The sequence below is a fragment of the Barbus barbus genome, assembly GCF_936440315.1.
Source record: "Barbus barbus genome assembly, chromosome: 1".
Taxonomy (NCBI): domain Eukaryota; kingdom Metazoa; phylum Chordata; class Actinopteri; order Cypriniformes; family Cyprinidae; genus Barbus; species Barbus barbus.
The window spans coordinates 17,013,075-17,157,253 of record NC_136729.1 but is presented as its reverse complement, the minus strand read 5'-3'; the positions used below and the strand labels follow the sequence as shown (position 1 = coordinate 17,157,253).

At 37.8% G+C, this 144,179-nt stretch overlaps 9 protein-coding genes across 14 annotated transcripts; 4 read left to right on the top strand and 5 right to left on the bottom strand.

The window, feature by feature from the left end:
• Window positions 1–14,301: 14,301 nt before the first annotated feature.
• On the bottom strand, window positions 14,302–15,192 carry LOC306868699 (forkhead box protein B1-like; the record flags this gene model as incomplete). Its single annotated transcript, XM_079414990.1, has 1 exon — window positions 14,302–15,192. One exon carries the CDS (start codon window positions 15,190–15,192, stop codon window positions 14,302–14,304), a length of 891 nt encoding a protein of 296 aa, XP_079271116.1.
• A 23,535-nt stretch (window positions 15,193–38,727) lies between these two features.
• LOC306876628 (transcription initiation factor IIA subunit 2) lies at window positions 38,728–40,524 on the top strand. The gene is made up of 4 exons (XM_079427950.1): window positions 38,728–38,912; window positions 39,482–39,586; window positions 39,728–39,854; window positions 39,949–40,524. Exons 1-4 carry the CDS (start codon window positions 38,841–38,843, stop codon window positions 39,972–39,974), a joined length of 330 nt encoding a protein of 109 aa, XP_079284076.1. The 5' UTR covers window positions 38,728–38,840; the 3' UTR covers window positions 39,975–40,524.
• Window positions 40,525–41,008: 484 nt separating this feature from the next.
• LOC306856077 (transient receptor potential cation channel subfamily M member 1-like) lies at window positions 41,009–60,369 on the top strand. Of its 2 annotated transcripts, XM_079395083.1 has the most exons (27): window positions 41,009–41,199; window positions 44,170–44,246; window positions 44,994–45,192; window positions 45,342–45,555; window positions 45,769–45,893; window positions 46,028–46,199; window positions 46,547–46,721; window positions 46,963–47,086; window positions 48,746–48,818; window positions 48,995–49,095; window positions 49,250–49,423; window positions 49,907–50,041; window positions 50,355–50,405; window positions 50,667–50,807; window positions 51,208–51,237; window positions 51,420–51,712; window positions 52,353–52,581; window positions 52,673–52,804; window positions 54,163–54,300; window positions 54,382–54,510; window positions 54,595–54,846; window positions 54,933–55,107; window positions 57,373–57,393; window positions 57,493–57,637; window positions 57,762–57,964; window positions 58,053–58,185; window positions 58,911–60,369. In XM_079395083.1, exons 1-27 carry the CDS (start codon window positions 41,116–41,118, stop codon window positions 60,124–60,126), a joined length of 4,941 nt encoding a protein of 1,646 aa, XP_079251209.1. In that variant the 5' UTR covers window positions 41,009–41,115; the 3' UTR covers window positions 60,127–60,369. The 2 variants fall into 2 exon arrangements, with proteins under 2 accessions (XP_079251209.1, XP_079251210.1); XM_079395084.1 differs by lacking the exons at window positions 41,009–41,199; window positions 46,963–47,086; window positions 48,746–48,818; ... (16 more) ...; window positions 58,053–58,185; window positions 58,911–60,369 and adding an exon at window positions 43,332–43,401 and having other exon boundaries at window positions 46,547–46,809.
• A 128-nt stretch (window positions 60,370–60,497) lies between these two features.
• Window positions 60,498–66,135, bottom strand: LOC306873270 (ras-related protein Rab-8B). Its single transcript, XM_079422441.1, has 8 exons — window positions 65,876–66,135; window positions 64,186–64,246; window positions 63,767–63,827; window positions 63,593–63,670; window positions 63,428–63,517; window positions 63,228–63,293; window positions 63,046–63,096; window positions 60,498–62,830 (listed from the first exon to the last, which is right to left on the bottom strand). Exons 1-8 carry the CDS (start codon window positions 65,997–65,999, stop codon window positions 62,738–62,740), a joined length of 624 nt encoding a protein of 207 aa, XP_079278567.1. The 5' UTR covers window positions 66,000–66,135; the 3' UTR covers window positions 60,498–62,737.
• Window positions 66,136–68,427: 2,292 nt separating this feature from the next.
• Window positions 68,428–71,390, bottom strand: LOC306872992 (uncharacterized protein). Its single transcript, XM_079421977.1, has 6 exons — window positions 71,084–71,390; window positions 70,848–70,937; window positions 70,315–70,498; window positions 69,695–69,886; window positions 68,943–69,596; window positions 68,428–68,859 (listed from the first exon to the last, which is right to left on the bottom strand). Exons 1-6 carry the CDS (start codon window positions 71,308–71,310, stop codon window positions 68,818–68,820), a joined length of 1,389 nt encoding a protein of 462 aa, XP_079278103.1. The 5' UTR covers window positions 71,311–71,390; the 3' UTR covers window positions 68,428–68,817.
• A 1,912-nt stretch (window positions 71,391–73,302) lies between these two features.
• LOC306865543 (death-associated protein kinase 3-like) lies at window positions 73,303–76,816 on the top strand (the record flags this gene model as incomplete). Its single annotated transcript, XM_079410225.1, has 9 exons — window positions 73,303–73,364; window positions 73,605–73,826; window positions 73,967–74,105; window positions 74,276–74,405; window positions 75,469–75,517; window positions 75,620–75,646; window positions 75,741–75,893; window positions 76,029–76,074; window positions 76,190–76,816. The coding sequence occupies 9 exons, from the start codon at window positions 73,303–73,305 to the stop codon at window positions 76,814–76,816; spliced, it is 1,455 nt and encodes a 484-aa protein (XP_079266351.1).
• Window positions 76,817–83,624: 6,808 nt separating this feature from the next.
• Window positions 83,625–132,363, top strand: LOC306873794 (putative E3 ubiquitin-protein ligase HERC1). Of its 5 annotated transcripts, none has more exons than XM_079423280.1 (78): window positions 83,625–83,768; window positions 86,154–87,097; window positions 87,178–87,273; window positions 89,254–89,448; window positions 89,549–89,860; window positions 89,973–90,069; window positions 90,755–90,898; window positions 91,094–91,221; window positions 91,369–91,513; window positions 92,396–92,567; window positions 92,791–92,925; window positions 93,179–93,344; window positions 93,437–93,562; window positions 93,658–93,870; window positions 94,619–94,771; window positions 96,999–97,131; window positions 97,220–97,411; window positions 97,904–98,119; window positions 98,232–98,405; window positions 99,791–99,905; window positions 99,995–100,115; window positions 100,333–100,507; window positions 101,076–101,358; window positions 101,763–101,883; window positions 101,982–102,033; window positions 103,320–103,588; window positions 103,688–103,912; window positions 105,150–105,270; window positions 105,360–105,597; window positions 106,236–106,405; window positions 106,490–106,645; window positions 106,724–106,830; window positions 106,916–107,026; window positions 107,120–107,290; window positions 107,874–108,113; window positions 108,248–108,331; window positions 108,887–109,416; window positions 109,713–110,464; window positions 111,399–111,615; window positions 111,704–111,864; window positions 112,177–112,293; window positions 112,398–112,605; window positions 112,716–112,837; window positions 113,559–113,788; window positions 114,133–114,401; window positions 115,179–115,231; window positions 115,397–115,597; window positions 115,743–115,917; window positions 116,346–116,613; window positions 116,725–116,938; window positions 117,308–117,513; window positions 117,598–117,725; window positions 117,806–117,942; window positions 120,489–120,689; window positions 120,779–120,909; window positions 121,272–121,483; window positions 122,308–122,428; window positions 122,521–122,667; window positions 122,784–122,885; window positions 123,323–123,496; window positions 123,614–123,931; window positions 124,025–124,090; window positions 124,211–124,336; window positions 124,795–124,933; window positions 125,032–125,213; window positions 125,338–125,493; window positions 126,516–126,638; window positions 126,754–126,856; window positions 126,976–127,145; window positions 127,265–127,403; window positions 129,009–129,178; window positions 129,273–129,442; window positions 129,569–129,734; window positions 129,852–129,928; window positions 130,016–130,268; window positions 131,052–131,204; window positions 131,333–131,638; window positions 131,739–132,363. In XM_079423280.1, the coding sequence occupies exons 2-78, from the start codon at window positions 86,183–86,185 to the stop codon at window positions 131,922–131,924; spliced, it is 14,550 nt and encodes a 4,849-aa protein (XP_079279406.1). In that variant the 5' UTR covers window positions 83,625–83,768; window positions 86,154–86,182; the 3' UTR covers window positions 131,925–132,363. The 5 variants fall into 5 exon arrangements, with proteins under 5 accessions (XP_079279406.1, XP_079279405.1, XP_079279403.1 ...); XM_079423279.1 differs by having other exon boundaries at window positions 109,689–110,464; window positions 113,559–113,767; XM_079423277.1 differs by having other exon boundaries at window positions 109,689–110,464; window positions 113,559–113,767; window positions 117,257–117,513.
• Window positions 132,316–137,387, bottom strand: LOC306873824 (gamma-secretase subunit Aph-1b). Its single transcript, XM_079423318.1, has 6 exons — window positions 137,038–137,387; window positions 136,104–136,274; window positions 134,806–134,879; window positions 134,609–134,731; window positions 134,394–134,521; window positions 132,316–133,602 (listed from the first exon to the last, which is right to left on the bottom strand). Exons 1-6 carry the CDS (start codon window positions 137,148–137,150, stop codon window positions 133,435–133,437), a joined length of 777 nt encoding a protein of 258 aa, XP_079279444.1. The 5' UTR covers window positions 137,151–137,387; the 3' UTR covers window positions 132,316–133,434.
• A 374-nt stretch (window positions 137,388–137,761) lies between these two features.
• LOC306864526 (putative sodium-coupled neutral amino acid transporter 8) lies at window positions 137,762–142,034 on the bottom strand (the record flags this gene model as incomplete). Its single annotated transcript, XM_079408607.1, has 10 exons — window positions 137,762–138,243; window positions 138,427–138,478; window positions 139,052–139,251; window positions 139,342–139,489; window positions 139,609–139,723; window positions 139,900–139,957; window positions 140,063–140,167; window positions 140,353–140,509; window positions 140,658–140,856; window positions 141,837–142,034. 10 exons carry the CDS (start codon window positions 142,032–142,034, stop codon window positions 138,141–138,143), a joined length of 1,335 nt encoding a protein of 444 aa, XP_079264733.1. The 3' UTR covers window positions 137,762–138,140.
• Between the last annotated feature and the right edge of the window lie 2,145 nt (window positions 142,035–144,179).

Genomic DNA, 144,179 nt, shown 5'->3' with positions numbered 1-144,179 from the left:
GCCCTGCAGCTTTATGAAAGCTTGCATATGAAAGAACAAAAAGAATACAGAAACAACTTGTCATATCTTGATTTCTTATTTTGAATGAGGTGCACACACGATGACAGAATGAAAATAAGAGAACATCAAATGGCGGAAATACCTCGGGCCTCTGTCACTCACACGGCTGCCATTAATATGAGGTGGTTATGTATCAAAAATGATAAAACTGATCAAATTATTAACAGTTTGCTACTTGAGTCTGAGATCATGTGACAGTGTTTTCTAAAGCATTGTGTGCAATAGAAATACAACATGTCTAGAAAAAATCTATATTTACGCTCTCATTTCAGTTGGGTTGTTTGATGCCTCTCTTTCACGAGGAGACGTTGTGTTGAGTGCTCATTGGGGACTTGCGCTTGCCCCGTGGCCACAAAGAGAGTGCAGTGTTCTCTCTCTCTCTCTCTCTCTCTCAACCTGCAAACAGAGACGCTTTCATTTCTGCGCCAAGTGCTTCCGCCCTGGGTGAGTTTCCCTTCTTTTTCTCTCTCTCATTTGCTCTCTCTATCCAAACACACTGTTACACACACACTATCAGTAAACAACAGATTTAGGCCTAAAACAATGTGAATCCCTGTGGACTTCAATTATTTATAAAATCAAACAAGTACGGCTGTTTGTTATGTGGGCGGCCTTTGATGAATATAAGATAAATGCCCTGCCACAATGAACAACCCTGCTTCCTTCCAAAACCAAAACAAAGTAAACTTCTGCGGAGGCCATGCACAGCGTCCCTCTCAGCCTGTTAAACGCTGATTCCTGTCAGTCAGTGATTTGCTTATTTTAATGCCGTTGTTTCAGATGAAGCCATTATAAAAGCAACATGAAACAATGGGGAATAGTTATGCTGTTCAAATGTTTGAATGTTTTGATATTTTAGTGATATTTAAGATATTTAATATTTTAAAATTTTCAGCAGCCATTCCTTCAGTCTTCACTGTCACATGATCCTTCAGAAATCATTGTAATATGTGGCCCTGGACCACAAAACCAGTCTTAAGTCGCTGAGGTATATTTGTAGCAATAGCCAAAAACACATTGTATGGGTCAAAATTATCAATTTTTCTTTTATGCCAAAAATCAGTAGGATATTATGTAAAGATCATGTTCCATGAAGATACCTTGTCATTTTCTGACCGTAAATATATCAAAACTTCATTTTTGATTAGTAATATGCATTGCTAAAAACTTCACTTGGACAATTTTAAAGGTGATTTTCTCAATATTTAGATTGTTTTGCATCCTCAGATTTCAGATTTTCAAATAGTTGTATCTTTGCCAAATATTGTTCGATCCTAACAAACCATACATCAATGGAAAGCTTATTTATTCAGCTTTCAGAAGATGTATGAATCTCATTTTCGAAAAATTGACATTTAAAGAAGTTCTGAAATTTCTAAAAGTTACTGACACCAGTGGCCGTTGGAGGAACTGCAGCTAGCGATTGCCGTAGACGAGAACGCGCATGACGTCACATTTTGTGAATTTTCGCGCCAATTCGGACCCGACTCCTCCAGACACAACTGAGCCTACAGGCTGATAGAGGCAACCGTGGTGGACAGTCAAGGTGTCATTCTTCCTATTACATTATGGTTGGCTCATAAATGGACAAATGAAAACTCTATCTTAAAGATTTTTTTAAGTAAAAACCTACACATAGCCCCTTTATGTTTTGTGGCCCAGGGTCACATATGTTGATTTGCTGCTGAAGAAACATTTGATTTAACTATTTTCAATGCCGAAAAGAGTTGTGCTGCTTACATTTTTGTGGAGACCATGATAGATGTTTTTTAGGATTCTTTGAATAGAAAAAGGGAAACATCTATTCTTCCTTCAGAAATTGGGCAGATGGAGTTGTGGGCAGCCGCCAACATGCAGCGCCGTTGCGCTATGGGTGTCCCGAGTTCGAATCCCAGCTAGAGGACCTTTCCCTATCCTCTGTCTCTCCCACTTCAATTCCTGTCTGCTCTAAACTTAAAAATCGCCAAAAAAAAAAAGAAATTGGACAAATGGAGCCATCTCCACAGATAGAACATTACGCAGATTTTGGATCCAGACATGTTTGGATGCTTTCATCATTTTTTAGGTTTCAGGCTCTCCATGTGCATGTTAAAAACTAGGGTGGTAATGCTTATTGAATTTTAATGAATGTTATTGTGTATTAAAACAGAGTGCTGAATCTGCGAGTGAGATGAACTGTCATATCCACACAAAAGCGTGTGCTGATCTGAGATGGATAAAGAGTGTATGTGTGTGAGAGCACAGTAATTGATGGAGATGGATGGGCATTTAATGTTGCGTGTTATGATGCTTGAGATTTTATTACTGAACTTAATTACTTTTTCGTCCTTTGTTTTCTTTACGAAACAGTCTTGCCACTACAAACAGAATAACATCTCAGGAAATGCTTAGGTGAACATTGTACCATCCATGAAAGGAATTAAATAATTAATTTAAGATGCTCATGCAGAGTCAGAGCAAAAATTAGTATTTTCTGCAAGTCAGCATTATCCTCTGAACAGAATGAGGTTGAAGCCCATTCTCATGTAAAACATTAGAATTGCATCATGTGATGAAGCATGTTTATTAAAATTGTATGGGTTAATGAGTGACCAAAATTAAGCCAAAACGGACGAAAAAGAAAGTGTGGAAGAGGTTCATTTATAATGGTTCAATTGAATGAAATGTTAATTGTATTTAAATCATATATAATAAGTTATGCAATCTTTACATTTATATTGCTATTTGGATTTTTGAAGGTTAAACAGTAATATAACCATAACACTTTTATATCATATAAGCTTATTTGATTAAGCTAAAGCGATCACCCACTAATTGTCATCATTTACTCACAACGCACAAGATACGTAAAATGTAATCAGTGATTTATTTGTCTATACATTGAAAGTCAGTAGAGTCCAATGTTGATTGTTCTTCAAAATATATTTTTGTGTGTGTGTGTGTGTTCTGCAGAAAACAAGTCATACAGGTTTAAAAAAAGACGAGGGTGATTTAATTTCGATATCATAACGCAGTTCTTTATCGCAAGCGTTCACAGATCAACAGCACAACTGTTTCTTTCAGGCAGTCACACACAGCGTGTCCTGAGAAGTTTTTCTACACGATTTCATAATGATTTAATGTAGGTTGAGATTCCAGCCTTACATCTTTTATTTACTACAACTCGAGGAAGAATTCCAGAAAGACTCTGCGACCCCCAAAAGTGTGTTAATGGCTGATGTGTGTTTTCTGTTCTGCACCGCTCGTGGTGTTTCTGATGAAGAACAATGAAGATATATCAATGAGCTCTGTGGCCTCTGTCACTTCTCCTATCCTCTCTTCTTCTGCATGCTAATCAGCGAGCTTGCTGCGCCGCCCTGCTAGATTATTATAAATGCTGTTTATGGTCCTGCTACGACAACTGTGAAGGGCACGGCAAAGAATTTATCATGGGACGGTTTCCCTTGCGTCAAAATGCGTTATGGTATTGTAAATGACCCTTGATAATGAAAGAAGATCCTCTTGTTTCCTGCAATAAGAGTGAATAAAACATCAGGCACTTCACAGTCAGGTTTATCGTTATGCAATTTGGCTTCTCATTACAAAAGATTTGTTTATTTATTTCACTTTTGTTGAAGTCATATCGACAAGTAAAACATCCATCACCTCCAGTGGTAGCTCAGTAAAAAGCAATCTCGTTTTTGTTTTTAAAGCAACATTTTAAGATTTAAACATAATCCACAAAGCAGTTAAATGAGGCCAGCGCGAGCTTAATATTTTGTCCTGCCAAATGGGTAATGATACATGCTAACAGAGCCAAACAGGGTGAAAAGCTCATATGTTTGTGTAAGTATGCAAACATATGGCAGTGATGGAGAGAGAGGCATGGCCTCAGGGAGTCCTCGGCAGGCATGGCACCCTCTGCATCATGGCTCCTGTACAAAGACATCACAGACCTATGGGCTTCGTCCGTCTGTCAGTTATTTGTTAACCAAGCAAGTGCTAAAATAGAAATGCTGGATACATATCTAAATGCTAATGATATATACAATTGTGTTGAGATGATCTTACAAAAAAAAAAAAAAAAAATGGAATTTAAGTTTTTTTTTTCTAACTTAAAAAATTAGCGATCTATTAATTATTGAAATTAAACATGAAATGTGATATCAGTACACCGTATGTATGCACAGTTTTTTTTTTTTTTTTTTTTTAATAATGCAATTTAGCATAACCAGCAATCATTAGTTTTAAGTCGAAGTCAAGTGGATTTAATAATATTAAATAATATTTTTTACTTAAATACACCCACAAAATTATTCATTTGGCTAATTAAAATCAATTTTGGGTTACTTGACAAATATTTTTTACTGGGTAAATGATAAGAAATTAATTAATTACAGACTCATTGTTAGTCTGTAATTAATTAATTTTTAATTAATATATAAACGTATAACATGTTATACGTTTATAACTAAACGTATAACATAGGTATATAAATTTTGTATTCATTGTAGAATGTTGAGGGTCTAACACTGTCCAATGAATGCAGTCCCAGAGCAGTTCAGTCTGAGCTTTACAGCCGACAGTAAAACATTTCAGTGCTGAAGAAATTTGGCTCTTGTTGAAATACTGGCCCCGTGTTGTCATGGATGACATACGGTTATTTTTCGTGAGGCTGAGACATATTTTATCATAATCAGTATATGACGAGAGAGTGGGGCCTTGCACACATCATTGGCTTTTCTTGCTTAGTTAGATGGTGAAGGTCAGAGTTCTTAGCCTTTATGGTTGTTTAACTTTAAAGAATTATGGCATGTAAAGAACACACCCCATTTATTTTCTCCTCAATTGGAGGCTAGTTTCTCGGAAGTACAAAGGGGTTTAGTTTACAACAAAAATAGAGGAATTGAATACTTTCAGATTTTAAAGGGATGCTCATTTAAGAAAATACATCTCATTTAATTAATTATTAAGCATACATACATTTAGCATACATTTAGTTATAATGATACCCAGAATATCTGGTATCAAAAATCATCAGTCTGCCGGCTTTGGCTTTGTTATCAATGAGCAATTTACTTTTTATGTTATGTTACCCTACTTCAGTGTAACATGACATTTGTAATGTCAATTTTGCGTAGATTACCATGAAAAAGTAGTGATTGATTATGACCACTAGGGGGAGAGAAAAGCCATAGTTTATTAGTGAACGACTACCAGCTCAAAAAGATGAGATGATTTTGTAAAGTCACACACAAAGCAGTGATACACAAAGTCTATCATAAATTTATGCATATGAATTTTTATCATGAATTTCTCTAAAAACTGGAAAATAATTTATTCCTCTTAAACTCCAACATACAGCTGGTAAAAGATAGTTCTAAGGATTTCTCCTTGGTGGCAAGTCCAAGGAAAGCAGGGAGGTTTCTGTTCTCTATTTCTTCTCCTTAGTGGTCAGGCGTTTAGTGAGGGATTGGCCTTGTCAGAACCTCTTGTATACTTCAAAGCTACCTGTGAATAAAAGATACCCATTGTTCCTTTCAAACGCAAACTTGGGAAATTAAAAGTGCTTCACAAGCGCATTAGACCACCAAGCTCACAATTACCACTCCAATACACAATGTTATGTTGACACCGCCCCCTCTTCAGTCCTGTGGAGCTCTAGGGTGGGAGTCTTTCTCTTTCTCAGTAAGAGGCTTTACTCCAGCCTTATCTTACCCTTGTAACTGTCTCTTGTTGGGTTTTAATGAGTCAGGAGTGGGTACTGTGACCCTGAATAATGACCACAGTACAGTGTATACGGAAACATTCAGCATGCTTGCCTAAATATACAAAGGAGTGAAATTGCGGTTCTTTTGCACTGATTTTCAACTGTCCGTTATTTAGATTTTTAATTGACAAAAAGGATTTTTAGGGAGGCAATATTTTATGATTTTAAATATAACCACAGAACATATCTACTTTTAAAATATTTGAATGTTATGCATTAGATAACAAAATATCAAGTGGTTTATTTTAGTGAAGATATAAATAGCACAAGTGCACTTTTAATTCTGTTACTGTTCTCTGTCAGCTCAATGTGAACTGACTTTCAACAGCCATTATAAATTACCTTTAGGATCAGTTGGTTACATATAAATAAATAAATAAATAAAAAAATAGCTATGAGAAAATCTTGCTTTTTTTGTAATGTAATGCAACAGCATTCAGGATGAAATGCAGAAAATTGCTTCACATTCAGTGGAACTGGATTCAGTGAAATGCGAGATATACTATAGTAGGGCATTTGTTAAAAAATGAAAACTGAGAATTGATCAATGACCAAGCTTCCCAGTGATGATCCGAAATGTAAACTTTAATAATGAGCATATAATTAAACCATCAGAACTTTATTCAAACACTGCGCCATGAATCAGATGGTTTATGAGTTCCTGAGAGTTTTGTTTGTTGTTATGGAACTTTACCAGGAGGCAATCTGTTGTCACAGCAATCAGCTGCCATGGCTTGAATAAATCATTCTATTCAGCAACAGCTCATTCTGTTTGATTTGCTTTGACCTAAATAGTACAGCTCACATTGAGGTACAGTTGCCCTTTATGTGTGTCCGTCTGAGTTTCTAGGAAAAATCAAGCCTAGTGTTTGTATGAGTTAAATAATCAGTTATAGACTCCAAATGTATATCCTGCTGTCAGGAATTGCTAACAATAGTTATTTTTAAAAACTTATGTAAAAGTTAAACCACACTTAATGTATTAGTGAATATGTGACCCTGGACCACAAATAAGTTGCATGGGTATATTTGTAACAATAAACAAAAATACATTGTATGTGTCAGAGAGTCACCACAGTCATCGCAGTCTCCACCAATGACACTCACCCAATCCCCTGATTTCTGATCACCGCCACCTATCAGCACTAATCAGCAGCACTATATCCCTGCACTCCTCCCGTTCACTCACGGTCTAGTCTCAAACAACCTGACCCACTTACCTTTTGTCTACCTACCAGTCTACCTACCTGTGTTCCTATCCCCGTTCTCCATCGCTCCTGTGCTCCACCGTCTCCACGCTCCGCTGTTCCCCCTGGATAAAGAAACAAGGACATTAACACTCAGATAAGCCCCAAGAGACTTTCCCATTCCCCGCCTGCTTACACGGACTTACTGCTCATCTCATTCCCCTCTGCTGCTTTTCAATAAACCTGTTGTTTGTATTGCACTTACCTCTGTGTCCCGTGTCTGTCTGCTGACAGTATGGGTCCAAATTATCAACTTTTCTTTTATGCCAAAAATCATTAGGATATTAAGTAAACTTATCAAAACTTAATTTTTGCTTTGGAATTTGCATTACTAAGAACTTCATTTGGACAAATTTAAAGGCGATTTTCTCAGTATTTTGATTTGTTTGCATCCTCAGATTCCAGATATTCAAATAGTTGTATCTTGGCCAAATATTGTCCTATCATAACAAACCATACATAAATGGAAAACTTATTCAGCTTTCAGATGATGTATGGATCTCATTTTCAGAAAATTGACCCTTATTTCTTGTTTTGTGGTCCAGGGTCACATATAATAATATATAGAAAGTGTTTATTTATTTATTTTTTGCATATTCTGCTGACATGTTTTTACATGTCTGCTAAATTAAATAAACACTTTCTGTTTTTTAACTGTGCTATCAATATTGTGATATTGACTAGCTCTCAGTTACAGTCTATATCGTGTTCTGCTCTGGTTGAGAGAAGTGGACTTGTTGGAATGAAAACCAAGTCCGTTTCCTCCATCCATTGTGTGATAATTGGCTGAAGGGAAAAGGGAGCAATCAAATTGACCCTTATTTAGAAAGAGTGCTTTTATGGAGGCTTGAGTAATTTACTTTCAGAGTCTGACTGTTTCCGCCATAATCAGCCCGCCCTCTTTCTTGAGGCCACGCACCTGTGGAAGACAGAGACATCAGTCCCTGCCCATCCAGGTCAGTCACACTATCATCACACTTGAGGGTTCTGTGTGTTCATACACCACCTCTTTTATGATGCAAAATCAGATCGCCATGTCTAAAGATACATGAAGATATAGTGTTTTGAAGATTTTGTATAAACAAGTCTCAATATCATTTTAAGACAACAATTAGCACAGGTTAGTTAAAAATAGTTGTGCTTGCAATGGATTTGAAACGCAAGGAATTTCATGTTAGTTCAAAGTACACTACTCATTACTAATTATCTTCTCATTGACTTTGTAAATAGACTGACAATAGAACAAAGTTAGCATGACCAAAGCACAGAGGAGTTAATCCCAGTTACAGAAGGTCAGTTATTAGTTCCTGACATTGGGAAGGACTTAACACAGATCAAAGAAATTCAGGCCATTGTTATGAGCCAGAAGAAAATGGTCTCTTTCTTCCTGTTAATGCAATACTGGAAGTGATAGGAGTAACGGCCTTAAAGCCAAAAGTAATTTGCTGCCTTGTTTAGTTCATTTAATTTCAAAGTTGTTTTGATCATTTAGATTTAGAAGCAGATATATAGGTTTAGATTCTAGCTTCTCATAAAATCATAATTTTTAATAGTTATGTTCCTTCTGGGATTCCTTAAAAATGTGACTCAAAGCTGGAAGCAGCACCTGACCCCCAGCAATACATAAACCCCAACTATCTCCTCTATGCTGCCCTTTGTCACCTCAGGTGCGAATGACCCTTTGAAGTGTCGTAGAGGTGTTAGTTTATGAGAAACAAGGAAGATTCCTGCTCGGTCTAAATCAACCTGTCAGTCAGCGGCTGCAGGGGAAACAGCAGGGCTCAGTCTGTCATTACACTAACACATTTAAAACATCACAACACCTGAGAGCTGAAGATACCCTAGAGCTTCAGAGAAGAACTGCAGTTAAGGTGGGGTGTTAATCATTGCATTGTTTTCGTGAAAATGACTGTTTGTGTGAACTGGTTGTTAGGAAAAGTGATGTCCTGAAGCATAGTTATCATGTCAAATCTTTAGCCATCTGTTTATCTACTTGCCTGTAGTTGATTATTATACTGGTGATTTACCTTCCTCCAGTGTTGCCAAGTCTGTGGTTATCCCGTGGAATTGGGATACTTCAATACTGTTGTGGCGGGTTGTTTTTCATGGCCACAGGTTTAAGTGACCCCCAGAAAAGCTATTTTTACCTGGGGACACCCCTCGAAATGCGATTTTGGGATAGTTTTGTGTAGCGATTGGCGGGTTTTGTTGTGAAAACCTGGCAACCCTGCCTTCCTTTACTCTCCTAATGTGTAAGGGGAAAAGCAGGTTGATACTGCATATTAGTTTGAAATGTTTCATACCTAGAATTTTACTTTCCAGCTGGGACTTGTGACAGTTTCCTTGACTGAACTTGATTAAACTAAAAAAAAATGTCTTCAACAGTTAATACTGACACTTCTGGAGACCTGCAAGTGATATTGTTGCATGTTTCTTTCAGCATATATGTTGTCAGCGTTGCACAAGAGCAGCAGCTGGAGGCCCCGTCATCTTCAGGCTGTCAATCATCTGCTGTTATGAAGGTGGAGGGTCATTGGCGCCACCTTATCAGATCAGAATCTTACTTTGTATTAGTGAGTGTTCTGAAACCAATCTCCTTGAGGGCTTCTTCTTATTACAAGCCTTTTTTCTTGCATGACCCAATAATGTGCACACTACCGTTCAGAAGTTTGGGGTAAGTAAAGTTTTTAACGTTTTAGGAACGTTTACGTTATAATATTTATAACTTAAAATAACTTTTTTTAAATAATTTTAATATATTTTAAAATGCCGTTTATTTCTGTGATTGCAGAGCTGAATTTTCAGCATCATTACTCCAGTCTTCAGTGTCGTATGATCCTTCAGAAATCATTCTAATATGCTGATTTAATGCTCAAGAAACATATATCAATGTTGAAAACTGTTTTTTAGAAACCATGATATATTTAGTTTGTTTGACGGTGTTTTAGTGCCACATTTTTTAAAACAAATCTAAGATTACAAGGTTAAAGTCATAATGTTTTGAGAAAAAAGTCAATTACGAGAATTAAGTGGAAATATTTCGAGAATAAACACTAAATATTTTGAAAATAAATATTTAATAATTTGAAAATAAATGTTTTGAGAATAAACTCAAAATATTTTGAGGGGAAAAAAAATCAGAATTACAAAAATTAAGTCGTAGCAATTACGAGATTAAAGTTATAATATTTTGAGAGTAGCCTATAGAAAGTTTAAATGAACAGCATTTATTTGAAAAATAATCTTTTAAAAGTCAATAAGAGTCTTTCCCTTTCGATCAATTTCATTTATAATCCTTGCTGAATAAAAGTATTCATTTCTGTTAAAGAAGAATCTTACTGACCCAAAACCTTTTTAATGCAGAATGCAAAAAAAATAAATAAATAATAATAATAATACAACAGATTAAATGTTAAAAGTGAAAAATCAGTTTTTGGTTATTATTTATTTACCTAGTGCATTTAATGATTGTTCCTTTGAAGAAGACAGAAACTCTCAATTATTGTACTTTTTAGTGTTTTTTGGCACTGGGCACACATCAGCCACTTTTACATTGTGTGTTGTAAACTAAAAAACTCACACAAAAGGGTGCTGTTCCTCTCACTGGAGGTCTCTTAGTGAGACAAAGCAAAAGCATTTGCCCACTCACAACACCAAACACACAGACATGCAGGGGATTGATCACTCAGACCAGCATCGCTGTGTCAACGCATCCAGTCGCCTGGCAACATGTTGAAAGGAGTGAAGTGCATTGACGGGACACAATAGTCCTGGCCAGTGTTTGCTGGCTGATGTTTTATGGCTGACCAAACAGTCCTTGCTGCTCTTATTCCACTCCAAAAACTTGAGCGTGTTTACTCACAATACTTTTTTTTAAATAATTTTGTGATCCGTCATCTTTTCATATGGAGACAGATTTAGGTCTGCAAACATTGATAATAAAATTCAGTGTTTTACAACCTGTAGAAGATTATACAATGTTTTAGATCGCTTTGACAATGTTTACTTTTAGTATTTTGCTTTTTAGCATAAGTCCAGGAAAATCCTAAATCCAGTGGTCAATGGATGACCATTTAACTGCTGTGAGCTGTTGTTTCTTGAGCTAATATTGGCAGTCCCACCCAGTGGTGTAATTTGTCGCACAGTCTCTGCATAGGAGCATGAATTAAATGTTGACACAGTGATTTCATGCACACACAGGCGTTTAGCTGGGTCGAGCAGAGAGTCTCCCCTGCACCTGCTGCTACTTTCAGCTACAGCCATGCTGATTATTACGGCTTAGCTCAAATATTCTTGCACTGTGAATCCTGTACAAGAGTCATTGTCAGGGGAGAAATCGCGCACACAACAGTGCTGTATTTTTTATGCTCATTAATTTTTATTCATTTAAAGATTCATGTTTTAAAAGATTCTTTCATTCTAAATATATTGGATGAATAAGGTGGTTATTGAAGGGTGGTAACCGCTATTTTGGTTAAACAGGTCTTTAAAGACTTATGAACACACACAGTCTGTTTGTGTGTGTTTGATTTTCACTCTTCAGGCTCCACATCTTGTTGATTTATGGCCATATAAATATCCCTGCCATCCCCTGCCTGCGCATGTTCAGGTATTTTGGACGCCCCAAATTAATAACGTCACAGAGAGAAATAAATAAGGCTATTTAGCTTACTGCGGGCAACATTTCCCTCCAAATAAGTTCGATGAATTGATTTCAAGCTTGATGACATTAGTTTTTCTAGTGATTATAAATAACAGGTTCCTGTCCATTCCATCTCTTGTGTCCCGGGGTAAGGCTGCCTCATTATTCAGGCCACTGCCCACGTGCATTAAGAAATGGAAAAATTACACATGCTAATTACCTTGGATGTTTCTCAATTTTAATGCATTCGTTTAATTAAAGTTGTGTATGAAATGTTATATGTAGTGAACAAACAACCTAGACTAACCTTTAGTATGACTACAATATATACCTGTTGTCTGATGTTTTTGATCACCTAGCAAAACAAATATCTCATGATGTCATGTGTCAGTACTGAATTCATGCTATCAAAGCTAGAATACTTTTTTTCACTTCCATTTAAATGTAAAGAATTGAAAAATGCTTATTTCTTCATCAGATCATAGTATATAACATGGCCTAAATTCATTGTTCACATTTACTGTTGTAAATGTCTTGTTTTAAAAACCTGCTGCAAATACAACTGAAGAAAGCCTTGAATTGCCTCTTGTGTTTTTCTGTTATTTTATATGTCTAGACAGTAGAAGTTGTGGCTTATTGAACTGTAGCAGAAAGACTGTCAGTTGAAGAATTATGTTCTTCAGTTCCCCATATCAGTAGGATAAAGTTAACTGAGTAATTTATATTATTAAAATAAATGTATAGAAAAATAGGAGCTTTTTATTTTGATGGACAAAATGTGTTTAAGTTAAAAAAGGCACAAGTGAGTGAACATCTCTTGACATTTCTTGGTTCATATAGCCTGAGATCATAGATTAATTTAATTTATGTGGGCTCAAAATATTTGGAAACTTGAGCCACAAAAAAATCTCAGAACTAACTTAAATAAGCTGTTTTTGTTTTACTATGGTTATTTTGTTGTAAGCCAACTGGTCATGTATTTTTCATTGATGTATGAAGTCAGTTCTTCTTAAGATGTGAGTAATGGGTACTTCATCACATCAAATATGGGCATGTTCCAGTTTAGCAAACCAGAAAGTGTACAAATACTTTATCTTAACTTTGAAGTATCTATTTTGTTAAATGTTTTTTTCTTTTTCCCCAAAAGTGTTCTTATGATATTTTTCTTAAGGCACTTCTTAAATGCCACTGATATTTTCTTAAATGCCAATGACATTAATATATTTTTACAAATTTAATTTTTTTATTACATTATTATTTGTTTTCGTTGGAACAAAAGCTGTTAAAATACTTTTGGGGGGCATTAGCTCTACACTATGTATTGTAAATGTATTCTGTTTAGACACATGTCAGAGGAAGAAGACACCATTCATTTCTGAAAAGAATTCAAAAGGTCTCTGCAACTGGTCACGACTGAGGAAATAAGCAAAATATGCAACAGCAGCTTTGTTCATATTGCATGTCACTAACTAAAAATATGAATCAATCTCGATTCGGATTCATTGATTTTAATTAAGTTATGCAGGCATGCTTTCTTTAATTTCATCAATTCCCTGCCGATTTTACTAAATTTCTGCAATACGAAACATAAAAACAAAGTTCTTGCTTTCACCCTTAACCATTGGCCCAACAAGTGTGTTTTGAGCTCAGGATTGTTTGTCTGTTCCTTTAAATTTAAAAAAGCAATTTACAACATGTAATTAGGTTATTAATACATGTTGTTCATTAGGTCTATTATTGTTTTTTTTTTTGTTTTTGTTTTTTTTTACCGTGCATTGAAACAAATCTCTTCAACTGTAATATTAATAATACTGAGCAACTCTTTTATGTAAATTAAAATGACATAAGTCTCAGGATATTTTAATGAGGTTTGATGACTAAGTTTATAATTTATTTAAGTACACGTGAAAAGCAGCATGCTAGTAGGCTACATCAGAGCATGTCAACATTATACAGAAAACTTATATACAACAGCTTTGACTATATTTTCAACGAAGCGGATAAATTAGGCTGAGCATTGTTCACAGAACAACATCCCTTTCGATATTTGTAACGTCACACCAAAAGTGCATTGTAGGAGTTTTTCCATTTTTATATTTCTACACTGCCACACGGAAACACTGCAGCATCTGTGCTTATACATGCGATTCTCAGTCTTTTGTCTGTTTTTTTCGATGAAACTTAATGGTTTAAAAATAGCCCAAAACTTTAAGTTACACGTAAAATGATCTACATGGAGAATGTTCGTCTTTGTAATTCTGCTTCATGAACTTTATTTGTCAAAAACTCTTTACGGTTGTTCTCGCATTTTCATTTTCATAATCCGTTGTGCATTTTTCAATAGGATTCTTGACCTCTGATAACATGAGGTAGGCTAAATTCATGACATATGGCTATGTCATATACAAATTGAGCAATAAGTAAACAGAATATTTAATTCCACTGTATTTCTTTTAAATAGTCACTTTCTATCATTTCACAGGTTTCGGATAAGATGGTTTGTACCTATAGCCTATACTGTCAGTTTTTTTGTCTTGCCTTATGGTCGGTGCCAGTGAATCAGGGTGGATGTGTAAGGAAAGTTTGAAGTCCCTCTTAAAGTTTTAAGTGACCTCTTGACAGTGCACGGCGACCGAATGGAGCAGCGAGGTCGGGCTCGGTGTAGCGGGGCTGCTCTGGCTGGGAGACGTCGGGCTGAGGGATTTTGAAGAGCCGGAGAGGAGCGCTGGAAGGTGCGCATGCAGCGCCGGGATGGACGCAACCGAAGCTGGAGCGGGTTTGATTGGCACAGGGATCGCCGGTAAACTTTGCGCGCCATGACTCAGGGGTTTGAGTGGTACTCCATAGGCAGTATACTCAGCATCTATCACGTTACTGCTATACATGTGGGGCCATGCCGTGGTCAACTGATTGTGTATCTGATAACCCGTAGACATGGGCTGCATGGTGGAGAAAGCAAGGCTTCCTGGCATTTTGTAATCTCTGGCAATGATGTTTTCAATGGCAAAGGGGTGTTTGAAAGTGGAGGGTTGAGACACACTTAAGTTGTAGCTGGTCATGTGAGGTAGATGTGTCCCTAAAGCGGTCATTCTGAGTTTCGCTTGTTGCTGGAGGTAATGCGCTGCGTCTGAGGGTTTTTGCAGGTGCTCGGAGGTGATCATCACTTTGAATCTCTTGCGGCGCCTCAAGAAGCTCCCGTTTTCAAACATTTCACCGCAGCTGGGATGGAGAGCCCAGAAGCTGCCTTTACCCGGCTGGTCCGGTCTCCGAGGGATCTTGATGAAGCAGTCGTTGAAGGAAAGGTTGTGGCGAAGAGAGTTCTGCCAGCGCTGTGTGTTTTCCCGATAATAAGGAAACCTGGCCATGATGAACTTGTAAATTTCGCTGAGCGGGAGCATCTTCTCCGGGCAGCTCTGAATGGCCATAGCGGTGAGAGAAATATACGAATACGGCGGCTTCTGATCGCTGTACGTGTTTCTTCCAGGACGAGGCATTTTCCCGAGTGAACTAGGCTACCTTGAGTTCAGTGATGAATATCTTCAAAACACCGAGTTTGTTGAAAATCGCACACTCATCCGAAGTGAAAAGTCAGACATCTTAATAAATAGGCTACAGGTGCTTCCGCTGACACTCACTTAATATCCATCCTTGCAAAAAGTTTTAAGCAAGTTAGGCCTCTGCAGAGCGATTCATTCGTTTGTTTTAGGAGTTTATGAATTGCTCTCCATTATAGGCTAGTCTATAACTTCAGCACAGAATCAAAATCTCAAAGTCTTCTCTCGTGGTCTCACCCGGACTTCTCTCTGTGTGTGCTAAAGTCTGTGAGCGTCTGTCCCCCTTTTTCTGTGTCTCCTCAAGCGCCCTCTGTGTTGTCACATGACAATCTTCCTCAAAAGGAGGTGCGCGCGCACTCTTTTCTAAACAGTTTTCATTTACACCTCTTTCACGCGACCCCCTGAACCAATAATATTCATCTCTGCCTGAGAATAGTAGCTACGCTGCAAGAGGCGATTGGATGTGAGATTATGGCCAAGGCCGTAACCAGGGTTTGAAAATTAGTGAGGTCCGAAGTAAGGTGTTAAGAATTGTGCTATAATAACACCCACAAATGTACTACATATAGCCTAAACTTCAAAATAGACAGACATGTAGATGATTGTGAAATATTTTTTATTCAATATAATGTTTTACATGTTACAAACTATTTACAGGCTATTTGCTATAGTGTTTCTCTGTGTGTGTGTGCGCGTGTTTGTGTGTGTGTGTGTGTGTGTGTGTGTCTTTCAATTTAGGCTTTTTTTTAAGAAATACATCTAATGTATTTTGCCGGAACCTTTTTGCCATTCTACACTCTCTCTGTTCTGTCTGTTTTGGAGGATAAACATTGTTAAATTAGACCTTCTTTATTGCATCACAATGGGTTATGTAACAATACTGAATAGATTTCCATAATAAACATTGCTATATGGATAAGTAATAATAACTTTGTCTGTGCTCTAATGCAGTGGTTGTCAACTGGTTAGGCCATTGAACCCACATTTTACCATGGACATTAAGCTGCGACCCTTTTTTTTTGGAAATTGACATATATATATATATATATATGCCGTCTGAAAATTTCTTCTAGAATGATCATTTTTATCAAGCTCGTATATTTAAGTTCAGTAATTTCACTTAAATTACAATTAAAATGACCTATTAATTGACATTTAAGTGAAATTACTGAACTTAAATATACGAGCTTGATAAAAATGTCCATTCTAGAAGAAATTTTCAGATGGCACTTAGAGGCTTTTGCATATATATATATATATATATATATATATATATGTATATAAATGTACACACATACACACTGTATATAAGAAAATGCACATACTGATGAGAATGAGGTATAAGGTAACAGGTAAAGGTAAGGTAGCAGTTCCAAAACAGTTTTTGTTAATAAGTTGGTATGTGATGAGACCACAGTCATTTAGAAATACATTACAAAAAAACACAGTGAAAAAAAAGTGGCATTTTGAGGGTTAAGGTCTGTTACCATGGTAAATTTGCGCGTGTAATGGAAGAGTGCGCGCAACCAGCACAGTATGACTGACAGGACTGGAAAGTTCTTTTTTTTTTTTTTTTTTTAGGTGAGGGAATTTTTATTTTATAACAAGTTATAAAAATAACGTTAGAATAATGACACCGACATAAAACTTGACAACATCTCATTTGACCGTAGATACTGAATGAGGAAAAAGCGTTTTTCTCAGGTAGGCCTACTTTTAGAAGAGTCAACCGCTTTCAAGCACGTCTTTCAAAATAATAGTCTAGCGTCAGAAAAAACAGAATTACGTTTGTTGTTTCTTTGACTGCACACTCCGCGACCCACTCAAAACGTTTTTGCGACCCACCAGTTGAGAAACACTGCTTTAATTAATGTTTTTTGATGACTTAAGGTTAACTAAAGAGCATGAGACGTCTGCTGGCCAGTAACGTTAACGTTATTTGGCATAGTAGCCTATTTCATTCTGTTACAAACAGATTTGTATTATGCTATTGTTTTTGATAGTGTTATACATTTCTTTCAGATATTAACGATGATCACTGCGTTTGTCTTACCGATTGTGGTGTCTTCCTGTCAGCAATTAAATTACAGATTGTCTATAAGCTTTTTTTATGAATGTACAATGTTGCCAGATATTGCTACGAAAAACAAGCAATTACAAAAAGAAAGAAAAAGATATCCGAAATAAGTTCAAAGCTTGTGTTTTGTAAATAAGAATATATCACTAACACTAACGTTCAACTTTCCACTTTATAGACGTCCCAAAGTGTCACAATAAATTGGAAAAACGAGTCACAAAACACGTATAATAGGTGGATCTGGCAACAAACGGAGACTGCACCCGCGCTCTCACTCAACGCGCTCTCAAGCCCCGTTCACTGCGCTAGCTTCTCGCAGCAACATGAATTGCAAACACTCATGTGATATGAGGTGGTTTAAACGGCTAAATAATCATTCAGAGAGCTTGACATTTTATTTTTGAATATAAAAAATGACCGAGGTCCGGACCTCGGTGACCTCATAGCTGGCTACGGCCGTGATTATGGCATCTGGCTATTGTACACTTTGTATAAACATACACAGAAGATGGACTGCCAGTTATTTAAGGACTTTTGGTCAGTGACTTTGAGGTGACTTTTTTGTCCGCACAGCAGCCGTAATTCAAATCGCATCGACATTATTCTCCCGATTTTTTTTCTGAAGCACAACTTTTTCATTATTTGTTCTTATTTCTACTTTGAATATATTTTCTTAATTAGACTCCTAATTAAGTTTTATTTACGAATTTATTTCAAATGTAGGCTACATTTAGTTTATATTACGATTAGCCCACAAAATGTTTCCATAGGCTATTAGGTAGGCTATAGCCTATTTTTGTTGCAACATCTTTAGTTTCATCCATGTAATTTCTGTCATTTCTACTAAATTTTCAACTCGTTTTTCTTAATCAGAAATTAAATTTAGTGTTCAAAAAGTGCGACTTCTTGTTTTACTTAAACTTTAAGACGCCAATTAAACTTGAGTTCACTTTTAATTAGCTAATTTATTAGAGTGTAATGTTCTGTAGATATAACCATAACAACCGCGTTTCTTTAGGAAGTCTGATAGCACTTGACTGTGATCGTTTAAGTCATTCTTATATGTAAAGTAGACAATCACTCAGACCACACGCAGACAGCTTCACTGCTGAACGGAATTCATGTGCATAGCCTAAGCGCAACTGCGATACATGCTGGACGAATATAGCTTCTATATATATATATATATATATATATATATATAGCGAGAGAGAGAGAGAGAGAGAGAGAGACTAGAGAGAGAGAGAGAGAGAGAGCATTGAACACGTTTATATTCAAAATTAGTTTGAATTAAATACATAAATGCTTTGACATTTATTGAAGTTTTGTCATAGTCGATATCTTCATATCACAATTTAGAGCGTCGGCGTGAGGAGGATTACTGCTACATATTTCAGAACTATTTCTGGTTAATAAATTTTTTAGTATTTAATAAATTCAGTTAGCCTACTTAATGACTTCTAACGGATGAAAATGCATTTTATTGTAGGCTACACTCTTAAAAATAAAGGTGCTTCAAAAGGTTCTTCAAGCGATGCCACAGAAGAAGCATTTTTGGTTCCACAAAGAACCATCTCTTTCTTACCTTTTTATAATCTGAAGAATCTTCTTTCATCACAAAGAACCTTTTTTGAAACAGAAAGTTTCTTTAGATGTTAAAGGTTCTTAATGGAACCATTTAGACAAAAAGGTTCTGGCATCGTGAGGCACCTTTATTTTTAAGTGTATTAATGTACGAATTAACAACAGTAGAGGTTATAGGGACTAACTTTATTCAGATTATCAATAAAATCGAAGAATATGTTTTTGTGACATGTAAAAAAAATAGCTTGATTGCCATGCATATCGACAGAGTTGTTTGTAATTTTTATACCATTGTATTTTTTATTGTAAATCTTCACCGATAAATATAGGCAAGTGGCCGAGATATAGAGAATGTGCAGTCGGAGAAGTGCTGGCATTAGAACGGAGTGTGTGTGTGTGTAAGCAGGCCTGCGTTCAGCCCCGACAAAACGGTGCAACACGTTTATTAAACGGAAACGGTGGTGCGTTGAACACCCTGTTCTGATGACGTTGCAACTGTGGCAGCTGAGAAGGCCATTTTTTGTGTTCTTTTTGAAGAATTTTCGGAGCCTGATGAAATCGGTGTAAATACGTGGTTAATACTGCAAAATACACTCGATGTTACAGTCACTGCCCTTGCAATAATCGTAAAATATTACGTAAGTACATAAATTACTTTGAACTTGTTAACATTAAAAAGGAGAGGTCATTAGCTCAAATTAAGTCAACTTTTAGCCTATAGCTTTAATAGACAAGTAATATTTAATCTGTGTCTTTTATTGTTGTCATCAATACATTTGGAAAGGCATATAAAGCGGGAGGAAGGAAGCATTGAATTATACAGAATGTAGCATTCTCCAACTGCTCCTGATGGAGTGCCCATGTATGTGTGTGTGTGTGTGTGTCAAAGTGTGTATAGATGCTGCAGTTAACCCTTGACCACTACAGCACAGAGTAAGACTGGGAGCAGGTTGATGCCGTATGCTGTGATGAATGATATTTAGTCTAATGGAGAACATGTGACGCATCTGTGTCTGATAGATGAGACTGGCCTGTAAATACAACCCACTAATGACATCATGTTGTCTCATCCTCAGCCAACTCAGAGCCTCGCTATTCTTTATTATAGCTTTTTGTACTTGATTTTGTGTTTGTATTCTGTTCTTTACTGCATTTACTGGTCTTTTGCTATATATATTTTTTAATTTCATGATCTGAAAGTTCTGGTAAAACTTGTTAAAATATAACAAGAATTAAAGAGTGAACTGACTTAAAATACCAATTCATGTTCACAACTTACAGTATTAATGCTTTTATATAACTTGATGTTGCAGCTATGACAGGTCACCAAGAGTTCACGAAGATACCAAGGATCTGTGGCTGTCAGCATAACAGCAACCAGGCCTCACCTACAGCATAGGGCAACAATTTGTAGTGTAAGAATGACAACAGTCCGGATAAAAGGTTGACAGGTTAGTGTTGTGAGGTGAAAGATTCCTGTAATAAGTGGCTGAGGATATGTAAAAGTAAACTACTGTTCAAAGATTTGAAGTCTGTGATTTAAAAAAAAAAAGGTTTTTGAAAGAAAGGCTCACCAAGGCTGCATCTATTAGTTAAAAAAATACAGTAAAAACAGTAGTGTGGAATATTATAACAATTATAAATAATTGTTTTCCTTTTTAAAATGTAACTTATTCCTGTGATGGCAAAGCTGAATTTGAAACATAAATTAACAACGAAAAAGTCTTTATTGAACATTTACGGACCCCAAATTTTTTAACTGTGTGTGAAAAAGCTCTTCCTTGATTTTGTACTTTAGAAACATGATAGGCTATCAATATTTTTTGTTTGTTTGTTTTTTGCCAGCCCTAACATCATCAGAGTAGCTTTCTTTAAAAAAAAGGCCCTGTGTAGACCAAAATCTGGGATTTTTGATTAAATAGTTGGATTCAAGATTTGTGTGCCTGCTGTCAGTGAGATCACAGATGCTTTGTCATTTAAAATAAAAGCACTGAGTTGTCAGTTGCCTTCAAGTACATCTCAGAGTTATTGTAATTAGATTTTAAAGTGGATTATTGACCTCTCAGCCTCTTATTTTGTTCTCAAGAGTCACAGAACATACTCTCTGTGGTATTTGTTTCTGCCCTCTTGTTTATTAATGCTCAAGTGTTTCTGCTTAGAGGTGTGTATATATGTATGAATGCGTCTATGCGCATAGGTTACGCTCTCTGAGTCTGTGCGAGTGGCTCAGAAGTGCGATGGCTGATGATGAGCATGTTTCATGCAAGGATGCAGCTCTTCCTCCTCTTAAGACGGCTGTGCATTTCTGGTCCTGTTGCAGAAACATCTTCTCTCAGATGGTAATGAGACCAGAGGAAGTATTGTGCTACTGAGTGCACCCTCTCAAATGCAGTGGTAATGTGTGACCATGCAAAGGTTTTTCATTACAAAGACCCTCGTCCTGAGTTTTGTCATTGTAAAATTTCATTCTGTCATTTTTGGCAGATGCTATCGTTGTTTTTGTTAAACTAAAACTATTAAAAATTGATTCCATTAACTGAAATTAAGCTGAAGTAAAATATAAAAACTTAAACTAAAAATGTTGTTTTGAAGGGCTAACATTTGCAAAATTATAATAAATTGAAATAGAAAAAACTAAATATAATACAATGACAAAAGCAAATAACACATTTTTTTAATTAATTCAAATGAACTGAAAATTATTCAAAATATTAATACTAAGTAATAATGAAAAAATCTGACAAATCTGAAAAATATTTTGGCACATGATTTTATTGAATTAAATGATTAAAATCTTGATATTGGTCTGTTTGAGGTCACATAAACTTTCTGTATATCAAGTACTGAAACAACTGTGAGGTTGTCCATATTCGTCCATATTACCCTATTCTGTCATTTATCTTCTTAGGTTTAAAATGTTTTAACAATTGGACATTTATTTAAAAACAAAATGTATATAACATATTTGTATTGGGAAATATAGAGATACACTGTGCTGACTAGAAGCAGTTGTGAATGCAGTATAAAGTAAAGCAGCAATACAACAGTTCTTTAATTGTCACCCTCTCTTCTACTCAGAGGGCATCATGAATATTTAATAAATAATTAGCAACATCATTTTTCCTCAGGAGTCATCACAACTCTAATTGCATTGTGAATTAAATGTTAAGCAACGTTATGGGTGGTTCCCGTATTCTGTGATGTCAGGAGAGTTAAAGCAGTATCACTCTGATCAAAGAGCTTTAATCAGGAGGCAAGGCTGTGTGAGGCTATAGTAATATACTAATGAGAGTTCTGTTAACTTTCAGAAAACATGCTGGGAGGAGCTATTCTAATTAAGGAGATTCAGAGGAGCAGCCTTTTCACTTGCATATTCATTACAGTAATGCACTATGCAAATTGAATATGGTAGTGTGGTAATGCCCTGTTAATTTATTCAAATTTCAGATTTATTAGAACACTTGTAAAATGGACCACTCTAATTATGGCAATGCCTCAGCTAGACAATGTGCATTTGTGTCATTGTCCGAGATGAAAGCTTATGCTGTTTTTGGTATTTGATCAATGGTAAATGTCATGTTCTGTATGATAATATAAATCTCATTGCAGTCCAAGTATTGTTCATTTTGCTGAATAATAATTTTGTTCTCATTTCTTTGGGAAAAAAAAGGTTTATCAAATTGTTCAAATCTCACAATTATGCTTGTTTTGTCTTTATAGAAAGCCTATCATATTGATATGCAAAATGCCTAAAAATTATCAGCATGATCAAAAGTGTGTTGTCTGATTAATAGTTTGTACTTTTTTTAGCAATTAAAACGCCTTAAAGCTACTAACACACACCTCTTCTTTTTGATGTGAAAGCTTTACTGATTTTTATAATGTATTATTTATTTTGTTAGTAATATTTCAATATAAACACTTAATGGACTGAAGCAACTGGTTTACTTGATTATCCATACAGAATTTAATTTTAGAAAAAAAAAAAATTGTAAAATGTAAGTATCAAATATGATAGCCTACATCTAGCTTTTTCAGATTTTTTTATATATATAATCATCATTATTGCATTTCATTATACGTTTTGCCTACCACAATAAAAACTACAGAGCTTATATAAGCAATATCATCTTACTAAGACATTTTATTGGAAGTGACAACTTTATGCATTTTATGCAAGTTGTCTGTTATACTGTTATGTAGATCTCATTGATTTATATTACAAGCTATCAGAATTTCATCTTCATTTTTGGCCATATAAATATCTACAGATGCAAAAAAATTTTTTTATAGTTTTTGTTCAGTTTGGGCCTCTGAATAACATTGAGGTATTTTTTTCCTCTTTGAATATGAGCTTCATATTCTCCTGTATCACACTATATGAACCATTAAAGCCTGATGTATCATGATACTTAATAAATAAAAAACACAGTTTAAAATTTTTAAGTTCAATCAACTTCCATTGCAAACCCCCCCCCCCGCCTCAATAAAACTGCCTTATAGTAAAAATATAAAAGTTTTTTTTCTATTTTTTGGCTCTAAATGAAATGATAACCATCTAATGTTATCGAGCATCCATGTTGTGTATTCTTATCCCGCCTCCACTGATGACCCAAGCTTTCTTAAGTACACACATAAATACACAGTGCTATCTCTCCATCATCGCCACACACACACACACACACACACACACACACCTCCTCCTACCACCCTCTCTCCACCTGCCATATTAGCTGAATGAATTTATGACATCGTTAGCTTAAAATATTAGCTATGCTGGGACAAACCATGACTTTTATTAATTAGATTAATCTAGAGGTCCTTACTCAGACTGTGATTAACTCTGCATGCCCCAGAGAAACATATCTGTCCCCTAGTTAAGGCTCTGACATGAGTGGCACAGCATGACCTCTATATCCTTCCTATTAATTATCCAAACCTGCCAATAGGGTCTGGCTGCAGACTTGCACTTGCACTCTTAGTACTTGCACTGTCAGTACTTGCACTGTCAGTACTTGCACTTTCAGCACTTGTACTCTCAGCACTTGTACTGTCAGTACTTGCACTCTCAGTACTTGCACTCTCAGTACTTGCACTCTCAGTACTTGCACTGTCAGTACTTGCACTTTCAGCACTTGTACTCTCAGCACTTGTACTGTCAGTACTTGCACTCTCAGTACTTGCACTCTCAGTACTTGCACTGTCAGTACTTGCACTTTCAGCACTTGTACTCTCAGCACTTGTACTGTCAGTACTTGCACTCTCAGTACTTGCACTCTCAGTACTTGCACTCTCAGTACTTGTACTGTCAGTACTTGCACTCTCAGTACTTGCACTCTCAGTACTTGCACTCTCAGTACTTGCACTGTCAGTACTTGCACTCTCAGCACTTGTACTCTCAGCACTTGTACTGTCAGTACTTGCACTCTCAGTACTTGCACTCTCAGACACTTCTGCGGGTGACGTCACTTCCAGTCTTTTTTATTTTTAATTTTGTTCTATTTATTGATTATTTTTTGTTTGAATCGTCTCAACATTTTACAGCAGTAGCCAGGTGGTGAAGACAAGAAAAAATAAACTAAATTACAATATCACTTGCACTCTAATGTATTAAGATACATTAAGTGCAATTAAAATATTAAATTCGATGTATAGTTATTATTAAATGTACTACAAGGCAAGCAGACGGCCATGAACACAATATGCAAACTGTCACTTGTCCTCCCATACAGCAAAACGCTTATTGTGGCATAATGGATTAAATTTAATAATAATATAATAATATAAAGACAGTTCATTAGCCTATAAGTCTTGTTGACACAAAGATACAGACCAGCAGATATGAACGCGCATTATGAAATGCATTAAGTGATATTAAAAGGATGCAATGCGTTAAATTGGATGTTAAACGTTTTCCTCATAGAAAATCATTTTAAATAAAACACGTAATATACAGTCAGGTCCATAAATATTAGGACATTGACACAATTCTAAAATTTTTGGCTCTATACACCACCACAATGGATTTCAAATGAAACGAACAAGATGTGGTTTAACTGCAGACTGTCAGCTTTAATTTGATTTACATCCAAATCAGGTGAACGGTGTAGGAATTACAACAGTTTGCATATGTGCCTCCCACTTGTTAAGGGACCAAAAGTAATGGGACAATTGGCTTCTCAGCTGTTCCATGTCCAGGTGTGTGTTATTCCCTCATTATCCCAATTACAATGAGCAGATAAAAGGTCCAGAGTTCATTTCAAGTGTGCTATTTGCATTTGGAATCTGTTGCTGTCAACTGTCAAGATGAGATCCAAAGAGCTGTCACTATCAGTGAAGCAAGCCATCATTAGGCTGAAAAAACAAAACAAACCCATCAGAGAGATAGCAAAAACATTAGGCGTGGCCAAAACAACTGTTTGGAACATTCTTAAAAAGAAGGAACGCACCGGTGAGCTCAGCAACACCAAAAGACCCGGAAGACCACGGAAAACAACTGTGGTGGATGACCGAAGAATTCTTTCCCTGGTGAAGAAAACACCCTTCACAACAGTTGGCCAGATCAAGAACACTCTCCAGGAGGTAGGTGTATGTGTGTCAAAGTCAACAATCAAGAGAAGACTTCACCAGAGTGAATACAGAGGGTTCACCACAAGATGTAAACCATTGGTGAGCCTCAAAAACAGGAAGGCCAGATTAGAGTTTGCCAAACGACATCTAAAAAAGCCTTCACAGTTCTGGAACAACATCCTATGGACAGATGAGACCAAGATCAACTTGTACCAGAGTGATGGGAAGAGAAGAGTATGGAGAAGGAAAGGAAATGCTCATGATCCTAAGCATACCACCTCATCAGTGAAGCATGGTGGTGGTAGTGTCATGGCGTGGGCATGTATGGCTGCCAGTTTATATTTATTGATGATGTGACTGCTGACAAAAGCAGCAGGATGAATTCTGAAGTGTTTCAGGCAATATTATCTGCTTATATTCAGCCAAATGCTTCAGAACTCACTGGACGGCGCTTCACAGTCCAGATGGACAATGACCCAAAGCATACTGACCAAAAGAGTTTTTGAAGGGAAAGAAGTGGACTGTTATGCAATGGCCAAGTCAATCACCTGACCTGAATCCGATTGAGCATGCATTTCACTTGCTGAAGACAAAACTGAAGGGAAAATGCCCCAAGAACAAGCAGGAACTGAAGACGGTTTCAGTAGAGGCCTGGCAGAGCATCACCAGGGATGAAACCCAGCGTCTGGTGATGTCTATGCGTTCCAGACTTCAGGCTGTAATTGACTGCAAAGGATTTGCAACCAAGTATTAAAAAGTGAAAGTTTGATTTATGATTATTATTCTGTCCCATTACTTTTGGTCCCTTAACAAGTGGGAGGCACACATGCAAACTGTTGTAATTCCTACACTGTTCACCTGATTTGGATGTAAATCAAATTAAAGCTGACAGTCTGCAGTTAAAGCACATCTTGTTCGTTTCATTTGAAATCCATTGTGGTGGTGTATAGAGCCAAAAATGTTAGAATTGTATCAATGTCCCAATATTTATGGACCTGACTGTAGCTTAATGGACAAAGACAATGATATAAAAGAGCTGTAGATGGTTTATTTTATCTGGAAAAATGCTTAAAGTGAAACTTTGCATGTAGCGTTTATTCTGGGTTCACCTGCCTGTACATTAGTTATGTATATTTTAATAATGATTTGGAGCATATTGAGTTTGCTCTTTATCATCTTAGTCCATTATGCCATATTATCCCATGTTTTGCGGTATGGGAGGAAAATACTATATACATATTCATTATAGTAATAAAATTTGATATTTTAATTGACTATCTTAACACATTAAGCCATATTAAGTGTTTATGGTTTTCTGCGGGAGGAAAACTCTTAACGAGAAACTATGCGTTCATATTCTGCTGTTCTGTAGCCATGGATTTGCAGGTCTTGACTTTTTCTCCTACAGATAATTTGCAGGACCCTATTCGTTATTGTACTAAATTAGTTTTAATCGTTTAACCACCACAGTGACTCTTCTCCATTGGCAACGCACACAAATGACGTCGCGGGTATATAGCGGAGAGTACAAGTGACATTGTAATTTAGTTAATTTTTTTCTTGTCTTCACCACCTGGCTACTGTTGTAAAATGTTGAGCGATTCAAATAAAAAATAATCAATAAATAGAACAAAATAAAAAAGACTGGAAGTGACGTCACTCGTGGAAGTGCAAGTCTGCAGTCAGACCCTTCTCGAAAAAAAAACAAAAAACTTCACATTCATCAGAAATAACTGTAACCGCATCACACCCGCTACAAAAGCACGTATAAGCACATAACAGACGTCGTCCATTCTTTATCATAATCATGCTGTCTGCATGAAATTGCTTGAGCGACAGAACCAGTTCAGAGAGAGGCACAGAGCCGAGGTGATGGATACACCGCCGTGAACAGGAATAAGTGCGTTTGTGTGCTTGATAAAGACCTGAGAGGGGCGAGAGGTGGAAGCTGAAGCTGATTAAAGGAGTGAGAAGCTCCACTCCATCTTGTCTTGTGTCTTATGATATCTTATCATTAGTTCCCCTGACAGTGATTTAGCAGCTGCTATTCTCTCTCATTGCCAGGGAACAGTGTTTAAAAGTAACCTTCTTTTAATAATCGTGGCCATTTATCACCTCCGCTGCTGTCAGAGTGGAGTGGAGGTAGTCGGACAGTAGTTTTGTGGAGTGTGCGTGATTTTCAGGCCTAAAGGTCTCAGAGGGCTCAGTCCAGATAGAGTCAGGAATCATCAGGCCTTCAGGAGAATATTTGAAGCTGAAGCGTTCAGATATCATCAGCTGAATCAGAGCGGCTTATCGGACACTTTCCTACCTGATCCACCTAAAGACATCCAGGCATCTGTATCTTATAGCGCAGGGGTGTTCAGTCTGACATGGGGAACACCGTTGGGTATTTTAAACAGTATTATTTAAACAGTAAGACATAACAACTTTTTTCATCAACTATAGGCTACATTCAATTGATAATGAAGTGACAGTAAAGACATTTATAGTGTTATACAGGGGCGTAGCGGGTATGCAGGTGCATATGGGCCCGGACAGATTGGGGGCCCGCTGAGCCGTGGGGGAACTTTTAACTCCTCTCTCTCTCTCTCTCTCTCTCTCGCTCTCTCTCTCTCTCTCTCTCTCTCTCGCTCTCTCGCTCTCTCTTCCCCCAGCTGCTGTTGCAGCCATTAAAAAAGTTCAGTTTAGGTTTTTAATGGCAAAGTGGATATGTTTTGCTTCGTTTCTTTATTAAGTTAATTTAGAAACATGATTGGAACATTTTATGTTTGTTAAATTCTAGTTTTTTTATATTTTTATTTTTTAAATAGGCTACCAAGCGGCCAGCGCCAGACAGTGAGTTGAGCATATGTTTGATCAGTTTAGCCTTCTCAAATAAACACGATTTGAGACATAAAAACACTTCTTGCATTTTACAATATAATTTTTTTTTAAATTAAGATAAATGTGTGATACATATCAAATTGTTTGTGCTAAAAGTGGAAGCTGAAGCGCACTTTGAAGACCGTAAGTCTAAGATGATTCGTGCGATCGTTTTTACGATCAACTTGCTTACAATGCTTTTGGGAAACGCAGCCCAGGTGTATACAGGCCCTATTGATCGATTTCATGAGACATTCGTTTGTATTACATTTTTTTTCAATATGCAAGGCAAGGCAAGTTTATTTATATAGCACATTTCATACACAATGGTAATTCAAAGTGCTTTAAAAATAAGGAATAAAAAAAATAGTAATAATAATAATAATAATTTGCCCACATTCTCTTTACCATCACAGCACTTACTTTAGCCTTCTGGTTAAACTTGTAAAATGATATAAAAATTGATATGCATTCAAATATTTATTCATGTTTATTTCGTGCTGCAAATATTAAAGAGGAAAATATCATTGATTCATATGCCGCTTGAACTGAGGCGAATGTAGTAACCTCACTACAAATAAAAGAGCGCAAAACACATTTATTGTTTGTATCTGATGCTAAAATTTACAGAAGGATGAGACTTTGTGTTATAATAAAAAAAGCACAAAGCATATAGCGATTATAGGGTGGCTTGCATGCAGCTTGTGAAATAGTCACGTAACGTTATTTACATCAGAAAAATCAACAAGTTAACTGAGTTGGAGCCCATTTCATTTGGGGGGGCCCATACAAATTTTTTGCATATGGGCCCGGGACTGACTTGTTACGCCACTGGTGTTATAAGTGACTTTATTTCAAATCAGTCATGTTCTCTTTAATTTTCTATTTGTCAATGAATCCTCAAAAAAAAGTATCACAGTTTTAAACAGCACAACTGTTTTCAACAATGAAAATAAATGTTTCTTGATTCTTATTTTTCATCGATTAAATGTAGCCTTAGTGAGAAACTTTCACAAAACACACTTAAATCTTATTTGCCAATATATTTAAAAAATATTTTAAAAAATCATATATTTATGCAAATTTGCATTTCTTACTTTTAAAATAAAGTAGACTTTGTTAAATGATTTGAAAATATTAGAACATTTGTATTGTATCTTTCTAAACAATATAAATATATAACAATTAATACAAATATGCAAACCAATTTTAACTGATAATGTTTCTCTTATAATAATCAGTAGGAAAAAAGATACAACATTAACCTAATACAAAGATATTATAAAAATTATATTTCAGCTATAAAATAATATTTAAATAATTTATTTTGGCTTTATTACAGTGGCATATAAAAAGTTGATATTTTAATTTAACAAACAACATGTCTAATATCACATGCACTGTTTCCCACAGCATAAATTTGTTTGTATACATAAAAAAGCCATAGCTTATTTTTATATATATTGTGTGTGTGTGTGTGTGTGCACCTGGTATTCATCACGTCCTGGGGACCAAATGTCCCCACAAGGATAGTAATACCAGTAAATCTTAATCTTGTGGGGACATTTTTTGGTCCCCATGAGGAAACAAGCTTATAAATCATACAGCATAAAGTTTTTTGAAAATCTAAAAATGCAGCATGTTTCCTGTGAGGGCTAAGTTTAGGTGTAGGGTTGGTGTAGGGCAATAGCACATACAGATTGTACAGTATAAAAACCATTACGCCTATGGGATGTCCCCATAAAACATGGAAACCCAACATGTGTGTGTGTGTGTGTGTGTGTGTGTGTGTGTGTGTGCGCGTGTGCGTGTTCTTGCCTGCACATTTGAGGAGAGATGAATGAGACTGTGTTGGATTCGGTGTAGTTGGTATGAATGTGTTGACATTTTGTCAATACAGTATTGGCATTCCAGTTAAGCTGAGGATTAGGCAGATAAATGTGTAGTAAATGGATTGTTTGCTGTTGTGCCCACCATAAATCAGGTAGCACCACTTAAACACACACACACACACACACACACACACAAGGTTTAGGGGGCTCTCTTTCACGTTATTACTTCACAATGGCAGAAAGGGTAGTACTGTAGGACCAAAGGCCATTAAGATGTCAAAATTGTCAGAGTTGTACAGCGTTTAAATTCATTTTATGTGCTAAAGTAGAGAAAGTGTGAGGTTTAACGCAAGTGTGAAATCTTAATTTGAAATCTCTCATGAGTAAAATAACACCACTTCTCATGATTTAACTGAACCTCCAACTTCAAACTGTAAAAATATTGGACTTCATTTGTCTAATCTCATCATCAGTGTGAATTAGCACATTAATGTAGTTTCTGCAGGGTTTATGAATGATAATCTATATGACACTAATGGAATGTGTTCTCTGTGCAGCAGAGGCTGAACAAGTCGTGAATCAAGAGATAATCAGAATGCTTTATGAAAATAAGATCTGCTCACTGCACACTGTAAATAAAAAGGATATCAGTCATTTTTCTCATTGCATTTTTGGACAGCAAATATGGAAATGAAAAAAATGAATGCAATGGTTAAAGGGATAAAACATAGTACACAAGTTTTTTTTTTTTTACTCTCATGACTTAATGAACTTTCATGTTTAATGATTGTTTATCAGCAGCCAGTGCATTTCCATGACCTTGAATGTGTGTACTTGTACTTGATGCCACTTTTGTGTTTGTTTGCATGTCATATTTATTTTTATACACAGGTCATTATTTCATTGTGTGGTGTATATACAATATGTGTAGATGGTGCATAGATGGATTATCTGCATTGATTATCTGCATGTATCATTAATTATCTAGGAAGTGCTCTCAAGGTCACAGGGCTGGAAATTTAATTATGCTGCCACTTTATTAAGTGGTCCATTTAAAAATGCTGAATCGCAGTAATTAATTTGGGGGGCAGTATTCCCACAGGAAATTATTATTTTTGCTCCTCCCTCCAGATTAAGGGTGTGTGTAAGCGTAAATGAACGTGCATAGACAGTATTTCATTTCTTGTATGAGCTGACAGCTGCTTTATTGGTGGGTGGTGGTCTTCTTCTTTGATGGCAGGGTCCTCACATCTATAGTACCAAGTATACAAACACTAACAGGTTGATCAATTGTCAATGTTAAATGCAACCAGGATTTCTTAATGATATAGTGCATTTCATAAAGTTTTTGGTCTGGTTAAAAAATAAAAATAAAAAATCTGCTATTTGCATAGAAAGAACAGTATTTATTGACAATCAAAAGCATGCAGAAATTAGGTTTAGTCTACTGCTGCAAAAGAAAATAATTTCTGTGTATCAAGATATGTGTCATTATGTAGGGTGTTAAACAAGTAGACAATAAATTCAGTAGATGTCCAGAAAGATCAAATGTATTTTTTTTAGTCATTACTTCAATAAAGAAAAAACTTTTTTCAACCAGGCATTAATTTGAACAAAATTAGAAGTAAAGACATTTCTAATGTTACAAAAGATTAGTATTTTAAATAAATGCTGTTCTTTTCTATTTTCTATCCATCAAAGAATGCTGAAAAAAATGATCACAGTTTCCACAAAAATATTATGCAGTACAACTATTTTTAGCGTTGATGATAATAATACAAATTACTTCTTGAGCACCAAATCATCAGCATATTAGAATGATTTCAAAAGGATCATGTGACACTGGTGTAATGGCTGCTGAAAAGATGATATAGAATCACAGAAATATATTACATTTTAAAATGTATTGTAACAGAAAACAATAGCACTATATATTGATATATAGCCTCGGTGAGAGGAAAGTTTTCCCCTTTTTTTTAAATCTAAAAAATATACTGAACAATAGTGTGAACATTTCAAATCAATAAACAGCTTGTGTGGATATACCATACACTATTTCTTTAACAATCAATTTGTTTATTATTTATTTGTTTGATTGTTTATTTATTTTTCAGTCATTATTTATACTAATCAGTCAATTGGGAGGTTTAAGTCCAATTAATTTTTCATTATTAAATTAATTCTACTAAATAAAATGAACCATTGTCACTAAACAGTCTCTTCTTTTTAACGTCATGGCATCACAATAGCAGAATGAGTTCCAATGAACCCACAGCACTGAATAAAGGCAGAGGAGCAGAATAAGGGGAGGCTAATCTGTGCTGCTCCAGTGGTGGGGGAGGATGCTGCAATCATCTCCACTGCTTAACCAGAGAAAACCCAGAATCACAGCGCTGCGGCTGTCGAGGATGAGCTTTGGTCTGCTGGGCTGAAAAGGCAGTCATCTGAAACGGGGAAATATAACTGAAAACGCTGTCCATCAAAGACAATGGGCTGTCACTGGAGTCATATAGATTTTTTTTCTATTTGAACTGAACTACACTGAATGTGTAAATAAAATAAAGGCCTTTCATGAAGGTTTTCCTGGTCTTCCCCAAGATGCCATTTTCAAATAATACCAGCCATTGAAAGGATGCTATAGTAGTTTTTAATTTGACATTTTGATTTGATTTCTTTGATTTTAATTAAATGTGATTGTATGAGTTAATTTTTCTCTACATCACCTGGCATCTTTTTGTTAATCAGAATTAATGGCCTCAGAATTGTTTTGCATTCATAATGCTGGAGCTGCATGAGAAAATATCCAGTTTGTGGTTAATCATGCTGTTATAAGGCAATGAGAAAATTAATTAAGCTTATCCCAGTCTCTGGGGCATTGTTGTGTTAATTGTTCTCATTGACTTGTGTAATTATTTGTTTGCTGATCACATTTGCATACTCTTGAAAATCCTGCTGATGAATGGTGTAATGATTGGTGATAAGCTGTGCTGTCTGTAACAGCCTGTGTGCTGTAAAATGAGAGAGACTCTTTATGAAAATCAGCTTAACTCATGACTAGAGATGTAGTATCACAGTACACTGCCTTGTGTCCCGTATAAATGAGTTGCACTGACCCCATCTCTGCTCCGAAAGAGGTCAGAGGGCAAAAGAGGGTGAAAGTTCTCAGTGAATAACATGGGTTACTGAGGTCATGTAGGAAAAAATTTGAACTTCAAAGACTACACTCAGTTATTCTATCTATCTATCTATCTATCTATCTATCTATCTATCTATCTATCTATCTATCTATCTATCTATCTATCTATCTATCTATCTATCTATCTATCTATCATCTGTATAGATTTTTTTTAAACCGTTTATGTTCGCATCTAAATCCTAATTAAAATATCACAAAGAATCTGTTTCTTGAAAGAAATATAAAAACATTTTAAAAGGAATTATTTAATAAATGTTGACCACTGATACAATTACAGAAACAACATTTTGAAAGGGATAAATCTGTCTTAATCTTGCTTATTTAACAATGCTGCTGCAGTCCCATTCAAGAGAGTCTTTACACAGCAAAACAGGAGTTGTTGAAACAATATCATCCAGCAAAAGTGAGATACTAAATAAATGTTGGAATACTCCACATGCCAACAAATAACTAAACAAATGCATCAAAGTGAGGGAAAAAGCAAAAGGTCCCGCATAAATGAAGTATGAATAAATCTGTGGTTTAGTGGTCATGTTTTCTGATTTCGAAGGTAATTCAGTTTGACACAGTAATTAAATGAAGGAAGCAGCTCCCATTTCTGCCAGCCTCTCTGTATCCATCATCGTTTAAACCCCACCATCCTCCACTGCACACAAACACACGCTCAAGAGGAGATGAATAAGCTAAACGAATGCCATTATTCCAACACAGACAGAACAGAACCATTGATCAATGTGTTGATGGTTTGGTTTGAGCCCACATTCTCTCATTGTATCCAAATAATTGCATACCATTTTTTCATCTATTTACCAGGTGCCTTATTTGCATTCTCTTAAAAATGAAATCATTACAAGGATGTGTCATTTCAAATATCTCTATAAACGCTTCCATTCATTATCAACATCAGTTTATTAGTGCGAAACGCAGTGCATATTTGACCAAATTTCTTCCAAACTATGATTTATCAGTGGTTTTCTCTGTGTAGATGCTTATTCCAGCATCTGCTGGCATCTTCATTTGTCTGTGTAAAGTGTTACTAATGAAGAGCTGTATTTAGGCTCAGCTTCTGCTTTTTGTTGGATCGAACCCTAAACCCCTAACTCTGTGTCTTCAATGAATTTAGTTAAAGCTGCAGTCCGTTACTTGTTTTGGTTAAAAATGATCCAAAATCAATATTTGAGCAAGTACATAACCAGCCAGTGTTCAAAACTATAGCCTTACTTTAACCCGATTCACAACGGTTTTCTAATTTGAGTGGTACGGGTCTCGGCTACTAGGCTATGGCACGTGAGGATCCTGCAGGTGAAGAATCATTTATAGCCTTTTCTCACAGCAGCTAGAATAATTAAAGGTGCTATAGAATGTAAAACTGTCTTTACCTTGGCATAGTTGAATAATAAGAGTTCTGTAAATGGAAATGACATACAGTAAGCATCAAACACCATTGTTTCCACCTTCTTATGTAAATCTCATGAATAAAAAAGACCACTGAAAAACAGGCGAATCAGAACATAACACCGACTGTCAGAACATAACACCATCAGAAGTTCTGCAGGTATTGTGAAGAAACAAGTGAGGACAACAGCGAAAATGGTAGATCATGGAAATAAATGTTATGTTCCAGGCTGTGCAGGGGATGTGAAGTGCAGGGATGGGTTGGTGTCTGTATTCAGAAAGGCACGGAAAACAAATAACGTGTTCTAATAAAATAACGGGAGCCACTAAAAGGACATGGTTAACTTCTTGCTAGCTGTAGCCTGTTACAGTACATAAGATTTCACTTATCACATAAACAGAGTCAGGAGAGATGCCTGAAGATGATGGCGAATGATTTACAGATCCTCAGCACCACTGACAAGCATCTGATCTTGTAAAATGTGTGGTAAGTACTGCCGCTCCATAGTATATACAGAGTACGTGCGATCACGAATCTCGAAACTGAAAGTAAAGCGCGATCGTGCATTTGAAAGCAGTTTCAATGCCCAGCGGCTCCCTGATGCCCGCATTTTATTTACAGTATAATTATCCAACAATATAACTGTGCAAGAAAGTATTGAAATATATATTTTCCCTGTGTTTCCTTCCTGTGAGCTACTGAAATCAGCCGGCACAGCCAATCAGAGCAGAGCTCAACTGTATTATTCATGACCCTTCCAAATAAGCCAAAAACAGATCGTTTCATTCCGGGGAGAAATATTAGGGTTGTGAATGGACATGTAAAACGGTTTCTGGAGAATTTTTGCCCTTACCTAACCCACGTACCTTCTAGATATCAGAGAACAATTTAAAATAATGTATCGATGCATTCTATGGCACCTTTAAATGTATCATTTTGACGGCGGATTGTAATCCAGAAAGCATTATGTTTAAGAAACACATGTGAATTAAATTAAATTATATTCCAGTTTTAATTGTGCTTCTGATTACAGATAGCCTGGGATTACACAAGATTTGCATTTTAAAGAAAACCAGTTCGAAGGGAGCATAGTTTGCTTTAAATGTTGGGTTAAAAGAATTTCTTAATATGAAATTCGAATGGTATGACAATTAGACATTAGACTGTACAAAAATTGAAATCTACACACTATACTACATACATAATGATGCAATGCTGATGTTGTTAACATTAATGATTTGAGAATAAAATATAACAATAATAATAATTTGCACAGTTTGATGTGATATGAGCTAACAGATCTTTAGATTAAATCACCATTGGTAACGCAATTTATTGTAATGCTTTTTTCCTTAGTTGGGCAGAACAAAGGTGGCAGACTTGTTACTTACTTGTTCAGATGACAATATATGGTGAAAATTCTTATTTGGGTCATATATTCCAAGACATAGGCTAGAATCTGTGATTGCGAAGTACAGTAAATATCCACACCGGTGCAGTGACTGACAGCTACACCTCAAAACATTAGATTCATCCATGCTGCAGTCATGCCAGAACTCAGTCCAGCAAGAAAGATATTTCCGCACACAGCTGCAATTCCAGATTTTCAAACAGAGATGGCGACAAAGAGGCAAAATTTACAGACTGCAGCTTTAATCCCTCTATGGTACGTAATATGATATCGTCGAGGAAAAAAATATTTGTGATATTTTTCCTGCTTAAAATTGGACACTATAAGAATATCTATAAACATTTTCATTATTTACATATATATATATATATATTTTTTTTTTAAATGTTTGTTGCCTCAAGGCAACATTGTCCCACAACGGATAATTTTAAACATTTGACATTTTCATGCATAAAAAATAAATATATTTATTGTTAACATCATTTTCTTTAACCAAATTCTTGTTTTCAATGTATTGCATATCTCATATTTAATAAAATGCAATTTCATATCCAGCTGTTGCTCTCAGGCAACATTGTACCTTCGTGGATCACAAGTATATCCAAACCAGTTATCATATCAAAACATTACAATCAGAGTTGTTTCAAGGTAAAAAAAAATTAAAAAAAAATCAGCATAACCTTATCCTAATATATACTTTATCCTTACAAGCATGCACATACACACACAAGCACGTGAATGTAAAATGTCCTTCCTCACTAATGACACCTCACTGCTTGTGAAAGCTGAGAAAGCAATTCCTCTCAACAGAAAAATCATAATATGTGCAGATATAGTATCTGAATTACTCTTTTTTTACGAATGAATTACAAAATTTTGCAAAAATACATAAAGATAATTCTAACTTTTCTCCTTACAAATATAATATACTTGTTTTATAACCTAGCAGGCCTGCATGGCCTTATGTGATTCCATTATGGTGCAATGTTGCCTTGAGGCAACATAAAGTTTTTTGTAATTTCCTAATATACATTTGATGATATATAATGTAAAGTTTATAAGATATATAATGTTTTGAAAATATTTCTTTACTTACCAATGAAGGTGACTCAGATTTTTTGTAGGCAATTATAAGGATGAAAATTGATGATAAATGCACTTTTCATTGGAGAAAATAGGGAGTCATGTGACATGTGCACATGTCCTGAAATTGGAAGCAAAATGGACCCCTGTGGGTCATGTGACCACTTTTTTGCATTTTCATTGATTAGTGTTTGAGTTCTACTACCCTGAGATGGCATTTATCAATTAAATGGGTGTCTCATTTTATTAAAAAACACTAAAATAAAGTATGTAGCCTGGAGGCAACACGATAACAGAGGGTTAACATGAAATTGTTTATTAAAACTTTTAAACTTGAATTACAAAGTTGAAATGTGCAGATATTACAGATATTGCAGATATGAAGTTATATATTTGAAGTACATGCATCATACTGAGTTTAATTTTATAGTATATTTGAATTAATTGACAAGTCATTACAATTCATTAAGAATTGTAGATTGCCCACAGATGATGCTCAGAATATTTGACTGATCATGAAAGCCATGAATATTTCCACTAGTGTCATTTTCACCAAATCTCAGATGTGTTTTGACACCTTAAATATTTTTTTAATGAAATGGGTGACTCCTTTGTGCTGCTTAGACAAACTTATATCAAGCTAACATTTTATGTATGCTTAAAATACATAATGTTGTCAAAATCTTTTTTTCCATAATTGACAAAATTACATTTTGATATTAATTTATAAATTACTTAATAAATTGCTCATATTTGACCTCAGTCTATCTACTTAACATGGTAAACAAGTAAAGTTTTGCTAAAATAGATTATGAAGATTAGGACATGATATTTTATTTTTTAAATCAAAGAGAGCTTTATTTGTGAGCTTTTGAAAAATAAGAAAACCTCAAATCTGTTTTAATAAAATTGGAAACAAAAGTGTCCAAAGAAAGTGTACAAAAAAATGAATTCACAAATGAACAGTTTACAGCATTTTACAAAGGAACAAATAATTGACGTTCATGAGATTAAAAGGGTAATAATAATGGCTTGGACTTGTCATTTGCTGCCATCTACTGCCAACAAATCCTTATTTTCTCCCTCACTTCACGTGGACGGGAAATAAAGAGTGGCAAGAAAAAAGGATGGATACTGTTAATGTGACTAACAAACAAAAACATACTTAAAGTTTACGGAAGGATATGTAACGAAAAACAATTATCGCAAAAAGGAAAAACAATAACAAACAAACAAAGCATTGTTATATATATATATATATATATATATATATATATATATATATATATATATATATATATATATATATATATATATATATATGCATTGTTATATATGTGTTATGTTTAGAGTATTCATTTTTCATGCTAAAGAGGAACTGTACGAACACCTCGATGATTTGTGTCCCCCTACCTTCATGTTCGGGGATTTATGTCCCTCGCGTGTTTCCGTAGCGCGATCGGTCTTAGTTTGGATTTTGAGGAAGTGCTTAGCCAGCGGGCAAATCACAAAGCACCAGCGAAGATCCAACGGTTATTTTAAACAAAACAGCGTACAGCGTTCGCACTGAAAATATGGCATATCAACTCTACAGAAACACGACCCTCGGGAACAGTCTACAGGAGAGTCTTGATGAACTTATTCAGGTAAGAGTGTTGAATCAAAGTGAAGTTATCTAGCTCGATTGCTAGCCAGAGCAGAATGATGTAACTTAACGTTAATCGATAAACACAGATAACAGAATGAAAACGATTACATCTAGTCATCTACCTTCGTTGGTTTATTATATCGTATCTTATTGTTAAATCCTACGATTTGTTCTCATCGTGGTTAGTGATATGTGGGTTTATTAAAGTTAATGAGTGTTAGCTAACGACAGCTGTGTTTGTAATTGAGCTGCTCTTTATCAGAATAAGTTGTGAATTTAAATGCTCCAGTGAGGGATAAATGAACTGTTTTAGTGTTTCTTAGAGGTTTACTTGAAATGTATATTCACATTACCGCAGATTGGGCTCATAACAGTCATGCCTGTAACTTATGTGTTTAATAATAACAATCATGCAGGCAGACTTATGCCTAATAATGTTAACTCCGATTTAAGATGGGATTCCTGAATCAGTCCACTCAAGAAACCAGAAAGCCTATTGGTGTTTAATCAAAATAAAAATACAGTGAAGCGTAATGTGTTTTAACTGTATTTTCTGTCCTTCCACAGACTCAACAGATCACACCACAATTAGCCCTCCAAGTCCTTTTACAGTTTGATAAAGCTATCAACACCGCACTGGCCAACCGGGTCCGCAACAGGGTCAATTTTAGGGTAAGTCAAGCGAATGTTAATGCTCTACAATAACCTTAAAATTGAAGTTTAAGTTTTGTCTGCTTATGCAAGTTATTTGAATAACTAGCTCTGCGTTGAGCTGGACATGCTTCAAATCACTGCTGTTTGTTTTATCCACAGGGATCTCTGAACACATACAGATTCTGCGATAACGTCTGGACGTTTGTTTTAAATGACGTTGAGTTCCGAGAGGTGACGGATCTGGTCAAGGTGGACAAAGTAAAAATTGTAGCATGTGATGGCAAAAGTAAGACATTTGATACACTTTGCTGGTGTTCAATATTTTCATACTTCTGGTGTTGTGATGCAGTCCTCCTTATTAAACCTTTTCTCTGTTATAGACACTGGGTCTAATGCAGCTGAGTGAAGCTAAGGTGGAGAGAGAGAGTGAAAGAGAAGCTGGCTGATGGGAAGGATGAAAAGAATTGAAGACGAGGCACACAGGGGGGACTGTGTATATATTATTTATTGCGAGTAACAGTTCTCCAGCCTTCATACATCAACCTACTCTGTGGAGGACTGACAAACGTATGGAGCACACAAGGCCTTGGATGTCACGTGAATTTTTCTTTTTATAAATAAATATATATAATTTTCATAGAAATGCCAATGCTTTTCGGTTTGTTACTATTTAGCTTATTCTCTAATAAACTTGTTTTAAATGGTTTTTGGCTTCTCTTGTGTTGAATAATTTTTTCCCCATGGGCTTTTTCCTTGAAATGAACAGGATAATACAACGTACGCACCGCTGAATGTGCACTAGCTGACTGGTCGTGTCTTCAAATGTTTTTGCAGAGTTTAATTCTTATTAGCTCTCACCAATAACCTTAAATGTATCAAAACCATCAACTTACGATGAACTGTGTAAAGTTCACTCGCAATTCAGTGATTCTGAACATTAAATCTGTCAGAAATGCTATCAGAAGTGTAATCTGAAGAATTAATGCCTGTCTTTATTCCTTACATTGTGTATCAGTTGCAGGAGCAGAACAAATAGGCGTTTGCTGCATTTACATTTCGAACCAAACGACTTTATATTTTTATAATCTTGAGTTTTTAACTGATAATAATGAGATACATTTTGGATAATAGATTTTGTGATCTCATCACCTGAACATTGGTACATGAGTGATTATGCTGCACTCTCCTATTCACAGCTAAGCCCTGCATTTCGATTTCTTAATACTTCCCAAGTCATGACCTAACCATGCGTTTTTTTTTATTTAGCATTAGAGCCATTTTTGTTAGACTTTTACCCAGATTTACCTTCAATCACCATAATAAATCTCCTGCATTAAAAAGCATCACTCATAGGGCAACTCCATTAAGCCTGATTACACACACACACACACATACAGTAGTCAGGGAAGGGGGTCTTTGTGTCAACGTCATATTATTTGCATCTGACTGTGGAATCCTGGAGTTGGACATCACTGTGTTCAGTGGTGTGCTAGTCACAGAGACTGTAAGGCTGGATGGTGATGGCTGGACTTTAGGAGCTCATAAAAATGGATAACAGGGGCTTTGGAGGGAAAAAGTGCAAAGAGGGGTCTTTTAAGCGTGCATCTATTAAACGCACATCCTCTCAGAAGGTAAGAGACCTCAACAAGCTTTGAATTTCCCCTCATTTCTACTGCAACTAACTGGGTTATCTTGAGTTGGTGAAGAAACAAGCCCCTAGAATCGTTCCCATCTTTCACCTGTCTGGCTATACCTCATACTCCATTCATGTTGAATTTGTTTAGGATTGGGAATGTTTGAGGTTTGACTGATTTTTGCATGTTGCAGGCTTGTTTTATAATGTCTCTGTTGGTTAACTTTTTATATCGGCAGTGATTTTGTCCATGTGTGTAAACTTATTTGCTGAATGCATTGATTCCAGTGATGGTCTTGATCTCTGAGTGTTCACTTACACACGTACAAAACCTGTTTTCAGCATTGTCCTCTAATCTCTGATAATGGCCCAGTAAAGAGCACTGTCCCGGGTAGCTTACCCCTGTTCTCTCTAAGTCTCAATCTTATGTGATCAATGCAGAGTTCTGTGGAACGAGTCCAAACACAAGTGGACAAAACACACATTGTGGACTTACAATGGACCTGAAATCATTTCAAATCAGCTTATGTTTTCAAGGGAATGGAAAGTGGTGTACTGGAGTTCATGAAAATTCAAGGTTGCATTAAAAAATTCAGCAATGTCATGATTCACTTGACCTTGCAACTCTGCAAACTGTCTGTTCCGTCCTTGTCTGGGTACAAACTGACAAACAGCATTTTTCTTTATCAAATTCATACATGCTTATAACCAGCATTCACAGCTGGACATGTTCATTAACAATGTTTGTTAATTCAATGTTCACAAAAAAGGCACTTTTAATCATCCATAATGTTAGAATATAATAACTCCTGGAATCATATGATTTGGGGCAATCCAAATGAGAGGACGGGAATGGCTTATCAATTCTGAATAAAGACCCCAAATACCTTTTACAAAATCCATTGGAACTGAATCCTGTTGCATTGTAAAATATTTACTGTATTATCTTTCTTGTAAACCATGTGGAAACATTAGTTTTCATTTCCTATTGGTAGGCAGAGTTCATTTTCTCTTTGCTTGATTTGCTTAGATGAGGATTATCTGAGTTGAGCTTCTCACAGAGCTCCTTTATGTTTCTGCTCACAGGGTAGACATGTGTTAATGTGAGAGCTTTGAGGGGCTAAATTGTAATTAGGGATCAGTGGGAGGGAGCAGATTTGTCTGGTTTACTCTTTCAGTTTAATTTAGTCAGTCTTTGTCAGGAAGCTATAGGGACAATATTGGCTATACTTATGTGTAGTTAAAAAAATAAATTAAAATAATATATATATATATATATATATATATATATATATATATATATATAAACACCATATGAAAAACTATATACTAAAAATATGCATTTTATGTTAAATATATTTAAAAATATGCTTTTGTTTTACTCATAATGCATATATTTTTTTTTGCCTAAAATCATATAAATATATATTTTAAAGACAATAACCAAAAATATTGTTTGTGCAGTTTCAGAGAGTGCTTTGTGTGACTGTGCAGCTTCACTTTCAACATGGGAAATTCCACATGTGTGTTTCTATGACTAAACCCTTTAGGATTTGGGAGAAATGAAGCTCTAAAATGCTCAAATCCAGAGATGTCAAAAGCTGTCGACAGATGTCTAAACACAAATCTCATATGTACTTGGGACAGAGCCAGATTATGTTTCAGCGATACTGCTCTTTGTGAATGAGAGCGTTTGTGCTTAATTTGATTTCTGTGGGAGGCTTTTTATATGGTGCTGCTACAGAAACAGACAGTTTTATAGAATACCTTTCTGAAAAAGGTAAAAACACCTACTGTCTCCAATATAAATCCTAAATTATTGACAAGACTTCAGTAAGAACTTGAGGCACCTGTATCTTTCATTTGATTCCTATCCTCCCCAGTTTACCTCAACAAACAGCATAAAGAAGAGGTGTGGAGGGGCTAATGGGAGAGATTAACATGTTGACCAATGAGGCAGATTAGAGAGCCCCTCGTCTCGGTGTAGGCTTTAGTTTGTGGTGTTCCGGTGGATTGGTCATGAGGTTCCAGCAGGATTATCTTCAGTGGTCATGGGACTCTGAGACTGAGGTCCAGCACACGTGGTCCAGACCTCTGCTCCATAAATGAAGGCCACAGGCAGTTGAAGGCAGGCTGGAGGAAGACTTCATGACAAGCCTGCCGTTATGCAAGCCTTTTGTCTTTCTCTTTATTTTCAAGGGTAAGTGCCTGTCTAGCAAGTCAGTTTGAGCTCGAGAGATAATGTTAATGATGGTATATACCTCAGATATTTATTGGTGGAATATTGTAAGTTAGATCCTCCACAGCAGGATTTCTTGCTTTTTTTTCTTTTCTTTTTTTTAGGAATTTTCCTTTCTAGTGATGTGTTTGGCTTGCTTTTGGAGCATTGAAGGTCAGGCGTATTTCTGTAATTACCCTTGTGTTACACAAATAACATTAAGCTGATTGTGCCAGCTGATTTATATTATATATTTGTATGCATGCATGTGATAAACAAGCCTGTTTTCATATATTATTGTCTTAAATACAAGTGCAATTAAAATTCTTAAATATATGAATAGAAAGTAAACAACTGTGAGTGGGAGAAATACTACTGTGCAATGTGACTGTGCATTGACCTTGAAGGGTTTAGTTGTTTTCATCATTTTAATACGTCTAAAGTGATTTCAATTTACCCAGAGTGCTTTACTGCTGTTGTGGAAACCCTGAACACACACATTCGTACTTGTGCATAGTAGGTAAACTATTTATAATCACAATTATTCTCACAGTTTGTGCTGTTTTCATTGTTTTCCACATTGTAAGTCAGAAACAATTTGATAAACATAAGCTGCAGAACAGCTTGTTCTTTTTTGTAGCTGAGAAATTAAAGTAATGAATTACAAAAGAGATTTAGGAAATGTGTTGACAATACACTTTAAATGACAGTGAATAAGTGAAGTATATTCTCCTGTATTGTGTCTTGCAGTTTCAGAGGGCATGGATTGAAAGGACATTTCTAAAAAGGGAGTGCATTCACATATTCCCCAGCAAAGAGCCCAACAAGTGAGTAACTGTCACATCACACTTAGGAGCGATGACTGTCTTGAATACTTAGACTTTATTTACAAAGCTACACACACGTTGCCGTATTAAGACGACGGTCAGACTGGACGCAGAGGCAGGGAAACACAGGGCTTATGAACACAGGGAAATCAACAGGGAAGAACGGAAACAGGTGTGGAGCAATTAGACACAGGGCTGGGGACAAATGAACTAATGATGACAAACAAGGACAGGGACAGGAAGTCCAAATATGGGCACGAGAGTAGGGGGGAAACAAGACAAGGGACTGACAGTAATGGTGTTGTTATAATTAACTAAAACTAAAACCAAAACTATTAACTTTTTTGTTGTTGTTAATTGAAATAAAATACAAACATTAAATGAAAAATTAAATATTTTACAAAATTATAAATATTGCATTGGCAGCTTATAGAAACAAAATAAGTCTAAAATTGCTAAATAAAAAAAATTCAAGCCAAACAGAATTATTTTGCAAAATTTGTAAAACTAATATGAAAATGGAAACTAAAATAAAAACACTGGTCAGTGATACTTTTTAACTGTAAATTGAGAAAAGACAAACTATTAATACAATAAATTAAACTTGAGCTCAGCAACATGATAGTTCTAAATCCATAAACATGCTTGTTCATTCGGCACTCAAGAGAAGTTATATAAACTTGTAGAAATTAATGTGGTATGCTTTTGCGGTTAATATTGACTTTTCCTTTTTGCCAACTATTGTAGGTGTTGGTGCGGTCAGCTAGTAAACCAACATGTGGCTATTCTTCCTGGCTCCACCAATAAGAGCACAGAGGAAGACCAGGGGGTGCAGACCGAGCCTCCACAAGAGAAATGGTCAGTTGCTAAGCACACACAAGCCACGCCCACTGACGCATACGGCATCATTGAATTCCAGGGAGGAGGTCATGTCAACAAGGCCATGGTATTTTTCAGATAACCATGTGATTCATTTGTTTTTCATTGAACAAAAATGTGCTCAAACACTTTGGGAGTCATCCTAAAAATTGTCCTGAACATTTGAACGCTTAAAGTCTTATCATTATCTCTCCGATCTTCCTTGTTTATCATCAGTATATCCGTGTGTCCTATGATACCAAGCCTGATAACCTTCTGCATCTGATGGTGAAAGACTGGCAGCTGGAGCTGCCCACCCTGCTGATCTCTGTGCATGGAGGCCTGCAGAACTTCGACTTGCAACCCAAACTCAAGCAAGTGTTTGGAAAGGGACTGATAAAAGCAGCAGTTACCACTGGGGCCTGGATCTTCACTGGGGGAGTTAGTACAGGTGGGTGTTTGACAACACAGAGAAGTGCAGCACAAAAATTAGAAGGTTAGGTCATGGTGTGACCTAAACTAAACTGACATAAATTAAATGGTCTTCTGTTGCTGTTTCCGATAATGAATCATCTGCTTTCCTGTTGTGCAAGAAAGTGCGAATGACTCCATCACATGACACACTAATAATTTCATGTTTACTCCTTCTTGTCACATTACACAGGAGTGATTCGGCATGTGGGAGATGCGCTGAAAGACCACTCCTCCAAGTCCCGTGGGAAGGTGTGCGCCATCGGAATTGCACCATGGGGCATTGTGGAAAATAAAGAGGATCTGATCGGACGAGACGTAAGCCATTCGTGTCATTGCACAGCAATGCATGTACTCGTGTTTAATCAGCATAAGTGAATGTTTCAGGTTTGGTTTCTGCTAGGTTTTTGGCCGATGTATCACCACTGTGTCTGTGTTTTTGCTTTGACCAGGTGACGCGACCTTACCAAACCATGTCCAACCCTCTCAGCAAACTTTCTGTGCTTAACAACAGCCATTCCCACTTCATTCTGGCTGACAACGGCACTCATGGAAAGTATGGCGCGGAGGTCCGACTGCGCAGGCAGCTGGAGAAACACATCTCTCTGCAGAAGATCAACACACGTAAGTCAACTTTTAGTAGTTAAGTCAGCTTTTAAAAGAAAGTTAAACAATTTTAATGAAGCCATCAAGTCAAAAGGGAATAAAACACTGTCAAAACACTGTTGGAGTCCATGAATGTTGATCTAGTGATGGAAAGCCCAGTCTGTGACCTCCTGGGTTTCCCTTTGTCATCCTATGCCTGGAGTTCCTGATGAGGCTGGGACAGCAAAGGGAGGTCCAGACGTCATCCCATACTGCAGTTAAAACAACCATCTTAATCGTGCTCAAAAGCATCTTTTCATATCTAATCGCTGCTTAATTTGTGCACATTTGTACATGAGTGTGTTTTATGTGTGTTTTATGTACAGGTCTGGGTCATGGGGTCCCTTTGGTGTGTCTGATTCTTGAAGGAGGGCCGAATGTAATCTCTATTGTGTTGGAGAGTCTGCGTGAAGAGCCTCCTGTACCCGTGGTTGTGTGCGACGGCAGCGGCCGAGCATCAGATATCATTTCATTCGCTCACAAGTACTCTGAGGAGGATGGGTGAGGAAAATATTGATGATGATTCAATGATTATTAAGGAATTTTAAAGGTGCAGTTCTGCAAGTGCTTTTTTCTGAGGTAAATTGACTGCAGGAGAAAAAGTAAGTTTTTACTGATAGGGTATTGTGCTGTTGAAAAAAACATATTTGTGATATTAAAGGTCCCTGAACACTGAACCTCTTTGGTCTCGTTGTTTCTAAAAGCTCTTTCTCTTGGTCTCCATTACCTTGTTCTGGTGCAGGTTGGTTAATGATAGTGTTAGAGACCAGCTTCTAGTAACTATACAGAAGACATTCAACTACAACCGGAATCAGGCACAGCAGATTTATCTCATGGTGATGGAGTGCATGAAGAAAAGAGAGCTGGTGAGTAAAATAAAGGATGGGATGTCAAGAAAACAGATTAAAGACAACTTTGTTGAAGATTTTTGCCATAATATAAAACATGCTGTGTATTTATGAGCAACATTCTGTTTTATATTGTGTTATATTTCACAGATATGATAATAAACATGACTGTTATTCATTTGGACTCATTTGCCTTTTTCATATCATACATTGTTCTTTTAATTTTCTTATTTAAATTTTTTGCAATTTTTTCCTATGTTGTAGTTTCAAACCACCCAGCTCACAATTTTCCATCGTATTTCCCTGTCATTCCAAATGTAGACATGAGGTTTAAAATGATTTCCATAACCCGGGGCAAGTTCCTCAAAACCATGCGAAGAACACATGATTTACAGTAGCTATGGGAAACTTAGAAATCACATATCAGTTCACATGTTTGTGCATCTTGGCTTTTCTAGGTAGCAATTTGTAATGTTGTACTTTTTTGAAGTTTAAGATATTAAATTCATCAAAAAAAAAAGCCTTACTGATGTGAATATGTTATCTTTTGGAGCCTTGTAAAAAGTTTGCATAATGTAATATATAAATGCATGTTTAAACACAATGCATTAGTACTCACTGCCCACTCTCATGGTCAAATCATTATGATCTCTCTATTGCTCACATATTATCTGACCAGCTAATCATTTATTGTCTTTCAACATATATATACAGACAAATAGATATATTACATTTCTGTCCAACCATGATAATTAAAAACAGCTGTGGAAAAGTAAATAAACAAATACTATAACTGTTTATTTCATATTTTTATTTATCGTTAAGTACTGTGACCATATAGGTCGATTTGTGCTTGTCTTTCATAGAGTTACACTACTTCTCAGTGGTTTGGGGTCAGTAAGATTTGTATTTTTTTTAAATGCAAGAATGCATTAAAATGCTTTAAAAAAAAGTGGCAATAAGGATTTTAAAAAAGATTTCTATTTAAATAAAAATGCAGTTTTTTTAAAACATCCTATTTATAAAAAAATCTGAAAAAATGCATCACAGTTTCCACAAAAATGTTAAGCAGCATAATTGTTTTCAACACTGATAATGTCAGCCTTGTGTCGTGTGTCTTGTTTCCCGCCCTCATGTTTCCATGTTTGGTTTGTTTCTTGTCCTTGTCAAGTGTGTTTATTAGTTTATTAGTTTCAGCTGTGTTTTAGTTATCTGTAATTAGCCTGTGTACTTAAGTTCCTGTCTGTTAAGTTTGTGTTGTTTGATCTACTCGTTACTCCTGGTGTTCCTGTTTGTCTCAGCCTTGCCTTGTCTTGCTCTTTTGGATTTAAAGACTATTATTTTGAGTTACATACACATCTCTGTGTTCCTCCCCGCTGTGTGCAACATGACAGATAATTAGAGATTATGATTTCTGAAAGATCATATGACTGGAGTCAAAGCCTGCATTCAGCACCATCACAGGAATAAATTACCTTTAAAAAAAATTACATTGTAGTAATACTATTACAATATCGCTGCTTTTACTGTACTTTTGATCAAATAAATGCAGCCTTGGTCAACATAAACTGCTTTCAAAAGAAAGAACTTGCTGTCCACAAACTTTTGAACAGTAGTGTATAATGTAGTATGCTATTACATGCATTCCACACAGTTTTATGTTTTGTGCTGTAACAGATCACAGTTTTCCGCACGGCCTCAGAGGGTCAGCAGGATATTGAGATGGCCATCTTAACTGCTCTGCTGAAAGGTGAACTCTTGTTCAGACCACACATCACACAGTATACAATAGGACCAGTTCTGAAAATTTAAATGTAACATCCCTGAAAATATATTGTTTGTATCAAAATATAATTATTTATTTCAAAAATATTTGTAATGCAGCTCTTTCTCTCTTATTCCATTAACAATTTTTGGGTTTGTCAGGCACAAATGCCTCTGCTCCAGACCAGCTGAGTTTAGCTTTGGCCTGGAACCGTGTGGATATTGCTCGCAGTCAAATCTTCGTCCATGGACAACACTGGCCTGTAGGTGAAGGGCTAATGGAAATACAGCACATAGATTGCCTATAGAGACTCAGTATTCATATATATATGTGTGTGTGTGTGCATACATACATACAAATATTATAGTATTTGTATTGAAGTTATTGAATACATATTTACATGTCTATATCATCAGCCTGCTGGGTCCCTGCCCACCTCATCCACGAGCCAGCAGGATAAACCAAAGAGCCCTATCACCACCCGTGCCAGCAAGGGGAAACCTGCCAGGGCCAAGAAGGGCAAAGGTGCCAAATCCAAACCTGAGCCTCCAGAGGAGACAGATCCTCGAAAACTAGAGCTGCGTAACTGGGTAAGGTTCATTGTTTACTAATATTGTGTTAGTGAGTATTTGCTTTACTCACTGCTGAATACACTGCTGGATTTGTATATATTCTAATTAAAGTAATTCTGTCTTAGATTAGATTAAATTGAACTATATTGTCATTGCACATGTAAGGTACAAGGCAACGAAATGCAGTTAGCATCTAACCAGAAGTGCAATAAGCAGTAAGTGCAGGATATACAGTGTCTACAATGTTACAAATATACAATAAATATACAGATAAGGCTGTACTATGAACATACTATACAGATGGATATGTAATATGTAAGAGCATGCACACTATATGCAGAAACTATGAACATATAAACATAATTTACAAATGAATAGTATAGTGATAAACACTAGTGCAATGGCCAATTAAAAGTGCATAGAAAAATATTCCAGTATATAAATGTGTGTATGTTCTTGTTGGTCAATAAAATTTCATGTGTGTGTTGATGTGTAAAATAGGTTAATTCTCTGGAGCAGGCCATGATGGACGCACTCGTGCTTGACAGAGTGGATTTTGTGAAGCTCCTTATTGAAAATGGCGTCAACATCCACCATTTCCTGACAATCCCACGACTGGAAGAACTCTACAACACAGTTGGCACACAATTTATGGAATATTAGAGGGTCACGTAGCCTCTCTGTTTTATCATTTAATGTTTTAACAACCAAATATGACCAACATATCCAGTTATTAGAGCTTTCACTGCTGTTCACTTCTCTCTTTCCATGCAGTATTGAAAATGTCATTTGTGTGTTTAGTATTATCCATTATTATATCAACAATCTGTTGTTGAGGAGAAAGCACTTATCCCACAAATATCTGTGTGTTTTACAGGAGATGAAGCCTAATGGGCTTTTCCCTGAATTGTGTGTATGGTTTTATGATTTTATTTTATTTTTAATTCAGAAATTAGGGCCAACCAACACATTACATTTTGTGGTCAGAGATGTCAAAAAGGTAAAGTTCATAATTAATAATTTGTGCTATGGTCTTTCTTGTCTTTGAGGTTATCAAAATAAGTTAAAACATACACTGTATTTTTCTGTAATTTTATGGCCTATTGTTCTTAAGAATAAGACTTTAATCTTCTTAGCAGTGTGTGAATGCAGTTGTGTGTTTGATTTGTGTAAGAGCATTGCATAAATACTTTTATTTCACTCTAGTTTTAGCAGTTACAGAATAAGTTACTTTATGGTGTTATGAAATGAATATTTCCAGGGAAACCTACCGCCAGATTACCAGATCACTCTGATTGACATTGGCTTGGTTCTGGAGTACTTCATGGGAGGAGCGTATCGGTGTCACTATACTAGGAAAAGTTTCCGCACACTCTATAATAACCTCTATGGACTGAAGAGAGTGAGTTACCACCATCTCTTATACACTTATTCATGCATATCTGAAAATACAAAGTCTTTTTTCCCCTGCAAACACAGGGGCTAAAAAACTCCAATATTTAGAGTAGAAATATTTTACAGAACATATAGTAAAAATATAATAAAATATATAAATATTTTACAGAAAAATATCAAACAAAAATGACTGACTTGTCAATTACTGGGCCAGTTAGTTGTTCTTACTTAGTCTATGGTCTAGCAAAAATATAGATAATTATTAATAGTAACTTGTTTCTCAGTTTCCACACTTTTGAGAAATTAAACAGACATAAAATAGATTAACCAGTTATTTACCAATGTGTTATTAAATAATAAAATATGCTCAAAAACGTCTGATTCTCTCTCTTTCTGTTCTCTTTTAGCCCAAAGCTTTGAAACTCCTGGGTATGGAGGTAAGCCACTAAAACATAAAAAAAGGCAGATTTTTTGTAAATATTCAGTATTAATATGTATTCTCTCTCTCTCACACACACACACACACACACACACACACAGACAGAGAGAAATTTGACTAGTAGCTAAAACTTGTAGTAGCCTATTTACAGACACAATCACTTCGTTTTGTTTTCGACAGGACGATGACCCAAGACCTAAAGGCAAAAAGAAGATGAAGAAGAAGAAAGAGGAAGAAATCGATATTGACATTGATGACCCAGAGGTCAGTCGATTCCAGTACCCCTTCCATGAGCTGATGGTGTGGGCTGTTCTCATGAAGCGCCAAAAGATGGCGCTGTTTCTCTGGCAGAGGGGAGAAGAGGCCATGGCCAAAGCTCTGGTTGCATGTAAACTCTATAAAGCCATGGCGCACGAATCCTCACGGAGCGAACTAGTGGACGACATCTCGCAGGATCTAGACAATAATTCCAAGTGAGCAATTATTATATAATATGTCTTTACTATCACACTTGGTCAATTAATACGTCCTTGCTAAAAAGAAAACAAAAAAAGCAGAGTATGACTTTCTTTAAAAACCTTACTGACCCCAAACTTTTGAACTGTAGTTGATTAATTTGTCTATTTTATGAACAATTTATGTATTTATGTATTAATTTACTTAGGAAGGGCAAAGCAGTATCAGGTTGCATGTGGCTGAATAGAATCTGTTTGTGGTTTTTATTAATTGGGAAGTCATGGCCTAATGGTTAGAGAGTCAGACTCGTAATCCAAAGGTTGTGGTTGTGTTCGAGTCTCGGGCCGGCAGGGATTGTAGGTGGGGGGAGTGAATGTACAGCGCTCTCTTCAGTCTCAGTACCACGACTGAGGTGCCCCTGAGCAAGGCACCGAACACTCAACTGCTCCCCGGGTGCCGCAGCATAAATGGCTGCCCACTGCTCCGGGTGTGTGTTCACGGTGTGTGTGTGTGTGTGCACTTTGGATGGGATAAATGCAGAGCACAAATTCCGAGTATGGGTTACCATACTTGGCTGTATTTCACTTCACTTTCACTTTTATTTCTTAATGAAACTGTCAACACAACAGTCTCTTCTCTTCTCCATCTCACACTCAGGGAATTTGGTCAGTTAGCGTATGAGCTGCTAGATCAGTCGTACAAGCATGATGAACAGGTGGCCATGAAGCTTTTGACGTATGAGTTGAAGAACTGGAGTAACTCCACTTGTCTGAAACTGGCTGTAGCTGCCAAACACCGAGACTTTATAGCCCACACCTGCAGCCAAATGCTGCTCACTGACATGTGGATGGGCTGCCTGCGGGTGGGCAAGAGCAATGGACTAAAGGTCTGCAATACAAAATAAACACACTACATTTATAAGTCACTCACTCTAAATATTACATATCAACATTTTTATCATTTTATATCATTCACAGGTAATCCTTGGAATCATCTTTCCTCCAACCATTCTTCTCCTAGAATTCCGAACTGGAGATGATCTGTCTTACCAAAACTCCAAAGACAAAGAAGAGCTCAAAGACAAAGAGGATGATAACAAATCTGGCAAGGTAAAAATATATACATAACATTTCTTAATATATTACAATGAAAAAAAATGTTTATTGTCCAACCCAAATTCCGGAAATGTTGGGACATTTTTCAAATTTGGATAAAATAAAAACTAAAAGACTTTCAAATCACATGAGCCAATATTTTATTCACAATAGAACATATAGTACATAACAAATGTTTAAACTGAAAAATATTATACTTTTATCCACTAAATGAGCTCATTTCAAATTTGATGCCTGCTACAGGTCTCAAAAAAGTTGTCACAAACGGCTAAAAAAGCAAGAAATTTTGAAAAGATTCAGCTGGGAGGACATCTAGCAACTAATTAAGTTAATTGACATCAGGTCTGTAACATGATTAGCTATAAAAGGGATGTCTTAGAGAGGCAGAGTCTCTCAGAAGTAAAGATGGGCAGAGGCTCTCCAGTCTGAGAAAGAGTGTGGAAAAAGATTGTGGAATACGTCAAATTGTAAAGGCTTTGCAAATCTCATCATCTCAGATGACACTGCATCACTCATCGGCATGATTCTGTCATTGACATTACTAAATGGGCCCAGGAATACTTCCAGAAACCACTGTCGGTAAACACAATCCGCCGTGCCATCTGCAGATGCCAACTAAACCTCTATCATGCAAAAATGTAATGCAACAATGCAAAACCACATACTGCAGCTATTACAACAGCATGGCTTCATAGTGAATTGGCCTGCCTGCATTCCAGATCTTTCACCTATGGAGAACAATTGGCGCATCATTAAACGAAAAATATGTCAAAGACGAACACAAACTCTTCAGCAGCTGGAAACCTATATCTGGCAAGAATGGGACCAAATTCCAACACCAAAACTCCAGAAATTCATAACCTTGATGCCCAGACATCTTCAAACTGTTTTGAAAAGAAGAGGAGATGCTACTCCATGGTAAGCATGCCCCCGTCCCAACTATTTTGAGACCTGTAGCAGGCAACAAATTTGAAATGAGCTCATTTTGTGCATAAAATTGTAAAATTTCTCAGTTTAAACAAACGTTATGTTATCTATGTTATATTGTGAATAAAATATTGGCTCATGTGATTGGAAAGTCTTTTAGTTTTCATTTTATTCAAATTTAAAAAACGTCCCAACATTTCTGGAATTCGGGTTGTAATAATATTTCACAATATTACTGTTTTTCTGTATTTTTGATTAAATAAATGCCCTCTTGGTGTGCAAAAGAGACTTCAACAACAGTAAAAAAAAGTACTGACCCTAAACTTTTGAATGGTAGAATACAAATTCTACATTGGCTTCTTAATTTTTTATGGATCTTTATGAGGCGAAAGTGAGAAACTCTCAGGGTGGGTATTTATTTTCAGGATGGCACCATGAGCATGGACGGAGTGTCTAAGAAAGGTGATGAGGAAGATGGTAAAAAGAAACAAAAGCGAGTGCCTGTTGGGAAGAAGATATACTATTTCTATAACGCTCCGTTTACCAAGTTCTGGTTCAATACGGTATGATATTATTTAAAAGCAAAAAAAAAAAAAGTAAAATTATTTAAAAAAAACAAAACAATGATTAATGTATCTACTCAGACTGCCTACCTGGTATACCTGATGCTATATAATTACATCATCCTGGTGAAAATGGAGAGATGGCCATCACTGCAGGAATGGATCGTCATTTCCTACATCATCACTCTTGGACTAGAGAAAGTTAGACAGGTGAAGTTCACAAACAGAAAATGTGTTGCTATATTGTCATTTGTATGCGTTTTTTCTTCATTGGACACATGTGTTTGTGTGCAGATCCTGATGTCAGAGCCGGGAAAACTGAAACAGAAGATAAACGTATGGCTTGAAGAGTACTGGAATATCACTGACCTGGCTGCCATCACCACGTTCCTCATGGGACTGTTACTGCGATTGCAGAATGAGCCTTACATGGGCTACGGACGCGTCATCTACTGTGTAGACATCATCTTCTGGTACATTCGTGTCCTCGACATTTTTGGAGTTAACAAGTATTTGGGACCGTATGTCATGATGATTGGTAAAATGGTGAGAACTAGCAGAAAAACTTGTATTAATTGCTAAAAAGCTTTTGTTTTCTGAAGAATAATGATATTTTGAGTGTGTGTGCGCAGATGATTGACATGCTGTACTTCGTGGTGATCATGCTGGTGGTTCTCATGAGTTTCGGTGTGGCACGTCAGGCCATCCTGCACCCAGATGAGGAGCCAACGTGGCGTCTGGCGAGGAATATCTTCTACGTGCCCTACTGGATGATCTATGGAGAAGTGTTTGCTGACTCAATAGACCGTAAGACTAGAATTCATAGTAAGATTCTGTTTCCTGATTCATGTGTGGATGATCCATCTCGTCTCCATTCCACCCTCTCTGTATCTATGAACTATACAGAAAGATTTGTGTCTCATCTCCTGACCATGTGACCATTTACACTGCAATGGCATTCACCCGCTACTGAATCATGTGTGATGGACCGAATGTGTGACCGTGCCAGTTTTTACCAACCCTGCTTGTGAGTTTTAAGTCTTCGTGTCTTGTAGCTGCTAGCTTGGTTAAATTGTGCCTGTATAATTCTCATTTGTAAGCTGCTAAATTAATAAATGTAAATTTAAAAAAAGAATAAAAATAAGGTGTTGCTGTTTTAAATAAAAAATTAAATAAAAGATTTATTCAAATACAGTTTTTAATGATAATACAGTCAAAACATGTAATATACACACTCACTGGCCACTTTATTAGGGACACCTTGCTAGTATCGGGTTGGACCCCCTTTTGCCTTCAGAACTGCCTTAATTCTTCGTGGCATAGATTCATCAAGGTGTTGGAAACATTCCTCAGAGATTTTGGTCCATATTGACATGATAGCATCACGCAGTTGCTGCAGATTTTTCGGCTGCACATCCATGATGCGAATCTCTCGTTCCACCATATCCCAAAGGTGCTCTATTGGATTGAGATCTGGTGACTGTGGAGGCCATTTGAGTAAAGTGAACTCATTGTCATGTTCAAGAAACCAGTCTGAGATGATTTGATCTTTGTGACATGGTGCATTATCCTGCTGGAAGTAGCCATCAGAAGATGGGTACACTGTAGTCATAAAGGGATGGACATGGTCAGCAACAATACTCAGGTAGGCTGTGGTGTTTAAAAAATGCTCAATTGGTACTAAGGGGCCCAAAATGTGCCAAGAAAATATCCCCCACACCACTACACCACCAGCCTGAACCGTTGAGACATGGCAGGATGGATCCATGCTTTCATGTTCTTTACGCCAAATTCTGACCCTACCATCTGAATGTCGCAGCAGAAATCAAGACTCATCAGACCAGGCAACGTTTTTCCAATCTTCTATTGTCCAATTTTGGTGAGCCTGTGCGAATTGTAGCCTCCGTTTCCTGTTCTTAGCTGACAGGAGCGGCACCCGGTGTGGTCTTCTGCTGCTGTAGCCCATCTGCTTCAGGGTTCGACGTGTTGTGCGTTCAGAGATGGTATTCTGCATATCTTGGTTGTAACGAGTGGTTATTTGAGTTACTGTTACCTTTCTATCATCTCTAACCAATCTGCCCATTCTCCTCTGACATCAACAAGGCATTTTCGTCCACACAACTGCCGCTCACTGGATATTTTCTCTTTTTCTGACCATTTTCTGTAAACCATAGAGATGGTTGAGCGTGAAAATCCCAGTAGATCAGCAGTTTTTGAAATCCTCAGACCAGCCCGCCTGGCACCAACAACCATTCCACTTTCAAAGTCACTTAAATCCCCTTTCTTCCCCATTCTGATGCTCGGTTTGAACTTCAGCAAGTCGTCTTCACCACATCTAGATGCCTAAATGCATTGAGTTGCTGCCATGTGATTGGCTGATTAGTAATTTGTGTTACCAAGCAATTGAACAGGTGTACCTAATAAAGTAGCTGGTGAGTGTATAACATTTTTGCACTTTGTAGTAATAAAAAGAAAATTGCTAGTATCTTGGCATGTAGTCCATTTTGGATACAGTGCAAATGAATTTCAAGTACTGAGTTTTTACTATTTTTGGAAGAATTTAATGATAATATAGAACATAAAAACATAAATAATGGTTGTTGTACAGAAGTATGTGAAAATGCGGTTATGAAAAAACTTATTGTGCAAACCTACACTACCATTCAAAAGTCTAGGGTTGGTTTTTCATGAGTTTTATATTAGTCTCTTATATTCACCAAGGAATGTATTTGATCAAATACAGTAAAAATTGTACTATTGTGAAATATTAGTTTAAAATTATACATTAAAATAGAAAACTTTTAAATCTTTTTGCCTTAAGTGTCAGTTTTGGTCAATTTAATGCATCCTCCTTTATGAATAAAAGTATCTTACCCAGAACTTTGAATGGTATTGTATCTTTCATTTCTTAACCTAAAATGTGAAGTTTACAAAAATCTTTAACAATGACTATTTTGAAATTGAAATATTTGCACTATTTAGATGGCTGGCTAATTGTGAAACGATTAATATTTGTTTAGTTCTCCATAGTCTTTAACTGTGCTTTTTCTCTTTCTTTTTAAATACTCATAGTCTATGCGATGGAGATTAATCGTGAGTGCAAAAATCTTCCACTATACCCACAATTAAATGTAATTATCAAACACTAGTATGATGTCATGGTTGCATCATAACCTCTGTAATGTATGGCAGCACCCTGTGGTGAAAACCTGTATGATGAAGATGGGAAGAAGCTCCCTCCATGTATACCTGGGGCCTGGCTCACACCTGCCATCATGGCCTGTTACTTATTGGTAGCCAACATCCTACTGGTCAACCTGCTCATTGCTGTATTCAAGTGAGTCAAAAAATAAACACAAAATGTAAGCACTGATGAGCCACATAGTACTGTAGCACAACATTATGTTCTCATAGATTCATTATCAGCACTACAACACTGAGAGAACTCATTCCTTTCACAGCAACACGTTCTTTGAAGTGAAATCCATCTCCAACCAAGTATGGAAGTTCCAACGCTACCAGCTCATCATGACTTTTCACGACAGACCGGTGCTTCCTCCTCCCCTCATCATCTTCAGCCACATGTACATTGTGTTGAAGCGCCTGTGCTGCCGCTGCAGGAAGAAACAGGAAGGGGAGCTGGATGAGAGAGACCGCGGACTGAGTTATTACTCCTGTTACTCATTTTTACTGCTTCAATGTATTAATCTTGTAGCAGCCTATTTTAAAACACATTTTTTTCTTTTTTTTAGAGTTGACTCTGAGTCTGGAGGAACTGAAGAGTCTGTATGAGTTTGAGGAACAGTGTGTGGAGGAGTACTTCAGAGAGAAGGAGGACGAGGCGCAGTCTTCCAACGATGAGCGAATCCGAATTACTTCCCAGAGGTACTGGATGAAAAATAATAACTGCACCTGCAAATGTCATTTCAGGGCTCAACAATAAGGAATTTCTTTTGTGGTTCTGAATAATCCGTTTTTATAGTTAGCAATGCATTTATTTCAATTTATTAATTAAATTTTTTTTTTCAGAGAAAATGGACATTTGTAATAAGCTGCAAAACAGTTATAATATTACTCCATAAATTCATAAACAGATTTTTTATGATGTGGGACGTGTTTCCTGTGTCCCACATTCACATTTGCTAGAATGTAAGTCATTTGTAGTCTGACTATCTTTTAAAAAAGTTGCATCTTGTTTTTTTTTCTCGGACAGTAGAATGAAAATTTTTTTTTTTTTTACTTGAGCAGCTTTTAACTTAAGGGTGCTGTTTTTAGAACGCCATCATGTGTGAGACGCTGCAGAAGAATGCAGAAATGTGTTCTGTGTGAACAGCCCCTTATGCTTTCGAGACTTTCAAAAAATCCTCATCTATGTTAGCCATCTAGATAACATTGTCTTGGTGGCAAATTAGCAGAATTGCTAATTGCACATGATCAGTGAACATAAAATGTTTAGTGGCAATGCAGCACTGGCCTGAAAAAGCTGGCGACAATTCTGTCATCTGGTCCAATATTCTCGCATACTTGCATCCTAATGGTTGAGCCATACATTTAGAATAAATATTGAGGTTAAAACAAACAACAACCATTTAAAACACTTGTTGTTGCAGAGTCGAGAACATGTCCATGCGCCTAGAGGAAGTGAATGAACGAGAGCACTCCATGAAAGCCTCTCTGCAGACAATAGACCTGCGTTTGGCTCAGCTAGAGGAGTTCTCCGGCCGCATGATGCACGCACTGGAGCGACTGGCTGGCATCGACCGCTGCGAACTGGTCCGTGCTCGATCCGGGAGCTCAGTGGCCATGGACCAATCCGGCCTGCTTCGCCACGGTAGCATCAACAGCGCAGACGGCTACAGTTTGTACCGCTGGCACCTGGATGCAGAGGACCGTGGTGAGGAGATGTCAGGGGACAGGAAGGGCCACGCAGAGAGACGCGGCAGTATTGGCAGCAGCGACCTCCTTCTAAACCCTCATCAAGGTTCTTGCTACAGACCCACGCTGGATGTGTTGCCCCTCTGGCAAAGGACACGCTCCAGCTCCAGTGTGGACATCCTCATCTCTCCTTGCGAGTCACAAGACCGAGTCCAGACCTCTCAATCCCCAAAACTCACCTCCGCTCAACACCCTAAAGATCCACAAGCTCTGCTAGAAGCTGGAATAGACATAGCAGTTCCACATCCTCTGGAAAGGGCGCAATCCCTGAGGCAGTACCCAACTGAAGCTCAAAGTAACTCACTTTCGTACAAGAACAGATCCCAAAGTGGTACTTTGTACGTCTCGATGACACAGTCGAGGTTGTGCAGTCCAGGGAATACGTGGGCTTCGGAGCCCCACGGCCTACAGGATCAAGCAAGCAGATCGCCAACATTAGGTCGCTGGCCTCCACGCTTCGATGACAAAGTTCATCCCTCCCCATTCGGACTTTCACCCAAGACATCTTTAGAGAAATTAAGACCAAGAGAGGCCCAAGATGAAGAAGGATCTCCTAAGGAGAGCAAGAGGACAAAAACGCAACAAGGGGAAAGTGAGGAGAAAAAAGACGAGGATCAGGCAGAGGCGAATAGCGAAAGCACCAAAACAGAGGGAGGAGAAGAGAAAAGAGAGGAGCTGACGGACTCAGATCACTTGTATGTTGCAGAGGACAGGACGTACCCCTCACTCAGATCTAAGAGTTTGAACACTAACCCACGAAAGGCGAAGGCTGTAGGAAACATCCTGGATAAACCTCGAGCCGCCAGTAGTGTTAAAGACCTGGCTGGAGCCTTTGAAGTCAACACCAATGATTACAGACCCTCCAGAGACAGGACAGGCACACAGACATAAGCGCAAGATCATCGCAGTAGTGCTAGGTTAAAAAAGCCGATTTTCATTGTTTTCCAGTATGGATCACACTTCTAACACTAGTTATACACATCTTGGCAAGCAGGCATATTTTCATACATTAATATTTATGAGATGTAATTTTAATGCTAAAACCTGGTATGCAAAAAGGGAAATCGGGGACCACCTCTGTGCTGTAGATATTGACTATCCCATTTTTTTCAAAATAAAGGGAAATTTAACTTCAGTTATGCTGTTTATTACTCAACAACGTCACATCTTTCCATATACCTAATAATATAATATTATATAAATTATATAGTATTATTTCATACGGTAAAGGATCATAAAGAATAAATAAGGCACTTGTAAATAACTTAGAAAAGATATTTTATTCTTTTTTACATAATCTGTTAACTCTGACATATTACAGTGCAGACAAGAAAATCAAGGAAGACGTTATAAAATAGGACACAAAAGCTTGCATCGAATGGTCAGTAAGACTTTATGCTCATATGGGAGGCTGAGTGCTGTCACGGTTTCATTGAAAAATATGCAAATGTGCCTGCATGCATATTCAAAACATGACTACTGGGCAATTAAAAGAATAGTTCACTCGAAAATTATGATTCTATTATCATTTGCCTACCCTCATGTTGCTTCAAACCTGTATGACTTTCTACACAACACAAATCAGCATATTTTAAAGAATGTTTTAACCAAATCATTGACTTCCATTGTATGGACAAAAAACACACATTTCTCGTTCCAAAAATACTTTCTTTTATGTTCCACAGAACAAAGAAAGCCAGGTTTGGACTGACATGAGGGTGAGCTAATGAAGTTTTATTTCTGGGTGAACTATCACTTTAATTGGAAATGGCACGCCTCACGAGCAGGGGTTCTTTCAAACAGATGCACAAAGCCAATAGAACTCGAGCAATCGTACACCCTTAAACATAAACAGTAGAATCAATTATTCATTCTGAGTAACTTCTGAAATATCTAGGTTGATTCTCAGCATTTTAGTTTGTGTTCTTAATTTGTAACAGGTCCACATGGAATCTGTACATGGAAAGATCTGCAGATTTACACAGAATTGGAATATTTCTCATACATTAAGGAAATGAGAGTTTAGTACTCTCAGCTCTGGTTAACCATGTTTAAATGTAAATTCCATGTATTTTTTCCCCACAGAATCAGTGATAAACATCTGCAAATTCCACATGGGCCTGGTAATAGCCCAGTAAGCTCAAAGGGCACTTGAACACATTCAAGCTATTACAATCTTTCATTCTTTTTTTAAGTGGCTGACTTCTAATAGGTGGGACTTTAAGTGGCTTATGAAGTGAGGAGGTTCTACAAGAGACCCACACACACACAAATAACAGTGCATGACTTCAAAAACAAAAAACAAAAAGATACTGCTGCAGTGGTGCTGTAAACACTACACGACTTCACACTCATAAGAGTCTTATAAAAGAGGGAATTACAAAAGACAACGTACAGAATACTGTGACGACATTTAAATGAGTTAAAAAAATAAGTATTAACAAATCAATCTCACATAAGCACAGGTTAACATGCTTTAGGTGCTTCATATGCAGTGAGTAAAAGATGCTTGCGTCGATAGAGTATAAAAATATAATACCATTAGTAAATGTAATACTGTATATAATAATATACAGGGCCTAGCTGGCTGCTGCTTCAACAAGCATTAGGAAATGGTTCCTAGTCCTCTCTCTTTATTCTTGTATTTCTTTTCCATGCTCAATATATATGAGAGATTACAACCAAAAAAGAAAGAAAAAGGAGGAGAAAGATTTTGACTGTTAGTATCCATCACAGTTTCAATTTCTTTTTACTTTGGTCTCTGTTACAGTTAAATTTAATGACAAAGTCAGGGAAAGGGGGAAGACTAAGACCTGTGGAACACTGCCTTCTATTCCACAGTTTATTGCGGCTTTGGAACAGTAACTAAAAACACAATTAAGGACATATCAAATGGGAGACTTAAAATATAACAAAACATAACATTCAACAACAAAAATGTATGTATATATATATATATATATATAGCATGTCCTTCAGTTTGACCAATATTTAACTGTCAAACCATCAGGTTCTTCAGTCGCTACTTTAGGTCCACAATCTTTATTGCCAAAAACTGCATAATAGCAGGAGTTTGATATACTGTAATCTCTTCATATATTTTCCTTCATTAAATGGTGCTTTAATAAAACATTTAAAATCAGCGTGACTATAAATTGACTATATGTAATTAATTATTTTAAAGAAAAAAAAAAGGCTCTCAAAATTCAAATTAAGCTACACTAAATTGGGACTGATCCAGGAGGTTAAGGGGTAGGTAGATGGATATTTTGGCTTAAAAGGAACGTTTCGGGAACAGCGCAAGAGTCCTTTATCTAGCACACTCTCTTCAGGCCTTCAATACGTATAGATGAGGCAGGCTAAAGTCCAGAGCTCTCAGCAGCAGCTAACAGCTGAAAGTCCAGTGGTACTGTAAACCCTTACATAAACACACACGCGCGCACGCCAGACACACAATGAGAAATGAAATCATTCACACACTGAGGCTGCAGAAGTTGCCGGGTTAGAGCAGAGTGCAGCGGAAGAAGCTTGGCTTCTTGGATCGACTCTCTGTGATTTTGACTGCTCCTCCTCCTCCCGAAGGGTTATTCTCATTCTAAACACAAAGATGCAAGCAAACAAGAATCCATTCAGCATTAGTGTTAGGCATAAAACCACATTTAAAAGTTTTTTTAACACAATAAAGACATTGCAAAAATACTAACATCTTATATTTCTGCATTTGAGTCAGTGAGTAGTACTAAGCTTAACCATTGTCTGAGATTCAAGATGATAAACATTTTCTACATGATTGTAATATTTCATTCTCACCATTTTTCTGTTTAATCTGGTCATGATGTCTCTAGCAAGAGTGACAAAGGCCTAGCATTGAAGAAAACATGCCATTAGATTAGATGAGAAAAAAATGCAAATCTTGTTCAAATAAATGAATCAACATTAGATAACTAATTATTTCCAAAAAAGACTGATTTTAACAAGAGAATTTCCCCCACCTCTTCAACGTTTGTGCTAGATTTTGCACTTGTTTCCAAGAACTTGATTCCATAATCAATAGCTAGCTGTAGCAGGAAAAAAAGGGAACTGTTTAAATAAACACATCAGCATTTTTACATACTTGCTTGTTCTGGACTGAGGTTTGCTTCATAAAATAGATTTTCAGTCATTTGAAAAATACTTTTTTAATGATACACACCTTTTCCCCTCTTTCTTTTGAAACTTGCCTCTTATCATTCATGTCACATTTGTTACCCAATATCATCCGTTCCACATCTGATGATGCATGCTGACAAAACAGACAGGGAAAATGAATCTCACTTTAAATTAAGTGAAAACTTCATGCATTAGATCTGTTTCTCACCTCTTCAATGTTCCTGATCCAGTTCTTGATGTTGTCAAATGATTTCTCATTTGTGATATCGTACACCAGCATAATTCCCTGTGAAAATGACAGAAAAGAAACACATAGATTAGGCAACATAACCTGTGCAGAAGCATATCTAGCATTATTTGCTCAAGAGAATAAGACCATTACCATTGCTCCTCTATAATATGCAGTGGTGATGGTTCTGAACCTCTCCTGTCCGGCTGTATCCCTTTATAGCAAATTTAAAAACACATTTAAAAATTGTTTGTACACACAATTTATACCAGGCTTGCCCAAACTTTTTACTAAGAAAGGCCAAAAAAAATCTAACTTGATTGATGGTTGTGGGGCTAATGTAAGTCCTGCATATCATCCAATTGCGTATCATTGAATTTGAAATAAAATTCAATTATATTCCAAAGCAATACAAAAAAACTCAAACAAATTAGAAATCAAAATGTGCTTTAATGGAATGTTTTTTTCTTCCCCTATTTTTCCCCCATTTGTGATATGGCATAGCGGCCAAATCTTTTCACAGGTTTGGGCATCTTTGCTTTATACAGTATAATGCAGACTTGTGCTCTCACCAGATCTGAAGCTTGATCTTCTTCCCATCCAGCTCAATTGTTCTGATTTTAAAGTCAATCCCTGCAATAATAATGTTTAGAAATAAGTGATGTGAAACACTTCATCTCAAAACCTAGTGTTCACACAACAGAAACCAGTCCTGTCATGACACAATGTGAAACTGACTCATTTCAGAACACCTCACAAATCTTTCCACTTAGGGGACAGTTGCATTAGCACCTTGGCGTAACCATGGAGATGGAATGTGTAGAAAGGTCAGAATGGTGTAACATATATCTGACCGACTCTGCAAAAGGCTTTGCACATGCATATAAACCTGTTGCATTCAGTAGCAACAGAACGTGGCCCCTGATTATGGCAATCATGAGAAAACTTGGCAGTGTGTATTGAGGTATTCAATCCTGCCACTAGTGAAAGCTCAGACAGGACATGGGACAGGAAGTGACAAAGCAGTATTGTCCATGGCAATAGGGGAAGTCTGTGGCATAACAATGACAAAAGGTCAAGGAACTCTCGCACGGGTTTCGCACAGGAAATGACGTATTGGACCACAGTAGAGACAAGCTTACCTATGGGTGTGTCAAAAATATCACAACAAGTAACTTGGTCAAAAGCTATGAGCTTGGTGAAATAGTCCATGTATGTTTGTACAAATTCTTGTGATGTGTTTATTCTGACTTTGAGGGTTTTATATTCTAGAATAACACTATAGGTCTGCTGACTTAAGAAACAGATGCTGCTTCTGTAATAGTGTTAAAATCACGACGAAAAGGAAGTAGCTACAGATCTTTTCTTTCTGTGACGTACATCCGACTGAAAGAGATTACCAAAAAAGAAAAAATGCAGGGTGAGGACTTTCAATCCATTGGTGGTTGATTAGATTTTAAGATGTGGGCGTGGCACTCAAAAGTGAAGGGAAATGAATGTGAGCTTGCAGGGGCGAGGTTTAAGTCCTGCATATGTCACCAGAGAGAAGTCTGTCCTTTTAACCAGAAGGGTCAATTGTGAGATCAAAACATGAAACATATAATTTACACAGATTAATTGTTCGAAATAGGATCGATTTACAAAACAAAAGCATGAAATACATTTAAATTTCAAGCCGACTTTAAAGTAAAAAAGTGCACGTAGGAACTGATGTACCATTACAAATGTAACCTCATGGTGTAAGCAATCAGATGTTGATGAGATAAGCCACCTGTGACAGCACACATGCCCATTTCTTAATCTTACTCAAGTAAAGTGCTCGCTCTGGCCCTCTTGAACTCTTGTTTAGTGGTAAAATGTGACTCTACACGTCTCTTTAACCACAGAAACGAAAGTGCAGTCCAGCCCACACCGCTAGCACAGCCCAGCTAATCACAATGCAATCATGCTAGCTCTACAAACGCAGCATGCTTGTAACGCCTTGTTCAAATTACAGTTTAAATTAGTATATTCCAAGTGATGCTGACATTTCATTATGTAAAATAGGGCTTTTATCATTTTAAACGCTAATAAAACACACGTCGATGAATAGCTGAAGTGAACGGGTTGTCACATCCATCCACGGCCTCTTCCTGTCACTTCAGCAGACAGTCAGATGTGTGTAAACCTCCACATAACACTACAACAGCTTATTTCTCCTCCCGCAGGACCACATAAGAGGCATTCCTGTAATGTACACACAGAAGCCACAGCTGAACTGACCTATAGTGGAGATGAAGGTGGTGTTGAACGCGTCCTCACTGAATCGAAACAGCAGACACGTCTTGCCCACTCCGCTGTCTCCGATGAGCAGCAGTTTGAACAGATAATCGTACGTTTTCGCCATGCTTTCTGTTTCTCCTGTCTGTCTGGCTACCTTGCTTCAGCTCGGTAGCAGAGTAACGTTATTCGGCTAAGGGTACATAAAAGATGCGCTTGAACTTCTGTTTCCGACTTTGCTGCTCACAGCACACAGTGGGCGTGTCCGCCGTGATGTCAAGAGCGAAAGAAGGTTTGTTATTGGTTAGGAAACTTGGGTTAGTCATAAAAAAAGAGGATAAGCGGATAAGTCATATTTATTAGATAAAAGTCGAAATATACTAAGTCATAAATTATGAGGAATTTGTCATAATGATTATGGCAGTTATGACAGTCAAAACTATGAAATAAAAAGTAATATTTATGAAATTAAAAACTTTTGACTATCTCAAAATAATGACTCATAATTTTTATTTTTATAATTATGACTTAGTATTTATTTTTTTATGTCAGAATTATTATACAAATCATTTGTTTCTTATATAGCAGAAATTCTTTCTTATACTTCTTGATTTAAAAAATAGCTAAACGTACTATATCTCTATGTGAAGCTTTATTTATGACAATATCGTGCTGTTTTTTTCCTTTTTTATTTTCATATTTATTTATTTCTCTTTTCCTAGATGTTGTAGCTATATGTTCAACAAAACATACTGCATTTTGCAGCTGATCATGTTTATTAAATATAATTTGATTGTCAATTAGAAAAATTACAGAAGGTACTACTAATGGGATTTTGCTTCATCGCAATTATTCTCTTTTGAACCCTTTCACTAGAAAGTTAATTCGCTGATTTGTTCATTGATACATTTTTAATATTTAAGCAAGATGTTTGAATATGTGAAGTGGGTGGAGAATCTATGCGTGCGTTAGGTGAAAAAAAAACTTCATAGACCTTCACTGCATAGGACACGCCCGTATTTTCTCACTTTTCCTAACTCCTTTGGAAGTTTCCTCCCTTCTCTCTGTGCAGTAGGCTATTTAGATGCATTTCCGGGTCACGCGCTTTAGAACGGAGCAGCGTCATTTTGTTCCAATATTGAGACACCCTGTTACTTTCACATATATCTGGGTAACACCGGACTATTTGATCCAAATGATTCATGATGCGGTGTTATTTCACTTTGTCATATTAATACCCATATCTATGTCAGGTTTCTGAATTATACATTATATGATTATCATTTTAGGGACAAACCTGTTGTTCACACCAAATTTCCATTTGGCCTATTTGATTTCTCCATATGTCATTTTTGTTTTTAAACAATATGAAACATTTAAACTGTGGTGGAAATAATGTCCCCGCCTGCTGGAGGACACTGAAACTTCATCACTGCTCTGGAGCCACAAAGGCACTGATAGGTAAATCTCCTATTGCATCAGTATTTTCAACGAGTTTGCATTTAATCTACCTTGAAATGTAAAATAGTACAGCAGATTAGAACATCTGGCCTGTCAGAAGACAAACAAACAGAATTTGTTTCACTGGTTAAGAAACTGAGGTTGGCGTGTTACCAGATTTAAGTCACTTGTTCATTTCTGCAATGATTATCTTTCTACAGGATTTTTTTACTATTAGAACTGATTAATGTGAACCTAATATTTTATTTAACGAATATGTTGCCGTTCTCACAGTTATATTTTAGGCTGAGATTACTGTAGATATTATTTGTCAGTCTCCCTATTCAGGTCTAGTTTAAATAAAGACAATTCGATTTCATCTGTTTTTGAATTAATAGTCCATTTCGTATGCTGGCTCCCAACTTGGTACCTCTACGGACCTCGTATTAACTCATCTGTTGATTAAGGGCTGTTTGCCTTTAACAGTCATGATGAGGGATTGTTTTGTTATCTTGTATGACCTGTCTTCATGTTCTCCTCAGTGAAATGAAGGTAAGCAGGCATGGGTGGAGATGGAAAGCACTTCTTCACTTTGAGAACATGATCTTCAAGACACTTAATTTCATCATGTGAGTATTGTACACCTTAAAGTATAAGCATGTATAATTATCCTGAATCATACGTTTTTCATCAATCTAATACAGTGAAGCCCCTGAAAGATTGTTTTCAGCTGCTAGCTTGATTTTCAAGCTTGATGGCTAAAAAATGCAAACACAGTTTATTATATAGCATAAGGCTGTTAAGAAACCTTTAAAAGTTGACCTGCATTGGCATGAGGTTGTAAGTGGATCGATATTTAGAGTCCAAACCATTTGGAAATGTTTCAGTGGCTCAGAGATGTGATTATATCACCATCCATTAAGTCAGCTATTATCCGTAATGGATCACATAGTACTCTTAGTGGTGGGCAAAATGACAGAAGGTCTATATTCTAAACTTTTTTTCTACAGTTTATTCTATATGAATATAAAATAGGGGAGCACATCACTTTAAAGGAGATAGAAAGCACAAAGCAGTCAATCTACTCAATACTAACCTCATACAGAACACTCATTGTATATTATCCCCATGCTTTATTCAGTTATGCTGTGCAGTGTTATGGGTTCAGATGTGTAGAGAAAGGCTATTGTATCATACAAACAGTGTGGATTACGCAGGTCTAAGCAGGTCTAGTCTACATTGAAAGATAAAGTCCTGGGAAAATAGTTGGAAATTCAGTCATAACAATAGATGTAATCAGAGCAGGTGTTTTATCATAACCATCTCATTGTACCATTGTATTTGCATAAAAAAAATCAGTATTTTGTAAGTGTAGAAACCATCCTGTACTGTATACTGTTGTGTGTATACTGTGCACACCAACATAAAAATGACTTTAAATGAAATATTAAATGAAAACATTAAAGGAAATATTTTTCTCAGTTTTTGCATTCACCTGATGACTATTACTTCTTATTCTCCAGTCGAAGTTTCCACCACTTATGATTCTGTAAATAATAATAGTTATTTTTATACAAAATAATCAGTAGAAGAATTATGTATATTTGTTTGTTATTATATCAGGTCTCACCTTCTTCCCCATGATGCTTGGAGTATGGGGTTGCATCTCATCCAAACTTGCATACGTGTTGCTGTCTGTCACTCGGATGTCCTCATAGGTGTTGCTCTCAGCTATGTGTTCATAGGTATTACTGTCACGTTGTTCAGGTATGTCTTGATAGGGGTTTTCTGCTAAAAGGATGTTGTCGATGGGCTTTATACGGTTGTCATATTCTTGCTTGGGCTGGTCTATCTCTCCAGCACACACCACAGATGAGGTCTGGTAGAGTGGGTTGGGCTGTAGGGCTTCTTGGTCAGTATAGGGCACTCTGAAAGCTCCACTATTGCGCTTTTTTAGATCAAGGACAGCGTAAGAACAGGAGGCTGTTTTGGGTGGAGCTAAAGGAGGTGGTTCAGGGGTGGAGGGCATAATGTTAGAAGAATTATAAGTTAAAGACTGATTGTTTTCATCGTGGAGAGGCAACTTAAATTGAGAGTTGTAGCCCTCTGTGTCAAAGGTATCGCTTTTTTTGCTGTTTTCTCTCTCATCGCCTCCTGACCTTCCAGATGTCCTTGATTCTGAAAAGCTGTGCTGTTCTTGTGATGGATTTGAACCAGGAAAACCAGCGCTTAAGGAATTCCGAAGTGGTGTATTCTTCTTTGGCAATGGTGGAACTTTAGTACCCTAATGATTTATACAACACATTGAATTTCAACATATAGATATGTAAAAAGTTTTTACATCATAGAATTAGCCATGGTTACTAGAGCTAACTTGGTTACCTGAGACAGGCTGTTCCTGTCAATAGAGGTGGAGATCGCGAGTTTCCGGCCACTTTTAGAATACAGAACAGGAGGTGTGCTGTGCGGGATATTGGTAGTTTGTTCCCATAAACTTCTTAGAGCCTTAACGCTAACAGCCGCATTGACTGTGGGCTTATTTTGAACCACATCATAAAGCTCATTTTTGCCATCCTAGAAGAATGACGATGCAAAAGGACATGCATTGTAAAACATTTCCTACCATGTTGATATTCTCTTTGTTTTCATGTTTTTAAAGGTGAACTTAGTATTTTGTTGTATTAGGATGTTGTGCTTGCAAATATGCCCTACATTCAAACAATTTCCCTTCCGATGCCATTAATGATTTATTCACAGTTAACCATGATTTGTTTTTTTCCATAAGCAAATCTGTCTAATAACAGGGGATTGCCCAGATAAAGTGTGTGAAATTTGGCTGGTCATGTGATCAAATAAAGGCTAATTATATTAAATAGATTCTTCATCTAATGTGATTGAACATGGTTTTAAAAGTAGCCTACTATACATTTATTTATTAACTTTTTTAATGAAGAATAATTACTGAGTGCACCTTTAAAAAGAATGCAAATTTTGATTGATACCTCTTCCACAGAGTCCATATCTGTGTAATATGAAGTCAGGTACTCTCCAAAAGGCTGGATCGGTGTGGTTTTAAAGTGATTGATCAGCTCTGTGAGACTGTTATGAGTGGTGGAATCACCAGAAACGACGAACAGGCCAGTCTTGGTTTGATTTATGACAAAATGGCGACAACGATCCTGTCCTCTGTCAGCATAAAGCATTAGAGAAATGAAACAACCGAAAACACTGCAGCTTCAAATACTTTTTTAAAGGTTGGAACCATTTATTTTCCCTCTACATTGTAGGGGTTTTAACATACTTCTACAGAATTGATTTATCTTAGTTACTGTTCAGTTCAGCATCTACTAATACATTTCAAAAGGCTTTAAAATTTTAAATATTGTATTTACTTTATTGAGCTGTAAACTAGTAAGTAAAAAGATGATTAATTAGTTATTATATAGCTTGTTGTTAGTTCATGTTGGCTAATGCATTAAATATTGTTAACAAATGAGATATTATGGTAGTGTAACAGAAAAGTGGTTATTCTTACTTGTATGAAAGAATATATCCAATGGCTTTTTCACTGAGTCTTATAAGGAAGCAACCAACATTCTTGTCTCTGAGCCGATCTTCTGCTTCACTGCAAACAGCAACAGTTACAACAGTTCACCAGTGCAACTGCCTCAATTCACAATCATAAACATTTGCATCTCATTCACCAATACAGTATTTAATTTGTTCTGATGCTTTTAAAGCTCATAAAGCTTATCTATCATTAGTTCTTACTGTCTGGAAATGAAGCCCTGGAACCAGGGTGGAAAACTTCCATCACACAAGATGAGCACAGCCTGAGTCTCCACAAACCACTTGAGAATGTGCTCCTTCTGTAGTCCTCTGTCCATGGTGAGGTCTTCCCCTGTACCCTCCATTCTTTCCACCTGCTTCTCATTTAATTTCTCAGATATCTTCATCTTCTGGTACAAGGCTGCCTCTATTTGCTCCATTGTGAGCATCTCCCTCCCTGCACAAATGCACTGTACGCATCCAGTAAAGCCAACTTTCCACCGTTAAACATTCATAACATCACTTACTCACTGCACCAGGAAGACGGGCACACTTCATTTGCTTAGTTTCCGCCAACGTAAATGTGTGAGCTTGCAAATGTAAAAGGTTCTATTGTTTGAGTTTATCTGCCTGTATAGTCAATAACGGCTTACGGGTTCTTCTTCCGTCTGAAATGCAGTCTTCTATAAATATTAAAGATTAAACACCTGGTTTGGATTTGGAAAACAGATTGGATCAGGAAGTATAACCACTGCCCACTTTTATAAAGTATTAATATGTAACAAATGAATGTGCATTTCAGAAGTTTATTATTATTAATAGAATTTTTGTGTGTCACACTACCAATGTCAAATTGTTCACATTATTGCCGTGTTTTGAATTTTTTTTTGATGATTTTGATTATCGGCCTCAAAGTATAAAGGACAATGTGATGCAAGCGTGGATTTTTTATTTTAATATTAGGCCTCAAAATTTGCATGTCAGCTAGATATGTACCTACGTTTTCATGTAACATTGAATTTTAACAGTGTTTTAGATTAAATGATAAAAAAAATAAAGGAATTAGTCCTAAATATATGCTGAAGCAATTTATGCTGTTCTATGAGGAATATGTTTTCAGTTTATGAATTAAATCCAATAAATATATACATTTTTGATGGGGCAAAGAGTGAAAAATGTCTATGTAGTTTAACAAAGTAAATTTCTCATTAAAAGAATCCATTTTTGTTATTTACTAAGAATCTGTTTTTGTTATTTACTTAAAAGTATTTGCAAGTGCTTTATTAGGTCATTACAAAAACGACATACAACTGTTTGTCACATGTTTAAAATGATAAGCTTTAGCACATGTCAGCAGTAAACAGAATAGAAGAGTGAGACAACGGACAACATTTAGCATTCTGACTTTGATCCACAGCGACAACAACGACCGTCTGACCTAGATATAATTCAGAAGAATCCCTTATGTGTTATTTTTTTGTCAAGAGACAAGCCTGACAATCTGTTGTCGTTTTTATGCTCCGGCATGAGTTCAACAGGTGGCGTGTCCACATTTAGAAACACGCTGCTGCTTTGGACGTTTTTCCAAAGGTCTGCGAAGAAAGTCGCGTGAGTGCATGATAGGATTCAGAAACGTAACAGATTTGTTGGTATTGACAGGTAGGTACATTTCTTGTTCTTTTACTTACTTTTAATAAATACATTAGACATGCAATTGTCACACGGACTCTTTAGATTAGTCCTTATGTTACCGCTGCGGGGAGTGCATTTTGATGATTTTAATTGCAGTTACTTTTAATTTCTTTAATTTTCTAGTTTCGAAAATTAAAAACAGATGAAGGGAGTGAAAATACGCCGTCTTTTTGGAGATCTGCTATTGATCAGGTGTTATGACGATCACACCTACCTCCAGGATGAACAGTAATTAAAATAGTCGTGTGTGTGTGTGTGTGTGTGTGTGTGTGTGTGTGTGTGTGTGTGTGTGTCAGGGAAAAAGTGCTTCTTTTTCGAAAGAAGCATCGAAAAATTTAGAAGTGTTACAACATAGGAAGCATATCTTGTCAGTTAGAAAATACCTGTCAAAATTGACATTTTCCATTGTGCATTTTGTGAGTTTTCCATTTTTTCTATATTCCAGACACCAGTTTTTCTTGGATAAATTTAAGCTAAATATAGGTGAGGCCTCATCCTTATCTTTCACACTTAAGTAAGATCTAAATTTGTCCCACCATCATGAAATATTTAGGTCACAACAAACCATATAATACTGTATGATTAGCTTTATTGTACTGTGTATATGGATTAAACTGAGATTTTACGTAGTTCATTTATACATAGAGAATGTATAAAACAATTATGCCCATACGTTTTTTTGTGTGTATACTGTTTGTTAGGAGTCCAGTAAATCTAATAATCTTTTTTGTTTCTTTAATAAGATCACAATGGCTGTGTTCAAGCAGAAGCAGGTCGAGAATTTCTATGAGATAGGAGAGGAACTTGGCAGGTAAAAAAACAGCTGTTTACTTGGTGGTTTATCATATACTTGCTGGTTGCTGCAATACATACGATACACATCACACAGCTGGATTCATATAGTTGCTATATAGGGGGCACGGGGTCATCCACCTGACTCCAAAAGTTTTATCCCAGCACAATTGTAATGAAGATCAGAGATTGCTAAAACTGCATAAACAGTATGAAAACATCAACATTTTAATAGGGTATCTGATATGAACTTTTTCAGTGGGCAGTTTGCAATTGTTAAGCAGTGTCGTGAAAAGAGTTCAGACCGGGATTTTGCAGCCAAGTTCATAAAGAAGCGTCAGAGTATTGCTAGCCGGCGAGGTGTGCTCCGAGAGGAGATTGAGCGAGAGGTCAACATCCTACAGCAGATACACCATCCCAATATTGTCATGTTACATGACGTGTTTGAGAACAAGACAGACGTGGTGTTGATTTTGGAGCTGTGAGTAGAGCTTGTATCGATGCTTATATAAATGATTTTGTTATTACATAAGTTTGGACTTGGATCATATTTTATGAGCATATTTCATTAAATTGTTCACCTACATATAGTTATTGAGTGGAGATTATGTATATCTGCAGGGTGTCTGGAGGAGAGCTTTTCGACTTTTTGGCAGAGAAAGAGTCTCTAAGTGAGGAGGAAGCCACACAGTTTATTAAACAGATTCTAGAGGGCGTGCACTATTTGCACACAAGAAATATTGCTCATTTTGACCTGAAGGTACAGTACACCCACTGGCCTCATAACACTGCCCCAGAACATTACAGTACAACACATTTGCGCTGACAGATGTGGAGTGCTGCAAAATGCTCTGTCAGAAGAACAGTGTGTCTTTGTGTGCTTATGAGTGTGGGTGTGCTCCTGTGTGTAATTCATTTTCTGATTTGCAGCCTGAAAACATCATGCTTCTGGATAAGAACGCCCCTCTGCCCCGAATTAAACTCATTGATTTTGGCTTGGCCCACAAGATTGCTGAAGAGGTTGAGTTTAAAAACATCTTTGGAACACCAGAGTTTGTTGGTATGATACATGTTCTGTTTAAACCCTAAAGCCTGCAGCCTTTAACATGCAGAGCAAGCGTATATTCACACAGAACACGTTTCTTAAAATGCGCTTGAATCCCGCATTTTGAAAATTTTGGTGTCATGCGTAAGACGCTGCGAACGATGCAAGATGTGAGCGCAACGGTCAAACGTGTTCGTCTAGCATGTTTCCGTAGAAAAATAACCCAAAAGCAGCGCAGTGGAACGCAAAAATGTGTTCTGTGTGAATAACCCTAATACACTTTTTAAATTCTTAAAGGAAGAGTTCACTCGAAAATTAAAATTTGGAGAATATTTACCCACCCTAAGACCATCCAAGATGAAGATGAGTTTGTTGCTTCTTTGGAAAAGATTTGGAGATATTTAGCATTACATCGTTTGTTCACCAGTGAATCCTCTGCGGTGAATGGGTGCCGTTAAAATGAGAGTTCAAACAAAAACATCACAATAACCCACAGATAATCAATGCGACTCCAGTCCATCAGTTATCGTCTTGTGAAGTGAGGGAAAGTGTGTGTTTGTAAGAAACAAATCCATTAAGACGTTTTAACTTAAAACCATCACTGCTAATCCATAATAACGCTTGCTTCAGTGAAAAAGATCCAACATATTAGTTTAGAATTGTTTTGGACTATATTTGGTTGTAAACCGTGCATATTTCTCTCCTGATTCAGATGGAGTAAGCAATATTATGGATATAGGCCTTGTTTGAAGTTGAAAACACATTAATGATGGATTTGTTTCTTACAAAGCACACTTTTGCTTTTTGTTGATTGATTGACTGGAGTCATGTTGGTTACTTGTGGAGTATTGTGATGTTTTTAACAGCAATTTGAACACTCCTTCTGACGGCACCCATTGATTTAAAGCTAAATTTCACAAAATCTGTTCTAACGCCGAAACAAACTAATTTTGGATGGTCTGAGGGTGAATATATATTTTCCATAAATTTAATTTTTTGGGTGAACTATTGGGTGAATTTTAATGATTTATTCCTCTTCTGAGAATGATTTTTTTTATACTTCATATATGGTTTTCAGCTCCAGAGATTGTGAATTATGAACCACTGGGACTGGAAGCAGATATGTGGTCAGGATTTTTTTTTTTTAAATGTTAATTAAATGTAAATATCTCAATAATTTGAGCTTTTTTTAACTGGTTAATAATTAAATTAATGGTTTACTTTTATAGGAGTGTTGGTGTTATAACATATATTCTGTAAGTACACAAAAATGTTTTTTTTTTCAAGCCTATAAATGCATATGAGATTGCAATAAGTCTAATATGTTGCTAATACGCTTTCTGAGTATAGGTTGAGTGGGGCATCTCCTTTCCTAGGAGAAACGAAGCAAGACACTCTGGGAAACATCTCAGCCATGAACTATGAGTTTGATGATGAATTCTTTGGCCACACCAGTGAGCTTGCCAAGAATTTTATACGACAACTGCTGGAAAAGGACACCAAGTAAGTGCAGAGGGCTGAGATCATCTAAGAAGGCCATGTGTGTTTGAGTGTGAGCTTTGTGTTTGTGACAAAACAAAATATGGTGCTTGTTGCAAGTAATATGGCATAAATTACCACCTTAATCATGTGTTTCAGAAAGAGACTCACAATTCAAGATGCCTTGAATCACCCCTGGATTAAGGTATGTTATGAGCTTGTGATTGTGTGCCTAGACATTTACAGGCATTAGTTTTTCACTGTCTCTCACTCAGTCCTTAAATATCACTCTCAGTCGTAACCCCATTGTCTGTTGGCAGTCTAATGAGCATAAAGAGGAACACAGCAAAGTACCAGAGAGGAAGAGAGAGCGTAGGCAGCTGAAGACGAAGCGTCTCAAAGAGTACACGATCAAGTCCCACTCCAGTATGCCTCCTAACAACACCTACATCAACTTTGAACGCTTCGCACAGGTAGAAGAGGACGTGTCGGCCATGGAGGGCACTTTCTGCCAGCTGGCGTCGGCCCACGACTCCCTGCAGGAAGACATTGATGCACTAGTGTCCATCTACAATGAGAAGGAGATGTGGTACAAAGAAGAAAGTGAAAGCATCCGAAATGAGTTGTCCCAGCTCCGTTATGAGTTTCGTAAAGTCGAGGCCCAGAGGAGGGGCGTTCACGAAGACATGAGGAGTGTGGATGCCAGCGTTAGCCGAGTGAGCGAGCAATATAAGGAGAGGCAGACTCGTTATGAGGCCTTGCAAAAGGAGCTGTGTGCTGAGCTGCAGTGGGTACAGGAAGTGGTGGGTTCTTTCAAGGTCACCTTCCCAAACTGTAGCTTTAGCAGCGTGTTTAATACAGATGTAAATGAAGCACTGAAAGAGTTGCTGAACAGATCCTGTGAAGGAGACCTGCTGACGGCCAGCAATCTGGACCAGCAGAGATGACACATTAATAACCCCCCTCCAACTGATCACACATCGTTATATAAATGCAGGCCAGATAAATGTGCTGAAGAGACTGTGCTGAGAATATAGACCTGAATAAAAGCAGGTGGTCAGTCAGAGATAACTACAGGTGCATCTCCAAAAATGTGAATATCGTGAAAAAGTAAATTTTTTCTTGTAACTTATTTCAAAAAGTGTAACTTTTATATATGTTAGATTCATTACATGTAAAGTAAAACATTTAAAAAAAAAATTTTTGTTTTCATTTTGATGATTAGAGCTTACAACTCATGAAAGTCAAAAATCCAGTATCTCAAAATATTAGAATATTTCCTAAGATCAAGCAAAAAAAGGATTTGCAAAACAGAAAAGTTCAAGTTATGTAAAGGTATGTTTAAAAGTATGTTCATTTATGCGCTCAGTACTTGGTCGGGGCTCCTTTAGCTCGAACTCCAGCATCAGTGAGGTGTGGCATGGAAGCGATCAGCCTGTGGCTCTTCTGAGGCACTATTGAGACTTCAACTCGTCTGTATTGTTGGATCCACTGTTTCTCATCTTTCTCTTGAAAATATCCCATAGATTCCATATGGGGTTCAGGTCAGGCATGTTGGGCATGTCATATCATTATTAGCAGGTGTTAAAGTCCTGCTGGAAAAGGAAATCAGCATCTCCATAAAGCTTGTCAGCAGATGGAAGCATAAAGTGCTCTAAAATCTCCTGGTAGACGGCTGCATTGACTTTGGACTTGATAAAACACAATGAACCAACACCAGCAGACGTCACGGCACCCCAAATCATCACTGACTTCGGAAACTTCACACTGGACTTCAAGCAGCTTAGATCCTGTGCCTCTCCAGTCTTCCTCCAGACTCCAGACCTTGATTTCCAAATGAAATGCAAAATTTACTTTTATTTGAAAAGAGGACTTCGGCCCATTGAGCAACAGTCCAGTTCTTTTCTATTTAGCCCAGGTAAGATGCTTCTGACGTTGTTTCTGTTTCAGAAGTGGCTTGCACTGTAAAAAAAAAAAAAAAAAGTTGAGCCAACTTAAAATTTTAATGGAACCAGCTTCAGCAGATTTTTGAGTTCTCTCAACTTATTTTTGTAGGTTTATAGGTTTTGTTGTATAAACAAAACAACAAGTTGAGAAAACTCCAAAATCAGCTGAAGCTGGTTGCCTTAAAATTTTAAGTTGGCTCAACTTTTTTTTTTTTAACAGTGTGGTAGCCCTTTTCCTGAAGACGTCTGAGCGTGGTGACTCTTGATGCACTGACTCCAGCTTCAGTCCACTCCTTGTGAAGCTCTCCCAAGTGTTTGAATCGGCTTTGCTTGACAGTATTCTCAAGCTTGCGTTCATCCCTGTTGCTTGTGCACCTTTTCCTACCCAATTTCTTCCTTGCAGTCAACTTTGCATTTAATATGCTTTGAAACAGCACTCTGTGAACAGCCACCCCTTTCAGTAATGACCCTCTGTGACTTACCCTCTTAGTGGAGGGTGTCAATGATCGTCTTCTGGAACATTGCCAAGTCAGCAGTCTTCCCCATTATTGTGGTTTCAAAGAACAAGAGATACCCAGAATTTATACTGTAGGGATGGTCATTAATGAAACTCAAATGTTAATAGTCTAATATTTTGAGATACTGGATTTTTGACTTTCATGAGCTGTAAGCTCTAATCATCAAAATTAAAACAAAAAACTTTTGAAATGTTTTACTTTACATGTAATGAATCTAGAAAATATGAAAGTTTCACTTTTTGAAAAAAGTTACAAGAAAAAATGAACTTGTTCACGATAATCAAATTTTTTGAGATGCACCTGTATATACATGAAAAATATGTAACACAATTGTGTATGAGTTTATTATTTATGTATTTTTATGTATGTAGGTTTTTTTTATATATTAATTGGGTCAATCTATCTCAAGTGGCCTTTCCACACTGAGCGCGAGGTGAATCGCAGACGAACGTTGTTTTCACACCGAGCGCGAAACGAATGCTCGCCTTCTGCTAATTCTAGGTCAGCGCCTCTGCACACTAGGAGGCGCTGACCAACAATGTATTTCTCCTCAGATATGTGTCTCGTATGTGGATTTAACATCATAATTGACCATATGCACGGAACTTCTGGATAAAGATAAACCTGCTCGTAATCTTCCTCATTTTATATGTGCTATATATAGGTAGAGACTCTCACAGAAACATCTCCTGCCTCATTCTTATCTGAAACTGAGAAACAAAATAATTACAACACTGTAAATAATGATAGTGGAATTAACATACAGTTTCATGTTATTAAAGAACATCATTTTATATGTAGAGTCTGGTAATCCCAGGAAAGTACCCAGACACTAGGCTAACTGTACATTTAAATGCTGACAAATAAACACTATTGTAACTGTTTAGGCAGTTATGCTAATCTCTTATATGACATTGTAATGGTATTCTCGATAATCAGTATCTTACCTTCATAGCCATGAACACATTTTTAAAAATCTTATACAATTTTAAAGGCTTTATTCTTTTTCAACTCTGTGCAGTAAAATCCACATTATTAAAGGTTCACTTTTCATTCATGAAGACGACATGAAGAAATTTAGCAAAAATGGGTCTTGGCGAAAAATAAAGACTTTTTAAGATGAAAATGAAATTACCATTATAACCAGCAGATGGGAGTAGACCATCACTTTGGCTGCCATTTCAACTTCCTAGTTTTTTCACGTCTTTTTGATTTATTATAAAATAAATATTATAACAAATTTAATATATAAGCAAGTGCAGGAAGTCATGAAGTCGCTTGTCATTTAAAGAAATAAATAAATAAGGCCAGACAACAGCCTAATGCTGAATTATACCTATAGTCAAATACAAATTAAATAAGTCGGTATAACAATTAAATAATGCATTCAATATTTTGAAATGTTTAGATTTCATTTTAATAACTACATCGTTTAAGTTTTATCCAACACAGACTTTGCTGCTGCTGTAGTTTTGTTAGTCTGAATAACTTAATGCACAGCTCTATTTTGACATCGCCCGTTGGCACTGTCAATCATAGCAATGACTCGCGGCATGAATTTACTGGATTACCTCGCGTAAATTTAACATTGGTGTTTGTCATTCCTGAAACGGTATACGTGGAAGTTTGGTCCTCTTAGACAAACAAAACTTTTCTCCAAATTGTGAATGGATTATGTAGAGAAACCACCTCACAGCACAGTCCAGTTGACCGGAAATGCCTGAGCTGGCTTATCTACAACCAGGAAGTAATCGTGCATATGGTCAATTAAGATAAACAATGTTTGGTTCTACACCAGAAACACAAACTATCTATAATGCTTACAAGAATAGGCTACATAATAAAATATAATTAGAAGTACAATTAGCATCAAGCTACACTTGAAAATGTATTTACTTATTAATGTATTTGCTTACCGACTTTAAACCATCATTGAGTGCTTGTAATAACTTCAGATTGTGATTTATACTTGATTTTGATTCTATAATAAGCATGCACTCTTTGTATGTTTAATAATGCTACACTGCTACCAACAGCGCCACCATTCTCACTCTTTTGTGCAACAGCAGCTGCTCCGGTCACGTGATCATAGCTCAAATCTTATTGGACGGTCCGTGTTTTCGCTTTTGCATTTTCGGTGCGCGAATGTTCAAGAGGCCCTCTCCGAATGTTCGCTGTTGTTTTATTCCAGCGCGTCATCGCGTCCGAAATTCGTTTCGCTTTTTCGCGCTCTGTGTGGAAAGGCCTTTAAAGCTGGTTGCTTGACCAATTTAATTTTCCTATTTAAAAAAAAACAAAAAAAAACATTTGAGCGATTACCTCAACTACTAGCGATTATTGTTTAGGTTTTGCAAAACCACCATTTGTTTTTTTTTTTTTTTTTTTTAAATGTGCAATGGATGTTTTTTTTTTTTTATTCCAAGGAACTATAGGACTATCCTGAGCCAAGGTAATTTCGAGGTTTCCATAAACGTTTGTTTCATTTGTTGTGACCCTTGACACAAAGACCTGACACTGTAATTAATCCAAGTTTTGCAATACTAATACATAGAGGTGAAAAAAAATAGGAAAATTAAAATTAGTCAAGCAACCTCCATTGGACAGACTGACCCAATATATACTTTAAGATTACTGCTGTTAGGTAAAGAAAAAAATTAAATGGTGCTACAAAGTTTATTTTTTCTTCTGTTTTGTCTTTTTCTCTTTTGTCTATCAATGTAAAACAGATCTGATCATTTTGAGTTGTAAAATCACAAAACAAGATGTTTCGATTTATTATTATTATGTATTAGGTGTATTTAAAATCATGATGCTTCCTTTATTTGTTAAGTGATCAGCTGTAATTTGTTCAGGCAGTGTTTACACAGAACATGTTGTTCACCTTTGGTCATTTGTGTACCAGATCTGATTAAGTTCAAATGGCAAGTCAACCAAGCTAATTTGATTAAACCCTGTTCATTTATTAAATATGCCACAGTTTCAGATTCCTTTTTATTTGTTTTTTCCCGTTGCTGTAGTGCTTTAGAGCAATGTGTGTTTATTTGGAATGTGTGTTTAAATTGATGTTTTTAATAAGTACAGAAGGGCTGATTGTTATGTCTGCATGACATAAATTTCTATGCTTAGTAGGATGATGCCCCTTCCGGCATGTACTCATGGACCTCTCAGTGTAGACTCTTTTAAACAATTGACTACACTATTGGAACAGCTGGAAAGCAATGTTGATTCTCAGTGAACTGTTGGAGAAGCTGTGAACTCTTAATCCATAACTATGTGCTCTGATCACTCTGCTAGATTTTGCATATTACTGGTGAGTATTACAAGTAAGCGTTAGCATGGTATTTATCATGTGATAATTGTTGTATCTCTTAAGGTATTTTATATGCATTGTCATTTTCAGTGTATTCATGTTACATTGCATTCATGCTTTGAAGACTTTCCCTTCTTCAAAGCATCCTTTTAAGGTCTAACTGCTGTACTCCTATAAATTCAAATGCATGCATGCTATAGGATACACATAGTGTTTCCTTATTATCTATGTCTCTTGACAGAAAGTGTTTTTGCTAAATTTTTTGTGGGTTTCCCCCTTGTGTATCTGTCTTTGTCACATACTGTCATAGAAAAAGAACACAAAACCAGGTTGTGCAAGTCTATCTGTAAAGCCGAACCATTGACCATCCTTAAGCAACACTGTCATGCAACACAGAGCTTTTCATTCATGTGCTGCAGCTGTTAACCCTCTTACTGATGATTTGTGTGTAGTTTCAGCAGAAAAGGCAGAACCCTATGGGGGCAAGTTTTTCAGCTCCAAGGGAATGCGTTTACAAAGTAAAAAAAAAAAAAAAAAAAAAAAAAGTACAGTGTACCCAGATGTCAACACAAGGCATTCTACTGTGACGAGGCTTATTTTCCACTTCAATACAGCATACCAGAAATCAGTCCGGAAAAAAACTTGTTTTTGCATTATTCTTATCTTCCAACAGGAGGCAGCGTTCACCTCTTATTTACACTTGGACCCACAGGCATGTAGTCCATGAGAAGTACACTGTTGTTGGGTAACTCTGAGGGCAGTGACTCACTGGTGTTTGGCTACTGTCCCTTATAAAATTTGGACAGGTCAGGGATGATCCAATGTTTTACTGCAATTTAGGAAACGATTTTCAGGTCTTGAGCAGCCTGTGCGCATGTGCTAAATCATGGACACTTCTGTCAGTTTAAGCCTCAGTAATTCATTCTTATTAAGCTTAATTATCTTATTTTAATGGCTTTCTTTGGACTCACAACCACATTATCCCATCTTTTATTAGACTCAGCGTGCGTTGCTGTGTGTGCTGAGATAGTTCTGGAGAATGTTTATCTGTATGTGTGCACTGCAGGACAGATTTAGTCAGCCTTCTTTAAACCATTACTTTTGTTTTATTCACTCTGTAGTTGACAAGTTGTCCCACTAAAAATTAAAACGTAATTGCTTATTTAATTATATTTTTAAGATTAAATCCAGTTGATGATTACAGTGACGTGTTACATAGAGGAAAATGAAATTGTTTTGTTTTTTTAATAATGTTTATTAAACATTTAACAGTGCACAAAGAATATACTGGTGTCTGATTGACGTTGCCAGTGGTATTTATTTTTAACTGTTGAAACATGTATACACTCGCTACTTAAAGGAAAACTACAACTGTTAAAACAGTTTTTGATAACTGATTAAATAAAGTTGAAATACCACTAAATATAAATGTTAGATTAAAAAAAGATACACTTAAAAAAGTTAGAAATGCTCGAAAATGTGACTTGGCAACTAACTGAAATAGGCTAAGTTGTTATAAGTAAGTTGAAGTTGAAGTACTACAATTACTAAAACTAAATTGAAATACTGAAATATATAAATAAAAAAAAAGAAAGAATAAAAATGACAAAAGCACATAACACAAAACAGAAACTAAAATTAACAGGAACTGAAAATATATTTTAAAAACCTTAAAATACTACTAAATACAATAATGGTGTATAAATAATATACTAAAATAATAAATACATTATAACTTTGCAATGAATATTGCATTGGCTGTGTGTGTGTGTGTGTGTGAGACTACTCTAGCATATTGTGTTTCATAATTCTATAAGTGTGTATGTCTGCATATGTATAGTCGCTCAGGGCTGTGCGCGCTATTGTTCTGTGCAGTGTGTAATGAATGATAGGGAGGGACTGAACACTGAGCCTGCTGCTAATTTCACAGCAGCTGAGTCGTGAAGGGTTGAGCAGCACTGCTCTCCTCACTCCCAACTCTGAATTATTCAGCCTTACCAGATCCTCAACCCAGCGATTACGAGCCTTTTCTGTCATGCACTGTCACATGCAGGTGCCGAGGGACCATTAATCACCATGAAAGCCACTTTCGTTCATGCATTGAATAGGCCTTTGGCAGTTTATGGTAAGCTCCAGCCTCACCTCTTCAGTTCTTTATTACCACAGCAGCCGACAGGTTCCAGCCATTTCAAACGTGACATTATGTGTAATCTTCTGAACTTGCATTTCAGTGATTGTAACAGCCTATGTGTCAAATGCATGCCTCGTACATTGGGCAGATGTTTGTTTGGGTGCATGATTTTAATGTGAAATATCAGCAGCTGAGCTGACTCATGTAAAGTGTGTGGCGGAGGGGAGTTGATCACAGCCTGGCAACCAGAGACAAGCAGCTCCACAGCCGAGCTAATGCGACAAGCTACCCGTGCAATATAGTCATACACTCACAAGACAGTTAAGTATTTTACTTGAGGCTCTATTAATGGGACAATTCAGTCAAGGTACACAACATAAGACGTGAAGTTCTTGAATAATTTCAGTGTAGTTGATTAGCTTAGCTTGCTGGCGTATACTGTTCAGTTAGCTATGCTAACAAGCTAACGCCTGTAAGTTCCGCTTTACTTGCAGACGTGAACACCGTAAGACATTTCTTTTAAATATCTTTAACACATATGCTGCAGGTCTCGTATAAAGATTTGAGAAGTCAGATAATTCTGGGGAACGCATTTTAAGTAAAGCTGTTTATGCGAGCAGTGTGATGCGATGGGTTAGCCAGCTGAATGAATAAGCAAACCGCTAGATTGTCATAACCAACACCGTTAATCATTGCAACGCAAACAGCTGGGTGGAAAAATCACCCTCAATTTCAGACATTTAAAGAGGTTGTTAGCAAGATATGATAATGTCTAGAGCAGAGGAATGGGTTAAATAACCTCATTTGCTGCTGTAACAATGCATTAGCTGACAACCTGTAACTTTAAAAGTTGGATTATGTAATATAACTTACTATAAGAATTTGGTAGTCTGTTGTTCATTCTGATAAACTAATGTGTAGTTCAGCTTGAAATATACAGCCAGTTTCCTTTACAGTAATCAAAATACTGTATACTGCCCACATACCGTCTCTCTCATTTAAGTAATATTTTAGCTACTGGCAACATGTAACTTACTTTTTTATTATAGGATTTGAAATTATTTGAGCAAGATTAAGGTGCTAAAAGCTGAAATGGTGTATTTTATCAGGCATAAAACCATGCATTGCATTAGATGTGTCTGTCTTATTTGTGTTGATGATAAGATTCAACAGACAATTGTGTAAGAAGATGAAAATCTTACCCACAAAGTCTAACGATGGCCTGCTTATGAAAGTTAGCTGACTAGATAAATAAGTTAATAATCAATGGGATGACTCAAGACCTACATTTATGCATGCGTGTTCGGGCTGAGTACCTAAAGGCTGTCATTTTGCTGTACGGACTCCGGGCTTTGATAAGTGGATTGGCAAGCTGTCAAGTATGTGTCATCACCGCCTCATCTGCACTTGATGATCTTTCTAGATAAGTCAGTTCTGAAGTTTATTTCTCAGAATCAAACTCGCTTTCGGAAGAATGCATATTTCATCATCACCTTGTGTTTTTCATTTCTGTTTATGGTTACATCAGAATGCTTAGTTGGTTTCTCTGCTAATGTGTGTGAGACAGTTAATGTTTAAATTGATTCACTTTGGGATGCATGAGCTGTCTGGGCCAGATTTGTTATCGACTGATAATAGAGGTTTTGTTTATTAAATTTATCTGTATCAATCCATATTTTATGTACCCTGCTAATCAAAAGTTTGTCAGTATGATTTTTACTGTGTTTTAGAGGATGTCTCTTATGCTGCATTTATTTAATCAAAAAACAATAAAAAGTCAAATTGTGAATAAAATGTTATAACAAATTTAAATAGCTTTATATTTTAAAATGTAATTTATTCCTTTAACGGCAAAGCTGAATTTTCAGCAGCCATTACTCCAGTCTTCAGTGTCACACGATCCTTCAGAAATCACAAAAATGCTTTTTATTAGAAATTCTGAAAACAGCTGCATAATATTTTCATGGAAACGGGGTAGGTTTTTCCCGGATTCTTTGATGAATAGAAAGTTCTGAAGAGAAGCATTTAATTGAAATAAAGATTTTGTAACATTATATATGTCTTTTGTTTTTTTGTTTTTTTATCAATCTAATGGATCCTTGCTGAATAAAAATATTGATTTCTTAAAAAAACATACTGACCCCAAACCTTTGAACAGTAGTGTGTGTAATAATTACCTGTCAATAATATCATACAATAATATAGATTAATATCAAAATAATAATTTATTTGTGTGTGCCCATTCACCCTATTTTTTAGCATTTAGATTACCTTTGTCTCTACAAGTAGTATAGAATGTTTATATGGACCATTTATTAGCATAATTGACCCATATTAATATTGCTGCATCCCTAGATTCACTGTACCTCTTTTTCTCAGATGTGACGGTGAGGTTGTAAGGTGGCACCATGGCTGCAATGATACCACCAGTGAAACTAAAATGGTTGGAGCACCTCAACAGCTCCTGGATCGCTGAGGACAGCGAGTCCATCTCCACCCGTGAAGGCGTCGCTCTGCTGTATGGCAAGCTGCTGGCCAATAAGGAGGTGGTTCTTCTGCCTCAGCAGGTGCTATGTCTGAAGGGCCCTCAGCTGCCGGACTTTGAGCGAGAGTGTCTATCCAGCGACGAACAGGAGCATTATCTTGATGCGCTGCTGGCCAGTCAGCTTGCTCTGGCCAAGACGGTGTGCTCTGATTCACCCTTCGCCACTGCCCTACGCAAACGTCTGCTAATGCTGCAGCGAGTGTTTTACGCACTTTCCAACAAATACCATGACAAGGGCAAGGTCAAACAGCAGCAGCACTCAACCGAAAACACTCTGGGTTCTGCGGACTTGCAAGCAGTTAGCGAGCGCCCGCGTTCTAGTACAGACACCCTCATTGAGATGGGCGTGCGAACAGGTCTTAGTTTGCTTTTTGCTTTGCTCAGACAGAGCTGGACGCTTCCTCCGGCCGGTCCAGGGATCAACCTCTGCAACGATGTCATCACGACAGCCATCGAAGTGGTGGGCTCCCTTCCGCCGCTCTCCTTGGCCAATGAGAGCAAGATTCCACCGATGGGTTTGGATTGCCTGGCCCAGGTCACCACGTTCCTGAAAGGAGTCACCATGCGCAATTCAGGGGCCGACGTAGTGGGGAGGAGGCTGGCGTGTGAGCTGCTGCTGGGATTGGCAGCGCAACGAGGGTCCCTGCGCTACCTGCTGGAGTGGGTTGAGCTGGCCCTGGCTGCATCGGCCGGTGTCAGCAACCTGGAGCAGAGCCAGGAGGGGCTGATGGGATACGACTGCTTCATGAACATTCTGATGCAGATGAGGCGTTCACTGGTACATGCTCACTAAAACACTCAGAATTTGTTTCACATAGTGTTGGATGTTGTTAAATGACTGAATGTTTGGTGTTGTAGGGTTCATCTGCTGATCGTAGCCAATGGAGAGAGCCGACCCGCACGCCTGATGGTCTCTGTTCCCTATACGAGGCTGCACTTTGTCTGTTTGAGGAGGTAAAATACAAATATATTCGTGTAATATACATATATGCATATATTCATGTAAATTTGTTGTATGGACAAGAGAGGGCCATGTCCTTTTGCACTAGATCACCTAATAAAAAACTGTTATCACAATGTGTGGTACTTTGATACTGTATATAACCCTGTAAAGCATGGCATTTGTTAAAATCTGATATAATAAATCGTCAAAAAATGTTTTTATTTATTAGAAATGGAATCATTTATTAGACCTTTAGATAAAATAGTTTTTAAAAAATCTAAAAACAATTGCATATGTTTTTTGACTATCATATCTGATAAATCAGGCTTTTGTGGCTCTTATAGTGTGTTAGATAGGAGAATATTAAGCTCACACTTTTATTCAGAGGCCCAAACTGAGCAAAAAATATGCAGTTTGGTGCTATTGGTGATATTTATCTGATATTTATAATGCGGAAAACGATGATCGAGAGTTTTACAAATAAACATTCCGCAGTAGCCTTATGTATAATATTTGATAGATTTTAAGTTGATTTTTCTGTTAAGTATAGATTCTTTAACTTAAATTTCTTCTGTTCATATTCAAATACTTCTAAAAATATAAATGTTATTCTTTATCTCATAAAAATTAGTAAATATTTAACATCAAAAAGACGTGTACCATGACCTGAAGGGGGACTTTTTTTAGAATGATTCTAAAATGATACTATACTACCTCTAACTTGCTAAAAAAAAAAAAGTATTAACTATTAGTCAGACAGAAGGCATGCAGTAGACTGACAAAAGGTTTTTCAGCAGTTTTGATCATGTTGATAGAGGCCTTAAAGTTGTTTGTATCAAATGATACATTAGGGTTTATTGGGTTAAGAAAACAATTATTTATGTTATCACCCTAGTTTTGTTTCAAATGTAGGACGTCTTTCATTCAAGGATTTTACGCATTCAGTTTGTTCAAGTTCTCAGGAGTCCAATTGACCAATTGTTTATGACCTAGAATAGAGCAAAATATTTGGTGATGTAATTTGTGAAAGCATAAAAGAGTCTTTGTTATTTTCTGTTTATTCTCTTATCCTTTAAAGGTTGGCAGGTGCTGCCAATGCTCAGTGTATTACAATTACAATACATGTAACTATGGACCAAAATCAGTTTAGACACATTTTTATATAGTTGGGGATTCGTGGGATTATGTTGACATGCTGTGCAGCTAATTTTGCCCTTTCTTAAATTGCATTGCTTTCAGATTCTTATGATACCCCCCAAGGCCAAATTCTTTTTCAGATTGGACTAAACATCACCTTAAGCAGGATAATTATTTTTACTTATTAAATCTTGGTGCATCTATGAAAAGAGCATCTAAAACAGAAAAATAAGAAAAGTTATGATGCTTTACTAGCCAACATTGGAGTAAAACAAAAGCAAGCACATACAATTGAATAATTCCAGAGTCCTTTTGTTTCCATATACAGAAGTGGTTTATTAATAAATATAAAAAACCGCTCTTTGCTGGACCACTTTAGCTGTAATAGGCAATTTGCAACCAAACATTGCCATAATTTTGATTATAGACCCTGCTTTTCAGTCAAACTCATTGAATTAGTCTTAATGTATGAATGTGTATCAGTACAGACTTGAAACAGTTAAGAAATTTGCTTAGTGTATATTTTGAGTGATTTGTCACCTGATGCTTGTCTTCCAGTAAATCCAGTTTCAACTGCCATTGTGCACAATTAGAAGAGAATTTCTGCTGCTTTAAGATGCATGCTATAACATGCTGCACAACAAATCAGTCCTGCTGTATTTAAAATAAAAAAATGTGGTATATATATATATATATATATATATATATATATATATATATATATATATACACACGGTATATCATACCAACTTTTAGCATTTTTTTTTTTTTTAAATTTCTCAAATCATGCTGTGGTCTAGAATTGCGCCATGTGTTTAACACTCCAAATTTGTTTTAAATCGATTTTCTGATAGGTGTGTCGCATGGCTTCAGACTACTCAAGAACTTGTGCGAGTCCAGACAGTATTCAGGCGGGTGAGGCAGCCATGGTATCTGAGACCTGTGAGGTCTATGTGTGGGGCAGCAACAGCAGCCACCAGCTTGTAGAGGGCACTCAAGAGAAAATCCTCCAGCCCAAACTCGCTCCCAGCTTCAGTGATGCACAAACGGTAGAAAGCAATTTCATATTAATTATTCATACACTGTCAGCATTAGTATCCTTCTTTATGCTCACAGTGAATGCTTGCTGACCACATCTCGTGTCTTCAGATTGAAGCTGGCCAGTACTGCACATTTGTCATCTCCTCTGATGGTTCAGTCCGAGCGTGTGGGAAGGGCAGCTATGGGCGCCTGGGACTGGGTGACTCAAACAACCAGTCCACTCTTAAGAAGCTGACCTTTGAACCTCACCGTACCATTAAGAAAGTTTCATCATCCAAAGGCTCAGACGGCCACACATTAGCCTTCACTAGCGAGGGAGAGGTGTTCAGCTGGGGTGATGGAGACTATGGCAAACTGGGTCATGGCAACAGCTCTACCCAGAAATACCCCAAATTAATACAGGGCCCTCTACAAGGAAAGGTACAAAATTCATGTAGTAGTTATGCATCACTTAATCTTTTTGAACTCTCAGAATGGACCAGTGTGTTTAAATGATTAATGTCTTCTGCTGCTTGTGTGTGTTTGCTTGTAGGTGGTGGTTTGTGTTTCAGCAGGGTATAGACACAGTGCTGCAGTCAGTGAGGATGGAGAGCTCTACACCTGGGGAGAGGGTGACTTTGGTAGATTAGGTATATAATTGTCTATATATATATATATATATATATATATATATATATATATATATATATATATATATATATATATATATATATATATATATATATATATATATATATATATATATATATATATATTTATTTATTGCACACATTCATTAAAAAAAAAAAAGGCTGCTGAAAATTCAGCTTTGCCATCACAGGAATAAAATACATTTTAAAATATATTAAAATACTAAATGTTATTTTAGATATTTTATTACTATTACAATATTATTTTTTTTACTTTTACTGCATATCAAATAAATGGACAAAAATGTTTTTATGTCTAAATAAATCTTTAGCAATCACATAATTTATTTTGTGGCACAAATTGATCGACCTCAAGTTGGCAGCCAATCAGTTTGCTTTAAATAGTCTGGTTCAGTGTTCACTGTTAGCTGGTTCTGCAGCGTGCTATTAGAGTTCCTCTAAAACCCTCCACCTCCCCCAGCTCCACCTGTCTAGATCAGGATAAGTCCATACTTGCTCTGCCCCAGCAGTGAGAGTAGCAGACCTAGTGTGCTAAAAAATTGCTAAAATGCAAATGAGTTGTTGTGATAAAAATACATATATTAGTTAACTAAATGCACATAACATTTTATTTTGCTTCATTTTGTGTTTGTGTATCATTGATTATGTTCATTTACACTTGTAGGTCATGGCGACAGTAACAGTAGGAACATTCCCACGCTAGTTAAAGACATCAGTAACGTGGGTGAGGTGTCCTGTGGAAGCTCCCACACTATTGCGCTGTCTAAAGATGGACGTACGGTCTGGTCCTTTGGAGGTGGAGACAATGGTGAGTTGAGTTGACCTACGTCAGTTGTTCTTCTGAAGAGATATTTGAAAGGGTCCTACTGTATCTAGATGTGCTTGAGTTATCTTCTCTACTTTGTACACATCTTGTAATTATTGTTTGTGAAGTTGCTGTGTTTATGTGATAACAAAGATTTATGGAAGACTAGTACACCTTGGTTGTTGTTTATTTATGCAGGGAAACTGGGTCATGGTGATACCAATCGTGTGTATAAACCCAAATTGGTGGATGCGCTCCAGGGAATGTTCATACGCAAAGTTTGTGCTGGCAGCCAGTCATCTCTTGCCCTCACCTCTACTGGTCAGGTATGAGACATTGCTAAGTCACTAGTTATTACGTTTTGATGATAGATTACAAAAATAGGGGCTATTATGAGTTCATGTTGATTCTAATGACTCAGTACGGTGTGTATATTCATTACAAGCACAATTATCTATGTATTCAATGTGCAGGTTTACGCTTGGGGCTGTGGTGCTTGTCTTGGCTGTGGTTCATCGGAGGCCACTGCACTAAGGCCAAAACTGATTGAGGAACTTGCCACAACCAGAGTGGTAGACATCTCCATAGGAGACAGCCACTGCCTTGCTTTATCACATGGTAAGGGATCACTGCAAACCCACTGAATTGAGGACACAAATCTATGGCTCTATCTGGTACGCTTAAGTGGTTGGTAGTGCAACAATTGAAAATGAGGCTGTAAGGGATGGAAGTACAGTGCTTTCAATAGATTGTGCGATTGTTTAACTGCATACCAATTGTGTATGTATACAATTGTTCAGCTGGCAAAATGGTTTTCATAAAAAACCTTCAGTAGACACAAATTCCATAAAACAGTTTTAAAAGTTGTGAAAATTACATGACCTAGGACCTTTGTACAGTGCGTGCCATTGTAAAGACTAAGTCTTTCCCTCACAGCTTCATTGTCATCTGTTTTATATTCAATATGACACCTAACCTGACTAAGGTCTAGGCTATACAGTGCAGTTAGTTTTGTGATCCTTAAATATTCTCACTTTAATATTTTCACTTTCAGTGTATTGCATAAAGCATTATAGAATTCTATTGTAAACTACTCAGTAAACAATGGCTGGTGATTAGGTGCTGTTGCTTTTGTGAGTCTTCTTGGGGCTGTACTGTAAGGGTTGTGTGAACTGTAGTTTGTGATAGTGGAGAGAGGGGGGTCACATTAGTAGCAGAAGGGAATGTGCTGAGTCAGACTCGGATAAGGTGAAGCAAGGGGGCCTCACACATTATGTCAAAGACAATTTGATGCTGTGTACTTAAACAGAACGTGCTGTTCACGTGCATTGTGAAATGGTAATGCTAGTCTCACACATCTGCTTTTCAAAATGCATAAAACTGAAATGTGAAATTATATGCAGGAATGATGAATAGTTGCTCTTTCATTTCATTTTTTTTTTTTTTTCATGTGGATATTTTTTTTTTTCATGTGGATGTTTTTTTTGTTTTTTTTTACAGACAATGAAGTGTATGCCTGGGGGAATAACTCCATGGGTCAGTGCGGTCAAGGGAATTCCACTGGCCCAATCACCAAACCCAAGAAGGTGATCGGTTTAGATGGAGTGGCCATTCAGCAGATCTCTGCTGGCACCTCCCACAGCCTGGCATGGACTGCCCTCCCGAGAGACAGGTTAGCAAGGCTGTTGAACCCTTTTATGATCTTTATGTTGTGAATAAATACACAATATATTTAATACGCATTTGTGCCGTTAAGTTTGATTTATTTTTTGATTATTTTTTTCTTTGTCTTGTTTGGTTTTATAATAACAGATTATAATAGATTGTTTTTGTCTTATAATACATTTTTCGACATTTCCATATCTAATCTATTAATCTTATGTGTATGTATACAGGCAGGTGGTGGCCTGGCATAGACCATACTGTGTGGACCTAGAAGAAAGCACTTTCTCTCACCTGCGCTCATTTCTGGAACGATATTGTGATGGTATCAACAACGAGATCCCACCGCTGCCTTTCCCATCTTCCAAGTATGTGTTCTGCCACCAACATTGACTTTAGTCAGGGTAGCGCCATATTTAATTTTTGACAGGAAAATGAGGCTGTTAGAAATAGAAGTATAGTGCATTGAATGGATTGCACTGTTGGCTTTCTGAAAAACAAAAAAAGTTGACACAACTCTATAAAACAGTTTTGAAAGTTCTTTATGAAGATCTTTATACAGTCTGTGCCAATGTTATTGCAATAAATATCTCCTTTACTCCTTTGTTTTTGGGCCAACAGGGAGCATCATAACTTCTTGAAACTATGTCTACGGCTCTTGTCCAATCACCTGGCTCTAGCGCTGGCGGGTGGCGTGGCCACTAGTATCTTGGGACGGCAAGCTCGGCCACTTCGCAATCTGCTTTTCAGACTGATGGATGCATCAGTACCGGATGAAATCCAGGAGGTCTGTGTTTGCTTGTGTTTTTCCAAATATTTGTTGCTGTGATGGTTTACTGTGGCCTGCATTTTTCTCTGATCAATGTGTGCATTTTGTAGGCTGTCATCGAGACTCTGTCCGTGGGAGCAACGATGCTGCTACCTCCTCTGAGAGAGAGAATGGAACTACTGCACTCGCTCCTTCCTCAAGGACCAGACCGCTGGGAGAGCCTCTCCAAAGGACAGGTACGATTTTGTGCCTGCCTGTAAAGGATAGACAGTTTAAGTTAATTTACAAAAGCATCTGTCAGTCATATGTGTGTGTGTTGTTTCTGTCACAGAGGATGCAGCTGGACATAATCCTCACCAGTCTGCAGGATCACACCCATGTGGCATCTCTGCTGGGGTACAGCTGTCCTCCAGATGCCTCCGAGCCTCCCGCTCTACCCTCCGACTCTACGCATGTGCCTGGCACTCATTCTGATACACATCCTGACACACACTTGGCAGAGATCCTCATGAAAACTCTACTCAGGAACCTGGGCTTTTACACGGTCAGTTCTGCTGACAAAGATCTTGAGGTCGTGTTTGTGCTGACAGCCAGCTTTGTTTTATCTTTATCTTGATTTACACGCTCATGTTAAAATATCGTGTTGCCATTAGTCAGTAATAATACAAATTTCACTGACTTTTAGACTGCAAAATGTGCTTGCATCATTTCGAGACTTATCACTAAAAGTAATGATAACATGCAGTTTAGTAAGTGACTTGGATGTTGATTCAGTGGCTGCTTTCATGGATTTAATGAGTTCATACAGTAAATAATTCACAGCAGTGTTTTTTTTTAATCTTTTTCAGTGATTCGTTAAACAAATCACCTCAATAGACTCATTTGTTTGTGAGTCAATACGCTAGCCTGTTTCTGCATGCAACCTACAAAGATAACTCAACCTTTTGTTATTTTGCCATACATTTATTGTATATGTATACACTTTATATTCGGGTAAAATATTATTGAATTTGCTGTGGTGAATGTCAAACCGTTAGGATATTTTTGAGGGCAAGCAAAATATGTTATATTCGGTGAGGTTACACACTATTGCTCTTATCAGCCTAGTGCGTCTTGGCCATGTAAAAATGTCTTGAATGAATATAAAAACCGATTCAAGATGAAAAATTGAATATGGGTCACCATAATATATCTGTGTATTACACTTACAGTGTAAATGCAATATCTGATATACACTTCTGATTGTCTTCTCTACTTGTTTTCCTGTGTGTATGTGTGTGTTAACCTAACAGGACCAGGCTTTTGGAGAGCTGGAGAAGAACAGTGATAAGATCTTGCAGGGAACATCTTCGTCCGATAGCAGCCAACCAGCTCACCTCCATGAACTGCTCTGCTCTTTACAGAAGCAGCTACTGGCCTATTGCCATATCAACTGTGTTACAGAGGTGCATACACAACCAAATACATATACAGTGCACAGTATAAATGAGTACTCCTCCTCTAAAACTGAACAAATTCAGCAATTACTCTTTACTTAGATGACATGATAGGGTTCTTTGGAGATATAATGTTCCGTCAAGCCTGCTTGAGCAATTACCAAAGAAGAATGTCAAAATTATTCAGTAAAATAAGATTTTCTTATCAAAGTGATAAAATGTTGTGTTCCAAAAATGAGTACACCCTCCTGAAAGTTACTTAAAAAAAAAAAAAAAAAAAAAAAAAAAATATATATATATAAAAAAGTGTATAGGTTTAAGGTTATTTTTGATCAACAGGTAAGTATATTGAACCAAAACATATAAAGACAAGTAATTTCCTGACAATTAAAAGTGTTATATAGCTCACTGAATCATACTCAGACTTAATGCTGGCAGCAGTGGAATCACTTGGGAGAGAACTGCCCAGGTGACTTATTTCTTAGCATAAAAGAGGACAATGGTGCAAGAGGAATACCAAGTTATTGTTTTAAGTGTGAAAATATAGCTGAAGTAGCACTGACATTCAAAAACAATGGACTTGTGACAAGGCTCCTGAAATAATCAGGTCTTTACTTTAAGTTATCATTTAGTGATGAGTGAATTTTTGCTTGGAAAAAGTGAAGTGAAGTGACATACTGCCAAGTATGGTGACCCATACTCGGAATTCGTGCTCTGCATTTAACCCATCCAACGTGCACACACACAGCAGTGAACACACACACACACCGTGAACACACACCCGGAGCAGTGGGCAGCCATTTATGCTGCGGCGCCCGGGGAGCAGTTGGGGGTTCGGTGCCTTGCTCAAGGGCACCTCAGTCGTGGTATTGAGGGTAGAGAGAGCGCTGGACATTCACTCCCCCCACCTACAATCCCTGCTGGCCCGAGACTCAAACCTGCAACCTTTGGATTACGAGTCCGACTCTAACCATTAGGCCACGACTTCCCCTGCCACGAAAGAGCAGGAGAAATAACATGCATGTGTCTCAGAGCAGGCAAAAGCTATGAAAAGAGTGACACTTTATCTCACGGAGTATGACGCAGCCTGCAGAAGTGACATGCATGGTTGTTGTCACCACTAGAATTACCTATAACCTCTTCCAAGGCCCATATTTACAAAATAGAGACTTCTGGGAATCCATACTCTGGTCTCAAGAGACCAAGTCAATAATTTCGGATCCAAAAGCATCCAAATGTTCTGGTATTGCTAGAGAAGGAGTACAGTGAGAAGTGCTTGGTACCCACAGTGACATTCAGTGGTAATAAAGCTCTTATATAGGGATGAATGAGTGCTGAAGGTGTGAGGTAGTTGTGCTTTATCATGAATTCAAACACTACTGAGTGATGTAATATAAAAACCTGAAACAGAAGATGCTACCCTCTCCTTATTCCCTGCGTTGTTGGGCATTTTTTCAGCATGACAATTAAGATATTCATTATCCCAAGATGAAAATTCTTCAGTGGACATGTATTTCACCCAATCTTAACGCTCTTGAGCAGCTGTGGGGGATTCTGTAGAGACGAGCTGAGCAAAACTCCCCATTAAAGACCAGAGCATTCAAGGAGGTCGTTCTCCAGGCGTTAAATGGGACAGATGTGAAAATTTGTCATGAACTTGTACGCTCAGTGCCAAGAGGGTCAGAGCAGAATGCATGGGCCTGGTTTCACAGACAGGGCTTAGACTAAGCCAGGATTAGGCCATAGTTCAATTAGGACATTTAAGTAATTTTTATTAACATGCCTTAGAAAAAACATATGTTTTAAGATCAGTCAGTGCAAGTTTATTTCAGTTGAAACTAGTCTTAAGCCTTGTCTGTGAAACCAGGGGTTAAAGTTCTGAAGGACATGCTAAGTACTAGAATATTATACATTTGCTGAATTAAATCTAGGCTGTACTCATTTCTGCAATCCTTTGTTTAAACAAAATTGGCTAATTTACTTATCTTACAGAAAATATTGGCATATTTTGTTGTTTTTATTAAGTATATGTTTAATACATTTCAATTTTGCCATCTTTCCATGAATTACATTAGTGATCATTAAGAAAATACATCTTTATATTTATTCAGAGGGGGTGTACTCATTTATGCTGTGCACTGTACATATCCACACACAAATTTCCTTGGGAAAAATCATGTGTTTGTAGGGTCTGAGTGGGCTGATTTCCTTCCCCATGTGGATCTGTGTTTTTCAGGGCTCCAGTAGTGTGGCCCTCCTCCACAAACACCTGCAGTTATTATTGCCTCATGCCACAGATATCTATAATCGCTCTGCAGCTCTTCTGAGAGAAAGCTCTGGAAATGGAAGTGTGCGTGAGAAGCTACGAGGTATATCAATGTACACTCGCATTTAAGCTAAACTCATTATCTAAATGCTAATGGACCTGCTAATTTTGCCTGTGCTTGTTTGTGGCAGATGTGATCTACATGTCTGCAGCGGGCAGTATGCTGTGTCAGATTGTGACGTCCTTGCTGTTATTGCCTGTTTGGGTGGCACGGCCATTGCTCAGTTACCTCTTAGACTTGCTTCCCCCTCTGGACCGTCTCAACAGACTTCTGCCTGCCGCCACACCTCTGGAGGAACAGGAGCTGCAGTGGCCACTACATGGTCAGATTTTCACATTCATATGATAAATAGCTAATTTAAGTTTAAATTATTCAAATTACAATACACACACTCACACGTGTATGTGTGTATATATTAGAGGTGTACAATGGTATTGAACCATTCGGTACGAGGCTTTCGGTTCGGTACGTATTACAAACCGAACGATTCGTTGGACTAATCCTATTACATTTGGAAAATAAAATGGCTAAAAGTGTGTGAAATATAATGTTCTCGGTGCCACTGCGCTCAACAAGGCAGCCCAAACAACGTGACAGGCAATGTGCTGTCTTCCAGTGGCGCAACGTTAGCGGACAGGCATGCAGGGCACGCACTGCGAAAGGCAATTTTAATCATTTTAAGCAATCTTGTGTGCCCCATGGGAATTTGCCCAGCCCTCTGTTTGAGAGCCACTCAACACTCGAGAACCACTCTTGTGTCATTCAGTTAAACTTCTTAACTTAAGACTATTTTTCCTTACCCTTCTTCCTGTAGGTACTCCAGATCTGGTTGATCCAGTATGTGTGTCAGGACCAGCACAGTGCTGGGTATGGTTGGTGGATCTGGAGCGTACCGTAGCGCTGCTGGTGGGATGTTGTCTCGGAGGAATGCTGCAGGGAGCCCCGCCCTCACCAGAGGAACAGCACACTACCCATTGGCTCAAAACACCGCTTTTTAGTAACGGTTTGGAGACCGATATACCCCAGCTTGGTATGCACATGCACTGCAATTCCTATTATTAATAAATGTCCTGTTATGAAATGTATGGAAGTAAAAAATGTTTTGTGTTGATGTTAAAGCTGAAATGGCGTATGTGTTTCAGATGTGTGTATCAGCTCTCTGCTGGAGGTGGCTCTATGTGGAAATGAGGAGCAAAGACCGTTTGACTGTCAGTTGCGTGCTGATATGAGTGTGCTGATTGATTTGTCCCTTGGATCAACTAAAGAGCCCACACACAGCTTGTGGACAAACATGCAGGACTATGCCATCAGCAAGGGTAGGACACAAAAACAGAACATATATTTAGAAATATGGAAAGAGTATTATAAATGATTCACTGATGATTAGCTTTGCTTAAGTGCTTGTATAGTCTAAGAAGTCACACATTAATCTTTGCAAACCTTATAATGGTTTTTATTTCTGTGGTGTTGGATAGTCCCACCCACATTGAAATCTTACTGGTCCAAAATCTCACTACACAAAACTTGTCTCGTTGCGCCTGATTAGGACTTTGTGTCCGTTGTCATTTATTTTAAATAAAGCTATTTGTGTTTCTGATTGTAGAATTTGTCATATTTAAGCTTAGTTCCATGTGATGGGGCACATTATTTTTCCATAATTACTGCCTTGAGGTTACAGTTCAATAAAAAAGCAACTGACATTCATATACTCTTCCTCTGTTATGTTACAACTGGCCATAAACCAGATCTTTATGGCGCAAACTGTCCTAACTTTGCAGTAATTGGACTATATAAGAAGTTATTGGTTAGATTAGATTAGATTAGATTAGATTCAACTTTATTGTCACTTATGCAGAGTACAAGTACAGAGCTAATGAAATGCAGTTAGCATCTAACCAGAAGTGCAAGAATATAGTGTTTTATATACATATAAGTGCAGAGTAAATGAAGATATGATTTACAGAATGTACAGTGGAATTGCTATATACAGTATTGAGCAGAGTATATACAGAATATAAATAGGAATGCAATGTAGGGATTGTATGTACATTATGAACAGAGCAATGTAGGATTATATATACACATTATGAACAGCAGAAACGTTAGAACAGTGGTAATAAATACAGCTGGATGAGTGTGCAAAATATTGATAGAACAATGTATTCTAGTGCAATATTTTACTTTACTTTACTTTACTTTTGTCATTTAGCAGACGCTTTTGTCCAAAGCGACTTACAAATAAGAAAAAGTAACTAAAACTAAAAAGTTACAACTCTATATACTATCTACCCACATATTTAAGAAAATAAAGAAATTAAATAAAATTGACACATGCATATAACAAAAACATTTCAATAATAAACATATCAATGAAAAAATTAAATAAAAAGCTACTACTATCCCTTGCCGGTGTCCCTGCCCGGTGGAGTCGCACGGTAGAGTCGATGGTCTTTACACTCTTTTATTTTATAGAAATAGTTTACTGTGCTTTGTATAGTAACAACTTTATACAGTTTATAGTGTAATAACTTGTGCAGTCTGTGCAAAATATGATTATTGCAAATGCATGTGTGTAAAGCGGAAACTAATTTTGGTTAAAAGCGGAAACTTATTTTTTCCATTAGCATATCCACTTTTCATTTGTGCAAGCAAATGTCTTAATGACCTGTTCATTTAGTCTTTTGTGTGTGTATTTGTGTAGATTGGGACAGTGCATTATTGCCGAATGAGGCTCTGTTAGACACAGTGTCCCGCTTTGTGCTTGCTGTCCTGCTGAAACACACAGGGTTGCTGGGACAGGCGTGTGGAGAGGGGAGGTATGACATTATATTCTACATAACCTCAGAGAATTCTACACTGTGGACACTACTAAAGACTTGCTTTCCTATTTTCTGTTTTCCTTCAGATATCAGCCATGTAAACTCTTGGCAGAGGTGTATCGCAGTGTGTATAAGGTGCGGAATCGCCTCTTGGCTTGCAAAAACATGGAGCTCATCCAGACACGTTCATCATCACGAGAACGCAGAGTATGACACTTTTTTTTTTTTTTTTCACTATTATTACATAACAGTATTACAGTTTGATTGAAAACTTTGGATCTTTGAAGAAAATTAAATGAAGAATGATACAATAAAAAAAACTAACTTTGTTTGAGTGAATTATTCCTTTAAGATCCTAGAAAAATTCTAAAATTTTAATGTTGGACCCCATGATATGTAATGCCATTTCTTTTCCTGTGTGCAGATCTCTGAAAATGTGGACTCTGTGGAGATGGACCCACAGGAACACTCTTTCACCCGAACTATAGACGAGGAGGCTGAGCTGGAGGAGAGAGAGAGAGAGAGAGAAAGAGAAGAGGGTCATCAGGAGCAGGAAGATGAGGAGGAAGAAAGAGAGCATGAGGTCATGACCGCAGGAAGTGAGTTCTGACACATTTATGAAGGGCGTGTGTGCTGCTGATGTTGGCTGATGCTTTGGGTGGCATTGAGCTAAGTTGTCACACACATTCTATAATTGTTTATTTCCCCTCGTATCATTCAAAAACCATATGAGATGTTTAGTAGAATAAAACAGAATTTTTACGCCATAAAAAAAGAAGCATATTTGGAATGACATGAGGGTGAGTAAATAATGACAATATTAATTTATTACTTTAAAGATATTTAGGATTTGGTTTGACATTTGCATTGTGCTAGAACATACCACACAATATACACTACCATTCAAATATTTGAAATGTAAATCTCTTGTTTGTTAATGTGAAAGTCTTTAGTTTAATGCATCCTTGCTAAAAAGTATTAATGTCTTTAAAAAAAAACATACTAACTTTTGAATGGTAGTGTATACTAATAAATAACTTTGTTAACCGTAGTTGTTATACAACATGGCATTGTGTAATATCCAACCATAAGCACTTTTTAACGTCATGCTTCTTGGCTGCTTCCTTAACCCTGCCCGCTCTGTGTCTTATGTCTTGGCGGACACAGAAATCTTTCAATGTTTCTTATCAGTACGGGAGGCAGCGCGAGGAAGGGACCGAGATCGAACTGGAAGTATGAGCATACAGGAAGAGCCGGCTCAGCCCGGTCCGGAGCGCAGGAGCAGCACGACTCCTCAGGAGGGACAGGATCTTTACACGACCGCATGCAATGCAGTCATCCATCGCTGTGCCATGCTCCTGCTGGCTGTCAGCACACCGCTTGCTCAGCACATCAGTCAGCAACCCCTGACTGGCGGGGTCAACCTGGATGGAGGCGGGTTTATGACGAGGTGAGTTGCGTCATCACTACATTTAACTGATTTAACGTGTAAGCATGACTTAAGTCTTTTGAATCATAACCCTTATCTTTGGAGCCTGAAGGTCTCGCTGAACTCGCTCAGCTTTACAGTCTGCTCTAGCGCTGCCAGTCCTGCCCGGGAATGCCTGACCTACTTTTCTAGATTTCTCATTATTCAGTTGCAAGAGACCTTGTGTGCTGCCCTGATTTTGAAGAACCTTTATAAGTCGACCCAATTGCTATTAAAAGCAGCGCTTACTCTGATACATAATTTCAATAAACAAAAGACATTCTTCATTAGTGGTATTAATTTATATTTAGGTCACATTTTAATGACATGATTATGTTATGTCCGCTCACAGGACGTGTAACTTCCCATTTTCATTTTGTGTGTAGGAGTGAGAGCCTGTCGGCAGAGAGTCGGTCCATCCAGAGCGGTCCCAGCTACAGACTCACAAAATCCAGGAGTGAGTCTGATCTCTCCCAGCCAGAGTCTGATGAGGAGGGATACTCATTGGTGAGATGTGTGACGCATGCACACTGCCTTTTCTGCTTTACTTGATTTATAACTATATCAATTGCAGTTATGTAACCTGTCTGTGTGACCTGTTTCAGAATGTGAGGAGGAATGTGGATCTGGATTTAGCTTTCACTCCTAAGAAAAGAGGTAATGTCCCCGCCTTTAACATACTAAGGCTGTAGCAGTGAGACATACTGTACTACTCTGTTAATATGTATATTTGTGCTAGAGTCTATCTGTGTACACATGTAATGTGAAAGTCTCTTTTTCTATGTGGCTAAATGGGTCCATGAAATAAGATGACAGTAGATTCCTGCTGGCTTATTTATAGCCTCTTCATGCGTTGCCAAATTTATTCCCCAAGCCCAAAATGTGCCACAGCAAATTTCTTCTATGAAGTACTACTCGCATAATACTTATTCATTATTCCTTATCCTTAAACATGTCCAGGCCTGCACACAAGAGCGCAGTTTGTGACAGAACTAAAATACCTCTCTGTCCCGTTCCCGTTCACATTTCACCTGTAAATCATACACTTTTGTGCTGGAAATCTGGCATCAGTTCTGTGGGCCTTTATTATAAAAAGGGGGGTTAAAATAAATAAACTCGAGGATTTGTTTGAGCAGTAGATTATTGGATGCTATTTAAGCTGCTTTTGCTTTTATTTTCTTATCTGTATGTACTGTAAACAGTCATAGCTACAGATATTAGACTTTTTTTAGTACAATAAACAGCGAGTGGGAGTTTTTTTTATCTACATTAACCTACAGTTAAAGAATGTCGATAATGTTTTCAGCTACTAATTTTTAAATCTTTTCCATAGATTTCCCCTTATAATCAGGACTGAAAATGTGAGAAAATCGATGTGATCAGTTGATGTGTTGAGAATTTGAAACTTAAAACTGCATTAAAACACATAAACCAACTAATAAAGGTCTTTGAGATCTTAAAAATCACAGGCATGTGCTAATTTCTTGAGGAACAAAGTTGTTCAGAATCAGGATTCTGCATCCATTCTATTGCTATGAGTTTGTCGCAGAATGAATTCTGGCTTTTTAGCAGAATATGGCATTCACAGCACTTCTAGCACGCTCAATGTCTAAATTTGCTCCATTGTTTTCATTCATTAGTTGGAGTAATGTAGGGAATAGTGAATGAAAATCAAAAATCAAATGTGACTGCTTCGGGTCGGAGCTGAGGTTCATCTGAGATATGAGTCCTTCATATACTCATGTCATTCAAATAGCTCTCTTCACAGAAAAAAAATAAAAATTCATAGAAGCCACACGAGATACAAGCAATACTGTATTAAGCATAAATGTACATGGCACACAAATAGTTTCTAATTATATAATTTTAATTGTTAAATTATACTTTATTATTGGCCCATTATTACAAAATGTGTTCAGCAGATTTTGTCTTGTGTTTTCAAGGCTTTCTGTACAGTTCTCCAGACTCTTCTGCTGACTGGTTTGGAGGACGCTCGGCTCGCGAGTGTTTGTACAGCTCTCCACAGTCCTACGAGGAGTCAGACCTCGATCTGAGCCATTCATTCAGGCTCCATGCACTCATCGAGAACATAGTGAACTTCATCAGTGGAGATGTTGGGAATGCTCCTGCATTTAAAGAACCAGAAGAGAGTGTGTCCACCAGCCCACAAGCCATTATTATAGCCATGGAGCAGCAGCAGAGTCGAGCAGAGGTATGTTCTGACTCTTTATTTGTCAGATGCTTGTCTTCACTTCCACCCACAGACTTTGTTTACATTGTGCTTTTGATTGTGTTTTGTGTATTTATATAGTTGCGTCTGGAGGCCCTTCACCAGATTGTGGTGTTGATTTCTGGGATGGAGGAGAAAAGCAGTCAGGCAGGCTCTGGAGGTGGAGTTGGACACACAGACCTCAGTTTTCACTCTGCCTCTCTGCTAACATCGGTCAGACTGCAGTTTCTGTCGGGATGTTTTGGCCTTGGTGCTGTCAGCAATGGGGGGCCAAAAGGGGAAAGTGTCCAACTGCACCATTACCAGGTAATTGTTACATGGATCTAATCTAAGACTTGTTTCAGAGGTACTGAAGAAGAGAAAATCTTTTTTTTTTGAATGTGTGTCATACTGTTCAACATTAATTTATGACCATTATCAGTGCATAACAAGCAACAAATTTAGTTTTTATCATCTTTGTAGGTCATGCTGGCTTAATCTGTGCTAATTTATGCTAGAATGTGGGCATAAGGCCTTTATAGCTATATAATAGCTATAAAGACTCATAAAATTGATCAGAATGTCTTTGAGCAATTCAGTCTTCTTGCTTTAACACATTTTGAACAATAAACTGGGGTTGAAGAACTTAAAGGGATACTCCACCCCAAAATGCTAATTTTGTCATTAATCACTTTACCCCCATGTCGTTCCAAACCCGTAAAAGCTTTGTTCATCCTCGGAACACAATTTATGATATTTTGGATGAAAACCGGGAGGCTTGTGTGACTGTCCCATTGACTGCCAAGTAAATTACACTAAGGCACAGAAAAGTATGAAAAGCATCGTCAGGATAGTCCATCTGCCATCAGTGGTTCAATCTGAATTTTATGAAGCGACGAGAATACTTTTTGTACGCAAAGAAAATAAAAATAACGACATTTGTTCAACAGTTCGCCCCCTCTCTGTGTCAGCGTAGCACCATTTTAGAGAGCATCCGATGGACGCAAAGTGCGTATGCTATTCTCTGTCATCAGTAATGCATGGATATGCTGTTTCCGTTCAAATCAGCGTAAATAAATGTACAATACGTATCCATGCATTACAGATGACAGAGAGCAGAACAGCGTACGCACTTTGCGTCCATCGGATGTTCTCCAAAATGGCGCTACGCTGACACAGAGAGACAGAGAGGGGACGAATTGTTGAATAAATGACGTTATTTTTATTTTCTTTGTGTACAAAGTATTCTCGTCGCTTCATAAAATTCAGATTGAACCACTGATGGCAGATGGACTATCCTGATGATGCTTTTCATGCTTTTCTGTGCCTTGACATTGTTGGCAGTCAATGGGACAGTCACAAGCCTCCCGGTTTTCATCCAAAATATCTTGAATTGTGTTTCGAGGACGAATGAAGCTTTGGAACGACATGGGGGTAAGTGATTAATGACAAAAGTTTGGTGCTTTTGGGGGTGGAGCATTCCTTTAAATGTTCAGATAAATAAATTGTAATTGTTTGTTACTATTTATGTTATGTTCTGCATGTCCTTTATCTTTCCTTGTAGGATGGAGTCAGAGCAGCAAAGAAAAGTTTACAGATGGACATTCAGACAGCTGTTCATATGATTTATCAGCAGCTGTCAGTCACATTAGAGAGAGCCCTGCAAGCTAACAAGCACCACATAGGTAATGTGTTTGAGCACACATTCAGTATGTTACTTTATGTAGCGCATATTATACTGAACATGTATTCTCAATGCTGTGTGTGTTTACAGAGGCCCAGCAGAGGCTGCTATTGGTGACGGTCTTTGCTCTAAGTGTGCGATACCAGCCTGTCGATGTATCATTAGCTATCTCCAGCGGTCTCTTGGATGTTCTTTCTCAGCTCTGTGGAACGGAAACCCTGCTTGGACAGACACTGCAACTCCTGCACAAACCTGCAGGCTCTCAGCTCAGCACTGCCCTCAAAGTGGCCAGCACCAGACTGCTACAGATACTAGCCATCAGCACCGGGTACAACACTGTTCTCACAGATTGCTAACATCTGTTTTTTCATAGCTGATCTTAACCTCAAATGCTGTATGTTTTAAATTATGATGCTACTCCATGAATATTCTTTAGACCCACTGTGAGATTTTGGCATCTACATTACCATTCAGAGTTTTGGTGTTTAAAGGAAATTAATGCATTAAAGTGACAGTAAAGACTTTTACAATGTTACAAAAGATCTATTTCTTTTTAACTTTTTACTCCTCAAAGAATCCTTACAAATATCACAAAACTGTTTTCACAAAACTGTTAAACAGCACAAGTGTTTTCAAATGGTTCTTGAGCAGAAAATCAGCATATTGTTTCTTTGAAGATTCAGCTTTGCCGTCACAGGAATAAATGATAAAATATATTAAAACACAAAGCGGTTATTTTAAATAGTAATAATGTTTTAAAATAATACTTTTTCTGTATTTTTGATCAAATAAATGCCATCATGGTGAACATAAACATAAAACATCTTACCAACCCCAAACTTTGTCGTGTCATTTATCAGAAGGTAATTAGGTTTGTTTGGTCACATCACACAGTTTATGCTTCTCTCAGCAGGAGCAATTCAAGACAGATTCAGTTACCTTTTCTCTTTTCTATCTTTCCATCAGGACATATGCGGACAGATTGAGTCCTAAGGTGGTCCAGGCTCTGCTGGATCTTCTGTGCAGTCAGCTGAAGACTCTGCTGGCTCAGGCTGCTGGAAGCACGCTCAGTGCAAGTACAGAACTGCAGGAGAAGACTGACGACTGCGCAGATGCTCAGAAAAAAGATTTTCGAGGTAGGACAATTGCAGGACAACAGCAACATGCTCAGTAAGGTACTTTATTTAGTGTTTTTATATATTGCTTTTATTTTGGTGTAGCATTGTTACGTAAGAGACACACAGCAGAGCTGCACCTCGGAGACTTCTTGGTGTTTCTGCGGCGAGTCGTCTCTTCCAAAGCCATTCAGTCCAAGATGGCCTCTCCTAAATGGACTGAAGTCCTTCTCAACATTGCTGCTCAGAAATGCTGTTCAGGTAGTACATCAATGTCCCGACCACATAGTCTTGTCTGTGTGCTAGTTGTTAGATTAGTTAAATGTATGTATTTTTCAGGCATACCGTTGATTGGTAATTTGAGGACACGGCTGTTAGCCCTGCATGTTTTGGAAGCTGTGCTTCCTGCCTGTGAGAGCAGCGTGGAGGACGATCAGATGACCCAGGTCTAATTCCACACACCTCTGTTGTGCTTTTTTTAATCATGGATTGTGTGTTGCAGAGTTAAATGAATTTGTCTTTGTGTTGTAGGTGGTGGAGAGGTTGTTCTCGCTGCTCTCGGACTGTATGTGGGAGGCACCTGTTGCTCAAGCCAAACACACCATCCAGCTGAAAGAGAGAGAGCAGGAACTCAAACTACAGGTGAGGGAGATTCAGTCATTCAAGTGTAAGAGGTTGTAATGCTTTAAAATGTACTCATACCCAATGCCTTTAAATGCCATCTTGTTGTTTAAGGGTGAATCAGAGGAGGAAGAAGAAAATTTGCCTATCCAGGAAGTAACCTTTGACCCTGAGAAGACACAGTGCTGTTTGGTGGAAAGCGGACAGGGATTGACACATGGCAGTGGAGGCAAAGGTTACGGCCTGGCCTCTACTGGCATTTCCTCTGGCTGTTACCAGTGGAAGGTTCTACACACTTTTGTTTTTACACTAAAGTTCAGAAGTTTGGGGTCAAAATCTAATTTCTGTAATGACAGCTGAATTTTCAGCGGCCAGTCTTACCCTTCAGTGTCACATGATCCTTCAGAAATCTTTCTAATATGCTGATTTGGTGCTCAAGAAACATTTCTTATTATGTATATATATTCTTATTATATATATATATATATATATATATATATATATATATATATATATATATATACATACACACACACACATTCTTTTTTAATATTAATTCATATTAAATTATTCTTATTTTAATATTATCATATTAAATTCTATGGTAAATAGACATTTCAATATATTTTATTTGAAATAGAGATCTTTTTTAAAATTATGAAAGCCTTTACTGTCACTTTTGATGAATTTAATGCATCCATGTTGAATAAAATGATTAAGTTCATAAAAAAAAAAGAAAGCGAAGTCTTCCTGACCCCAAATGTTTGAATGGTAGTGTATGTTTGCACACACAACTTCATGGAAGCCAGTAGCACAATATGTGCATTGTCAAGCTGTGTGAGTAAGAGTCTGTATGATTTGTTTTAAGTTCTATATTGTGAAGGAGAATCGTGGAAATGAGGGAACGTGTGTAGGTGTGTCACGCTGGCCAGTGCATGATTTCAACCACCGCACAACAGCCGATATGTGGCTCTACCGTGCATACAGCGGCAACCTCTACCATAATGGAGAGCAGACCCTCACGCTGTCCAGCTACACACAAGGAGACTACATCACCTGTGTGCTGGACACGGAGGCTAGGACTGTGTCCTTTGGCAAGAACGGAGAGGTGCGGTGCAGCCCACTTACAAACACAAAAATACCATTTAACCAACTTTCATATCAAAAGCTGAGCTGTAGTCCACATTAACTGTTTTACGTCATATGTGCTTATGTTCTAAACCATGTGGCTCTATGTGGCAGGAACCCAAACTGGCCTTTGAAGATGTCGATGCTACAGAGCTGTACCCTTGTGTCATGTTCTATAGCAGTAACCCCGGGGAGAAGGTAAGACAGAAGTGCTGATGTTGATTTAAACTCTGTGGTCTTCTGTTTATCTAAAATAACACTGATGAACTGTTCAAACTGCATAATCATATTGGTGAAAGGTCAGTCTAAACTTTGATTGCTTCACCTTAGAGGTGGGCAGCATAAGCACAAAATTATATCATGATATTTGTCAATCTTTTGGGTCAATAACAAAATTGATGCTTTTTTTTTTATTATTTGAACAGTCACATGGCTATGAAACAAATTTATGAATGTGCATAATTTTTCAATCCAAGTAATAAAGCTTAATATATTTGTTTTTCATCAAATATTTATATTTTAATTCATTTCAGCTGCATTTCAATTAACAATTTTTTTATTAGTTGTGGTTTTTTATTGATGATAATTTTGATGAATTATATTTTTTTTACAGATTCCTTAAATAAATAGTTTAGTAGAATGCAATGTAGCACAGCCATATCAGCAATATCAACAAAAATGTATACCGATTGACAATTTCCTACAATTTTCTATATTGTTCTAACCAGTATATCACCCATCCCTTCTCTGCAGGTAAAAATCTGTGACATGCAGATGAGGGGCACACCACGTGACCTGTTACCTGGTGACCCAATCTGCAGCCCTGTGGCCACTGTCCTGGCAGAAGCCACCACCCAGCTGGTCCGTATCTTACACCGTTCAGAGCACTGGACCCAAACTATCAACCGCAGCATCCTCCAGCGCCTCCAGCAGATCAGGGGCTGCCTGCGAGAAGGAGCTCCTCCAGCAGGGACCACCAGACTGCGCAAGAGCCGCTCGGCACAGAGCAGAGAGGAGCAGGATGAGAAGGAGGAAGAGAGAGAGGAAGAGAGAGGAAGAAGCGGACGGCACGCAGCGGCTGAGCTGTCGGAGGCACACCTGCGGACGCTGTGCCACCAGGTGTGGCCGGTGTTAGCTGTGATAGGGGGAATAGATGGTGGGTTAAGAATGGGGGGACGGTGTGTGCACAAGCAGACGGGGAGACACGCCACACTGCTGGGTGTGGTGAAGGAGGGGAGCACATCAGCTAAGGTGCAGTGGGATGAGGCGGAGATTACCATCAGGTGAGAGATGGGTATCTGTTTGAGTAATTTATATGAATGTGAAATTGAGGCTTTTACCTCGCTCCTGCTCCCCCAGAGCTCTCCTACTTTTCTGTCTTCTGCTCGCCTTGGTCTCTTTATTCTCTTTTCTTCATCCCTAATCATTTCATTGACTTTTTCCTTTGCATTAGCTCCATGACGTTGCATGTTCCTTAGCCCTCCTCCCTGCTCCCTCACTTTCTCTCTGTCTCTTTCTCTCTCTGTGTTTGGTTTGTCACTCCTTTTCATTGAAGCTTCCCCACTTTTTGGTCGCCCAGTGACACGCCGTTGTACAACTTGGAGCCAATCGAGCCTCTTCCCTTCGACGTTTCGCGTTTCCGTGGACTCACTGCGGCTCTGCTGCTGGACCTCACCGCCCTCGCAAGCCTGCAGGACGACGGCTCCAAATCTGCCTCCAGTCGACGGCACGAGCGAAGACATCGCCACGAACCCCAGGAAGAACGGGAGAATGAGTCACACACAAAACTGAAAGAGGGGACAGGAGACTTGCGCGTATCACACAGCTTAGATGAGGTTCGAGCTCGAGCTCCGCCCAACTCTCGCTCCGAGAGCGAGCTCGCTGCCTACATGCAGGATGCCGCACAGCAGACTCCAGCAGAAGGACGGCGGAGGCTGCAGGAGATGGTGGGGACGCGCTTGCAGGAGGCGGCTGCGCAGATGGAGGTGCATGCGGTGCAGTTGTCGTATCTGTATCTGGGAGCGATGAAGACACTGAGTGTACTTCTGAGCTGCAGTAAATACGCCGAGCTGCTGCTGATCCCCAAAGTCACGCCTGACAGCGGCCATAATGCAGATTGTGCCAGCCCTGGGGTGAGCGTGTGTCAGGAGGAGGCAGAGCTGCGATCGGCTCTGCAGTTTCTGATGCGACACATGGTGAAGCGGGCGGTGATGAGGTCACCCATTAAAAGGGCACTTGGGCTGGCAGACCTAGAGCGGGCGCAAGCTATGATCTACAAACTGGTGGTCAATAGCCTACTAGAAGAACAGGAAGGCCACAGTTCTAAGCCAGGTATATCAGAAAACATAAACCTGATAAACGTAAACTGACTTTATCTACACTACTGTTCAAAGGTTTGGGGTCACAATTTTTATTTTTTTTAAAGAAATCTCTTATATTCACCAAGGCTGCAATTATTTGGTTAAAAATAAGGTTAATACAGTAATTTTGTGAAACATTACCATTTAAAACAACCAGTTTGACTATTTTAATATACTTTTAAATGTAATCTGTTGGTAAATCAGATTTTTCAGCTGCCATTACTTTAGTCTTCTGTGTCTCATGATCCTTCAGAAATCATTCTAATATGATGATTTGAAAGTAAAAAAGAGAGCGAAAATAAACACAGTTTATTTGAAATTGAAATCTTTTGTATTATCTGACACTGATCTTAATGCAACCTTTCTGAATTAATTTCTTTAAAAAAGAAAAATGTACCGACCCCAAACTGGTAGTTTATATAGAACCGACTGTACAGTATCTGCTAACCTTTACAAATATTGCTTGACATTTATATATAACGCCAATGAAATTTATTTAAAAAAAATCAGACCTTGCCAGAACTTGATGGCTAACGTTTGAATTTTCCTTAAAAAAAATCTCACCCCAGTGGATCTCCGTTTTAACATTTTATTTATCAAAACATACAATTAAATAAAATAAAAACCTTTTATTTAATTTATTTAAACTATTTTTAAAAATGATTGGACTCTTTATGTAATGCAAAGATTCTAGTTAATAAAGAAGATTGAGTCAATAACAATAATAACAATAACAATAATAATAATTATATAATTTTTGCTCTAATGGGCCAAGAATTTTTGGTTTTGACCTGGAATTTTCAGTTTGGTGTATTTGTTGCAAGCTAAGATTTTTTTTTATACACAATCTCATTCACAAGACACATAGTTCTCTTCATAAAATATGTGAATGTGTGTGTTTTTAGTGGACACAGAGTGTGAGGAGTTAGAGGGAGACCAACAGTTTCAAACTCCGATCACCACCTCCCCATCAGCCTCCAGCAGCACCTCCTTCATGAGCTCCTCGCTGGAGGACACCACCACAGCAACCACACCTGTTACCACAGCCACCACACCTGTTACAGATGCCGAGACGGCACCGGCTTCTGAATCACCCGGAGTAATGCCCCTCAGCCTGCTCAGGTACACACACGCACACTTTGTCTCTTTGAGTGTATAAACATTGAATCTTTCAGTCTGTGTGTCATGATTAATGTGCATATCTGAGCAGGCAGATGTTCTCCAGCTACCCGACAACCACCCTTCTGCCAGCACGTAGAGCTCAGACCCCTCCCGTCTCATCGCTGCCCACCTCACCATCAGACGAGCACGGCCGGAGACAGAGCCTCACGTCACCTGAGTCCCAGCCTGCCAGAACCACCAGCAGGGCAGGTACAAATACATACTATGTTTGTTTTTTTATTTGTATGTATGTATGTGTGTGTGTGTGTGTGTGTGTGTGTGTGTGTGTGTGTGTGTATATATGATAAATTCATTGGGAATATACATACAAGTGTGAAATTTGTCAATAGACCACATAAAATTAAGTAAATATTCAAGCTAAACATTCAACTTTTCACTCAAATAATTTGCAATGGAAACAATATATTTAATTAGGCTGTCTTTCAGATCTTTGTATATGACTGTCTATCCATATACACATAGTCCTTTATTAAACAGCTGATTTTGTTTATTCGCTCCAAGCGTTATCAGACCCCAGCAGTCGTCTTTCCACATCTCCACCTCCTCCTGCCATCGCAGTTCCGCTGTTGGAAATGGGTTTCTCACTCAGACAGATCATGAAAGCTTTGGAAGCAACAGGTAGACACACATTCACTCTCATAGAAATGTTATGTCTAAATTCAGAATTTTGCTTTTTTCTCATGTTATCAGATATTCAGAGTGTGTTCTGTGTTGGTCTGTAGGTGCACGTGGTGAGGCAGATGCTCAGAACATCACTGTGCTTGCGATGTGGATGATCGACCACCCAGGCACGGCAGACTCTGATGAGGTTTCAGACCCCTGCTCCGGTGCGGCAGGAGGGGGTAAGAGCACAGAGAGGAGCTACCTGCGCTCACCGGGTGACACCCCCAATGCTGATGCTGCAGAAATGGAGGAGGGATTCAGTGAGAGGTATGAATAATATGTCATGACATATTGTATTGTTGGATGAGTGTAAGAAAACAATGTGTATCTTAATTTGTCACCCATTTTATCATTCTGTTACTTCTTTTTCATTTTAGTCCTGAAGGTCTTGATCAAGATTTGGGCTCGTCCTCTGCCGGCCCCACTCCCAGAGGACGCTCTGCAGCCAGTAGGAAACACCGCTTTGACCTGGCTGCACGCACATTATTAGCTCGTGCAGGTACAGGGATCTCCAAAGTTACATGTGTTCTAAGTCGACTAGTCAGTGGGCCATCTGAACAACTAGTCTGTTAATCGCTTTTAATGAAGTCCTGTATAAGGAGGCTGGTTTTAGGTTCATCTGACCCTGAGCAGACATCTGTATCTATTTATCAAAGATTCCTGAAAAAATGTCAGTTAAGCAGAACAACTGTTTTCAACATTGATAATAAGAAATGTTTCTTGAGCATCAAATATATGCATATTTGAATGATTTCTGTAGGATAACGTGACACTGAAGACTGGAGTAATGGCTGCTAGAAATTCAGCTTTGTTGTCAATAGAAATCTATTTAAATTTAAAGTATAATAAAACAAAACACTTATTTTAAATTGTAGTAATGTTTCAAAATATTACAGTTTTTACTTTTATGCTGTCTTGGTGAGTGTAAGAGATCATTAAAAAAAATGTTTTACTGACCCCAAACATTTGAAGTTTAGATCAGGGAAAGGCATCTTTGGTCCTGGAGGGCCACTGTCCAGCAGAGTTTAGTTTCATCCCTAATCAAACACACCTTATTGTCCCTTTTACACAATCCTAAAGACATAATCCTAAAAACTAGCTAAACTCGTCAACTATGCTAACTGCTTGGTCAGCAAGTTTAAACAGTTTTATGACATTCAATTTTAAGAATCATCAAAACACAATAAAATACTCCACAGTAACGTTGTTTTTTTGTTTAGCTGGACTGTACCGCTCAGTGCAGGCACATCGAACTCAAGCACGTCGAGAAGGTTCTGGATTGCAGCAGGAGCCTGGGCCGCTCGGGGCGCTGTATGACTTCAATCTGGATGAAGAGTTGGAGCTCGAATTGGATCAGGAAGCCATGGAGGCCATGTTCACCCAGGAGCTTGCATCCGATTCCGACATTCTGGGAATGTGGATCCCGGAGGTACTGGACTGGCCAACATGGGTGTGTGTGACAGCAGCCTGGGGCTGCCGCTGCTTTACTACTCACCTTTAACCCCTACATGGCTGTACACACAAACACACACACCTACACTTTCATTCAGAGACACACATATTGTACTTGCATAAAATTTGCTCACTCACATCCTCATATTGGTCACAGCAGCTTTCTCACTCTCACTAACTCCAGTGCATGTTTTGCCAGCACAGTATGGAAGCAGCAGATGCATGCTGGGATAATTCAGCCCTGATCCGTGTTACACTGGCTTTCAAATCTTCATACATGTACGACATACTCTCCAAACTGACCGCAGTTGTCTGGTTTTGTCTCATTTGCTTGTGTGTTAGCATGTGTGTGAGACGGAGGACCGTGATGAGATGGTCGTGTGTGAGCTGTGCGGGATCAGCGTGTCCAGCTTCAACCAGCACATGAAGAAGAGTCACCCGGGCTGTGGTCGCAGTGCCAATCGCCAGGGTTACCGCAGCAATGGCTCTTATGTTGACGGCTGGTTTGGAGGAGAGTGTGGAAGTGGAAATCCTTATTATTTGCTCTGTGGCAGCTGCAGAGAGAAATACCTTAACATGAAGAGCAAGATCAAAGGACCACTGCCTGAGAGGTGAGAATTAGTGTTGGGCGATATGCACCATAGTCATATCGTCCTATCGTCAGCCTGATAGATCGCAACACATGATATTATGATGCTAATTTAATTTAGTTATTTGCCGGAGAGTGAACCAACTATGGCTAAAAGCAGCCTAATATTAGTGTAATCCATTAACTACACATTATATCTTTTTAGTCAAGTAGCATATGGATGTCATGTCACAATTTTTTTAAACACGACTGAATTTGTATTTAAACATGATAAATTAATAGAAGCATTGTACGTTACTAATTATAATGCTTACATTTCCTTAGTTATTCAAACATCTACAGAAAACGAGCAAAGAACATTTACATTATCAAAGAACATCACTGTCTTCAGTCTAGCGCGAGTTTATGCATTTTAAACACTGAATAAATCTCTTATACTTACATCACACGTACATCTGCACTTTGTTTATGATGAGAGAATTTACGAGAGAGCAGAATTCAGTCAGCAAGCGTGCGCACTCAACAACAAAACTCCAGTGTTTCAGCGATGACTCATCTGAATGACTCTGATTGGCCATTGCATTCATAAACTCAATGGAATCGTGTGTGATTGGTTAATACTGTAAAACACGTAAAAAGAAATATGATGGAACAAATAAGCCCCAGTATTGATTAGATAGTATTACTAGCCTGATAATAAAAATAATAATAATAATCGTCTTGCTATTGTCAAAATCATCAGCCCTAGTGAGAATGAGAGGTTGCATGCATGTTTTTTTACTGATCTCTGTTTTTTCAGGTATAAAGGTCAAGCACCAGACCTGTTGGGAAAGCAAGACAGCGTGTATGAAGGTATTAAGTGTCTACATGCAAAACATACATATAATTTAAATGGAAAACATAAGTAATAAAAAAAAAAAAAAAAAAAAAGGCATGTAAAGTTTGTTAGGATTATGGACAACCACTGTAGACTCTGTATTTTGGTCAATGTGTCTGAACACACATTTTGCCCTGCAGAAGACTGGGACATGTTGGATGTAGATGATGCAGAGCGTCTGATGGGTGAGGAGGAGTTTGAGTTGCTGTCTGCTCCACTTGGTCTTAGTGAACGCAGACCCGTCCCCGAGGCTGTCCATTTTCAAGACACCGACCCTCTCGGAGCCTCAGTTGCCATGGTCACTGCCACCAACAGCATGGAGGAGACTCTCTTGCAGATAGGTACAATAATAACACCAATGTGATTGTGTGACCCTAACACTGTAGTGATTCAGAGAATGCATCATGGTTTAAGATGCCTGTAATTTTACAGATATTGTCTAAGATTTGTATTTGTATGTTTATCTCCATGTAACTCCGTCTATAGGTTGCCAGAGCTCAGTGGATAAGAGCTCATCAGGTCGCTTGTCTTTGGGGGAGCAAGCGGCAGGTCTGCAGACGTCTGCTGATCGCCTGGTGGCTCTGAAAAGAGTCACTGCAGCTGCACAAGTCCTGTTAGCCAGAACAATGGTCATGAGAGCACTGTCCCTCCTGTCTGTTAGGTTAGTGTGTTTAGTGATGTGGCTGTTTATATATGCGATTTAATTGCAATATTTAAGTGTGAGTTTTTTTTTTTGTTTTGTTTTTTAAGCTTCAGGTTTGCTGTGCTCATTTTCTAGGGCTGCTCAATTTAGCCAAATTTTTTGATTATCTATTAATATGAATAATATTACTACTAATAATTATTATTATTATAATATCCTATATAATATATAGTAAATTTCACTGTAAAATTAAAGTATTTAGGAAATCATTCATTATTTTAATTTCCACTTTATACTAATTTATGATGTCTTAAGTTAATGTAAAATGCTAAACCATTGCGCTTTACACTAAGCCATATTTTTAGGCTTTTTTTTTGTTTTATTTCAATTAATTTTTTATACAATTACTATATGAGTTTTTGTTAACTCATATTTCTGCTCTTCAGTGGCTCTAGTTGCAGTCTAGCAGCAGGATTGGAGTCCCTGGGCTTGACAGACATTAGGACTCTGGTGCGTCTGATGTGTTTGGCTGCGGCAGGTAGAGCTGGACTTTCCACAGGCCTTACATTAGGCCCTGGATCCTCTGAGCGCCCGCGAGGGGCTAGCAAGCCAACCAAACCCATTTCTTGTTTGGCGTACCTCAGTACCGCCGTTGGCTGTCTGGCATCGAACAGCCCCAGCGCTGCCAAACTCCTGGTCCAGCTGTGCACTCAGGTATCCAGATGAAAATCTCATGAAAAGCTTGTAAACAGAGAGACTACAAAAAGTGAAAATCTTTTTTTTTTTTTTTTGGTCTCACCCTGCCTTGCCTCGCTTTTCCTCTAGAATCTGATATCAGCTGCCACCGGGATGAATCTGACCACAGTAGATGATCCAATCCAGAGGAAGTTCTTGCCCAGTTTCCTGAGGGGAGTGGCAGAAGAAAACAAACTGGTGACGTCGCCCAATTTCGTGGTGACCCAGGCGCTGGTGGCACTGCTTGCCGATAAAGGTGCCAGGCTTCGACATGGCTACGACAAGGCTGAACTGGAAAAAAGAGGTTAGTTGACATCTAGTTGACAGTGCCGCCTGCCACATTATTTACTTGATGTTTTTTCAGTCATTTATTTTTTTGTTATCATTTTATTTTGTTCAGTTAAATCTCATAAATCTGATTTGATTTGTTTCTTTTGGCAGCAGAGGGGTTGTTAGATGAAGCTTTGTTGTGTTGCAGCCTGAAAACCACAGCTTTTGCCACCAATCACCGCCAGTTTAATTTCTCATTTGTTTTTCTCGTTGTGTGTGTGTACCCATCTGTGTGTATGTGTGTATGTTTATTTCGCTTGTGGCCTGGCTTTGTTCTGCTTGGTCGTCGCAGGGTTAATGTCGCCTCTCTATGTCCACCTCACCTGTGCCCCCCTTGCTGTAGGCCCATTGGAGCTGGCAAATGCGCTGGCGGCGTGCTGCCTCTCATCTCGGCTCTCATCGCAGCACCGCCAATGGGCCGCGCAGCAGCTGGTGCGCACACTGGCGGCTTATGACCGAGATAACCAGAGCCGCCCGCAGACCTTTGCTGACGTGGCAGGAGACCTGCGGAAGTGGTCCACTTTCAGACTCGAGGCCCACCAGAGCAGGGTATGATTCCCCCAGCGTTGTCTGTTTACTACGCTTAAACAGCACTGGATGGTTTCTGATGCTGAATCATTTGGTATCTTGTAGGTGATCACATGTGGGTGGTGTAGTAAAAAAGGCCTTCTGGCAACTAGCGGGAGTGATGGGACGGTCCGCATTTGGAACGTGACCAAAAACCTGTACAATCTGCAGCAAACATGTGTCTTTAATAAAGGGTCAGTTTCTCTCTTTCTCCTAATTAGGCTTTTTTCTTCACCAACTGAAATGTGATGTTTATGATCTTCTTTGTTTTCAGAGATGACACTTCGGATGAGTGCATGGGTAATCTGGGGTCTCCAGGCGATCTAAACTTGGCTCCAGTCACTTGGAGTGTCAGTGGAAAGTACTTGGCTGCTGCCATGGAAAAAATAGTGAACATTTGGCAAGTCAATGGTGCGTCGCTCACCATCACGATATACACTACCGTTCAAAAGTTTGGCAGGCATTACTCTACATTACATTATTCTTAAGTGTCACATTATCCTTCGGAAATCATTCTAATATGTTGAATTGGTGCTCAAGAAACATTATTATGAATGTTTTTAAGATTCTTTGAAGAATGGAAAGTTTGAAAGAACAGCGTTCATTTGACACTTTCAGGCAGATTCAGAAATATCATTGATTTGATGGCACTGAAACTGTCAAATGAGAAATGAGAAGTAAATTGAGCTGAATAATGCCACTATTAGCTTCTTCGGGGCTCTCAAGTCCCACACATTCACTGTGAGACTAACGCATTTCAAGCAGTTCACATGCTCTCACGCCACACCTTGTATTTCTCACACTGAGAAGGGATAACTTGTCCCGCTATATGTACAATTAATAGACGAGGGAATACGGAGGTAAGTTCTCTGCCGAGTTCAATGCCACCTACCAGCCAATCAGAAATTAGGATGATGTTGTTTCCATTTAAATTGCACGATTCTGCCGCTAGCGCGTTTGTTACTAAGCAACATGGATACGCGCGCACATAGAGTGTAAGTTGGAAGAGAAAGATCCGATGAATGCTGTAGGTAACCCCTTCATTTTAGTTTTTGGACGAAATCGAAAAGATAGTGAAAGCCGATGTTAGGAAATATAGCCAAATTCATGCTGAAGTATTGATGCAGTCAAAAAAAACTCTCCCAACTGCTTTGCAACCAGAAGCTTTAGCTTAGCTTTGGCTTCCTGAAAGGAAAGTACTAGAGATGTTATAACAGTTGGTAAATCTGATAAAAGACAGACAAATTCATCCAAATAAAATAAATTGTTTTACATAAAAAGTATCAAAAATACAAAGATATTTGGCCCCAAACATGCCAACTGAACAGCAGTGCTCAATGTACATACTGTACACACACAGTAGGATTACAGTACTTACCCTGAGCATGTATGTCAAGCTGTGTGTGTGTGAGAGAAAGCGAGAGAGTACACATTTCAGCTTATGAATGTTTTTTTGGGGTTTTTTCTGTTGTGTTTGTTGCACATTTTGGTGCCTTGATGACAAGAGTAGGGGGCTCCCATATAAAGCACTGTGGCTTCCCCACTCAAATTCAGATGTAGTGTGTTTTCCATGGTGGGTTTGAATAAAACCAAAACTAGGAACAGTTTGACTCTGGATGGAACACTATTCTATATCATGACAGTGCTTTATGTGGGAGTCCTCTACCCCTGTCATCAGGCATCAAAATATGCAACAACATTTACAACAGAAAAAAAGAAACATGAGGACTCTCTCTGTCTCTCTCTCTCTTACACACACACACACAGCTTGACATACATGCTCAGGGTAAGTACTGTAATCCTACTGTATATGTGTACAGTATGCACATTGAGTACTGCTGTTCAGTTGGCTCGTTTGGGGCAAAATTTCTTTTTATTTTTTATACATTTGTATTTTTAAATGCATATTTTTCTTTCATCAGAATTACCATTTGTTATCATTTCTATTTGTGCTGGTCAATTATGAACAATAGGTAAAATTTAACTGCTAGCAAAAACTTGGGTGCTACAAATATTTGAGTGACTCCTCCCCTTTGCGTAGCCCCTCCCCTAATCTCACTCCAAACTTTCGCTACAACTTGAGAGCTGTAACGATTAACCGTGAGCCGCTTGAAAATCGATTCATATATGTGACGATTCAAATCGGTTGAAATGCTAAACAAATCACGATTCAATTAGGGGTAGGAGTTTATATGAATGTATGTCTGAGGGGAACTTACTGTATTTAGTAAAGTTATGTATACAGTAATTTCACAAAACTGAAGTCAGACCATTCTGTTTTTGCTTAATTTCGAAATGATACAATCAAATTTAGATTAAAAACTGATCATGTTGCATGTATGCAGCATCTTTGTTTGGATCATGATTAAAAGGCAGCAGTTGCCTCTAATTTTGAATGGAAAGAGCACAGACAAAACCTTATTTTGTTTATATGAAGAGATTTCTTTTATTTGTTATTTATTTGATTTGGAGCTTATTTTAAAATTTAAATTTAGTTTTGTTATTTACATTTAAATTATATTTACATTTTGTTATTTAGCAGAGGCTTTTATCCAAAGAGACTTACAAAGGGAGGAGAATAGAAACAATCAAAATCAACAAAAGAGCAATAACATGCAAGTGCTATATTAATAAATTATTATAGGGTTATATTTCAATTTCACAAAGAAACATGCTGCATTTTGTCCAAGCAATAATAAAAGGGCACATTTAATTTATAATTTGTCTTAAGTCTCATTTTGTAAAAAGAAAAAAAAAAACGTGAATTGAATCTGTAATTCCTAAATTAATTTGTAGTAGTTGAAACAACTGATAGTAGTTCTCAGTATTTTTAATTTATTTAGACAATTGAATAAATTATAAACATTTTAATACCAGTCGTTTTTCGGTCATGACATGAAAATAATTTTTTGCTTATAAATGTGTTCATATTTGCATGTTGTGTTTTTGCACACAAGGTGGGAAGTCCTCACTGGACCTGCAGCCTCATTGGGTGTCATCTTTAGCTTGGCCAGAAGAGGAGGCAGGCTCACTGTGGGGCGGGGAGCCTCGAGAGCTGCTGTTGGTGGGTCGCATGGATGGGACACTGGGACTTCTCGAGGTCCTTGATGATTCTGATATGCAGAGAACTGAACTCCAGCACTGCTTCAGGAAAGATGGTACTGACAGTTTTTATGAACATGTAAACAAGACTACTTTTGGAAACTTTTTTCATGTACATATCCATGTTTGTTGCTCTTCTCTGCAGTGGCTGTGATGCAGATCGCATGGTACAGTGAGGATCGTCCCTTTGCAGTTGGATATGCTGATGGAAGGCTTCTGATTGGCTCTAAGGAGCCTTCAGAGAATGGATCTGTGGTGGTTATTGATGCCCACAAGGTTAGAGTCATCATGATTGATCATAAACTGACACACACATACATAAGCATACAGATTTCATGCATTCTTGTATTTAATATTTCATGTGTGAAGTAATTTGATTTCGCAGATACTATTTAAACTAAATTGATCTAGACAATGACATCTCTGAATTCAATAATGAAATGCCTTAACTGAAAATTGAGTGTTTAGTCTTATTTTTATACATTACTGACACTCTATCATCCAATTTGATACTGTTTGACACAATCTGTATTGTTAAAAGCGCTATATAAATAAAGGTGACTTGACTAATTTAACACGGCTTCATCGGTTCACTGACAGTCAAATCTTTGTTCTCTCTTTGTGTGTTGTGACTATAGGAAAGCATCAGTTCATTGCGCTGGGCTCCCGGTGGGCAAGTGTTGCTAAGCTGTGCTAAAGAGGAGATTGTGCGTTTATGGGCGGGGGCGGGGACAGGTTTGGGTCAAAGCTGGACATGTCTGCAAAGCATCACCCATCCTGCTGTTGTTAATGCTGTTGCCTGGTGCAGTCTGCCTGGTCAGGGACCCAAACCTCTCAACATGTTTGCCACGTACGTCCAGACTGAGAGTACTCTAATACATGAGAGAACTGAATCCAGTCGTGCTTTATTTAACTAGGGAAAATGATAAACTAGTAGAAATACAAACCCGACCCCAAAATTTGGATGGTAAAGAAGTTTCTTATGCTTACTAAGGCTGCATTTATTTGATCAGACTCAGAGATACTGTAAAACAATATTGTTGTGAAATTGTATTATAATTTAAAATAACCGTTTTCTATTTTAGTATATTTTAAAATGCATTTTATTCCTGTCTTCAGTGTCGCATCACTCTAATATGTTGATTTGGTGCTCAAGAAACATTTTCTTACTGTCAGTGTTGAAAACAGTTGTGCTGCTTAATATTTGGAAACCCTGCTACTTAGTTTCAGGACTGTTTAATGTATAATAAGTTCAAAAGAATAACATTTATTTTAAATAGATGTGTAAAGATGTTAATGTCTTTCAGTTCAATGGATCTTTGCTGAATAAATGATTTAATTTCTTTAAAAATAATAAAATCTTACCGACCCCAATCATTTGAACAATGGTTCAAATAATGTTAATAAATTTACAAGTTTCTTGTAAACTGGTTGGTATATAAACAGTAGATTTTCTCAGAATAACAGCAATTGTTTTGTTTTTTTTAAATTAATGTTACTAATTAATCTTATTGTTATTGATTTATTTTTGGTAAATTTGTTTCACTTACATTACATGACTCTTCCAGTTACAGAAATCAAATTTTAAATGTTTGTTAGGGCTTTTTAAAGTCATAAATGTGTAATTATATTTTTTAATTTAATCTTTGTGCACTAAAAATCTTTGTCTCACAGATGTTGTCAGAGCGGTCTGGTATCTGTGTGGACGGTACCGCAGCACCCTTCGTCATACTCGCAGTCCAGCACCGCTTGCCCTGATGCCTGGTGGGAATCAGAATCCAAATCCAAACTGATGGTAATGTGTCCTTACTTATGAGCGATTATAAACCTTTGAATGCTTTGCTATCTGCGCTTCCCTATCCCTGTGTTTGTTTTATCTCTGTCCAGCTGGATCCCCAGCGGTGTGAAGGAGCAGTGTGTGTGTTCCAGCTGCAGGGTCACATGACTCCTGTGCGGACAGTAGCGTTCAGTCCAGATGGGCTTGCTCTTGTGTCTGGAGGGGTTGGCGGACTTTTGAACATCTGGTCATTGCGGGTCAGTGTCTAACATGAGTGCATACAGGCTAACTTACAATCCCAACAAACAAATTTCAAAGGATTCACTATAGTGTTTTCATGATGATACGCTTGTGGGTATGTTTATACGTGTAGGATGGATCAGTGCTGCAGACGGTAGTTGCTGGATCTGGAGCGATTCACAGCACAGTTTGGATCCCTGACGTAGGTGTAGCTGTTTGCTCCAATCGATCAAAGGTAAAAGAGTCTCAAATGTTTAAATTGATTTTCATTCATTTTGATGAGTTTTTTTGTTTCTTAATATCTAGAAAAGATGTTTTTATTAAACCTGTTTTTAATAAATCAGTTATGGTTGCATAACACTTGTATATCATAAATAAATATAAATAATATAGATAAGTAAAATTTAATTTTAAAAAACATGACTGTGCCTAACATTAAGTATCTGAGCCAAACATTAAAGGAAAGACAGTAGAAGGGGAAAAAAATTAAAAACTAAATTTAATGAGCAGTTACACTACATTCTGTGTTTTTTTTTTTTTCTTTTCTTTTTGCTGGATACATTAACATTAAAGTTATTTTCTTTATGTATATATATTTCGATTGGTGCCCATTTCTGTTGAAAATTTGCAGAAAAGATGCTACTTAATAAAGAAAAATAATTTGTTCTGCAGGATGTGCTGGTTGTTAATAGCTCAGCAGAGTCCATGGCAAACAATCACGTCTTAGCCACTTGCCGCACGGCGCTAAAAAAGCAGGGTGTTGTGGGACTGAACATGGCTCCATGCATGAGAGCCTTCTTGGAGAGACTTCCCATAATGCTTCAGGAGCAGTATGCCTATGAGAAGGTACATACAGTACAACTACTAATTATGATATAATTTTAGCGAATACTGTACATGTAAAAATGCAAAAAAAGGAACATTTGAGGTCATGTCCTGTTGATTATACCTGGTTTGTTTCAGCCTCATGTGGTGTGCGGAGAGCAGCTCGTGCACAGTCCTTATATGCAGTGTCTGGCGTCTCTAGCGGTGGGTCTGCAGCTGGACGCTCTGCTGTGTCACCCTCCTGTCCCACCTCACCTGGCCCACTGCCCACCCGAGCTTGGCTCTTCCTCCACCCCCTCATCTGGGTCCTGGGCCAACAGTGAGTGGGCGTGGCTTCACTGCTTCTCCACCACCGTCAAGACGGCTGAAGCCCTCGCACGTGGACACACCTTCCCCGAGTCTTTCATCGTCCCGGACCTGGAGCCCGTGGCCAAAGACAAACTGGCATTGCTTATGGTGAGAGAAAGAACATACAAATGTTCTGCTGATTTGATGGTGAAAAACTGTGCTGCTCTTAATGGTGATGGCCTTTTTAAAAATCTCACACAGGACAACAGCAAGTGGGTGTCTGGAATGGATGAACAGATCATGTCATGGGCCACTTCCAGACCAGAGGTGAGAGCAGATACAAGCACTAGAAAACACACAAATATATTTATTGGAAAATATTATATAATATATAATTGTGTAAAATTCAAAAGAGATATTCAAAGTTTTTAACTTTGCGTTTTTAAGGACTGGCACCTTGGAGGGAAGTGTGATGTGTTTTTATGGGGTGCTGGAAGGCATGGGCAGCTCGCCGAGGCCGGGCGAAACATTCTGGTGCCAACTCTTGCTCCCTCTTTTTCTCAGGCCCAACAGGTATGAGTATTCACAAATACACACACATAAATTTCCTTAAAGGGATACTACACCCCAAAATGAAAAGTTTGTAAAAGATCACTTGGCCCCATGTCGTTCCAAACCCGTTGTCTTTGGAACACAAATTAAGATATTTTAAATGAAAACCAGGAGGCTTGTGATTGTCCCATTAACTGCCAAGTAAATTTAGTGATGGCAGATGGAGTATTCTGACAATGGTTTTCATACTTTTCTGGACCTTGACAGTGTAATTTACTTGGCAGTCAATGGGACATATTTGTGGGGTGGAGTATCCCTTTAAAGGGATAGTTCACCTTCAGTTGCTGCTCCCAACTAAAGGTGAACTATCACTTTAGGTTTAAGTTTTTTTTTTTGTTTTGTTTTAATAACATGCTGTCGTAGAAATAAAATAAATAAATAGAAATGAGTTTTATTAATTAAATTTTTTTTATTGTCAGGTTGTTTGTGGGCAGAACTGCACATTTGTGATCCAGGCTAATGGAACAGTGTCTGCATGTGGAGAGGGCAGTTACGGCCGCCTCGGACAAGGAAATTCAGATGATCTGCACGTCCTCACTGTCATATCTGCTCTGCAAGGCATGCTGCAATCACACACAAACTCTGAATGACTTTCAGTGTAGTTGTTCACAATTCCCCGAAAGTGTTAACAGCAAGAATGATGTGTGTTTGTGCAGGCTTTGTGGTGACCCAGCTAGTAACGTCCTGTGGGTCTGATGGCCATTCGATGGCTCTAACTGAGAGCGGCGAGGTGTTCAGCTGGGGAGATGGAGATTATGGAAAACTGGGCCACGGTAATAGTGACAGACAGCGCAGGCCGCGGCAGATAGAGGCGCTGCAGGGAGAAGAAGTGGTGCAGGTCAGAAACACTTCTCAAATTCACCCTCACACCTAAACGCACACAGATGCCTCTCCAGTTCTCCTCTTCTTCTAAGGTGTATATGATGAAGTTTCAGTTCATCAGAATATATGTTTGTGTTCAGATGTCTTGTGGATTTAAACACTCAGCGGTGGTGACTGCAGATGGAAAGCTCTTCTCCTTTGGTAATGGAGATTATGGCAGACTGGGGCTTGGAAACACCTCTAACAAAAAGTTACCAGAGAGAGTCAGTGCACTGGAGGGCCACCAGGTTGGCCAGGTAAGAAACTCTAATTCGAAGTCCTCTTATAATAATTTTTCCCCATTGGAAATATCTATATATAAATATTGTTTTATTTGGTAACACTTTATTTTACAGTGTCCTTGTTACACGTTACATATACTTGCTTACGAGTACGTAATTAATGTTACTTAGTACCTATATGTGATGCGATCTAGGAAAACCCACCACATGGTGAGATTTTGCCTTTTTTAGGTTTTGATACCTTAAAAAAAGGCCCTTTCCAAAACTATTTTTATTGAACAGTTAACGTAATAAAAGTAACAAAAGTTATGGCTGTCTGAAGTTGGCTGATTTTCAGGAATGGAATTTTGAGAAAAACAGTTTTAAAGCAAGGCAATGAAAATAAGCACAACAGTCAAGTATCACAAGTAAAAGTCACTTTACTGAGGTAAAAGACTTATTTTAGTCACTGTACATGATGTAAAAGATACAAAATGACCCCAAGGAACACAGAACACTTGCAAACATTGCAACATTAAGTGTATATATCGGTTCATAAAACATCACGGATTACATCTGCGCTTTCTTAACATTTGAGAAAGACAGCCTTTTCTGCTTGCTGCAATAAATCAATATTTTTCTGCGCTAAACTAGTGTATGTTGGCAATATATATTCAGAGATGATAGACAAGATGTTATAGGAAAATAATTGAATGAAAACCTAATTTTGACAAAAAATTGACATTCGACCTATCTTTCGAATTTCTTGAAAACCTCCCAGCGCAACGTCCGACGGATTTTCCCAGATCGCATCACATATGTATAATTGCACTGTAACAAGGACGCCTTAAAGTGTAACCTTATATTTTATATTATATATTTGACATTATATTACATGTATTAAAAATGAATGAATGAATATGAATACATTTGACTTTTTTTTTTATCCCCTTTTGCGCATATAAAAGTTGTATTTCCATGTTTACATTGGACTTTAAATCCCAGATTCTCAGTGTGGACTTTTATTCTGATGTTTATTGTGATATGGTTGTGTGTAGGTTGAATGTGGGCTGAATCACACTTTGGCAGTATCAGCTGATGGAACCAGCGTCTGGGCGTTTGGAGATGGAGACTATGGCAAACTGGGACTGGGAAACTCTACAGCTAAATCCTCCCCACAGGTATACCTACTGACACGTTAATGTGACAACACCATCACAAGCATGCAGTTAAACATTACATGTCATAAAAAAACTCTTACCACTAAATTAAGTCTGCGGGTTTGTTATTTTATAGAAAGTGGATGTTTTGTGTGGAATTGGAATAAAGAAGGTGGCATGTGGTACCCAGTTCTCTGTTGCTCTAACCAAAGATGGAAATGTGTACACGTTTGGGCAGGGTAAGCCATCTGCAGACATACTCGTATCAGGGAGAAGCTTCATACTTCTATAAACTGTTTGCTGAATGTTAAATCAAGTCAAGTGTTTTTATTTAATTGTTTTTGTTTTAATGTGGCAGATCGCTTAATCGGTCTGCCAGAGGGTCGAGCACGAAATCATAATCGGCCTCAACAGGTCCCTGCTTTAATGGCCATGTTTATAGAGGATGTGGCTGTAGGGGCCGAACACACGCTTGCTCTCTCGTCAACTGGAGATGTTTATGCCTGGGGGAGCAACTCAGAGGGACAGGTGTGTGATTACTTGGGGTGTTAACAAGCTAATTATGTTTCCTATTTTCTATTGGTATTATGTATTATCTAAATAATAGCATGGACATTTATCAGTTTGTTATTGTATTTTTTTATTAGCTGGGTTTGGGTCACACTAACCATGTCAGAGAGCCGACCCTCATCAGTGCTTTACAAGGCAAAAACATCCAGCAGATATCTGCAGGTCGCTGCCACAGCGCAGCATGGACTGCACCGCCTGTGCCGCCACGTGCTCCAGGTACAGACACATACACACTGGCTGTTACACACACTATACACACTACACACTATTTTTGCAACTCTGACTCACAATTATTATTATTAATATTTATTTTCATTTTTTGGAGTATAATTATTATTCAGTATTATTGTATATGTGATCCTGGACCACAAAACCAGTCTTAAGTCGCTGGGGTATATTTGTAGCAATAGACAAAAATACATTGTATGGGTCAAAATTATCGATTTTTCTTTTATGCCAAAAATCATTAGAATATTAAGTAAAGATCATGTTCCATGAAGATGTTTTGTAAATTGCTTACCATAAATATATCAAAACTTAATTTTTGATTAGTAATTAGCATTGCTAAGGACTTCATTTGGACAATTTTAAAAGCGATTTTCTCAGTATTTAGATTTTTTTTTTGCACTCTCAGATTCCAGATTTTCATATAGTTGTATCTCGGCCGAATATTGTCCTATCCTAACAAACCATACATCAACGGAAAGCTTATTTATTCAGCTTTCAGGTTATGTATAAATCTAAATTTAGCTAAATTTACACTTAAGACTGGTTTTGTGGTCCAGGGTCACATATTAGATATAGATTTTTTTTTATTTATTTTTTTTATTGTTTTCAAGTTGGCTGTGTTCTATTACTATAGTAATTTAATATTATTAAAAATATATATATAATTATTATCCAGTATTATTCTTAGTTCTATTATATAAGAGATTTCTACAAATCTGTAATAAGGACATCAAAACAAACTACACGCAAAAAGTTTAAGGTTTTCTTTTATGCAAAATCAAGGCTCAAAAAGGCTGTAATTTCATTAAATAAACATGAGCGCTGCATGTTTCAAAGTCCTGCGCTGCGCTGCTTTGTGTACTGCCAATACTGGGGAAATCGCAATATTTCTGACATTCCAAAAGCGCCACCTGCTGGCAGATAATGAATTTGCATTTTCAATCAGCCCATCTGCCGTTTTTGAAAATGTAAACAATTAAGACATTAAGATATATTTGTACTATTAAATTAATACAATAATTGATTCATTATAATTGTTTAAATGAATATAATAATTCATGCTTTTGAATCCCTTTTCTTATAAATGCTTTAGAGGCTGAAATGTGAAGTTTATTTTTTTATAAAAACCTTTTGTTTTTGTGAAAACCTATATCTGAACTATAAATGATGCTTTTCACAGTAATTTTACGGTTTAATATGTTACCAAAGACATTGCCCTACCCCGCTCATATGATATTAATTTTATTTGTGTAGGTCTTAAAAAGTCTTAAATTTGATTGAAAAAATCCTACAGAGACCCTGAATTTGCATAAATTAAAAACCTTTACATTTTAGTGTGTAGTTTTTGCCCTCATTACAAATTTGTCCAAATCTCTTCCTATGTGACGTATTGTTACTTTCACATGAATTTGACAGAACTGTTCTTTGAATATTCACTTTAAAATCCCTAAATAGGGGGCAAAATAAAATGTTTTATTTCTGAAAATCATAATTAGACTCAATGATTTCAGTACAGCGATTTAAAAAAAAAAAAAAAAAAAAAAAAAAAAAGCATGGAGCTATGATGATGAGATGGATTGTTTGTGTGTTCAGGTTCATCAGTGCCTCTGCAGCTGGGCTTGCCCGTGTGTGTGCCGCCTCAGTACAGTGGCCTAAGAGAGGTCAGTATGGAGGCTCTGAGAGCCCGACTGCGCCTGCTCTATCACTTCTCTGACCTCATGTACTCCTCATGGAGACTGCTGAACCTCAGCCCCAACAACCAGGTATACCAACATGTCATGTTTGCATCATTTTGTCTCTCTAAACTGAGTTTATGGAAAAAAACACTGATTCAGTCATAAGTTATTTGTGTTTCAGAGCTGCACGTCACGCTATAACGCAGGTACATGGGGTATAGTCCAAGGTCAGCTGAGGCCCCTTTTGGCCCCTAGAGTTTACACTCTGCCCATGGTGCGCTCTATCGGGAAAACCATGGTGCAAGGGAAGAACTACGGCCCACAGATCACAGTCAAAAGAATCTCTACACGGTCAGTCATGTTTAGATTTGCAGCCAGAACACTGGAGACATCCTTTGCCTCTTTTTCTTTCGAGTTAGAACATAAGAACTTCTTAAATCATTATGTTTTCCTCTTTTTTTTGTCCCGTTTTCTCAGAGGAAGGAAGTGCAAGCCCATATTTGTGCAGATCGCCAGGCAGGTTGTGAAACTAAATGCATCTGATCTGAGGCTGCCGTCACGAGCCTGGAAAGTCAAACTGGTGGGAGAGGGGGCAGATGATGCCGGAGGGGTGTTTGATGACACAATCACAGAGATGTGCCAGGTAGGGCGATGCTGATGGAGATGTGTATATAACCCCATTACGGCTCAGGTCTCATTGAATGGCAAGCCTTATAAAAAATTACAAGAGCGTTCAATTGGTGCATGTCGCTCTGTGTAGGAGCTGGAGACAGGAGTGGTGGATCTTCTCATCCCTTGTCCCAACGCCGCAGCTGAGGTGGGCTACAACCGTGACAGGTGAGCACCGACACACAATTGTCTGTATATTGTATTCCACTAAACTAATAAACTGATCAGGTTTTCTTGATCTTTGTGTGTCTTCAGGTTCTTGCTGAACCCCTCAGCCTGTCTGGAGGAGCACCTGCTGCAGTTCAAGTTCTTGGGTATTCTGATGGGTGTGGCCATTCGCACTAAGAAGCCTCTAGACCTGCATCTCGCTCCAATGATGTGGAAGCAGCTGTGCTGTATTCCTCTCACCCTTGAAGATCTGGAGGAGGTGGACCTGCTCTATGTACAGACACTCAACAGCATCTTACACCTTGAGGACAGCGGCATCACAGAGCAGAACTTCCATGAGGTGGAGTGGATGCCCATAAAATACTCACTTTTACTCTTAGAGGATAATATAAGGAATTGGAACTTCACCAGGGGGCCTCAACATAGTTCCAATGGGCTGCAAGATGGTTTGCAATGACATAAAATATGCTTTAAAATAACCTAAAAATAAGTTGGAAAACTAAAATCTAATTTAAGATGAACTCTTATTTCTTATTTTAATTTGTTCCCTCAACAACTTTGATTTTTAAAAACCAGAAATCTCACAACCACAATACCCAAAATTTGACCTTTAGACTCCGAAAAGTCATGAGGAATAAAGTCTCAAGTCATGGAAAATTTGATAATGTTTTTCTAGTTAAAAAAAAACTTATGTCAAGCTCTAAAATATTTTATCAGGTACAAATTGTGAGCAAAAACAACCTAGGAAAGTCATACATTAATTGGTTATTAGGTATCAAGAACATGGTTATTATAACTTGCAGAATTACAGACTTTATTTTTATAATTATTTTTATTATATAAATATTATTATTACTACTACTATTATTATACATATAATGTATAATATTTATATAAATATTTAAGTATTAAATTAATTTATCATTAATTAATTCCCTACTTTCTATAAATAAAAGAGGTTAAAAATAAGCAGAAGTAACTTGGGGGCTTTCAAGTGTTAAAGTGTCTACTTAAAACATGACTCATAGGAAGATGTTTTTTAATTGGTTTAATTTCTTTGACTTTATTACTTGGTGTATATTTCTTTGTTCATGTGTTTTTCTTTTTCTTTTTTTATATGTAGATGATTCCACTGGACTCATTTGTTGGCCAAAGTGCTGATGGGAAAATGGTTCCCATCATCCCTGGTGGAAACAGTATACCGCTGACATTCTTCAATAGGAAGGAGTATGTAGAGCGTGCCATTGAGTATCGCCTGCATGAAATGAATCGCCAGGTATGTTCAACTCAACTCTCAATTGTGTCTACACCGGTGTATCCTTTCCTTGAATATGTGGGAGTGTATCCACACCTAGATAATGACTTGTCATCTGATCCTGTTATTAATCTCTTCTGTTGTGTTAGGTGGCGGCGGTGCGTGAGGGCATGTCCTGGATTGTGCCTGTTCCCTTGCTCTCCTTACTAACAGCACGGCAGCTGGAGCAGATGGTCTGCGGGCTGCCGGAGATCAGTGTGGAGGTTCTAAAGAAGGTGGTCCGCTACAGGGAGGTGGATGAGCAGCAACAGCTGGTGCAGTGGTTCTGGCAGACGCTGGAGGAGTTCTCCAATGAGGAGAGAGTCCTCTTCATGCGCTTCGTCTCGGGACGCTCCCGTCTGCCAGCTAACACTGCTGACATATCCCAAAGGTTCCAGATCATGAAGGTGGACCGGGTAAGAATGCGTCTGTTTTTATGGATGGACCTTTATAGCCGGTGGAAAAGCAGCTAATGTGTGTTTATGTACTAACATGTATATCTACTCTGTTTTCCAGCCGTATGATAGTCTTCCCACCTCTCAGACGTGCTTCTTCCAGCTCCGCCTCCCACCTTACTCTAGCCAATCGGTCATGGCGGAGCGGCTGCGTTATGCTATTAATAACTGCCGTTCTATCGACATGGACAACTACATGCTCTCCCGCAATGTGGACAACGCAGAGGGGTCAGATACAGATTACTGACACCCTGCATGCACACGGAAACACAGTGTATGCTGTGTAGGACTCAGTTTAGTATTCGATGCAGGCTTTTATGATTTTTATGATTACCAATGTTTTCACATATACATCTTAAACACAGTGTTTTTATTTCACTTAGCAATTAAGCTGAACTTGGGTGGGCCGCACAATCTGTTTACACACATGTACTGATGTATATTCCTTCTCTTTACTTTGAAGCGCAGTCTTTCTCCACCATTCATTCTTTTTTCAGGATATTCTGCATGAAAGTGTTTTATTTAAAAAAATGTATAGAATGACAAAAAAGAAAACAATTGTACATTGTGTATAATGCTTCATTAGGAAATTGTTTTACATGAGTATCTGTATTTATTTGAATTTTTTGAACCGCCTACACCAGGTTTCTTATGTCAGATGCAATAAATGTTTGAATCTGAAACAGTATTTTTGTTGCATTATTGGTCACAAAATAACCTGGAAAAAATGCCAGTTATTTTTATTCCACACACTTTAAATTGAATGTGACAGTAAAGACATTTATAAGGGCATGAGAAATGTTTCTTGAGCAATAAATTATTTCATAACTCTTCCTGAAGGATCATGTGACACTGAAGACTTAAGTAATGACTGCTGAAAAATCAGCTTTGCCATCAAAGGAATAGTTAAATAACTTCGTAATGAAGGCAAAAAATCGTAATGGATTCGAGCTCAAGCTACTTTATTTTGAATGAAAATTTCATACACCTTACAGTCAAAAGAAACTAAAAGCACATGAGTCCAATAAAAGTGACATCTAAAACAGATACCACTGGGGTCAGTGGTCACCTATGCGTTTAAAATCATCCAGAGCTTCCTGCAGCATAGATTCAGAGAGTAGTGGTTTTATTGAAGAGTGGCCACTGCATTCATCAATCAAGCCCAAGCAGTTTAAACATGTTCCACTGGGAAAATTAAACTGTTACCCTAGGGAGAGTTGAGGAGGATCTTTTCGACAGGCTCACAGACACATGAATTAAAACAAAAACAACTTTACTCTCCAGGGTTTGATCAACAGAGAATTAAAGATCTGTTCTAAAACTGATGAAAGGATAGTGGCAGATCATTTGAGCCTAACTGGCCATCTAAACATAAAATACAGGGGGGAAAAGCCCAAAAAGGGGGCGAGTAAACAATTTAAGGCCAAACCTATACAAGACCTCATTTAAAACCAGCTACAAAGGAGAAAAATCACATGAAAGCAGCTCTAGACAATTCTTTAGTATAAAACACACGCACACTTTTTGACATGTTTTCAGCGTCTCTTTCACACAGAACATGAGGTACAGAACAGAAAACAGAAGAGGAGGTAATTACAGAAAGATCTGCAGACATAAAATTCCTGTTATTCGGCATCCATTCTTATGCAGACTACCCAGACCATAGGCCTCCCAGAGTCCAGGGCTGCTGGCCGTGTCTTCGGCCTCCTGGCTCAATGAGTCGGTCTTTGGAGAAAGTCCTGTTTGTAGCTGATGGGTTATCTTGGCCTGTGATTGGCCAGCAAGAAGTCTTTATCTTTACAGGTGAGGCAGAGTTTGAGGTTCCTCAAAGATCCTCCAGCACACAAGTACGCCCAGGCCGCCATGACAGACAGTATGATGTAGGTCGGGATCAGACTGCCTTGATAGTGTGGATTCACAAATGTCTGTTAGGGAAAAAGTACCAACACAAAGATGTAAAAACTGTCTCTCACATGATGCACTTGTGATTAGAATGAGTCAGCTGCTTGTGTCTAATGCTCTTCTCTGAGTAACGATTACTGTTCATGAGGGAACTGGGGGGGGTTTGTGAGTTGATTAAAAAATAATTAAATTGAATGCAAAATTAAAATGAATAAACATGCCATAATTAATCAAAATAAAACCAAAATCACAAAACAGCTTTGCACAGTAAATGCTGCTTCTCAAGAAACCCATCTCTGTACATGCAGCGAGTTTAATGTGAATTCTGGGATAAAATGTTTGCACAATTTCTAACATTTCTGTGTATAAAAGTTCACTAGTATTCTACCAAAATAAAAGCCTGAAGTTTTGAAGGTGAAGAATTTAATAATATTATTCTGAAATATTAAATATTATTCATATATATATATATATATATATATATATATATATATATATATATATATATATATATATATATATATATATATATAGACTAACAATATTACGTTAACTAATAATACATTTATTTACATAATTACATTACATAATTAAATATACATTGTATAAATTAAATAATCTTTTTATTATTATTTACAGGACAACTGTAATTTAAAACAGCAAAATATAAATTTTTGTAATTAAGAGATAAATATAATAATATTTATATTTATACATACATAGACACAGATACACACACAGTATCTGAGAGGTTCAGCTGACAAAAAAAAAAAGTTTGGGAACCCCTGCATTACTTCATGCTGTGTTCACCTACCAGACATGATACTACTAGATGACTGATGACCACTGCTCCAAGAGCCCACCATCTCTGTCGCTCACACGACTCGAAGAAAACAACCCCCCAGAACATATGCAGCAAGATAATGGCCAGTGTCATAAAAGCTGTGGAGAGAAAGCATATGCTGAATGCTTGAGTCACTCAAAATGATTCCCAGGTTTTAAACACTAACTGGCATCTCTGAGCATTACCTGAGGATATGAAGTAATGTTGAGAGTCGCCATGGATACCGACAGTTCCCGGACCCAAGGAATCTGAGAGTATGTTGACCACAGAGAATGCTCCGCTCATGAAGCCAAAGCCCAGACCTGACACTGCAAACCAGCGACACACACACTTAAGCACTGGCTGTTTATTGTACTAGAAGCAGCATGTGATGGATGTTTACCATAAGCTAGCTGCCGCATGGAGATGGGCATGGTGTCCTCCTGACTGAGCGCCAACAGGCCTTCATTTGCTTTCCTGTGAGATACAATAACAGACGTTAACAACAACCCTCCTACACAACACCAACACTGAACGCCAATGTAATTCACTGACGTGATATTTCAGTTATTTAAAGACTCCAGACTTGTAACCTGAAGGTCGTGGGTTCGAGTCTCAGGTCTGGCAGGGATTGTAGGTGGGGGAGTGAATAATCAACACTCTCTCCACCCTCAATACCACGACTGAGGTGAGACCCTTGAGCAAAGCACCGAACCCCCAACTGCATTGGCTGCCCACTGCTCCGGGTGTGTGTTCACTACTGTGTGTACACTTGGATGGGTTAAATGCAGAGCACAAATTCCGAGTATGGGTCACCATACTTGGCCACACACCACTTCCCTTGATCACCAAATCAGCATATCAAATTGATTTCTGAAGGATCATGTGACACTGAAGACTGGAGTAATGACTGCTGAAAATTCAGCTTTGCCATCACAGGAATAAATGACATTTTAAAATATATTCAAATAGAAAACACTTATTTTACATTGTAATAATATTTTTACAATATTACTGTATTTTGATTAAATAAATGCAGCCTTGGTGAGCAGAAGGGACTTCTTTCAAAAACAAAGAAATCGTACTACTGACCTCAAACTTTTAACGGTAATGTATGTTTTATTTTTTAATAGAAAATGTGTTTTAGTTACAGCCAATGAAACACAATTAGAAACATTCTATAGAGCAATTGATTGGAGACAAAAAAAAAAAATACTGTCTAATGCATCAATAGTTTCAGTAGCCCCTCACTGCAGAACAAAGATCCAGGGGGTGGGGTTGGATCCACATCTAGGGGGTGGAGATTGGTAGGTTTAGGGGTGGAGATGGGTGGGTTTAGGGATCAGGTGGTGGAGACGGGTAGGTTTAGGTAAATTTAAGGTGGGAGGAGTTGGATCTAGATCCAACCACACCCCCTGGATCTTGTGTTCTGCAGTGAGGACCATCTCAATAGTTTTGCTTCCTTTTTCACAGAGAAGAAAGACTGTACATTTCAAACGTGTTTATCTAAAAGTGAAGTGTAGGTTCAAATGTAAACTAGCATACAGATGACTTTAAAGCTAACACACAAAACACAGCCCTCCCCATGTTAAGTGTTATATTACAGCAGTCAACGCTCAAGAACACGATAAGCCATTATTATTTAGGTTTATTGATTATGTGGCTCCTTTCAAACACAGAAAATGAACAGTTAATTCTTACTTCAGCAATCTGTAGTAACCATATCTGAAAGTCTCCTGAAGCAGTACAGAGAGCACAACCCCGAAAATGAGCAGCCCTCTCTGCTGAGCTGCACTGTTCTTGTTGCTGATCTGAACTGTGATGAACCACACTAGAGAGGACAGCAACAAAGACACCAGCCAGAAGAAAGCCCTGAAACAAACAATCATGTTACAAATACATGTCACATATTCCAAAAATCCCTGCTCAGATTTCTCAAGCTCCAAAACGTGCTTCCCCATTCCATTGCTTGCTAGTGCTCTTAAAGGAGCAGCTCACTCAAAATAAATAAATAAATAAATTCACCCCGTTGTTCAAAATCGACACTACCGTTCAAAAATTTGAGGTCGGTAAGATTTTTGTTTTTAACGTTTTTTAAACAAGTCTCACCAAAGCTGCGTTGATTTCATCAAAATACATTGAGAAATATCATTACTTTAAAACAAATATTTTTTCTAAATACATTTTACAATGGCAAGGTGATTTTTTTCAGCAGCCATTATACTAGTTTTCAGTGTCATATGATCCTCAGAAATCGTTCTTCGTTGTGCAAATCATTGTCCTGTTTCATATTTTTGTGAATTTTTTTTATGAACATATACTTTAAAAGCACGTCAATTATAAGTCTTTCACTTTTAATCAGTGTAATGCATCCTTGCTGAACACAAGTATTCAATAAATCTTACTGACCCCAAACTATTCGTTTAAATATCCTTCAATTTCCAAACTTTTCTTAGCATGTAAGTTTGTTAGAGTTTAAAGTTGTAAGTCTTGTTGTAATGATATTTCTAAGCCTCAGATCCTAGTGATCTGTGTGAACAAGCAGCTGGTTTGAAGGGCAGTTCTGAGCTCAGATGCAGTGCTGTATCACACTCACACCGGGGGATGAGGGCAGCCCATCTGCCCTGATACCTACCCTGCTATGAGGAAGATCACACGCAGCGGGTCCCTGGCGATTGTAAACAGGAACAAAGCGACTGCTGGCCCGAAAGCGATGAACGTACAGCCGAAAAACACCGCCACTGTCATGATGGAGCTCGGCTAACCTGCTAATTCACTCAAATGACTGCCACTTCACACGGATAACTGCCCTCAGAGGCTATCAACACACTTTATCCATGAATCGCTTCGTAAAAGGACCATATACCAAGAGCTACCAAGGCGTTTATTGTGCCTGTTTTCTTCGAAATAGGTTGACTGGGTTCAGCGCTGCGCTCCAAACGGTCCAGCACAACGTCTAAGGTTACTTCCGGTTCCTTGTCACGTGACCCGATTTCTTTCGGAATCATAGTTTCAAAGCCTATCAGTTTTCTTACCTCACCCACTGAATTCCTTTTCTTTTCAGCATTATTTATCCCTGCTATTGTCCTACGAACTTGACTCACAATTTAAAACCTATTAAAAATGCATGAATTCTTGTTTACAGTAGGCTACAACAGATCTAAATATCCACATTAGACACATAAAATGTGTTTGTATCTAATCCAAAATTGTGTTGTTCTTGCAAATTATGTTCTAAAAAGCTGAATAGTGCCAAATTAGCACAAAATGTGTCTCTTTTCCTGGTTAATTTCATTTTTGGCATAACAACACCAAATCATGAAGTGTTTCATAGAGGTTATGCAATTTCACACTCACATAAGGCAAACATGAATTCATTTTAATAAGTTATTGCACATTCATTCTTTATATTTGTATTCATCTACTTCAATATTCATTCCATATAACACATTTAAATAAATCTACTCTTCTTGTCTAAACCTACACAATATAATAAATACATAGAAATCCTCCAACGCATTTTCTTAGTCACACATGTACAAACACACACAACATATCAAACTGAGCAGTAACAGCAACACAAGCATAAGGCACTGTGGTGTGACATTTTCTTCTAAAAATATGTAGTTCCTACTTTTCCCCAGTTTCAAGTATCATACTGTTTATCATTCATCAATCAACTATCAACACATTTTGTCAAGACAATGATATTCCAAATAATGAAGACCATGACAAAGATTAAAATTTGTGCGTCAGCTCCATAACAGCTATAGTTGTGCTCTGACCAAAGACAAAAGCTCCAATAACGACAGTCACCACACCCCACCCTGTCAAGAGAGCTCTGGAAGGAAAAAATACAATTAATTAAAGAAAGTGTGTAAAAGGGAGAAAGTAATTAAAAACTACATTTTAGACAAACCATAAATATATGAAAACGGCTAGAAGTTAATAAGAGACCAGAGGAAATAGCCAGGAAATTAAAATGACTTGACTGCTTTTTAAACATACATAAGATGTTACACACCTCATCCTGTGATTTATAGGCTCTGTCTGCATGGCAAAAATGAGACACAGCCCTACAAAAAAAAATTAAATAACCTTTGGTCGATATCATCTCACAGTCTGTTTGAATGTATATGTATGTACACTGTCATTCAAACGCTTATTTCCCCCCTCCCCAAAGAAATTAATACTTTTATTTAGCAAGGATGTATTAAACTGATTAAAATGGAATACTTTTACATTGTAACAAAAGATGTCTATTTTAAATAAATGCTGTTCTTTTTACCTTTCTATTTCACAACTGTTTTCAACTATGACAATAATATGAAATGTTTCTTGAGCACTAAATCAGCATATAAGAACGATTTCATATAAGATTATGGATCATATGGCACTGAAGACTAGAGAAATGGCTGCTGAAAATTTAGCTTTGCCATCACAGAAATAAAAGAGTTCAATTCCATTAATATTCCACAATATTACAGTTTTTACTGTATTTTTAAACAAATAAATGCAGCCTTGGTGAGCAACAGAGACTTCTTTCAGAAATATTAATAAATCTTACCGACCCCAAACTAATGAACGGTAGAGTATGAATGCATGCTAGTGTGTTGGTGAGATTGTAATTGTTTAGTTGAGTGTCTCACCAGGAAAAATAAATATAAAGAAAGCGCTAATTCCCCCGATGACGCTGATGACCTCACTCATGTCTGGTACGCAGATGGCGATGAGAAGAGTCACAGTGATCCAGAGAATTGTTAGAATCAGACAGCACCGACTCTCAAACACAGATGTAATTATGGCCCGTCGTTCCCAAAAGCGCAATATTTGAGTTAGAATCACTGACCTGTGAACAAGATGCAATCATTGACACATGAGTGTGTGTACACAGTGTGTGTACAATGAGCTATGCACATTTATTTGTGGTTTCCGGTACCTTCCCAGCAGCAGTATTATAGGATAGATGGTGATGATCGAAATCCCAAACAGCAGCCTAGCAATAATCATCACTACATCATTTCCAGGATATGACATCAGAATATCTGAGGCTACTTCCCGTCCAAATGTAAGAAAACCAAACACACCTGCCATATTGCAACAAAGTGTCAGTCTCTTATTTAAAACTCAAAAACTTACTGGGAAATATTTATAATTGTAAATAATAACACTACAGATAACAATGAGCTCTACAAATATGACTCACCTGTGAGAGTATAAATAATCAGGCAGAAAATCATAGAAGTGGCTGAGATGAAAACCCAGTGTGTAATCTTTTTGTTTTCCATGCTGCTGTATATAGCAATACAAGCTTCATGGCACTGTAATATAAATAAAGATTAAAATAGTCAATAAATAAAGATTGGTCAAAAGTACAACACAGAAATTAGCAAATAGTGCACCATTGATTTACAGAAGTAATAATTTTATCTCTGCACAGAATTGATATCATCATAATTATTATTATCTAATACTTTTTTACAGAATCTGACCTGACCTGGAAACCAAAACAGATAGTAGGGACCACACTGAACATGGAGGCCCACGAGTCCAATCTATTACAAATAACCCAAACAAACCACTGATATTATTAAACTCATATGAACAATATATACATGAACTCAACTTTATGGAAAACATATTCTTAACATATAACTCACCCTTGACTGTGCTCTGGTGTGAGGTCTGCTGCGTGCACATCTTTTAGATAATATTTTGCGATTACAGCTACACTTAGGTATGTAGCAGCCAGGGTTCCCAATACACTGGACACAAAGCATTAAATACAAAGCATTAAGAGTTAATGATGGATACAGCAGGTTAAAGTGAGACAGAGATGGGAGATTGAGGGAAATATGCAGTTCTTTTCACTAGACAATAAAAAGGCTAGAGGGTGGTATAAAAAAGATTTAGGGAGTAGCAGATATATGTGTGTCAGCTTTTAACACACCTAGTGTATTTCTGGATGCCGATCTCTTTGGGTATAGAGAGTGGAAGGATGATAATGAGGCACATGACAAAGAGTGCAAAACGGTGATCTGTGTACCAGTGATATGGCATCTCTCCTCCTGTATTTCCCGTCACTGTCTCATACAGAGACAGACACACTGAAACACACAGACACTTATGTTCAAAAGGGTAAAAGATCCCTTTGTGTCTTTGTCTTGTGTATATATACATGCATTCAACTGTTACAGTTACTCACACTGAAACATAACGACTCATATGGAACAACACAAAGCACACACAACTTACGCTTATCCAGCTGATCTTGCACAACCACCAAAAAGGCCACAGAGATCATGAAGAGGTTGAAAACAAAGCAGATCTCACACAGATGGCCGATCCTCTGTCCACACACCTCTCGTACCACATCGTGATACGTCTTCTGCCGACTGATTGATGAGGCGTAGCCGAGAATGACCAACCCACTTATTAGAAATACCAGAGACACCTGAAAAAGAGCGAAAAATATTAAATTGCTTTAAGCCTCACAATCTTCATATTCTTGTTCAGCTGTATCCTCATAAGCACTGTTGTATAAGGCTTTTACCTGGGCTGCTTTTTACTAAAAGTTCCTTGCACATTAAACAACATAGTTTCCTTTAAAAAAAAAAAAAAAAACTACCATGTTTCAATTAAAAACAGTTTTTGCTGCTTAATATTTTTGTAGAAATCGTGAGATATTCAAAAGTTTGGGGTAAGTAAGATTTTAAAAAATAAATAAATTAATTAATTATTTTATTCAACAAGGACATAAATTGATCAAAGTGACAATAAAATACATTTATAATGATATAATAGTTTTCTATTCCTAGAGAAAAAAGTATTACTAAAGGATTACTTAAACTGTTTTTGACATAGTGAGAAGAACTATTACAGAGCCCAATTGATTTCTGAAGGATCACGTGACATTGAAGTCTGGAGTAATGACTGCTGAAAATTCAGCTTTGCATCACAGGAATCAATTACATTTGAAAACATATTCAAATAGAAAGCAGTTATTTTAAACTGTAATAATATTTTACAGTACTACTGTTTTACTATATTTTGATCAAAAATGTAACCTTACCGAATATAAGAGATTTCTCTTCAAAATCATAAAAAAAAACTGCTGCTGAATGTAATATTAATATCTCAAAGGAAAATATAATACAGCAAGATCAGATGTAGGCTTACAAGTTTTCAGTGGTTTAAGATAGGCCTAATCTTTCCAAAACTGATATGGAAAAAATAAATACATAGGCCTACATAAAATAATAAAAATAAAAAAAAGAGATAAACCAGCCTAAGTTTGTTTGTTGGTCACTCAGCCGGTTTAGCTGGATGGCCAACTGGTCTTCCAGCCTGACAGGTTATTTTTTGTTGTAGTAGTTTACCTGTGCGCGAGCCTAGAGCAAAAATCAATTAACACCTATCAAAATGACAACGCACCATCTCCACAGTGATGGCTGTGTTCACGCCGCCAGCCTTCTCAAAAGCCCATGGAAAGTTAAGGAGTCCCGCACCGAGGGCTGATTTGAGCATGATGAAAATGGCCCCAAACGATCCGAGTCGCGGGACGTCCGAACCCCGCGCAGGCCTGGACAGTAGACTGATGCTGAGTATACTCTCCCGGGCCAGTTCCTCCATGCTCGGTGCGAAAGACCAAAATGATCACAATTCTCCAGGTCTGTTGTATTCTAATACGAAACCGATTTAATAAGCTTCCTCTGGAGCGTTATGTGTCCGAAGAATCCGCACTTGTCTGGTGTAAATTCCCTGTTCAGTTTAGCAGCCTATAGTGAGACCCCTTAAAAATGTCATCCCAAGGTGAGAAATATTGTATAGACTTGCTAGCGTTTGTAACGGTGGGTTCCGAGTCTAAATGATTGTTTTTCTAAAGATATATTTAAGGAGGAATTTGCAGCTGATTTCACACAGGAGTGACTACTTCAGCTTCTTTATCAAACGAGACCCTCGTTTTGTCAACAACAGGAGGAATTCGGTGTTATTTTCTAAAGTGCAGCGCCGTGGCAAATTAATTAGTGCTCGATTTGCGACTCTGTTCGTGCCCTTTCGACAAACATTAATTTGAAGCGCTATTACTTGAAGCATGTGCCTCTTAAAGGGCCTAAAACTCATTTAGAATTTGTTTGTTGACTTCAATTTCTTTGCTTCCTGTAATTGTTTCACTAGCCTACATAATATTCGGATTTGTAAAGCATATTCATTTAATTTAGGCTATTAATGGTGAGGAGGCTCTCTGTTACTTTTAAAAAGCCATTATCCGATTCCAATCAGACAATATTCATAAAAGAGCATCTAGATTTATTTTTCAAATTGTTAAAATTTCATGCAAAACTACAAATGTAGGCTAATGTAAATAGGCCTACTGTCACAAATCTGGTCTGTGGACTTCACCCACGAACTACAATTCCCATCATCCATTGTACTGATGACACACAGCTGTCACCAGTCTCACATTGCTCTGATCACACAGCTGATTGCACTGATTACACACACTTTATAAGCCTTGAACTTCCTCTCTGTCTTGGCCGAGTATTCTGTAACGGGGTGAACGAGACGTGAGACGTGCGGAATAAACATAGAAAAGTCTGCATGTTTCACGCCTTGTTCACCCCGTTACAGAAATTGTAGTTCGTGGGTGAAGTGCAACAGTAGTGTGGTGCAAGAGTCAATGTGATGGAGGAATGACCTGTGGTGGTGAGTAAACGGAAGTCCACTGACCAGATTTGTGACACCTACAGTGGGGGAAAAATTTATTTGATTCCCTGCTGATTTTGTACGTTTGTCCACTGACAAAGAAATTATCAGTATCATTTTAATGGTTTATTTGAACAGTGAGACAGAATAACAACAGGAAATCCAGAAAAATGTATTTCAAAAAAGTTATAAATTGATTTGCATTTTAATGAGTGAAATAAGTATTTGATCCCCTATCAATCAGCAAGATTTCTGTCTTTTATACAGGTAAGGAGCTGAGATTAGGAACACTCTCATAAAGGGAGTGCTCCTAATCTCAGTTTGTTACAGACAATCTGTCCACAGAAGCAATCAATCAATTAGATTCCAAGCTCTCCACCATGGCCAAGACCAAAGAGCTGTCCAAGGATGTCAGGGACAAGATTGTAGACCTACACAAGGCTGGAATGGGCTATAAAGACCATCACCAAGCAGCTTGGTGAGAAGGTAACAACAGTTGGTGCGATTATTCGCAAATAGAAGAAACACAAAATAACCGTCAATCTCCCTCGGACTGGGGGTCCATGCAAGATCTGACCTCGTAGAGTTTCAATGATCATGAGAACGGTGAGGAATCGGCCCAGAACTACACTGGAGGATCTTGTCATTGATCTCAAGGCAGCTGGGACCATAGTCATCAAGAAAATAATTGGTAACACACTACCCTGTGAAGGACTGAAATCCTGCAGGGCCCACAAGGTCCCCCTGCTCAAGAAAGCACATGTATAGGCCCGTCTGAAGTATGCCAATGATTCGGAGGAGAACTGGGTGAAAGTGTTGTGGTCAGATGAAACCAAAATCCAACTCTTTGGCATCAACTCAACTCGCCGTGTTTGGAGGAGGAGGAGGAGGAGGAATGGTGCCTATGACCCCAAGAACACCATCCCCACCGTCAAACATGGAGGTGGAAACATTATGATTTGGAGATGCTTCTCTGCTAAGGGGACAAGACAACTGCACCACATCAAAGAGATGATGGACAGGGCCATGTACCGTCAGGGCCAGGGCATTGAAGCCAGCCAGGGAACTGAA

Coding starts and splice junctions, on each gene's coding strand:
- LOC306876628 (XM_079427950.1), top strand. CDS start 38,841: ATGGCATATCAACTCTACAGAAACACGACCCTCGGGAACAGTCTACAG. Junction 38,913..39,481: donor GTCTTGATGAACTTATTCAG/GTAAGAGTGTTG, acceptor GTCCTTCCACAG/ACTCAACAGATCACACCACA. Junction 39,855..39,948: donor TGTAGCATGTGATGGCAAAA/GTAAGACATTTG, acceptor TCTCTGTTATAG/ACACTGGGTCTAATGCAGCT.
- LOC306856077 (XM_079395083.1), top strand. CDS start 41,116: ATGGATAACAGGGGCTTTGGAGGGAAAAAGTGCAAAGAGGGGTCTTTT. Junction 47,087..48,745: donor GCATGAAGAAAAGAGAGCTG/GTGAGTAAAATA, acceptor GTGCTGTAACAG/ATCACAGTTTTCCGCACGGC. Junction 55,108..57,372: donor GTTTGCTGACTCAATAGACC/GTAAGACTAGAA, acceptor AAATACTCATAG/TCTATGCGATGGAGATTAAT.
- LOC306873270 (XM_079422441.1), bottom strand. CDS start 65,999: ATGGCGAAAACGTACGATTATCTGTTCAAACTGCTGCTCATCGGAGAC. Junction 63,671..63,766: donor CATATTATAGAGGAGCAATG/GTAATGGTCTTA, acceptor TCATTTTCACAG/GGAATTATGCTGGTGTACGA. Junction 63,294..63,427: donor CAAAAGAAAGAGGGGAAAAG/GTGTGTATCATT, acceptor TTCCTGCTACAG/CTAGCTATTGATTATGGAAT.
- LOC306872992 (XM_079421977.1), bottom strand. CDS start 71,310: ATGCTCACAATGGAGCAAATAGAGGCAGCCTTGTACCAGAAGATGAAG. Junction 70,938..71,083: donor CAGGGCTTCATTTCCAGACA/GTAAGAACTAAT, acceptor TGCTGTTTGCAG/TGAAGCAGAAGATCGGCTCA. Junction 69,887..70,314: donor ATATGGACTCTGTGGAAGAG/GTATCAATCAAA, acceptor TCATTCTTCTAG/GATGGCAAAAATGAGCTTTA.
- LOC306873794 (XM_079423276.1), top strand. CDS start 86,183: ATGGCTGCAATGATACCACCAGTGAAACTAAAATGGTTGGAGCACCTC. Junction 113,789..114,132: donor TACTGGACTGGCCAACATGG/GTGTGTGTGACA, acceptor CTTGTGTGTTAG/CATGTGTGTGAGACGGAGGA. Junction 125,214..125,337: donor AGGGAGAAGAAGTGGTGCAG/GTCAGAAACACT, acceptor GTTTGTGTTCAG/ATGTCTTGTGGATTTAAACA.
- LOC306873824 (XM_079423318.1), bottom strand. CDS start 137,150: ATGACAGTGGCGGTGTTTTTCGGCTGTACGTTCATCGCTTTCGGGCCA. Junction 136,275..137,037: donor GTGATCTTCCTCATAGCAGG/GTAGGTATCAGG, acceptor TGTTTGTTTCAG/GGCTTTCTTCTGGCTGGTGT. Junction 134,880..136,103: donor GGTTACTACAGATTGCTGAA/GTAAGAATTAAC, acceptor TGTATCTCACAG/GAAAGCAAATGAAGGCCTGT.